This window comes from Myotis nattereri (assembly GCF_964212035.1).
Source record: "Myotis nattereri genome assembly, chromosome: 8".
Lineage (NCBI taxonomy): Eukaryota > Metazoa > Chordata > Mammalia > Chiroptera > Vespertilionidae > Myotis > Myotis nattereri.
The window spans coordinates 3,398,350-3,535,794 of record NC_138083.1 but is presented as its reverse complement, the minus strand read 5'-3'; the positions used below and the strand labels follow the sequence as shown (position 1 = coordinate 3,535,794).

Genomic DNA, 137,445 nt, shown 5'->3' with positions numbered 1-137,445 from the left:
TTGGCCACGGCCAGCTGTGTGGCCCTGGGCACGTTGCTGACCCTCTGGCCCACTTCCCTTGCCTGTGAGGTGGGCTGCAGTCAGGTGTGCACAAGTGATGCCCTCTCAGAGCCTGGGAAAGTGTGATGTCACCGTGGGGTACAGTGGGGCTCTTCAAAGCTCGCTGTGCTCTGCCCAGCAGCATTTGCACCCACACCTGGCCCCGCAGAACGCCAGAGAGGAGCCGGGCTTTACATGATTAGCAAAGCGGGTGCCACTTTCCAGTTGCACAGAGGAGCACAGTGCGCCCGCTGCCCGCGGCCTCGGTGAGATGTCTGCGCAGGGGAGCCCAGCCGCAGGCAGAGGCCAGGGTGGGAGGGCTCCAAGGCTGCACCCGCAGGCGTGGGCGTCCCTGTGCTGCCGCAGGAGGGGCCGTAGGAGGCAGGTGCGGCCCGGTCTCTCCAAATGCACAACTGAGTCCCAGACCTGGTCAGGTCCCACCTGGGTCCCCCTCCCGTCACCCTTCCAGTTTCCGGTTTGTTTGGGGGAACTCCCAGGGCTCTGGGGTCCCTGCTCTGCTATCTCCCCTGCTTCCTCACTTCCCACACCCCCCAAACTTTGGACTAAGACCAAGTTCTTGTTCACACTAAAGGCACAGGAAGCTAGCAGGTGTGAGTTTAAGGACGAATGAGGGCTGAGCTTGAAGCTCGTGGGGGGGATCCTCACACCAGCAGCTGCACATGCAGAGCCCTGGCTCAGCCGGGACATGTGCTCAGGGTGGCCCATGGGCCCATGCGTCCAGCCCACCCTGCTGTGCCTCCGCTCCGCTTCCAGGCCTCGGTCAGGAGGGGGCTGTCCTCGGCCCGGCCCGGCAATGCCCACCCCCAGGCCCCAGCCATGGTGGCTGAGACCTGCTGCCCTGCATGTGTGGCTCCAGGTGGGGCCCTGGATTTGGGGACGGGGCTGATCTTGGAAGGTCGCCCACCAGCCCAGGCACTGACTAGGCAGATGGAGCCGGCAGCCGCCCCAGGGGACAGGATGGATGGGGTGCTCTCCGGAGGCAGTAATGTGTCCGTGGGTTGGTGCAGTTTGCTCACCAGATATTTTTCTCACAGAACAGACCGGGCTGGAATACGGTCGCTGTCACTCCTGGGAGATGCCCCAGCACGTGATGGGGGACAAGCCCTTCGTCTCCATGCCGCAGCTGGTGCTCCCCAGCCCGCCCTCTGCCCTGGACGACAGGTGTGGCCACACCCCCTCCAGCAGGCGGGCGTCCCTGAGCCTGGGCGCCCTGCGTCCGGCCACCCACAGCCCCCTGGACTCCTGCAGCCAGCCGCTGTGCCAGCCCAGGGCCCAGAAGCACGGCGCCCGCACGTTGTGCTACACGGCAGCGGGGCCGCGGAGCTCGGAGTGTGGCTGGCGGGCCTTCACCCCCAAATGCCTGCAGGCCCTCAACACCCCGCGGGGCTTCCTGTGCTTCCTGTGCGCGGCCTCCTTTCTGCAGGGCATGACCGTGAACGGCTTCATCAACACGGTCATCACCTCCATCGAGCGGCGCTACGACCTGCACAGCTACCAAAGCGGCCTCATCGCCAGCACCTACGACCTGGCCGCCTGCCTCTGCCTCACCTTCGTCAGCTACTTCGGCGGCAACGGGCACAAGCCCCGCTGGCTGGGCTGGGGGGTGCTGCTCATGGGCGCCGGCTCGCTGGTGTTCGCGCTGCCCCACTTCACCACGGGCCCCTACCAGGTGGAGGTGGACGAGGGCCTCGGGCTGTGCCGGGCCAACCGCAGCGTGGCGTGTGGGGACCGCGCCTCCAGCCTGTCCAGCTACCGGCTGGTCTTTATGCTGGGCCAGTTCCTGCACGGAGCGGGCGCCACGCCCCTGTACACGCTGGGGGTCACCTACCTGGATGAGAACGTCAAGTCCAGCTACTCGCCCGTCTACATTGGTGAGTGAGGCCGGCGGGGCCTGGGGGAGGCAGGCGGTGTGACAGGCGTCTGCTGAGCCTGGCCCTCTGCGCACCTTGCCGGTGGCCGCACACGGCCTCGGTGCTCTGTGGCGAGGGGAGGACTCCCCGCGGCACCTGCGGTTGCTCTGAGAGAAATGTGTAAAAGCCCTTCAAAGGTTGACCCCAGCCAAACCTCAGACACAGCGGAGGCTCTGATTTAAAGGGGTGCACCCTGTGGAGGGCAGACAGGCAGTGCAGGTGTGGGTGGGCTGCTCGCCGGTGGGCCCTGGTGTCTGAGTGTCACGTCCAGTGGGCCGGCGGGGAGCAGGCGTGGCAGCCCCTGAGGGCCCTGCTTCCCTTGCAGCCATCTTCTACACGGCGGCCATCCTCGGCCCCGCAGCCGGCTACCTGATCGGAGGCGCCCTGCTGAACGTTTACACGGAAATCGGCCGACGGTGAGTGGCGGGGCTCGCTTCTGCGGCACAGGAACCGCAGGAGGACTTGCTGTCCCAGGGAGGGGCGTGAGGTGGAGCATCGCGTGGGCCAGGACCTGCTGGTCTGCGTGGCGTTGAGAACAGGCCTGGGGCGGGAGCGGTGTGGAGGGCGGCCCCGAGCTGCAGGAGACCAGGCCTCCGGTGCCTTTGCAGAACAGAGTGGCTTCGCCTGCCGGCGTGAGATTCTTTTCCGTGGGCTTTTCCACGCCAACGCTTCCCAGACACCAGCTGGGTGTCCCAAATCCAACTGCATTCTGACCCTGACTCCCCAGTGTCAGCGCAGACCCCGTAGGGTCAGGGCTCAGTCCCATGAGATGACCCCCAGAAAAGGCACCAGGTTCCCTTCCATTCGCCCTGGGGTCCACACGGAGGTTCCCAGGACCCCGCGGCTCAGGGATGTGCTCCAGCGGCTCGCAGGCCTTGGGGAGGCCCGTGACTCACTGGAGGTAACTACTGAGGAACAGATGGGTGTGCGGTGTGGAAAGGGGCGGAGCTCCGGACCCTCTCTGGTGCCAGTTTCACACGTTCACCCCCTTCTGTCAGGGTTTCTATGGCCCCCCTTCGTAGGGGTGGTCGGTTAACTCATTGCCCGCTGGTGCTCAGCTACCCCCCCGGAGTTGGCATGGACCAAACGTTGCCACTTGCTGACCTCGTGGCTGGTGTTTCTGGTGACCAGGCCCCTCGGAGGCTCGCAAGGGACCCGCCAAGAGTGGCCACATTCGAACAAGGACACTGCTGTCCCCCAGGAAATTACAAAGAACTGAGGAGCTCTGTGCCAAGATGGGTGAAGCCCAAATCTGCACTGCCTGTTAGGTCACAGTGTGCTTCTTTTATTCCTTGCATTCTTTGCTTTGGTACTAGGTTTTTTTGTAAATTTGAGCCGGAAAGAGAGAGAGCGACAGAGAGAGACGAGAGGGCGGGGGAAGGAAGGAAGGGTCCTGTGGCCACTCGGCTCCAGGGGCGGCCCTGTGCTCCAGGCCCCGCCGTCTCGGTGGTTTCCCGGCCTTCTGAGCTGCATGGGGCACTGCTGGCTACCCTCAGACTCTCTCTGCAGATGGCGCGCCTCTGCCCTCGTACAAACGCCACCTGTGGCCTCAGGTTGACTAAATTGGGTGTCAAATGTGCACGTTCTGTGCAAGAGGTAGGTGGGGCCGTGTCCCTCACTCTCCACCCTCCCACTGGCCTGCGTGGACCAGCAAGTCAAGGGACACCCAGCTCACGTGCCCTGGACGCTGACCCCACTGCCTTTTCCCACAGGACCGAGCTGACCACCGAGAGCCCGCTGTGGGTTGGTGCCTGGTGGGTGGGCTTCCTGGGCACCGGGGCCGCTGCCTTCTTCATTGCGGTTCCCATCCTCGGCTACCCGCGGCAGCTGCCAGGTGGGTGCCCCCCCCCCCGCCCCCGTGTGCCAGCCCCTCTGGGTGTGTGAGCTGCTGAGAGCACAGGAGAGTCCAGACGTGGGTGTGCCGGTCCTCCATCCTGCAGGGCGGGGCCACGGCAGAGCTTGTTTCAGGGGCCCCAGGTTGTCTGCTGGCCCTGTCCCACTCTGTGCCCGGTGGGCCGCACCCCTCCGTCCCGCAGCTGTCCACGTCCCGCAGGCCCTGAGTCTCCGGCATCTGTGTCCCTCCAGGTGCCCAGCGCTACGTGGCCACGAGGGCCTCCGAGACACACCAGCTGAAGGACAGGGGCCCCCAGGCGGCACGCAGCCCCGGCTTCGGGAAAACCATCAGAGACCTGCCTCTGTAAGGAACTTGGGGGCGGTCACCTGCCATGCGCCTCTCGCCCATGCCCGTGTGTCCTGGAGACCCTCTGGGGGTCTCACACACGCGGGATCTTGGCCCCAAACTAGGAGTGTTGGAGTGGCCCTCCGGGGCCACATGGTGAGCGCACAGCCCCTAAGCCCTCTTCATGACCTCTGGTCCCCAGGGGCGCGCCACTGACCTCAGGCCATGCCCCAAGAGTCGCCCCTAGCCGGTCACAGGCCCTCGCTCTGTTGCACCCTCCCACCACTTGGTGTCGCCTGCACGCAGCTCATGGGCTCCAGGCTAGCGCCGCCCTTCTGGCCTCGGCAGGCCCTCGCTGCCCTGCACCTGCCCCTCCGCCCAGCCGTGTGCAGGTCTTGTCCGTGTCTCCCCTCTCTTGTGGGACATGGTCTTGCTTTGCCATCCTCACTCACAAATAGAGCCCTGCCTGGGCTGCTGGGGTCTCAACAGGACGCAGAGCCTGGGGGCTCCTGGCTGCCCAGGGCTCCTCTGCCCAGGATCGGGCCTTCCACAGGGGTCTCTCCCTCTCGCCAGCGCCCCCCACCCTGCAGTGTCCTGGGCCCGTTAACGGCAGTCTAATGGCCACGGCGGCTTGGGCTGTTGGCAGTGGGAGTGAGCCTGGTGCCTATCTTCAGGACGGAGGCTAAAGGGGCTCAGGGCCGACACGAAGGGCTGCACCTGCCTAGGGCTTGTCCTCCCCTCCCCACATCCTGTCAGACCCCCCAAAAGAGCCACCCACTCAGGAGGGTGCCCCCCACAGGCAAGCTGGCCCAGGTCCGCACCGTCCGGGGGTAGGCGCATTGTCTCCTGGCACGCTCCCAGCTGGCGCCATGTGGGCCCGGGATGTGGCTGACGTCAGGAAGTTCATGCCCAGGCTCAGTTCCCAGACCAGCTGCTGGTAGGAAAGCCGGTACGCATGCCTGTTAAATCATGACTAGTTCTCTGAGCAAATTCAAGCCAAGAATTTTAGTCGCACGTCCTGCAGGAAAAGAAACGAGGAGTGTGCTGGCCACTCCAGAGAGCCGCCTTCCTGCCCAGCCAGGGCCCCAGCATGTGTGCTGCTCTGGGCAAGGCAGGGAGGGACTGGCCACACCTGGATGTCCCTCCCAAAGAACACAGACGGGACCTGAGACCTGTGCCTGGCGGAGAAGATGCTAGGGTGTCCGGCTGTCCTGAGCCGCCAGAGCCCCGCCGGCCACACCCACTGCCGGCCACACCCGCTCCGGTGGCATTTTGTCCGCGGCCTTCCCAGTACCTGTGAGGAAGCCAGCTTTGCCGGCGCTGGGTTCCCCTGTGGAGCGAAGCCTGGTGAGGGCTGCCCTGAGTTCAGCTGAGCAAGTCGCCCACGACTGGAAAGGCAGTGGGGGTGTCCTTCACTAGGCGGCCCCTCCCGCCTGCTCTGTGGGCCGGGCGCCGCGGGAATTGTGGGCCCTGCAGGCCTGCTGCTCAGATCCCGCGTCCTCCGAGAAGAGCGTTTCAGGGTCACAATGGTCCAAGCTGCTTTGACAGATGCTGGCGTGAGGGTGGCCGAGGCTGCCCTCGGGCAGGAGACACACAGGCAGGCACAGCTCCGGCCCTTTAGGGAGCAGCCCTGACCCCCTCGACAGCACCCAGAGCCACTTGTCAGCCACGCGTTAGTCGCGTGTCACAGGACCTGCTTTGCTGTCAGCGTATGAGAGTGAGGCTGTCCCACCCCAGCCTGTGTCCCTCACCACTTCTGGGGACAGTGACATAAGCCACTGCCCGACACCTCTGCTGGCCCCAGACGCTGCTGCGTGGCTGAGGAACGGGGTGGGGGGAACAGGTGCAGAGAAAAGCCGTGTGAGCTGCAGCCCTGCTGCTCGCGAGGCCCAGCCTCCATTTCCAGACCCCCCAGGGGTTTTATGTCTGTTTCCATCCCAATTTCTGCCTCCCTCACTACTGTCATTTACTGCCATTGATTTTTTTTTAATATATTTTATTGATTTTTTACAGAGAGGAAGGGAGAGAGATAGAGAGTTAGAAACATCGATGAGAAAGAAACATCGATCAGCTGCCTCCTGCACATCTCCCACTGGGGATGTGCCCGCAACCCAGGTACATGCCCTTGACCAGAATCGAACCTGGGACCCTTCAGTCCACAGACCGACGCTCTATCCACTGAGCCAAACCGGTTTCGGCTGATTTTTTTTTTAATCCTCACCCAAGGACATGCTTAGAGAAAGGAAGAGAGAGACAGAGAGAAACATCAATCGGTTGCCTTCCGTACACTTGTCAGTGGGGGATCGAACCCACCACCGGGGTATGTGCCCTGGCCAGGAATCGGACCGGCAGCGCTTTGGTGCACACACAGGGCGGCGCCCAGCCAGCTGAGCCCCCGGCCGGGCTCTCACGGCATCTTAGCGGTCTGAGGGTCGCAGGTCTGAACAGTGCTGCACCGCTAGCGGCCTGCAGGACCCCCTCTTGCAGGGCCTGGCGCTCGGAGCCGGAGCCGCTGCAGACCGAGGCCCGGCTCCGAGTCCTGACTCTGTGACACGGGACAGACGCCTCCCAGCGAAGCTTCCGGGCGTGACGCCAGCACCTCCCGGCTCACGGCCCACATCCGACGCCCCTGAAACCCTTGACCCCACAGCCGGACCCACGGCCAAGTGGCCCCCAGGCTGTGCAGGGCTCCGAGTTCTCTCTGTCCTAGGAAATGGGTCCAGGCGGGCCCACCAGGGAATCAGCGGCCAGGCTCGATGGCACCAACACCAACACCCTTCCTCGGGCCCCTGTCTTCACCCCCAAGTATACACCAGGCGGAGCCGCGGAGCCGTCCAAGCCCACTGGCTCCGGGGGGCCTCTGTCTGCGGGCCTTCCTGCCCCCTCCCCACAGCTGCTGGTGGCGGAGCCCCACCCTCAGTGCCCCGTCCCCTTTCCCAGGGGCCCGTCCAGTCCACGACTTGGCAACCGTTGCCCCCAGAGGTGATTAAACAGTGACCTGGGTCACTCAAGGTCCCTCCTCACACCAAAGCCTGAACTCTGGCCAAGGCGGTGATAAGAATCTTCCGTAATCGGTGACAGCAGCTTTACAAGCCACAACCTCAGAATCCTGGTGCAAGTTCACTCCCTGCCACAGCCCAGCCAAACGCATCCTCTTGGTTTCTCTGGAATGAATGTGGGGTGCCTCCCAGCTCATTGGCGACCCGCTCTGTTCCTCACAGAACTGGGCCTCAGTGAGCTCAGGTGGGAAGGACCATGGCCTCCGGAGCTGGGCTTCCTCACACCCTGGCTCTGGCCCACTCTGACCCTCTGTCTCCTCTCTCTTGTCTCCATCCCCCCTGCCCTGTCCAGTTCCATCTGGCTCCTCCTGAAGAACCCCGTGTTCATCCTGCTCTGCCTGGCTGGGGCCACCGAGGCCACCCTCATTGCTGGCATGTCCACATTCGGCCCCAAGTTCCTCGAGTCCCAATTCAGCCTCAGCACCTCAGAAGCCGCCACCTTGTTTGGTGAGAAACGTCCCGAACCTCGGGGTGCGCGGCCTCTTCAGCAGCTCTCACATGAGCGAGGGGTCTTTGAGGGTACCTTCTGGGAACGCCCCGACAGCCCTGCTCCCGTGTGGCCCGCCCAGGCAGGGAGAGCCCGAGCACGAGCATCTGGGCTGTCGGTGAGGCACTGGCACCGTCCTCCCCGAGGGCTTCGGGTGCACTGACCACGCGTGCGCGGCGGGCTGGCCGGTCTCTGAGGGCCCCGTGGAGCCGGCTCCCTCCTGGCAGGGGCCCTCTCTAGCTTGGAGGGCCGGGGTGGGCTCCAGCTTGCTGGCACCTCCCACTCACCACCCAGGACCTTGGCATGCATCAGCCTCCTGAGCTAGGCACCCAGTGTCTGGGGCCTCAGAGGGCCCTCCCGGCCGCAGGCGCTCTGGTCAGGAGAGTGTGGCTCCTCCTCAGAAGCCTCCTCCCCCTGCTGCCCATGGGGCAGCCTCCACCTGGCTGAGAAGACGCGGGGGGGGGGGGGGCGGGGGGGAAGGTCATAGGGCACAAGGTCAGCCACGAGTGCAAGATGGGGAGCAGCTGAGCAGCACCCAGGCCACTCCCACCATGCACCTCTCAGGTTTCCATTCCCAAGGGAGCCATCAGATTAGGGGACCTCACCCCCTTCCTCTGACTAATACCACCTCTCAGCCGGCTCCACATATCCAGACCCCCACCCACAACCACCTCCCTTCCCCACAGGGCCCCTCTCCCTGCACTGACGCCCCTGGAACAGCCATGTCCTCTGGAACCCTCTCTCCCGCCCCCAGAGCTGGTTTTGGTCAGTGCTGGGGAGATGGGCCCCCTGAGCCCCGAGGGCTTTCAGGTTGCCCACTGCCCCTTGGAGCCCCCACTCCCATCACCTAATCTCAACTTCACATTGAATGCCAGGGCCACAGGCTTCCAATGGCCCCCGCGTTTGGACTGGGCAGAGGCCGTGGGTGGGCAAGCGCCATGGACCTCTGCTCCTCCCCAGTGGCAGGGAGCAGCAGAGAGCGCTGGTCAGGCCCCGGCCACTGCGAGCCCAGCGCTGCCACCTGGACAGGGAGGGCTCTGCACCTCGTTTCCCCACCTGTAACGTAGGGATAATAGGACGCGGCAGGCGCCCAGGACATCCCGAGCCCTGGCTGAGCCCCGCCTCCTCTCACAGGGTACCTGGTGGTGCCGGCGGGTGGGGGCGGCACCTTCCTGGGCGGCTTCTTTGTGAACAAGTTGAAGCTCCGTGGCTCCAGCATCATCAAGTTCTGCCTGACCTGCTCCCTGACCAGCCTGCTGGCCATCCTGGTCTTCTTCGCGCACTGCCCCAACGTGCCCATGGCGGGCGTGACGGCCCGCCGCAACGGCAGGTAAGGGCCCCGCGCTCCAGTTGGGGTTCACGGGCGAGGCCACCTGGCACTGGCTGCCGCCCACCACCCGCGTCTCCCACCCGCAGCGTCTTGCCCGAGGGCCACCTGGAGCTGACAGCCGCCTGCAACGCCGCCTGCAGCTGCGGGGCGGGGCACTACAGCCCGGTGTGCGGCTCCGACGGCCTCATGTACTACTCGCCCTGCCACGCGGGCTGCCTGGAGGTGGCGCCACCTGGCCCTGGCGGCCAGAAGGTGAGTGCAGCCCCTGCCCACAGCCCGTCCGTCTGCGCCCTGGAGCTGGGAGGGCCCCGGCCCTTCCTCCTGTAATCGCGCTGTTGTTGCGCTCCTCAGGTGTACCGAGACTGTAGGTGTGTCCTTCAGAATTTTTCCTCTGGTTTTGGCCATGCCACTGCAGGGAAATGCACTTCAACTTGTCAGAGCAAGCCCCTCCTTCTGGTTTTCATATTCGTTGTAATTACCTTTACATTCCTCAGCAGCATTCCCGCGCTGACGGCAACCCTACGGTAAGCAGTAAGCAGGCTGGGCTTCTCTCGCTGCCCCGCCTTCCCTCCAGCGCCTCCAGGAGCTCCGCGGCGCCGGGTCCCTCCGGCCTCGCGGGGGCAAGGAAGAGCTGTGCCTCTGTGAGGAGCTTTCCACCTGGGGAGGCGGCAGTGCGGCCTGGAGCTCGGCCAGGACGTGGCTGTGGGCTTGGGGGTGTGACTTGGCGGCGGCCACCCTGCCCTGGGCCTTGACATGGCTTTTCTGGTTCAGGTGCGTCGGCGACCAGCAGAGGTCCTTCGCGCTGGGAATCCAGTGGATCGTGGTTAGGACTCTAGGTACTTACCGTGCAGTGTGAGGGGCCACGCACAGCTGGGCATGATGCTCACCGCACAGGGCACCTGGCCAGGGGCTCCTCACCCAGGCCTGCGCCCACCGGGGAGAACGCCATTCCCTAGCGCTCCGCTAGAGGCACCCAGGTCACCTTTTGCCCAGAGGGTGCCTTCTCACTAACACCAAAGCTCCCCGGGGGTCGGGGGTCACAGAGAAGCCCTGGCCTGCAGCTGAGCCCCCAGAGAAGGAACACGGAGACCCCCTTGGCACCCCCCTGGGAACACCAGTGGCCGAGGTCCCCTTTCTGAGAGCCTGGGCATGTTGGGGTTCTGAGTGGGCCTCTCTCCGCAGGGGGCATCCCAGGGCCCATTGCCTTCGGCTGGGTGATTGACAAGGCGTGCCTGCTGTGGCAGGACCAGTGTGGCCAGCAGGGCTCCTGCTTCCTGTACCAGAACGCAACCATGAGCCGGTACATGCTCATCGCAGGGCTGGCGTACAAGGTGAGCAGGCGGGCTGCTGGGCGGGCTGAGGGAGGAGGCCCGAATCTTCTAGCAGCAGGGGTTCTGGGCACTTCCCTGGGGCCTCCCAGCAGGAAGCCTGTTCCGCAGAGCGTGTCCTTCCCCATCTGGAGCTGGCAGCGGGACCCTGACGTGGTGGTGACTGGGAGAGCCAGCCCGAGTCACGGGCCCGAGCTCGCAGCCCGGGGTCGGAGGGCTCCCTGCTTGCAGGGCCTTTGCCATGGCAGCCTGGGTGTGCCCTGTGGCTCTGGCAGCTCAGGCTTTGGAGGAATAGAGCCTGGCAGCCTGGGTACGTGCAGGCCGGGCCGGTGTGATGGGTCCCTGAGCCACACGGCTTTAATGTGCCGTCCTAGTTCGCAGCCTGACCCTCTGCTTCCAGCCACGGTCAGAAACTTCCTGCCCCAGCGCTGGGCATATGCGCCCGGGTGAAGCCCAGACTCCATGCTTTGGATCCCCTGCCCCCCACCCCGTTGGAGGGGAAGGCTCAGGACACCAAATAAGAGGAGGCCTAGGGCCTGTCTCCACGGCAGGACCTTTCCTGAGGGGCCTCAAACAGACGGTCTTGGCCAACCCTGGTTTATCTCCCTTCAGATTCGTGTCAACATGGCCGTGTGACCAGGGATCTGTGGAGCTCTGGAGGATAGCCCCGGGTTGGTTTAGGGAGATGCCTTTCCCAGGGAGCAAGCTGGTCTGCCAGCAGCCTTTGGCTTGTAGATCTGTCACCCCGTCTCTGCCCCCCCAGTATATTTGTGACAAACCCCTGTCTCCTTTCTCTTAAAAGGACAACGCACTGGACTGGGGGCCACCCACCCAGTAGGCCCTCATCCCAAGGCCCTTCTTTCCATCTCACAAGGGCACTATTTCCAAGTAAAGGCCCCGTTCACACGCTCTGGAAATCACGACTCAGATATATCTTTGGGGGACACTGTTCAGCCCCCTATCTAGTGCCTCTGCTTTCAGTCAAATGCATTTTCCTTCCTTCGCTGTCAGCATTGGTCTCCATGCTGGGGACTGGCTGTGCAGGAAGGGGGTCTTCTCGCTAGAGTGGGGGGTCTGAGGACCCCGAGAGGCGCAGGGACGCGTGGGGCCTGGGTGGGCAGCTCCGGTCCAGCAGCCCCTTTCTCTGCAGGTGCTGGGCTTCCTCTTCTTCGCCGCTGCGTACGTCCTGCACAGGTGCCTGCCGGGGTCTCCCCAGGGCCTGGAAGCTTCTCTGCCCAGCCAGTCCTCGGCCTCGGACAGCCCCTCAGACCTCCAGAGCAACGTCTGATGCCTGCCCGCCCACCGGACCTGGGCCGGCACTCAGCGCTCCCCAAAAACCACCGGCTAGCTTCTCCACAGCGGCTGGCCCCTCACAATTGCTCCCAGTCTGAGGACTCTTAGAAAACCTCCCATTAGATTCTGGGGGGCTCGAGGCAGGAGGGCTGCTGCTCATGTCTGAGCCTGGGAGGCGGCAAGGAGAAGGACTGTAAGGCATGGGAAATGCTGGGGGGCGGGGGGCAGCCCCCCTGCGGCCCCGCCCGGTGAAGCGCCGTCTACTCCAGGCCCTGGCCTCACACTCACGGCTCCCCGGGGACACAGCGGACGACGTTGGGTTGACGGCCTCGCTGCTGCTGCTGGCGCTGTGCCGCTTTGGTTCTGGGTCCTCAGGGAGGGGCCGCCGCTGGTGGGAAGCGCTGAGTGCTGGCGGCCGCTGCTGCACAGCCCTGACTTCCTGTGTTTGTCCTGGGAGGGGCGGCCCATGTCCGGGTGTGCTCCCCAAGGAGCCAGCTCCGTATTCACCTGCTGTCACCTCCTGTCCCTGCCGCAGGGCCCAGTGGGATGGGCGCATATATTTATGGACCATTTGCATAAACGCTTATTTCTAGGATCGGTGTCCTACCTGCTGGCTGCTGGGTGAGTGCTCGCTCAGCAGAACCTGTGATCGCCGCCTGAGGGTGTCGTACTTTCATGGGATTGTGTTTCCTGGTGTCCTCAGTCCATCATGTGTGTAAATATATTTTACTATTTAAAACCTGTGTCCCGATCGGTGTGCTTTATTTCTATGAATTTGCAAAGTTCGGTGGTTTTGCACATCCTTCGTGCGGGCTTTTGGGAGTCTGCGGAGGTCTGCTAGGCGAGCCTGTTTTCCCAGCAGCCTCCCTGGGGGTGCCCCCCCCCCCACGGTGACCAGTATCTTCTCCCTCCAGGGCCCCACGCCCACCTGGGTCCTCAACTCCAGGTCCCACTTTCATTCACTGCCGCTGGCGCAGGAAGAGTATGTGTGTGCATACATGTATGTGCACGTGTGTGCATGGGTGTGAATGTGTGTGTACTCACCTGTGGTTCATAAACATCTGATTCTGATGGTGTGCTGACCCGGCCGGGCAATGGCCTGCTGATGCCCACTGTGTCATTGCGGGTGCTGGGAGCTCGCTGTCAACACCGCTGCGTTTGGAAGAATGGAAGCAAGGCGTGGCTTCTGCTCTCCTAGGAGGCTCCTCACCGCCTCGCCCCACCCAGGCGGGGTCTCCTTTGTCAGGGGCGTGGCAGGTGAAAGACCATAACATTGGGGTCACCAGAGCTCCATTGGGCCTCTCCCCACAATCACCCACGCCCGTCGCTGGGCTGCCAGGCCCTGGAGACTCCCTCAGAGCCCACCCCAGCCTGCAGGACCGCCTCCCGCCTCAGCCTCTGCCTCCCCATCCGGCTCACTGTGACCCCGCTGCTCCTTGGCCAGTTGGGTCCTTGTTCCCCTCAGTTTCACCCCCAAACTCCTCTCATATGTATTCTCCCCTCCTGCCCAGGTGGCTCCCCTCCCTCCCCGCTATCTCCTGTCTTGTCCCCGCCCCGTAAGGATCCTCTCATGGTGCCCACAGTGAGAAGCCAGCCTCGGCCCTTTCATCCAACACCTGCAGGCCGGGCCAGGAACCCTCCGCCTGGACCGTGGCCGCTCCTCTCCGCAGCCTCGGGACCCAGGCGATCAGTCTTCGGAGGTGTCCTCCTCCCCAGGCCCCAGGTCCTACTTGGCCCTGAGCATGGCCCAGCTCTCCTGGTGTCCTCTGGCCTGTGGCTGCTGGGGGCACCCGGCGCTTCATCTGCTGGAGGGTCAGACATGGCAATCCGAGTTCCCGGCAGAGGTACGTGGCACTGCCGGCTGGAGGTGCCTCGAGGCATCAGCTCTGCTGGACCCCAGTCGCTGCAACACCAAAGGCAGGGCTGGCCCGTGAGTGTATTCGGTATCCAGGGCTGTGTCCTGAGCAAACCCCCTTGCCCGGCCGCTGTGGCTCAGTGGTTGAGCATCAACCTAGGAACCAGGAGGTAACAGTTCAATTGCCGGTCAGGGCACATGCCCGGTTGCGAGCTCAATCCCCAGTGTGGGGTGTGCAGGAGGCAGCCGATCCATGATTCTCTCTCATCATAGACGTTTCTGTCTCTCCCTCTCTCTTCCTCTCTCTGAAAAATCAATAAAGATGTAGAGAGCCCTGGGGAAGGCACATGGACATTTCTTTAATAAATTGTCAGCTGGGCCCAGGGCGGTAGGTAGAGCCACATCCTGGAAACACATTTTGCCAAAAAGGCAGAAGTGTTCTCAGCTTGACCTTCATTTCTGCCCAGGTGCCTGGGAGTGGGTTTTATTATGTAAATCCAGCCAAGCACCAGGAATGAATAGGACTCAGGCCCACCCAGAACTGACATTACAAGAATGCAAATAATCTCCTTTGTCTTGACCTTTGGTGAAACTTCCTGGTATTTGGGGTATAAAATAAACACGCTATATCAGTGCTGGGTCCCTGTCTCTCCATCAGAAGAGGGCAGCGGTCCCACCCGGTCCCAGCTTTTTTCTTCCATCTCTGTGTCTGTCTCTTTCTTTCATTTTCTCAATCCCCAGCCCCCCTACTCTAAGAACTGGACCGCTCTCTTTCCGCACTGGACGCAGAAAAGAGAGACCCCTCAATACAAAAACATATATTGTTTAAACTCCCTCCTGTCTCATGGCACCTCTCTCCTCCCGGGGCACGCTCTTCCTTCCCCAGCGTGGGGTCGAGGCGGGGGGGGGGGGGTGTTTATGATTCCGCTGGGCCTGGCTCCCCTGGTACCACCTCTGGTGTGAGCTCTGAGCCCAGCAGCCCAACTCCCGCCCCTGCCAGCGGTGCTGCTGGTGGTGGCTGTGGGGGTGAGATCCACAGTTGCAGTCACTGGACACAAGGGGGCAGCACAGACACGCCCTGTGTGTCAGGCTGGGCCATCTCTGCCAGCCAGGGTCCCCCAGGAGCGAGTGCAGCCACCACAGGTCTCTTCCTTCCACTCCCCTGGAGATGCATCTGTGACTGTGGGCTGGATGCCAGCCCCTCCACAAATCCTGACCCAGCACCTCCATTTGCCAGAAACTGGGGTTGCGCAGTGAGAGCCAAGCTAACGGCCCGGCTGTGGACGAGGAGCGCCTGCTCGGGCTGGGCCTCCTGCTGAGCCACAGGGAGCCCAGGCCGGCCAGAGGGCGGCAGGGGCCGGGACAGGCACTGGACTCACCCACAGGTAGCGCCTGGGCCCCTCTGAGGTCCCCGACACCCGCTCCCCAATGGAGGGCCCCTGGTCCCCATCATGGGGTGGGACCCCAGGGCCCGGCAGAAGCCAGAATTGGACTCGCTCACTCCTGTCTTTGTCCTTGAGCAGGGACCAGGCTGGGCTGGGACTGTTTAAAGCTCACCTTCTTTAAAGACAGCCAATTGAAAGGTAACTGCATGCCACGCGTGGGCACAGTGCAGGGGGCTCCAGGCCCTCATAGCCGTGCCGCCGCTGCTGCGGTCAGCTAGAACGTGTCCATTACGGCAGAAAGACCCCACCCTCCGGCCACCACGACTCCACCCCGTGTCTGGATGTTTCTTCTAAACGGAACCCACACCGAGCAGCCACGGGGGTCTGGCTGCGCTCACCGAGCGTCATGCTTGAGGTTCAACCACCGGGACACAGGTGTCCGCACAGGTGAGGATGAATCCACTTGTCTGTGCACAGCTCCGAGGACGGGCCTGGGCACCAGGTGCTCGACGGCCACCAGCTGTTTGTCCTGGAACCCCGAGGCTGGAGGGAGGGGGTCCCCGAAGGACAGGCTGTGCTGGGGAAGAGCCCTGGCCTCTGTGTGCGGCTCCTCGGGGCACAAAGATGAGCTGTGAGAGCGGTTGCTCCCGATGGTAATTTGCACCTGGATCGCTTGGATTTACTCTCGTTGTTAGAAAGGTGCTGGGATAACCCTCATGACCTTCATTCTCCGCCGGCTCCACAGTACCTGCTTTCTGCTGCATTTAATTCGTAACTGACCACTTATTCCGAGTGGTGCTGGGGGCCGCAGGCTCTCGGGAGCAGTGGGGGGTCGCTCCGCTGCACCCGGAACAAGGCGAACTTCCTGTGGCTCCGGGGGCTGCCCGCAGGCGGCAGGGGCGTGAGGAGGGTGTGGATGGGAAGCAGTGCCTATGCCTGTGATACCAGGCACAGCGGGAGCGGCACGGCCCAGGGCAGACCGTGGGCTCAGATAGGTGTGGTCCTGGGCCTTTACGGCCCTTGATGGCCTCGGTCTCCCTGCCTGCAGCACGGGAGGCTGCCCAGCATGGTTCCACTGGAGTGTTGGAGACTAGCGGGTAATGCACTGCGTGTGCTTATTAAATAGCGAAGCTAATCGTCACCGTTGCTTAGCAGCTAAGGAAACTGAGGCACAGAGAGCTGAACCGCCAGCCTGTGCCAGGCAGGTGTGTGAGAGAGAAGGAGAGGGAGGGGCGGGGGAGGCGCGATTGCGATGCTGGTCCATGACTGCGGAGCTCAGAAGCCCGTCTGCCCTCCGCTGTGTGCGCTGAGACCAGGGGGTGGAGCAGCCTGAGGGCCCAGCTCAGCGACAGGCCGGGGACACAGCCTCCTTCCTCGGCTCGGTTCTCCCCAGGCTGTGAGCGAGGTGGACGAGGCCCCACACACACCAGGAGGGCTGTCTGCTTCACTGAGCCCGCCGACGCACAGGCTGCCCCGACACCCCACAGATTGGCCCCCGACACCCCACAGGCTGCCCCCGACACCCCACAGGCTGCCCCGACACCCCACAGGCTGCCCCCGACACCCCACAGGCTGCCCCGACACCCCACAGGCTGCCCCCGACACCCCACAGGCTGCACCCCGACACCCCACAGGCTTCCCCGACACCCCACAGGCTGCACCCCGACACCCCACAGGCTGCCCCCGACACCCCACAGGCTGCACCCCGACACCCCACAGGCTGCCCCGACACCCCACAGGCTGCCCCCTGACACCCCACAGGCTGCACCCCGACACCCCACAGGCTGCCTCCGGACACCCAAGTTTGATTTGGGCCTCTGTGACCTGGTGGGATGACACATAAAATCAGCCGTCATCCACCCCATCAGGCCACCTGGCCTCTTTGCAGAACCTCAAGTCTCCCTAGAAAGTATGTCCACTGAGCCGGGGTCTCTCAAGGTCAGACCCCACAGCTCTGCCAGGACCACGTGGGAGCCGCTTTAGGGCAGAGCGCTGCCCTCAGCCCTGGTGCGGGGCCTCTGGGAGGAGCGCCGGGCAGTGGTCACCGCACTCAGGCCACTGTGTTTGCCTTGTCCGTTCCCAGCCGCCCTCCGGGCTCCTGCGTGCACAGGCACTCACCCAGCCCAGCCGCGTGTCCGCCCTCCCGGAGCCACTCATGAGAGAGAGAGAGAGAGAGAGAGAGAGAGAGAGAGAGAGAGAGAGAGAGAGAGAGAGACAGTCGTGCCCGGGGTCACTGGTCAGCAGCCCGCCCTGCCCCTCCCCGCGAAGGCCCGGTGCCGCGGGTGCCGCTCTGCCCAGCGAGCCCAGGCCACGCCCCGGTGTCTGCTTCCCGCCTGCCAGGAAATCTCGGAGGGGCAGCATGAGCCGCTGTGGGTCCCGCAGCACCAAACTTCCGGGAGAGACGAGTGGGACAGGGCCCGCGGGCCAGGCCAGGGACGTGGGGCCTCAGCAGGGTCCTTAAGGAGGATGGCCCGCCTGGAGCGGGGAGGGATAGCAGGGGAGGGGTGGTCTTGAGAAGAGAGTGAACCCAGAAACCTGAGCCCAGCCCCGCCTCACCAGCAGTCCTGTGTGGGTGGTGCCCTCCCCGGTGGGCAGGCTTCTGGGCTCGGAGAGCGAGAGCGGTAGCAGCCCCAGTTCCCGGGGCCTGGGCCCAGGGGTCCCTGTGGGCGATCCTTGTGGGCGGGGCGGGGAGCCGAGAGCCCGCTGCGCTGTGGCCCCCCACGAGGCGCTTCCGCCCCAGATGACAGGTGAGGTCTCCCAGCTCCCAGCTCACATGAGCCTTTCTCCCCACGCAGCTGAGGTGGCAGCGCCTCCCTCTGCTTCCTGGGGACACAGCGGAGACGGAGCTTATTACTCAGCGAAGGTCCCAGGTGTGAGGGACGGCATGTTCCACGGCTGGGGCTGCGGGATGAAAGCAGGTGCGTCAGGGGCAGAGGCGGGCGGGCGGAGCCTGAAGAGCGAACCCGGAGCTCTGCCGTGACGCCCCTTCCCCGGCAGCTGGCCATCTCTCCACAGTCAGGCATTTCTTTTAAAAAGTCTTTGTGACGAGATACGAAGAAAAGGGGTACATTAAGTCGCAGCCACTGGCCCTTCGGTCTGAATTGGCATCAGCTATTTTACCAGGGGCAGATCCAGATGGTGCGGGCGGCGGGCAGAGGGTCAGAGATCTGGGGCCACAGAGAAGGCAGGAGGGGCGGGCACCGCTCCTGGTCTGGACCCGCTGCCGGCTCAGTCTCACACTCCAGAGGCCCGCGAGGATGGCGGAGGGCACAGCCCACGAGACGTGGTGTGCGCAGTGCAGGCGGCCAGCCATGCCGCCTGGGACAGAGCTGAGCACCGGTCCTCAGCCGCCCGGGGCGGGGGGTGGGGGCAGGCAGCGGGGAAAGTGATGTCTGAGCGAAACCTGGGGAGGAGGCAGCCAGGGGGCAAAGGAACCTGCGCGATGACTGTGGGTGGGTGTAACGCTCTCCCACGTCATCCCGGGGCTGGCCAGGGAGCAGCACCCTGAGGGAAGGAGCCTCCTGCTCCCCTCTCTGAGACCCAGGCGCACACCTCTCCGCGGACTCCGTTCCCACGGGCAGGGTGGAGGCCAAGCCAGGTCATGGGCCGCACGCCCCCGGGAGGGTGCCCGGACACAGAGGACGCGCCCACCACCTGCACCTGCACTGGGGCTGGAACCTGGAAGGTGGACACTCACCCAGGGCCAGTGCCACCCCAGGAGAGACCCCGACATAATGCCTACACCTGCGAACCCAGAGTCCTAAGGGCGGCTGGGGCACCAGGCGAGCAGGGAGGGAGGCCTACTATTTTCTGAGAAACGCGTTAATTTATTCAAATAACCCAGTGAGCACCTATCAGCATGAAAGCACATCTGAGTAGAAGTTTGGAAAATCAAATTCATCAAAAAGCTCATTAACAGTTACCGTCCCTCCCTGGCCTGTGTGCTCAATGGTTAGAGAGTCGGCCCTCGGACCAAAGGATCGCCAGTTCAATTCCCTGTCAAGGGCATGTACTTGGGTTGCAAGTTCAATTCCCTGCCCCAATCGGTGTGTATATGGGAGGCAACCAATCGATGTGTGTCTCTCACATCGATGTTTCTCTCTCTCTGTCTCTCTGTCTCTCTGTCTCTCTCTCTCTCTCCACTCCTTCCCTCCCTTCCACTCTCTCAAAAAATCATTTAAAAGATATCCCCGTGTGAGGATTAACAAAACCAAAAAAAGGTCACTTCCCATAAAAAAAAATGCCTTGGACCTCCCTCTTGTAGTTAGCCCTTCAAGGCAGCAGGCGGCCACAGGAGTGGACAGAGCCAGTCCTCAGAGCGCCAAGCCCACCTCCCCAAGCCCCGCCCGCCCTCCCTGAACCAGGACCGCCTGCACCTTCCTTTGTCTCTATCCGCGAAGCACCAGGGTTTGTGGAGAAGCTGCAGCGGAGCAGGCACCGTCCTGGACACAAGGACACCAGCTCCGCTGTGCAGACAGACGACAGACAGGGCTTCTGGCTGGACAAGCGGAGGGGGGACCCTGGCCCCAGTCCCAGCAGAGCCAGGTCACTCTGAGATGCGCCTACATCCCACACTCTCCCCTCCTGTGGGGCCGGGTCCCTTCCAATGACTTCCTGTTGGCCTCGGGCCCAGACCACCTCCACCCGAAGGCCGTCTCCAAGCCCAGGAGAGTCTCGGAGGCCAACGAAGGGAGGCCAACGAAGGGAGGCCAAAACATGGGGACCTGGTGTGTCCCCAGCAGGGGACTGCTGACCATCAGCACCCAAGGCCTATGTCCATCCACCCGGCCCTCAGTTGGGGTGACGACACTGCAGGGTGAGGAAGCTGGGCTCCCCTGGGCACTGCTGGAGTAGCCACGCTGACTGTGGAGGAGAGGCCTGGCCGCTTCCACACTCTGCCAGTGTCCCCCCTACACCTGCATTCCTTTGCTGGGCACCTGCTGGGCACCTGTGTGCCAGGTGAATGGGGCTGGTGAGCAGCCCTCCATCCACCACTGACAGGAGTCTCCACAATGGGACACAATGGGGTGGGACCCTCCTGCTGAGGAGCCCTGCCCGGCGCCTGTCCCATCAGCCACCTCCCGCCCAGCCTCACCTGTCTGCCCCAGCACTACGTCCAGGCCTCCTCCCCGTGCACGGCTGGCACAGGACTCCCCGTCCCCGTCTGTCTGGGGGGACTCCAGAGGGGACTGGCAGCAGCACAGCTCCCCACACACTCCAGCGTCTCGCCAATCCTCCCCGTGGCCCGGGTGGCAGGTCAGCATCCTGCCCATGGCCCACGGGAGGCAGGAGCTCAGGAGCCACCTGCTCACGCGCTGGGGCCACCCGTCCCCGTCCCCTCCCCTGCAGGGCAGGCTGCTCAGGGCTCCGCCAGGGAGCAAGCGAGCGCCACCCAGGGCTGCCCTGCCCGTTACTCGGGTGATGTGTTTGGATTCACCGCTCATTTCACGGTGAGAAAAACTGTGATGAGAAATGAACATCGCCCTAGTCTGCAGCTACATCCCCGATGACTGATTTGAGATTCAGTTTCTAACAATGAAAAGGACAGCCCGATGGCTGGCGATTCCGCTTTCCTGGGCAAGAACGAGAGCGCGCTTTGTTACACACGTTCTTGATTTGCCTGCTTGGTTTTGTTAACTTTGTTGCAGGAAATGTGCCCATCACCTGACCCCACAGCCCCAACCACAGACAGCCCGATTCCATCCACGCGTCCACTCAGCCTCCCCCAACATTTGTTTTAAATATTATTTTAAGCCCTGGCCGGGGGGTTCAGTCGGTTGGGCATCGTCCTGTGCACCAAAAGGTTGTGGGTTTGATTCTGATCAGGGCACACGCCTGGGTTTCAGGTTTGATGCACAGCCTGGGCATGAACAGGAGGCACCCAATTCAGTGGTTCTCAACCTTCCTAACACCGCGACCCTTTAATACAGCTCCTCATGCTGTGGTGACCCCCCAATGTCATTGTTACAGATTGAACATAATTAAAGCATAGTGATTAATCACAAAACAATATGTAATTGTATATGTGTTTTCCAATGGTCTTAGGCGACCCCTGTGAAAGGGTCGTTCGACCCCCAAAGGGGTCGCGACCCACAGGTTGAGAACCACTGCAAATTGATGTTTCTCACATCGAAGTTCCTCTCTAAAAATTTAATACAAACATACCCTTGGGTAAGGATTTATATCTATACTAATAAAAGCCTAGGTGGCCCTCGCACCCTCATGTCATCACAAGGTGGCCGTCCCCATGTTGTTACAAGATAGCCACCACAAGATGGCCGGCAGGAAAGGGCAGTTGGGGGCGACCAGGCCTGCAGGGGAGGGCAGTTGGGGGTGATCAGGCTGGCAGGGGAGCAGTTAGGTGTCAATCAGGCCAGCAGGGGAGTGGTTAGAGCAGTGATGGCCAACCTTTTGAGCTCGGCGTGTCAGCATTTTGAAAAACCCTAACTTAACTCTGGTGCCATGTCACATATAGAAATTTTTTTATATTTGCAACCATAGTAAAACAACGATTTATATTTTTGATATTTATTTTATATATTTAAATGCCATTTAACAAAGAAAAATCAACCAAAAAAATGAGATCAGGCCTAAACCAGCAGTCGGACATTCCCCGAGGGGTCCCAGATTGGAGAGGGTAAAGGCTGGACTGAGGGACACCCCCCCCCCATGCACAATTTTGTGCACCAGGCCTCTAGTATTATCTTTAATAATAATAGCATAATATGCTAATTATACCGGACATCCTTCCAGACGAAGCTGAGGCTGTGAGGGAAGCCCAGGTCCCAGGTGCCAGAGGGAAGCCAGTGCCAGCAGCCGGGGGAAGGAAGGCCTGCTCTTGCACAGATTTCGTGCGTCGGGCCTCTAGTATACACATATGTATGTGAAAAGGTAAAGAACACCTCATCCATCCACCAGCAAGTTGAAAACAGATGGAGACACTGGTGACGGGCCATCCTCCAGGACTCAGGAGGGCTCTAGCCCCGTGGCTCGGATGCCGGCCCTGCAGTGTCAGGCTCTGCGGTGTTGCCACAGAAGTAGCTCTGAGGCCCTGGAATTGTTTTCTCAGAAAATTGTTTTTCCATCTAAGGAACTCAGCTTGTGGGCCAACCCGCCTGCGACAGGCGTGCTGCGGTGGGGCTCTCCTGTCACAGGAAGGAGCAGATTACCCCGGCGCGGCCCCGGGAGACCGGAGCGTCTCCAATGCTAATGTCTTCATCATCGAGCCTGACATTTCAGAGAAGACAAGAACCTATTCGTGCGTGACACCATTACCATTTCCCAGGCGCTTACAGAAAAACAAAACCACGGCTTGTTCTGCCATTTCCCCTCTTCGTGCCAGAGGACGCAGGATGTCTGAGTGATCATGGTCACGGAGCTTGGGTGCCGCCATGGAAACCAAGGTCCAACCAGCTTGAGGAAGAGCGGTGTGGGCGGCAAGCTCCGGGACAGCAGGGTCGGGTGGAGGGATGCTATCAGGGCTCCGTGCCTCTGCCCAGACGAGCTGGGACCAGCTCAGCAACCTCCCCAACTCCGACAGTCCACCGTGGGTGACACATTCGTCCCCAGACTCATCTCTGGGCCATGGGAGTGGCAGCTCTGATGACCAGGGCAGGAGAGGGGAGGCCAGCCCGCCCCTGCCTCGAGGGTGGGCTCTCGGGAACAGAGACCCTGTGATCCAGCAGGAGGGGCAGGCCTGGGGCGGGGTGGGCCGGGGGACGCCTTCACCTTGGGTCTGGAACAGCAAAGCCAGCAGATGTCCCTTGGGTCAGGGCCAGCTGTTCTGGGCGGAGGGGCCCTGTTTGGCCCGTTGTGAGGACTAACAAAGGAGCAGCAGATTTCCCATCCAGAGGGTCAGCCCATCGGCCTGGTAAACACGGTGGCATTTGGAAAAGATGACAGGAGCCAGGCTGTGGCGGAGGCCGCTGAGGATGTAGCTACAGGGCTGCTCCCTCCGTGACATCCAGCGGAAAGTAGAATAACACACATCTGTCTCAGCCATGCACCATTATACACGGGTCATATTCAACATAAGGTGTGCGCGTGTGCGAGGGGGCGTGCAGGGTCACGGAGCCCACGCTGTAAATGTGCCCAGAACCATGCTGGCACGTGGCAGCCAGCGGCCGGCTCGCCTGTGCACCAGGAACTGTGCGTGTGTTGGCGTGTGCGAGGGGGGCCCAGCGAGCCCTGTGTGCCTGCAGGTGTGCGTAATCTCATTGCTCTTTAGCGGCTCATTTACTCAGGGACATGTTTTCCTTAAGCTCCTTTCCCCCAGGATGATATTCAGAAAAAGCCGGCGTGGCTGTGCCGGCAAACAGCAGCCGCCCCGGTGCACAGCGCCGGCTCCCACGGACGGACTGTCTGCGCAGCCCCCGGCCTCCCTACCAAGGGCTTCTCAGGCCTGGGCTGGAGGGAGGCACCCTCCAAGGGCCCCAGGGACACCCAGGGGCGGGATGACGTGACACATGTCACCTCTGCCCTGCGTTGAGCCCCTGAGAAAGGGGGGGCTTGACGCCCTCTTTGCAGTCACTGGCCAAGAGAATACAGCCCCCGGCTGTGGTCACTGGTCGCTGGTCACTGAGCACTCAGGGCCTGAGCGGGAAGGTTCAGGTCAGCAGTTCCAGAGGAGCCCGTCTGAGCCCGCAGCGCCCCAGCCCGGCCTCGCTCAGTCGAGTCCCAGGCTTGCTGTGGGGACTGTACCTCGGAGCCCACAGGCCACCTGGCTTGCTGCAGCTGCCTCTGTGCGCCCCCTCCTCCCACCCTGGCCACCTGCCCTGGCCCCTCTGGCACCTGGCTCTGATTCCTGTGGGTGTCGCCCTCAATGACAGCTCTGAGACAAGAATGACAAGAGGCACCCGTTCAGGTTTTATTTTGGGAGCTCGTCACTAGAAGACGAGAGACATTTTTCTATCTGAATATTTCTAGGCAACGAGAGCTCCCTTTGCAGACAAAGAGAGCAGGTCCGGGCCTCTGGAGGAGCTGAACTGTCAGAAGTTACGGTTATGCAGGCTCCGTCCTCCCCCAGGGGAGAAGGTCCGAGCCGAGGATGGATGGAGACACGGACACCAGCTGCCCCTTCCTGCCTTTCCCAGAGGGGCCGCTTGGCAAAGCCTCACAGGAAAGGCACCAGGGCGGGCAGGGGACTCCCTGCAGCCCGGGTCCCCTCTCCGGGCCCTCAACTCCCCCGCTCCCCCCAGGTCATTGGGACATTCCTACCCGGCCCTGTGTGGAGAGGGGATGTGCCACACAGGCACGCCTGGGAAATGTAACCGCAGGTCAGACATTTACCTGAGGTTAAGCCCAGCTTCCCGGGGAGCGGGCAGCGCTGCTTCTCTTTGGAAACTGAGCAGATGGACGCGGCGCCTGCCTGTTGGCTGTGCTGTTCGTGTTTGTCTTTCGTCCAAGAGCAAATCTGCAAAAGAAAATGCCTCCCTGGGGGCTGGTTCTGCAGGGCCCGGGGGGGGGGGGGGGGGGGGGAAGCTGGGAAGGGGCGGGGTGTCTGTCACTTTGCCAGTTTCAGACCTGGCGCAGGAGGAGCCTGTGCACTTCAAAGGGGTTCTGAAGACTCTCCTGTGGGTCACCAGAAACGAGGGCCACAGCCAGACCTCCAAGAGCAGGTTTCAGGGAACAGGGTTGCGTTGAGACAGATTCTGGAGATGGGATTTCTCTTTCCTTAGGACACGATCGAACACTCTGGTTCCTCCAAGACACCAGATCTTCTTTCAGGTCTCTGCTGGGTCCCCAGAGCCCAGCGTGCTCAGGCCCCTTCTGCCGGAGCTGCCGCCTCCCAAGTGGCTCTGCTCAACCAATCCGGAAGGTGCACTCGAGGTGGCTCACGAGGTCAGGAGGAGGGGCCTGCTGCTGCTGGGGGAGAAATGACCACCGTGACCATGGCATCCCCACGGTCCGTCCCCTCCTCCCGGCCACCCCACTAAATGCTATGGAGGGACCAGCCGGAGCTCAGCCCCTGAATGGACCCTGCAATGCGGGAATGAACCTATGCCTACACTCGCTGGGGTCTCAGGAGATGAGCCTCCGCCCCGCCCCGCCCCGCCCCCCTCAGCCAGGCCCCCAGCCCTCCAGCCCTCCTCCCACACCCTGACCTCTCTGCTGAGACACTCCTGTGCAGTGGGCTGTGGCTCCTGAGGGCAGCTCTGGGTCACCTGGTGCTGACCACACATCTGTCTGTTGGACAGATGGACAGACGGACATCAGGCAGACAGAAAGCCCCGAGGAGAGAACAGGACGTGCCTCCCTGCTCTTCCCTGCCCGGTCTCTCCAGCGCATAACAGAGCAACCCCCCGTCTGGCATAACTGAGGGCGCAAGGTCATGCATCCCTCCCACTCAAAGCAACCCAACAACATGGGCCACGAGGCCTGCATTTTACAGAGGAGGAAGCTGAAGTTTATCCTGCGTGTTTACCTTGCCCCAGAGCCCACGGTCAGGGGGTAGTGGACACTGCTGCCCAGTGCCGGTTCCTCCCAGTGAACAAGGCTCCTGTTTACAGCTGAGGGGCGACCTGGAACAATGCGATAGCCCAGGCTCCATGGGCCTGGGCTGGGCCTGGGGTGCGCCAGCAGCCAGGACACCACGTGAGCACAGTGGAGCCCAGGGGAGAGGGCCCAGCCTGCCCCTCCAGCCCACCGACGCTCGAGCTTCGCTTACATTTGTGCATGTGTTGATCTATTTTTAAATCATCCTGGGAATACTGTACATCCTGGAACCTGTGTGTTTCCATGCTGCCAGTGGGAAACCTCCAGCCAAACGCTACAGATCACGCACCCCGTGCTGCTCTGATGCCTCAGGAATCTGCACTCCCACCTGCCTGGGCCTGGATAACTGCTCCTACGGGATAGAAGGGTAACATGCAAGTTGTCCCCTGGCCCGAGGCCAGCCCACCAACTGCCTGGGGTCCCTCCCCCTCCGCTGGCCCTGCCCCTGATCGGCCCCCACCCCAATCGGGGTTTGCCAGCTGGACCCCACGCATGTACAAGTTTGTGCACTGGCCTTTAGTAATAACAATAACAACAACAACGTTTGTCGCTTTGAGCCACTCAGCTGGGGCACTTTGTCAGGCAGCACCCGGTGCAGGTATGGTCATGAACTTATTTTCAAAACTCAGGAAGAAGCCCTCTTGCTAGCAAGAGTTGCCCAATGCTGGGGTGGGGACCCGAGGAAAGAGCGAGACCCCATGACCCTGTGACTCTAAGAAGTGAATTCTCGTGGCCAGAGAAGGAAAGCCTCTTCCAGATGGACCCTTGTGCTGGCCAGCAGCCCCCACAGCTGCAGGCCTGGGACTGAACGGGGTCCTCTGACCCCGGCTTCTGGGTGATGCCCTCCCATCTGGAAGCTGGTGGGAGTGACAGCGGACATTGCTCATTCCGGCTGTGGGCTCCGTGGGCTCCTCTAGTTCAGGGAAGTCCATGGGGCCCCAGCTATGCAGCAGGCAGCGCCAGGGGCCGGGGATAATGTAGCAAACAAAGCAGGACCCGGCCTGGGCTGCACCACCCAGGCATCTTCCCTTTGGCGACCCTTGGTCCTGACCTCTGTCCCCAGGCACAGGTAACAGCCTGCTCAGCAGCCAGGACCCATGTCAGAGGCCCCAGGAAGGTGAGTGCCATCCCAGCCACGCCCCTCAGCCAAGACTCCGGCTTCACCCGGGGAACGAGACCCTGAGGAGTGGACCCCGATGCCCACTGGGCGGGCATCTCCCGCAACACTCACAGCAATGGGTGTTCGGCAGCAGGTCCCCGACGCCCTCCAGCTGGCCACGGAGCTCTGCGCCCCTAAAGCCCTCAAAGTGCCAATTGTATGCCAGTCACCAGTGGACACCCCCAGGGTCAGCCCTCCCTGAGGGAAAGATCGTAGAGCGGGTGGCGTGGCTGGGCCGTGCGGGCTCTGAGATGCAGGGAAGAGCTGTCACCGGCGGCTGCCGGGAGCCGGACCAGGGCCTGCCACCACTTTGTGGAACAGGCCCCCCGGTGACATTTCCTGGGCGGTTGAAGCAAACGCCTTGTCATAATATTTGTGCGAAGTTTCCTTTGTGATTTTCTCTGAAGCTCCTAGGCTGCTTCAGAGAAACCTTTGAAAATAAAGCCAGCTTAGCAGAAAGGTCATGGTACTGAAACCAAACAGTGAGCTGAAGCGGCCGGGCGAGACGGCGTTTTCGTGGGCATGGTCCTGGGCAGCGGCAGCGACCGGCTGGCAAAGGGACAGGCCCGGTGGCCACTCGCTGGTGCCTTCCCCTGAGGGGACTCCTGATAGAGGAGGGCAGAGGGCACTATGGTTGGCAAACCCAGTGTTACTACTACTTCCTTTTGTGACACGGACACTCAGGTCCCAAACCCGTGATCCCTTACCTGGTAGGTTTGTCTCCCAGGGAGCAATCCTGGTCTCATCAGTGGGTTTGAAAGCAGCCTCTGTTGGCCACGGCACTCCTCCCGCTGCCCCCTGAAGGTGCCACGCAGGCCGCTCCAGTGCACAGCTGCTCACCCAGCACCTCCTTGGCCGGCACGGCCAGCTTCGTCACAGCCTGGCCCCGCAGCATCCATCCATTCAGGACAAAATCGAGGCCCAGAGAAGCAGAAATGCTGGCCCAGGTCAGCAGCAGGGCCCAGTTTGAGCCCGTTTGGCCCGAGGTGGCTGTGCTGGCCTCTGGCAGGGACGCTGGTGCCTGTTTGGAAGGCTACGGGTTTGAGCACGTAATGTCATGTGCACGACTCCCTGGGAAAACACAGTTGCGGGTGGAACAGGCAGTTGCTCCAAAGCCAGCTGAGACCAGGAATAAACAGGGACCCAGGCAGCCGCCGGTCAGCTCAGCAGCCTAAACTTCCCTCCTGAGCGGGAAGGGCTTCCTGCCTCACCCCCTTTACTTAACCAGCCCCACTCTGCCCACTGCCCTCACCCCTGCCACTGCCCTCATCCCTGCCCACTGCCATCACCCTTGCCCACTGCCCTCTCCCCTGCCCACTGCCCTCACCCCTGCCCACTGCCCTCATCCCTGCCACTGCCCTCACCCCTGCCCACTGCCCTCACCCCTGCCACTGCCCTCACCCCTGCCCACTGCCCTCACCCCTGCCACTGCCCTCATCCCTGCCCACTGCCATCACCCTTGCCCACTGCCCTCTCCCCTGCCCACTGCCCTCTCCCCTGCCCACTGCCCTCTCCCCTGCCCACTGCCCTCATCCCTGCCCACTGCCATCACCCTTGCCCACTGCCCTCACCCCTGCCCACTGCCCTCATCCCTGCCACTGCCCTCACCCCTGCCCACTGCCCTCATCCCTGCCACTGCCCTGGGTTTCTATCCCCAGGACAGCAGGTGCAGCCCGCCAGTCCACACAGGGACAGGGACAGGCTCTGGGGCTGACTGCACCCGCCCCCCGTGGAGGCTCTGGGGGGGGGTGTGACTGCACCCGCCCCCCGTGGAGGCTCTCGGGGGTGACTGCACCCGCCCCCGTGCAGGCTCTCAGGGTGACTGCACCCGCCCCCCGTGGAGGCTCTCAGGGTGACTCCACCAGCCCCCGTGAAGGCTCTCGGGGTGACTTTTGATGCCAAATCAGACTCCATACGGAGGCTGTGAACCCACTGCACCCCCTGCAGCCCCCTGACCCCCAGACAGGAACCCTCCTGCATGGGAGGCATGTTGCTGTGCTCCTGCATCCTGCCTCCCTCTCCACCCACCTAGCTGTGCTGGAGCCCCAGGGCACCCCACTTCTGGCTGCTGCCCCCAGGAGGGAGGCAGCCCCGCCACACCAGCAGGAAGCCCTGGTGGCCCCTTCTCCCCTGATGAGCGAGCTGGAGTGAGGAGGTGGGAGGAGGCAGCCCCTGGGGGGGGGGGGTGAAAGTGGAGAAGGCAAGGGGAAGGAAGGCCTGCTGCCCGGGAGGTGCCTGCAAACAGTCAACATCCCTACCCGCCCAGGCACAATTGCCCCTGGGAGCGTGTTGGGGACCCCAGCCCTTCAGCTCAGCGGGGCGGGGTCAGGGCTGGGGCCGCCTCCCCTTCTTCGGCGCCCCCGCCCCCCAGGCTGGGCGCGCCCCTCTGCCGCCAGCTCCTGGAGCCTGGAGGGCGGGGTGCTGGGGGGGGCGGGGTGCTGGGGGGGGCGGGGTGCTGGGGGGGCGGGGTGCTGGGGGGGGCGGGGTGCTGGGGGGGGCGGGGTGCTGGGGGGGGCGGGGTGCTGGGGGGCGGGGTGCTGGGGGGCGGGGTGCTGGGGGGGCGCGCTCCGAGCTCCAGCCGGTGCTGAGGCAGGGGGTGCGCTCGCTCCCGCACAGGCTCGCCCGCAGCCCGGGCGGGAGGGCGGGGCGGAGCGCGGAGGGCCCCGGCAGCCCGGGCTGGGAGTCTGAGCAGGAGCGGAGCCGAGCCCGTGAGCGCCAGCCCCTAGCGCTCCAGGGGGCGGGGGCGGGCGGTCCTCCCCGGCTGGAAAGCGCCCCGCTCTCGCGCGCCCTCCCCTCGGGCTCGGCCCACCCCGACCGCCTGAGACACGCCCACCCTCCGCGGACTCCGGCGGCGCGGGACTGAGCGGACCCGGACTGGCGCGGCACCGGGCCCAGCGCTCACCATGCGCCTCAACAGCTCAGCCGCCGGCTCCGGCTCCCGGGGCGCCCAGCCCTTCCCGCTGCCGCCCTCGCCCTCGGGCCCTGGCTGGGACAACGCCTCCGAGCAGGAGCGGGCGCCGCCCGGCAGCGACCTGGACGTGGACACGGACATCTACTCCAAGGCGCTGGTGACCGCCGTGTACCTGGCGCTCTTCGCGGTGGGCACGGTGGGCAACACGGTGACGGTGTTCACGCTGGCGCGAAAGAAGTCCCTGCAGAGCCTGCAGAGCACTGTGCACTACCACCTGGGCAGCCTGGCGCTCTCCGACCTGCTCATCCTGCTGCTGGCCATGCCCGTGGAGCTGTACAACTTCATCTGGGTGCACCACCCCTGGGCCTTCGGGGATGCCGTCTGCAGGGGCTACTACTTCCTGCGCGACGCCTGCACCTCCGCCACGGCCCTCAACGTGGCCAGCCTGAGCCTGGAGCGCTACCTGGCCATCTGCCACCCCTTCAAGGCCAAGACCCTCATGTCTCGAAGCCGCACCAAGAAGTTCATCAGCGCCATCTGGGTCGCCGCGGGCCTGCTGGCTGTGCCCATGCTCTTCACCATGGGCCAGCAGAGCCGCGGCGCCGACGGCCAGCACCCCGGCAGCCTGGTGTGCACGCCTGTGGTCGGCGCCAACACCATCAAAGTCGTCATCCAGGTGAGCAGCCTTGGGGAGAGGAGGGGAGAGAGAAGAGGGAGAGGATAGGGGGGAGGAAGGGGGTGAGGAGGGGGGTGAGGAGGGGGGTGAGGAAGGGGGAGAGGATGGGGGAGAGGAAGGGGGAGAGGAAGGGGGAGAGGATGGGGGAGAGGATGGGGGGGAGGAAGGGGGAGAGGATGGGGGAGAGGAAGGGGGAGAGGAAGGGGGGAGGATGGGGGGGAGGATGGGGGAGAGGAAGGGGGAGAGGATGGGGGGAGGATGGGGGAGAGGATGGGGGAGAGGAAGGGGGAGAGGAAGGGGGGAGGATGGGGGAGAGGATGGGGGAGAGGAAGGGGGAGAGGATGGGGGGAGGATGGGGGGGAGGATGGGGGAGAGGAAGGGGGAGAGGATGGGGGAGAGGAAGGGGGAGAGGAAGGGGGAGAGGATGGGGGAGAGGATGGGGGAGAGGATGGGGGGGAGGAAGGGGGTGAGGAGGGGGGTGAGGAGGGGGGAGAGGAAGGGGGAGAGGATGGGGGAGAGGATGGGGGAGAGGAAGGGGGAGAGGATGGGGGGAGGATGGGGGAGAGGAAGGGGGAGAGGATGGGGGAGAGGAAGGGGGAGAGGAAGGGGGAGAGGATGGGGGGAGGATGGGGGAGAGGAAGGGGGAGAGGATGGGGAGAAGATGGGAAAACTGGCGTCTCTTTCCTTCACCCTAAAGGAGTTCCCTCTGGGCAGAGGGAGTTGCTCCCGGGAAGCTGGGGAGAGGATAGGGGAGCAGCCTGACCCCTCTTCTTGGCACCTTTCACTCCAGGGTTGCCAGGCCTCAGCCCTTTATCTCATCCCCTCCTTCTATCAAGGGGGGGGGCCTCAGATCCTGACCTCCCTGGGGGCCACTGGTGGGCCTTGGTGGCCTCCAGATTCTCTGTGCGCTGGGCCGGCACCCGGAGGCCCCTGCACGGGGCTCTCAGAGACCACAGGTCTCAGCAGGTGCCCAGGCTGCCCGTGCCTCCTGGCGGGTGCCGGCTGGCCCGTGCTTGGAGGCCAGCTGATTGGTCTAGCTTTAGTCTCCCCATCTGTGTGATCAGAGCCCCAACCTCAGCAGGCAGAGGCTCGAGGGAGCCATGGGGTGCTGAGGGCTCCTGCCACGGAAAGGCTCAGAGGCGCCCTCCTGGGTGTGGTGGAGACCATGTTGCCTTTGCTGGGCAGACCCGGAGTCTGGGCGTGGTGGCAGGTGGGGGCTGTGGGAGGCAAGCACCCTGCAGCCGAGCAGCCCGCTGCTCTCCCCGGGTCTGAGCACAGCACCATGGGAACCCAGCTGGGACCCCACCCTGGCAATCGCTTGGAGGAGGGACCTGGTGGGGTGGGGGGATCCAGCCCCCCACAAAAGGCTTGTCAGGCAGGACTTCCAGGAGAAGGCATCCATGGAGGAGTCCGGCTGAAGTGCCACTTTTAATGGCATCGTGGCTCTAGAACAGCCGTGGGCAAACTACAGCCCGCGGGCCGGATTCGGCCCGTTTGAAATGAATAAAACTAAAAAAAAAAAAAGACCGTACCCTTTTATGTAATGGTGTTTACTTTGAATTTATATTAGTTCACACAGACACTCCATCCGTGCTTTTGTTCCGGCCTCCGGTCCAGTTTGAGAACCCATTGTGGCCCTCGAGTCAAAAAGTTTGCCCACCCCTGCTCTAGGCCATGGGTAGCCGTGGTGGTGCAGGTGAGACAGGGAGGCCAAGGGATGGAGGGGCCGGGAGGGTGGGAGGAGAGGCCAGAGCAGCACTGTCCCTGCCGGGCACCATCTCACACGCCAGCCATACCTGCCAACCAGACGGTGCTGCTGCACCTGAAGTGGGACTCGGCAGTGGGACAATGGGGCAGGCGCTGTCTGTCTGCACCTCGATCCCTGGACTGTGACGTCATGGCCCCCCGCACCTCTGCTGAGGAGCCGTGTGGAGGGGCCCCTTCCCCAAGTGGCCACAGCTAGTGGGGAAGAGTCACAGCAGGCGGCCCTCCTCACCCTCCCTGCGCTAGAGGCAGCCGGCGCCGTGGGCACGGGTCACCGTGGGAATCACCTTTCCCTTCTCTGAGGTTCCATTTTCTTCCTGAAGTTCTGTCTTTGACCGGCTGTGCCCAGGGGCCTCTCCCAGCCTGCCTTGGCACTGAGGGGGCAGCAGCTATGCTACCTGCCTTCAAAGGTGTGATGCGACAGGCTTAGGTCAGCAACTCGCTGTCCACCCAGGAGATGCCTCCCAGCAGACCTGCAGGGCTCGGCCAGGAGCTGTCTGAGTTCACCGTCGTCAGAACAAGAGCCGAGGGAGCACAGCCCCATAAAGCATCCTCCTCCGGCTCGTGGCCGCTCGGCTGGCCCCACGGAACAGACACCTGGCGCGCATCGCAAAGGGCCATTCTGCGTCCTTCTGCGGCGGCTGCGGCTCGGGCCCGCGGGGTGTCCTGGCCCCTCGGCCACTGGGCGATGGTCTGCCGAGTATCCACAACGGCCTGGCCTTGCTTCTGCACCCAATTTGCCAAAGACCCGTGCGCTTCCCAGCGCCTCTCTTTAAAGGCCTCCGCTGCTCGCTGCCGGGCACTTAGCAGAGACGCTCGTCCCCTTAAGGCCGCCAGCTCCCCGGGCTCCTGGCACCCACAGCTTTCTGCTCCCTGCACTTGAACGAGCGTCCTTGCAGGGCATGGCCTTGGCCTGCCGCCTCCCTCCTTTCTGTGCGGCCATCGCCATCCCGGGCGCTTTCCCGGGTTACAGCCCTGCTCCGGCTAGTGGCCACGTGACAGTCTGGGCAAACTTCTGCTGTTCGTAAAGTGACATCTGGCCAGAGAGCAGCTGGGTGCCTGCGTCGGGGTGTCTCCTCTCGTCCACCGTGTTCGGAGGTGTGGGCCAATCACGGGTCCCTTCCCACACGGGGCCTCTCCCAGCACCGCCTCTGGGAGTCCCCCCTGGGCACTTGTAAACAGGTCATGGTTAGAAACGGGCTGGTGATAAAGATATCTGATCAGCTTTGAAGTGGAGAGTATAGGGGGCATTTCCCCAGTTGGCCCAGGTCGGGTGGCCAAAGGCCGAGCGGAGCTGATGGGGGCACAGGGCGGCCCCAGGCCAGCACAGGCACAGCTCCGGGAGTGGAGGGCCCTGGGCGAGTGAGTGGCCAGGAGCAGGGCGGCCCCGCTGTCCATGCAGGCGTCTTGGAGGAGGCGGCCGTCCTCACGTGGCCCTGCGCGTGGGTGGAGTCACCCCACCATTCCGCCACCCCGCTCTGACCTGGGCGTGTTTCAGGCCCTGCTGTCGCAGGTTCTCGTCGCTGGCTTCCGGTTGGCAAGGCGCGGGTCAGGCCGCACAGTGAATGTCCACTGTGCAGCGGCGGCCAGGAGGGCTAGGAGCTGAGACTGGCAGAAGCCTGGGGTGTGAGTGTCCTGCTCAGATCCCGCTTGGCCCGGCGTTTTCCGCTCCAGCATCGCCAGGCGGGCGCCCGGAGCCCTGTGTGAGCAGCAGCAGGCGTGGGCCTGTCGTGGCCTCATTGCTGCCATTTTCCAGGACCGGGGCCCACCTCCCCATCGCTGTTGCAGAAAGGCTCTGGTTCCGTGCCAACAGAGGTGCCCCTCGCTGGGTGGGCCAGCCCTGGGTGGGGTGCCCCCTCCCTGGGGGAGCGGAGTGTCCCAGGAGGAGCGCAGGACCCCCTGCTCGGCTGCCTGAGCACCAGGCCGTTAGAGTCCGACGTGGTTCCACAGAGGCAGAGGCAGCCGAGCACAACCTGTCTCCACAAAGTGGAGGAAAACTGGTTGCAATGAGGCCACCAATCACCTGCCAGTGTTTCTCGGCTGCAGCAGCGACCTCCTCCCGGGGCAGCCCACCCCCCCCCCCCCACCACCGGTTCACTCCCCTCGCTCTCCGGTCGGAGGGCTGAGCTATAAGCATGCGTGTGCAGGACTGTGTGTGCATGCATGTTCTCATGTAGCCGAGGAGATGCTTCGGAGTCAGATGCGGGACATGCAGCAGCCTCGGTGCCCCGGCCACAGGGATGTGCGTCTCTGCTGCCTCCTGGAAGCTTTATCGCTTCGTGGCATGTTTAGGTTCAGGGTCCATTCTGAGCTGATGTTCGCCAGCGTGTGAGGCCGAGTCTTCTTTGCACACAGGCACCTGAGTGGCCAGTGCCCCCGTGAAGAGTCTTCCCCCCATTGAAGTGTTTGGCACTTTAATCAAAAATCCCGACCCTGGTCCGGAGCCCGCGGCTCCTCACCTGTGCTCGGCCTGCCCCCACCGGCGCCGCCGTGATGGCGCGGCTCTACAGTCTTGCACGTGCGAGCAGGTCACACGCAGGCGAGTGGCGCCGGCGGCCGGCTGGCACGCGTGAAGTAGAGTGAGTCCTCCAACTGCCTTCTTCCCTGACCCCGTCCGTGCCATTCCAGGTCCTTCGCTTCCTACACACGTTTTAGCATCAGCTTTCCAGTCAGTACGTGTGAAAAGCCTGCAGGGCTCCAACGGGCCGCGCACCCCTAGGCCGACGTGCGGAGACGTGGCATCTGACGGGGCTCAGGGCGCCCGAGCTCGGCGGTTGCTCGGCTAATTCGGGGCCCCTTCCGTTCCTCCATTGGTCGTTTCCAGCATGCGGGTCCTACACACTCATAACCCCTTCTCTGCGGTTGTTCTGTGACCGCTGCTCTCAGCCATCCACATGCATCCTCGAGTGTCCAAGGTCAGAGCTGCCGTCCACGCCTGACGGCCCACGCCTCGCTCTGTACGGCCGGTCTCTGAACCGACTGCGTTCCCTGTGGTCCCATTGTCCTATTTCTTTGCATCTCCAGGCATCTTATTCCTCCTGGACAGCGTGTGTGGCGCATGGCAGAGATGCTGGGCTCTGCTGTCTCTCTCTGAGGAGTGGACATTCTTGCTTCAGCGGGCTGCTCAGTCGCTGGCCTCACAAACTTGGGCAGACTCGCCTTTACCCATTAGTCCAGACTCCGTCTCCCTGGGGGTTTTGTCGGTTAGAATTGGCTTGCTGAGAGCAGGTGGACCCTCCCCGAGGACGCGGCCTCACTCCTAAGGTGAGCCCTGCAGGCTTCACAGGGGGTAGTGGGATGTTCATGAGACCTCTCCCCCTGCTCTGCCAGCTGCCCTCCCCTAACCTGCCACGGTTCTGTCTGTGCACAGCCCTGTTTCTCCACACCCCTGTCCTGCAGGTCCCCCTCCCGTGCCTCACTCTGCAGGTTCAAGCCACTTGGCCCCCCGACCTCACATCTCTGCCTTCTCAGCCAGAACAGCCGGGCTCTGCCAAGACCCCAGCTTCTCATGTCACGATCAGGGAACTGTCCCCACGAAAAGAAGCAGGTGGCTGTGGGGACCGCAGCCTCGCACCGCGGCTTATCCAGTGTCATAAACAGCCGCCTGGTACGTTCTGCCCAATCGTAGAGCTGTTTGTGCAGGAGACAGTCCAGGGCTCCGTGCAGTCTCCTGCGGACTCTAAACACTGCCCCACTTTAAACACATCCGAGGTCGCTGATGACAAAAGGCTGGCTCAGAGGAATTACTAAAACAGTGTTGCAGCCCTCGCTGGTTTGGCTCAGTGGGTAGAGCAACGGCCTGCAGACTGAAGGGTCCCGAGTTTGATTCCGGTCAGGGCACATGCTCAAGTTGCAGGCTCAATCCCCAATAGGGGGCGTGCAGGAGGCAGCCAATCAGTGATTCGCTCTCATCATTGATGTTTCTTTTTTTTTTTTAATTAAATCTTTATTGTTCAGATTATTACAATTGTTCCTCTTTTTCCCCCCCATAGCTCCCCTCCACCCGGTTCCCACCCCACCCTCTGCCCTCACCCCCCCCCCATCCTCATCCATAGGTGCACGATTATTGTCCAGTCTCTTCCCTCACCCCCCACAACCATTTTCCCCCCCAAGAATAGTCAGTCCACTCCCTTTCTATGCCCCTGCTTCTATTATAATCACCAGTTCATTCTGTTCATCAGATTATTTATTCACTTGATTTTTAGATTCACTTGTTGATAGATGTGTATTTGTTGTTCATAATGTGTATCTTTACCTTCTTCTTCTTCTTCCTCTTCTTAAAGGATACCTTTCAGCATTTCATATAATACTGGTTTGGTGGTGATGAACTCCTTTAGCTTTTCCTTATCTGTGAAGCTCTTTATCTGACCTTCAGTTCTGAATGATAGCTTTGCTGGATAAAGTAATCTTGGTTGTAGGTTCTTGGTATTCATCACTTTGAATATTTCTTGCCACTCCCTTCTGGCCTGCAAAGTTTCTGTTGAGAAATCAGCTGACAGTCGTATGGGTATTCCCTTGTAGGTAACTGAGTTTCTTTCTCTTGCTGCTTTTAAGATTCTCTCTTTGTCTTTTGCTCTTGGCATTTTAATTATGATGTGTCTTGGTGTGGTCCTCTTTGGATTCCTTTTGTTTGGGGTTCTCTGCGCTTCCTGGACTTGTAAGTCTATTTCTTTCACCAGGTAGGGGAAGTTTTCTGTCATTATTTCTTCAAATAGGTTTTCAATATCTTGCTCTCTCTCTCTTCTTCTGGCACCCCTATAATTCAGATGTTGGTATGCTTGAAGCTGTCCCAGAGGCTCCTTACACTATCTTCGTATTTTTGGATTCTTTTTTCATTTTGCTTTTCCGGTTGGGTGTTTTTTGCTTCTTCATATTTCAGATCTTTGACTTGATTCTTGCAATCCTCTGGTCTGCTGTTGGGAGTCTGCATAATATTCTTTATTTCAGTCAGTGTATGCTTAATTTCTAATTGGTCCTTTATCACAACATCGAGGGTCTCACTAGATTTCTTGGGGGTCTCATTAAGTTTATTGGCGGTTTCTAGAAAATTCTTGAAAAACCTTAAAAGTGTGGTTTTGAACTCTATATCCAGTCGTTTGCTTTCCTCCATTTCTGTCATTTGTGACTTGTTTCTTTGTCTCCACATTTTTTGTGCTTCCCTGTGTTGGTAGAGTGGCTTCGTGTGCTAGGTGTCTTATAGGGCCCAGTGGCTCAGCCTCCCCCATTACCTGAGGTGGACACTCTTGGTGCACCCCTTTGTGGGCTTTGTGCACAGTCTTGTTGTAGTTAAGCCTTGATTGTTGTAGGTATCACTGGGAGGAATTGACCTCCAGGCCAATTGGCTATGAGAGTCAGCTGTGTCTATGGTGGGAGAACTTCTGTGCTGAAGACACCCTTATGGGGCAAGACTTGCTTCAGTGGGGCTTTGGTGCTCACTGAGTCTGCCCCCTGAGTGTGTCCCTTATGGATCTAAGGAGTTGTAATCTGGATGGTCCCACTCTGACCACTGGGTACACTGGCTCTTGGATCTAAGGAGGTGCTAATTTAGCCTCTGCCTGAGGCTACCCAGCAGGAGCTACGAAGAAATGTGCAAATTCCCCTTCCTTGTTTGGGGTTTGGAGGTGCCCAAATGAGGCCCAGCTGTGAAGCAATGAAAGCTGCTGTGGGGCCTTGTGCCTTCTCTTGGAAGTTCTGGGTCTGTCTGGCCCAGCTGCAGTTTGTTAGGTAATTTTCAGATTGCAAAGGGCCAGGGCATTCATATGCAAAAGCCTTTGCCCAGCTTGGGTGGGGCGGGGTCTCAGGGGATCAACAGGGCGGAGCAAGCAGCTATGGATGCTCCTCAGTCCTGCCCTAAGAGGCCCCACATCTCAGTGTCCCGGTAATCACTGCAAGCACCTCCGAGAGAAAGCCGCCCTCAAGTTCCGAGTTTTGCCCACTGCCAGACAGTCCAGTTTCTCCCCATATGAGTCTGGGTCCCCAGAGACTCACCCAGAACTGGAGTTCAGAGCATTCGGGGGCTTGTGTCTCCCTCCCGATTCAAAAAGACAACCTCGTCCTCAGTCGCCAGCCCTTGCCATGTGCGCCTCCGTACCTCTGCACTCCACTTCCGCAGCTCCTCTGAGTCTCAGTGTGCTTTTCTCTTTCCTTCTAGTTGTAGAATTTCCACTCAGCCAGCCTTCTTGTGGTTCTGGATAATGTCTGTTTTGTCTTTTAGTTGTATTTTTGAATTTGTTGTGGGAGGCAGCAATTTCTGGTGTTTACCTATGCCGCCATCTTGGTTTCTCCTCATCATTGATGTTTCTATCTCTCTCCCTCTCCCTTCTGCTCTGCAATCAACAATATATATATATTTTTTTTTAAGAAAACCATGTTGCGCCTGGCTGCCATGGCTCAGTGGTTAGAGTATCAGCTCGCACACTGAAGGGTCTTGGGTTCAATTCCTGGTCAAAGGTTTGGGGCATGGCCCCAGGGGCCATGCAGAAGGCAGCAAATCGATGTGTCTCTCACATGCGTCTCTCTCTCTTTTCTTTCCCTCTCTCCCTTCCATTCTCTGAAAAAGCAAGGTAAAAAAAAAAATCCTCAGGTTAGGATTAACAAAAAAAGAAAACCCCAACAATTTTGCAAAAGGATACATGACAAGAAACATAGTCATCTGAGAAACAAAGCTGAAGATAGACACTGTTTGGATAAATCTTAGACTGAGGAAAAGAGCCACATTATTTATGCTAAAACATTTTTAGCTCATTGTCTCTGTTGAAAGGTGAATGTATTATAAATTCCACTCTCCCTTGACATAGTCAATGACTAGAGCATTCTTCAGAGAATTTTGTGCCCTTGTAATCAAGAATGGTTCTTTCATTAAAAATCATGCCACTTCTGCTCTGGCCGGTGTGCTCAGTGGTTAGAACGTTGGCCCATGCACTGAAGGGTCCCAGGTTTGATTCTGGTCAAGGCACATACCTGGGTTGCAGGTTTGATCCCCGGCCCTGGTGACGGCTCCTGCAGGAGGCAACCAGTAGATGTCTCTCTCATATCGATGTCTCTCTCTCTCTCTTCCACTCTCTCTAAAAAAATCAATGAAAAAATATACTCAGGGGAGGATTAACAACAACTAAAAACCCCACACACACTACTTCCAACCTCCAGAGCTGCTGAGAGAGTCCTGGGCAGTACGGGAGTTTCTGCACTGAGCTGCCAGGCGGGAATGCTGGTGCCTGGAGGGTAACTCCCCAGCTGTGGGCAGGACGCAGAGCCGCTGGCTCCTGAGGGCCAGGGACAGTGGCAGTTCATCAGGCTGTGCGTCGGGCCATCAGGACATGCTGGTCTGGAACAAAAATGAAAGACTCGCTCGGTCATAAGTCAGTCAGCCTGGGCTCTGTGCCCAACAGGATGTGCACGGTGGGAAGCAGCTGTCGAGGGTCAGGATTTATCTCCTGGGATGAGGGAGAAGCGTCGCATGTGTGCTGAGCCTCTCCCAGGACCCGGATCGGGCTCGCCTGCCATTCCCATTGCGACCAGCTGCTCCGGGGACCTTCAAAGGGAGGAGCACCAAGCGGGGGCAGGGGTCCAGCCCAGGGCCCTCTCGAACTCACAGCCTGGAGACCGCCTCTGGACTGTCCTCTGTGTGGGGAGCCCTATAACGTCGCCCGTTTATCTCCCTCTGGCAATGGGCCTGGAGGAGGCAGGGCCAGCCCCAGAAAAGCACGCGGCCTTCCTTCCGGTGAACCTGCTCCGGTGGCCTCAGGCGGGCTGCCCGCCTTCCCGGGACAGCAGGCCAGGCGCACAGGGCGGGGGCAGGGCAGTAGAACCCATGAGCGCTGAGTCTTGGTGGTCCATGTCCACGCGGCTGTGCAGGAAGCAGGAGGAGAGAGGCCACCAAAAGGCCCCTTGTCCCCATAGGCTGGCACAATGCCCGGGTCCCAGATTCTGCCAGCCCTGAGGCCTATTTTGTGGAAGTGGACTGTCCTCTCGGGACTTGAGCTGCCCTGGTGGACATCTGCTCCACCTCCAGGCTGACCGGACATGGAGCAGGGGGCAGATGAGGGCACAGGGCTTGGGAGGGTGCAGGTCTCCCGGACCCCTTGCTCCCTCGGAGGCCCGGAGGGCTGAGGGTAACACTGGCCGCCCAAGTGAGCCGCAGACGGGCGCTGCCCCAGCCAAAAGGGCTTTTCTGGGCCAGGAGGTGCCTCTGAGGTCCTGGCCCGTCCAACTGGCCTGCAGACTAGACGCAGATGTTTGCCGGGCACTGAGACAAGGCTGGCCCCGCTCCACTTCCTGCAATTCCTTTTCCTGACAGCTTGTTTAAAGGACACGTCTAACATATTCAAAATGCCTACTTTTGCGCGACTCCTGGAAACACACGAGAAGCTTCCATTTAATCCCCAGGGCAGGGCCTCGTGTCTCTGAGCCGAACTCCTTTTGTTCTGAAGGCTCCACGGGTCTCTTGAGCAGACGGACTAGTGGCCTGGGAACCTGCCACTTTCCACGGGGCCAGTGGTGAGCAGCACAGGGACTCAGGCCTGGCCACCTCCCCCTGCCAAGGGGGCGCCTCGATGGGTGACATTTAAAGTGTTTAGAACCGATTTCAGCACTTTCTGGGTGCCCCTTGCTGAGCTTGAATGGAATCCTTCCCTGACCTTTTAAACTAATTCAAAAAGCAGATGGGGTGCCCCTGGGACTCTCCCCAAAATTGAGAGCTGGGATCACCCTGCAGGAGCCACAATTAAAACCCAAACACCGACATGCCAGGGATCAGACGATCTGGGAGGCTCAGCTTCCAGGAGCTGGCCACGCTGGCTGGGAACTTCCACGCTCATTGCCAATGACAAACTCCTTTGATTTCTCCTGCCCTCGGGAGATCGGAGAATGCAGCCCAGGAGGGTGGGCTCTTTATGACAAAAAAAGGGGTGCCTGGCCCTAGGGGCAGAAGACAGGCCCCGTGGAGCCCTCCTGTAAGATGAGGCCAGGGTCCCCTCCGCCTACACTCAGTCCCAGGAGACCCAACACTCCCTTGCAGAGCAGAGCAGAGCAGAGCAGGCCTTTTCTTTCTTTCTTTCTTTCTTTCTTTCTTTCTTTCTTTCTTTCTTTTTTTTTTACTCACCTGAGGATATTTTTCTGTTGCTTTTAGAGAGAGTGGAAAGGAGGGAGGGAGGGCAGGGAAAGAGAAAGAGAGAAACATGGATGTGAGAGAGACGCATCGATTGGTTGCCTCCTGCGCACACCCTGACTGGGGCTCAGGAATGCACCCATAACCCAGGTACACGCCTTTGGCCAGGAATCAAACACGAGACCCTTTGGTTTGCAGGCCGGCGCTCTAACCCCTGAGCAGCACGGCCAGGGCACGGGGCAGGTCTTCAGCACAGGGCAGAGCTTCACAAGCATGGAGGCTTTCTTTGCCACTCCGCTGATTCGGGCCAAGCAGTGCCATTGTCCACAAACAACAGGGCACCTGAAGCACCAGCCACACTTTCCTGCACGAGGCTGCGGGGCGCAGGATGCTCGCGCTCGCGACCGCCAGCAAGCGCATGCCCCTCCCTCCGCGTCCGAGGAGGCCGCTGCACCGAGGCTGCAGGGTGCTGGGTGCTGGCCAGAGCGCACAGGGAGTGGGCTCAGCCTCACCTGTGCTCCTGGGTCCCAGGTGCTCCAGGGCCGGAAGGTTCTCTGTGAGACCAGCTCGGCCGGGCCAGGCAGGGCCGCACCTGAGCCCTCAGCCCACCCTTGCCACTACATGTGGTGGACTCTGCAGCAGCCTCTGCGTTCCTCCCCAGCCACGCGGCCACGGGGCGGGGCCAGGCCTGGGCTGGGTGGAGCGCAGTGAGGCCCAGCAGGAGTTTCCCGGGATCAGGTGGGTCCCAGTGTTGGGGAGACAGCTTGCCTCTGCCGCCGGAAATAAACAGGCGGTCACTGCCTGGGGCTGCGCTTCCTTCCCTGGGACGGGCCCATCCAGCAGGTGGGTCTGCAGCCAACTCCTGCACTCGGGGGGGGGGGGGCCAGGCTGCTGGCTCAGCGGGGTGGCTCTGAGGGGGTCCCCGGGACAGCCGCTGGGCAATGGCTCTGGCCCCGGCTGCTGGTGGAGCAGCTATATAGGCAGCACAGACAGAGCAGCGGGAGGTGGATTCCGCAAGAACATGTGTCCCAGGTGCGGGGGCGGGGGGGGGGGGGGGCGTGACCAGGAGTCCTGGGTTCTGGGTCTTTGGCTCTGGCCTGAAGGCTTTTACAGCAAATGGCCCTGCATCCTGGGAATCACACAAACAGCCCGTGGCAAGCCTGTGCCCTCGACCCAGGGCCGGACTGTCTGCAGGAGCCCTGAGGCCAGCATGGGCTGAGGCCGGGCAGCCCACACAGCCACTCTGAGGGGCTTAAGACAAGTCCCCTCCCACTCCCACTCATCTGTTCCCAGTTTCAACTTCTCTCCTGCCCTCCCCAGCTTTCTCTCCTCCTGTGGGGGTCACGGCAGGGTGGCCCAGGCCCGAGAACATGGCTGACATCTGGGTGAAAGGGGCCTCTGGCAGCTGGCAGCTTTGAAGTTCCAGAACGTTCTCCAGTGAGACCCCGTCATGGCATTGTCACATCACAGCAGAGAGGCATGGCCAGGCGGACTGTTCTGGGAGCACAGAACGTGCCTGCACGGTGTCTCAGGCCATGAATATTCATGGCAGCACGGGGCCTGCAGAGTCCAACGATGTAAATGTCATGAACAGTGTGTGACTGTGTTTTGGGGAGAAGATCGTCGAGGAGATGAGTCTCGGTTACCAGTCATAGCAGGGCAACGCCTCCATGGCCCTGGTGCGGCCGCGGCTCCTCCGCATGGTCATCCTCCAGCATCACGGCTCTGGGGGTCAAACACGAGCCCCCATGGGCAGGAGCTGTCTCGGCCTCCTGAAACAGTGGGCTGGGAGCGCGGGCAGCGCCCAGGGGCGTCAGTCCCGGATCCATTCCGGGAAGAGAGTTCTAGAAAGCTCCGCTGCCATGGACGAGCTCCGGGCCGTCCTACCCAAGGATGGCGGGGCAGGTGGGGACATCTGGGGAGGGCATGGCATGGTGGTCTCGTCTTGGGATGGGAGAGGGAGGGGACATCACCCTCTGAGGGCCACTCATGACTTGGGTCTCAGCTGATGAGGAAGAAGGTTCTGGGCTGCGGGGTCACTGCTGTGGTGAGAGTGATGACCGCGCCAGCACAGGTCCTCCCGCCGCCCTGAGATGGCTTGTCCCCGGCTCTGACTCACGGCCCCGGGTGCACTGCTTCTGCTCTCTCGATGCAGCTCCCAGCAGAGTCCGTCGCCTCTATGCTGGCGTACTGTGTGCATGGGCTGTCCGGCCGTGGACATGCAGGGTCTGCGTGCTTCGGGCGGTATCCCAGAGCCTGCCCAGGCTTCCCAGGTTAGGGTGCCCATGCTGGGACGGCACACCTCCCTTTGCCAGCTGCTGTGGACTGAATGGTTGTGTCCCCCAGTGCATGTGCTGAAATCCATCCCCATGTGGTGGTGGGAGGAGGTGGGGCCTTCGGCCGGCGATGAGGTCATGGGGGTGGAGTCCCCATGAAGAGGCCAGGGCGCTCCTGGCCCCCTCCAGCCCCGCGAGGGCACAGGACGGCGGCCTCACCAGAACCTGTCCCCGCCAGCTCCCTGATGGACACTGCCCCGCCGGCGCTGTGGGAATAGTTCTGCTGCGGTGCTTTGCTAGAGCAGCCGGTCACTCCTTTGTTCATTCACATAGTATTTGAGGGACAGTGGGGTGCCAGGCCCTGCAGCCCACTGGGTGCGGGGGGGGCAGCAACTGGGAGAACAAACATGTACCGTCCAAGCTAAAGGAACACGTGGACCCGCGTCACCTGTTCTGGCTGCTCAGGTGACAGGTGGCCCGCTGAGCCCAGGCAGAAGGGCAGCGCCAGGCGCTCAGGGGAGCCTGCCTATCTGTGCCAGAGCAGACAGCCTGTCCCCACAGGCCCTGGCTCCCCGGCTGGCCCCATTCACAGTTCTGCAAATTGCCATGATTTGCGTGGCGGAAGGGGCGGGCGGCGGGCAGGGAGGGAATGAATGCCGCATTTGCTTTCCTCAAAGGCTGCGGCTGCTTCAGCCAGATGCACTCCCGCCAACAAAAACCCCAGCGCACAGGCTTGCAGCTCTGCGAGTCCAACAAATGAACCAATTGTGCCTTTGTGACGAACCATTATTAGGAGGGAGATTAAATTCCTTTCGTGGGTGGAGGAATGGTGCGGACGGAGCGGCCTGCGACAGCGGAAGCCTGCCTCCGGGACAGCCCCCACGCCCCCCAGCCCGGCTGGCCGCCCCAGGCCTGTGGCAGGGGTTCCAGGTGACCGGCGGGAAACAGCCCTGCCCAAGAAGAGGCCGTGCTCTGGCCGCCTTGCTCCTCGCTCCAAGCCTGGAAACACAGCGATCTAGGCCCTTCCCCGCACCGAGCCGTGGTGCGCACGTGCCTGGAGACGGCAGTCTCGTGTCCACTGGGCCTGTGTCTCGTGGAAGCCCATCGCAAGAGACACCGGGATGGAGGGAAGCGCGGCCTGTCACCGACATGGCTGCCATGCTCCGGACACGCTTGGGGACAGCACTGGCACCGCCCGGGCTCTGGCTGCACTTGCCTGTCCCCTTACCTAACCCACTGATTGTGTCCTGGACCGACCACAGCCAGGCTGGTGGCACAGTGGGGCTGAGTGGGACGGTGGCACAGGATCCCGACATCTTTTCTGGGTCCGACTCACTCCTGATCACAGCCATTCCTGACGGAAGCCCAGGAGGGGCCTGGCTGAAGGAGCACAGGGCCACCTCCAGCCCTGAGCAGTTTGGCTCTATGGTAAGAGCATTGGCCCTTGAACTGAAGGGTCGTGAGTTCAATTCCTGGCCAAAAGCATGTACCTGGGTTGCAGGTTCGATCCCCAGCCCCGGTCGGGGCAGGTGCAGGAGGCAATCGATTGATGTGTCCCTCTCACATCAATGTCTCTCTCTCTCTCTCTCTCTCTCTCTCTCTCTCTCTCTCTCTCTCTCTCTCTCTCTCCCTTTCACTCTTTATTAAAAAAAAATCAGTGGAAAAATACCCTCAGGTGAGGATTAACAACAACAACAGAAGTGTCACATCCTGGGGCTTAAGCCCAGAGCACAAGGTCCCTCCAAGCCCAGTGGCTGGTCAATTTGGGAAGAAACAGCCAAATGCTGGCTGAGTTGGGGTGAGTCCCTTTCCCTTAGGGCCGTGGTCGGCAAACGGCGGCTCGGGAGGCACATGCGGCTCTTTGGCCCCTTGAGTGTGGCTCCTCCACAAAATACCATGTGCAGGCGCGCACGTACAGTGCGATTGAAACTTCATGGCCCATGCGCAGAAGTCGGTATTTTGTGGAAGAGCCACACTCAAGGGGCCAAAGAGCCACATGTGGCTCGCGAGCCGCCATTTGCCGACCACGGCCTTAGGGGCCTCAGAGGACACAAGTGTCCCTGCTCCCAGCCCTCCTCCATTGGCCCAGGTTCTGGGTCCGCCATGATGAGATTTACCTGGAGCAGGGAAGGGGTAATGCTACTGAGAAGAGCTCAGACGCTGGTACAGAGCCAGACGTCCACAGAGACCAGCGCCCATGCTGCCAGTGGTCGGTAATTCAAAATCGGGAGGGAGCAGGATATTTGCTGAACTGCCCACACAATTACATGGCAGGAAAACACTGAAATTGTGGGGCTGGAGACTCAGATGTGGCCATGACGGGCACACGGCAGACAGGCAGCAGGCCAGCTGCACGGAGGAGGCAGGTCCCCAGGCCCGGCCAGGCCGCGGCTGCAGGTGGGACCTTTCTGTGCGCAGCCAGCGCTGCGGGCTCTGGCCTGTGGCGTAGCGTGTCCCAGACTCCCGGGACGTCCCTGACCTGCGGCTGAGGGGATTTGAACAAATGCCAAGAAAGCCACTCCCAGCGCCTATGAGGCCGGGGCTCAGTCAGGACCAGGCCCCCCCCTCCCGGCTGGCACGGAGCATGCTCTCTGGGGCGTGGCTGCTGCCAGGGCACATGTGAAGCCCCCAGAACACTCCGCACTTGGGAGCCGGCACTGTCATCCCTCAGGCTCATCGGTGCCCGACACCTGGGCAGAGTGCAAACAAAGGCTTAGACCCGGTCGCGTCGGCTCATGCCCGCACGGCGGGGTGAGCAGCAGCCAGTGCTGACAAAGGGTCGCCGTCACCGCGTGAGGGGCGGTGGGGACGGGGCTGGGCCCGCGTGGCCATGGTCTCTGTGGTCAGGTGACCCTCAGGCCCCTTCTTGCCCCAGTGCGGTCCACCTGCCTGCTCACGCTCTGACACTGCCCCTCCAAGGATTTGTTAAGCCCCCTTTGTTGCTACTAGGCAGACAGCCCACTGGTCGGAACCTTCTCGTGGCTCTTCAGCCAGCGGACATTTGGACACACGGCAGACAGGCCGTCAGCCTCCGTGGTGGCCACCCTGTGCGATGGCTCCCATGCGGTCCTGAGAGGTTCTGGCATGACCGAAAAGCCACCCCTCTCCCCAGCTGCTGCATCCGAGTGGACATAGGCCAGACCAAGGGGAGGGGCCCTGTCCTGCCCCTCCAGAAGGACACCTCCCTGGGCACAGGGGGAGGGGCAGGTATGTTGGGAGACCAGCCGCTGGGCTGGTGCCAGGGCCGCAGCCCACCCAGGAGCAGACAGGATACAGCTCCCAAGAGGCTTCTGTTCCACCGCGTTCACTCTCAGACTGTGTGCTGCCCCTGTGGCTCTGGCCCTGAGGGGTCGGGGAGACTCCCTTGTGTAGGGCCTGGAGCCGGGGTTCCTGCAGAGTTTGGGGCTGCCCTTCATGAGAGGACAGGAGGGGTCTGAGGACAAGGTGGGGGGTCCGTGGTGGCCTCTGCCCCTGGCTGGCTTGGTCCCTGCCCATCCCAGTCCCCCCTCTCTGGAACCCTGGCAGCCCCATCAGGTTTGTGGGGTCGCTGTCCATGGTGCTGACCCAGGGCTCCTGGGACTCCAGCTTCTCTCCTCTCTGAGTCAGCAGTGGCTCTGGTCCAGCCTCTCTCAGAAACTCCAAACCAGAGAGGAGCCCGGGGACTTGGGCAGAGCAGAGCGTGGCCAGAGGAAGAAGAGAGAGAAGGACAGAGGTCAACCCTGAGAGATCACCAAGAACTACAGTTATTCTCAAAAATCTGCAGTTACTCCCCAGAAAGTGTCCCCTCTGGGAAGCTGGGAAAGCACACACCCCAGGAAGCTTCCCGGATGAGGACGGCTCGCGCTCTGCTCCTGCCCGCTGAGCCGAGGCCACGCCGTGAGCGCTCCCTCGGTCAGCGGCCCAGCTAGGGCTCCGCTGCATTTGTCCTTCTGTAAAGTCAGGGTGCCAGCAGCTTCTACCCCGTGGATTGGACGTGTGTGTTCAATGGGGGACAATCCGAGCTCTGAGCATGGCGTCCGGCCTATGGACAGCACTTTCTTAACAGCTAAAGGCTGTGTTCCAACTGGGAAGTGGGGATTGGAGGCACTAAATGTCCTTTATTATATTGAGCCAAAATCTGCGTATTCACGCTACCTAATGGTGGGCTGACTGAGCTGTGCACGGCTGAGACTTGTGGTCGGAAGTAGCTAAGCCCTAAGCTGCACATAATCCACGGTCCCCTCCCCATGGCAGCTTCTCAGGCAATAAGATGACTCAGTGCCTCCTGGTCCCATCCCGTCCTGTCCCCTGGTCCTCCACCTTCGGTTCAGAAATGCCAGCAGTTCCGGGGAAGTGCGAGGCCCCCCCCAGCCACGCGCTGGGCCCCTCAGACGCGGGTCCTGGGGTGCCGCTCAGCGCTCGGCCGCCTTCTGTTCCAGCTGCGTGTGCTGTGGACCGTGTGTGCTGCTGGGCAGCAGGCCTTTGACTCTGGGGCCGCGGCAGCACCCAGGCACGTCGGTGCCCCTTAGGTGAGGGACAGCCAAGGGCATAGGTCGCCTGGACAGTGCTGGCCCTGGGAAGCCCTGGGCCGTCACCTGGAAAGAACCTTCCTGCTCTCTCGGCACCTGGGTCCTCTGACATGAAGTCAGGCCCCCGAGTTCCGGTCCCTTCCACCTCCAGCACTTCCCGACCCAGGGCGGCAAGGTGACGCGTGTGGTGGTCACGGACCTGAGGGGCAAGGACCCAGGGCCCTTCCCCAGCAGAGGCGCCACCTGCTCCCACCTCCACCTGGTGCTCTGAATTCAGGATGCCCGAGGGAACCCGTCCTCTCCCGGAGCCTGCGCGGGCCGGCACCTGTGGCTTCTCTCGGGAGCCGTCCTGGTGTAGCGCTGGCCCCTTACTTTAGGGACCCACTAGCTGATCTGTCCCAGCTCTTTCCCCACCTGCCGGGCTCACTCTCAGTGTCGATGGAGCACCTCCTGGTGTGGGCGCGTCAGAACTTACCGGCCCGCTCCAGCAGTGAGCACGGAGCCTGCTTTTCCAGCGAGGCCGTGTGGCCTGACCGTGACACAGCGACTGTGGAGTGACTCGCGCCATAGTTCCTGCCCTGGAAGCCCTGGCGCTCGCTTTGTGTCAGGACTCGGGGTCCGAGGAGCATCCTGCTCCGTCCAGGGTCTGCCCCGGAGGTTAGGCGGTCGCCCCTGTGGGCCGGCCTGGCTGGGCGGGCCGCCTGCTGGGCCCCTGCCGGCCCAGGAAGCCATTTTCAGACTCGGTGTCGCTAAGCCGCTGGGTTTGCAAACTCTTAAGCGGGACTCAGCACCTTCCCACGCACCGCACCGCGGGCGGCTGGGGGAGCCGTGATGTGGCTGAGCCCGGGGCTGCCCCTTTACCTAAACGCACTGGGACTCATGAGAGAGGGCCGGCCCCTACAGCCCCAGCGCGGGGCCTTCCGGAGGGTGGAACGGGCGGTGACCACCTCAGTGAGAACCCCTGGCTGACCGTCTGCACTGGAGGCGGCCCCACACCCGCCACCCTGCCGCTCCTGTCTGCCGACACCAGGCCGGGCCAGCCTCCCGCCCGAGCACACGCTGCCCACCAGCTGCCCTGGGCACCACTTACTGCTATGGTTGGGCCATTCATTCCCCTCCGTCTCCCTCACAGAACCACCCATGGGGGCCAGAGAAGGCGGGAGCGTAGTCACAGAAACATTAGGAGAGCAAGACAGGCATTTTCCCTGGACTGAAACAATTTATGTTCCATCACTCATTTTATAGCAAAATTTCACAGCAGCACCGGAATCACTGTTTTTAAAATGCCAACAGTGCAGCATATACATGAAAAGCCAAGCGCCCATCATTTCCTCTAGCCGTCTTGTGGCTTTTATTTCTGTTTTTTAACCTTTGCTCCATCTGAGTTTTGTTTGTTCGTTTGTTTTTTGGTGAGAGTTAGGGCACAGGTCTCAGGAACTAATTTGGGTTGTCTTAAGCAAGGGGGTGGCGGGGGGAGGAATGTTTATTTTACTCAGGAGTGAGGGCTGCAGGCACAGCTGAGTCAAGGAGCTGGAACCATCTCTCCTGTCTCCTGTGCGGGCTTCATTCTTCGGTGGGTCCTTCCCACAAGTTGGGGAAATGGTGCCAACAGCCACAAAAGCACTTTCTCGCTCAGCAAGCCCGGAGCGGAAGGCCTGCGGCTGGCCCTCACGGATGAGCGTGGAGCGGGGCTGCAAGCGGCCTGCATTCCTCCAATGAGGGCCTGCCCAGGTCTTTCCAATGTGCTGATGGCCAGGTCTGGAGCGGGGTGGGCAGTTCCCGGGAAGCACAGGGGGGTCCTGGGACGGGGCAGAGGGCGCAGCCTCCTGGCTTTGCAGATGGACACCCACCTTCTCCACCTGCTCAGGTGCCATCTCTATCCCACGTGGCAAAAGTTCTGGCCTCTCTCCTGCCTGTCCACTCATCCCTGCCACACTGTCCTCACGGAAGTCTCCTTTCACGTGCTCCCATCGCAGTACCGCTGGGGCCTTCCTGTCTGGCACTGACCCGCCACTCCACCTTCTGGAACATTCCTGGCTATCCTTAGATTATGTTATTTTCCCACTTGAATTTGAGAATTAGCCTGTCTCTTCCCCAGTCACTCTCATGTTTTATTAGGACAAATGCATAGACCAAGCAGAGCCCGTCCATGCCCCCGTCTCTGTCCAGGGGCCCACCGTCAGCCTCTTCTTCCTCCCGTAGTCACATTGCACAGGGCTGATCAGATGCATTCCTCTTTGCTTGTTGCAGGGGTGGGGGCTGGGCTGCTCCCCTGTTCCCAGAAGTGGGGGGTAGAGTGCAGAAAAGGGGCACAGCCTGAGCCCTCATGCGTGCTGTGCGCCTTGGCCGGAGAAGGCAGACCACCGAGCCAGCACCTTCCTGGTGCAGACTCTGTCCGGCCTCCGGGCTGGAGGGCTGGGAGCCGAGGACAGGCATCGCCCACCCCCTGAAGCCAGCATTGGCCTGAGTTTCCTCTCCAAGCTGGGGACCCAGTCCGGTCAGGTGGGGCTGCAGGGCCATGGCCTCCTCCCCCAGGCCAGACCCACAGCCCATGGGGCCCCGCCCAGCCCCCAGAGGTAGCTATTTCTGCTGCCTGCACTCAGCGAGGTGCTGTATTTTAAATGTTTTGACGTTTAAAATCTGTGTTGGATACATTCTCTCTGTTTAAATTATACCCGGCTGTGGTGACTCACAGGGAATCGGCTTGTCTTCTGGGCCCAGGCCCAGCCCCTGAGCAGAGGGCGGGAGAAGCTGCAAACCTCCTGTGGCCCCGGCTCAGAGCCGGCAGACTCCAGGCTGGGTGGGGGCCCATGTCTGCCCGTCACCCCAATAGACCAAGCGCCCCAGCCAGCGGGTCCGACAGGCTGTCTCCTTTTCTCCGCAGATCAATACCTTCATGTCTTTCGTGTTCCCCATGGTGGTCATCTCCATCCTCAACACCATCATCGCCAACAAACTGACAGTCATGGTCCGCCAGGCAGCCGAGCAGGGCCACGTGTGCACGGTTGGGGACAAGCACAGCTCGTTTAGCATGTCGGTCGAGCCCGGGCGGGTCCAGGCTCTGCGCCACGGAGTCCGAGTTTTACGTACGTATCCACTGGGCCTTCTGGGAGGGCAGTGGGGTAGCCAGGGACCAGCAAAGCAGTGAATGCTACACCTCAAATAAGGCAACGTTTAAAGACCTGTGGGTGGAGCCAAGACTCAGAGTGCTGGCTCCACCAGGGCAGTGCTGCTCTTCACTGCACTCACCCATCCACCATCTACCACACACTCACTCATTCACTCAACCCTTCACTCACTCATCCATCCACCATCTACCACACACTCACTCATCAACCCTTCAGTCACTCATCCATCCACCATCTACCACACACTCACTCATTCACTCAACCCTTCACTCACTCATCCACCCACCATCTACCACACACTCACTCATCAACCCTTCACTCACTCATCCACCCACCATCTACCACACACTCACTCATCAACCCTTCACTCACTCATCCACCCACCATCTACCACACACTCACTCATCACCCTTCAGTCACTCATCCACCCACCATCTACCACACACTCACTCATCAACCCTTCACTCACCCATCCACCCACCATCTACCACACACTCACTCATTCACTCATCAACCCTTCACTCTCATCCACCCACCCATCTACCACACACTCACTCATCAACCCTTCACTCACCCATCCACCCACCATCTACCACACACTCACTCATTCACTCATCAACCCTTCACTCTCATCCACCCACCCATCTACCACACACTCACTCATCAACCCTTCACTCACCCATCCACCCACCATCTACCACACACTCACTCATTCACTCATCAACCCTTCACTCTCATCCACCCACCCATCTACCACACACTCACTCATTCACTCATCAACCCTTCAGTCACTCATCCACCCACCATCTACCACACACTCACTCATCAACCCTTCACTCACCCATCCACCCACCATCTACCACACACTCACTCATTCACTCATCAACCCTTCACTCTCATCCACCCACCCATCTACCACACACTCACTCATTCACTCATCAACCCTTCACTCACTCATCCACCCACCCATCTACCACACACTCACTCATTCACTCATCAACCCTTCACTCACTCATCCACCCACCATCTACCACACACTCACTCATCAACCCTTCACTCTCATCCACCCACCCATCTACCACACACTCACTCATTCACTCATCAACCCTTCACTCACTCATCCACCCACTCATCTACCACACACTCACTCATTCACTCAGCCCTTCACTCACTCATCCATCCACCATCTACCACACACTCACTCCTCAACCCTTCACTCATTCATCCACCCACCATCTACCACACACTCACTCATTCACTCATCAACCCTTTGCTCACTCATCCACCCTCTCATTCTTCCATTTCTTCATGCACCCATCAACAAGTCTCCTGAGCGCCATCTCTGGGTCAGACCACTTGCCCCAGAGCCAAGGCAGCAGTGGCAGGGTCACCCCTCCATTCCAGTGGGAGCACAGGCTGCACCAGAGGAAGCAAATACACACATCACACATGTTCAGACAGGGATGAGCATGAAGAGGAAAATAAAACCATGACCTGGCAGCCATGAGGGGCTCTCTGAGGACATGACGTCCAGCTGAGGTCAGCAGGACTAGGAGCCAATCTTTAGATAGATAGATGATAGATAGATAGATGATAGATAGATAGATAGATAGATAGATAGATAGATAGATAGATGATAGATAGATAGATAATAGATAGATAGATGATAGATTGATAGATAGATAGATAGATGATAGATAGATAGATGATAGATAGATAGATGATAGATGATAGATAGATAGATAGATAGATAGATGATAGATAGATAGATAGATAGATAGATAGATGATAGATAGATGATAGCTAGATAGATGATAGATAGATAGATAGATAGATAGATAGATAGATATATAGATGATAGATAGATGATAGCTAGATAGATGATAGATAGATAGATAGATAGATAGATAGATAGATGATAGATAGATAGATAGATAGATGATAGATAGATAGATAGATAGATAATAGATAGATAGATAGATGATAGATAGATAGATAGATAGATAGATGATAGATAGATAGATAGATAGATAGATAGATAGATAATAGATAGATAGATAGATGATAGATAGATAGATAGATGATAGATAGATAGATAGATAGATAGATAGATAGATAGATAATAGATAGATAGATAGATAGATGATAGATAGATAGATAGATGATAGATAGATAGATAGATAGATAGATAGATGATAGATAGATAGATAGATAGATAGATAGATAGATAGATAGATAAAAGCATCAATGATGAGAGAGACTCATTGATTGGCTGCCCAGAAGCCGATCTTGTTAACAGAGCTGCAGACTGAGGGCACAGCTCTGCAAAGGCCCTGGGGTGGCGGGACCTGGCGAGAAAGCTGGCTGGTGCTGAGAGTGGAATCGTAGGCTTGTCCTTGTGACTGGCGTCTGTCACTGACCATAAGGGCCTCAAGGTCCATCTATGTCGCATGTGTCAGCAGTTGAACTGCTGGAGGTCATTCTATTTTTAATTGTTGTAAGAACAGCCATACTGTTTCCCATGGTGGCTGCACCATTGTACTTTCTCACCAGCAGTGGAGAGAGGTTCCAGTTTCTCCACATATAAACAAAAACTGTTATTTGTCTGGTTCATTTGTGTTTTGTTTTGTTTTGTTTTGGTAGCAGCTGTTCTGATGGGTGTGAGGTGGCATCTGGTTGTAGTTTGATTTTCATTTCCCTGAGGATTAGGATGTTGAGCATCTTTCCATGTGCTTATTGGCCATGTGTTTGTCCTCTTGGGTGAAATATCTATTCCAGTCCTTTGTTGCCCATTTATCTATACACAGGGGGTCCCAAAAAATGTATATACACTTTAACAGCTGGTACCTCAATTTTGAAAATGAAATCCATTTTATTTTATTATTTGATTTTTAAGATACTAATATTTTATTTTGATTTCTTAATAAAATATTTTTATCTGTTTGCATATTTTATTTTTCAATTACAGTTTACATTTATTACTACTTTGTATTAATTTCAGGTGTACAACATAGTACTTAGACATGCATATACTTTACAAAGGAGTCCTCTCATTACTAATCAACATTTGGTCAATTGTATTTCTTTTTTATTAAATTAAAGTAATGTGTATTTATTATGATCTCTCACATTTTGATTATTACACCTTTACTTTGCTTGCTAAGATGCCAAGTAAAGAGTAAGAGCATCCCAAGCTGGTTTGGCTCAGTGGATAGAGTGTCGGCCTGTGGACTGAAGGGTCCCAGGTTCGATTCCAGTCAAGGGCATGTACCTTGGTTGTGGGCACATCCCCAGTAGGGGGCGTGCAGGAGGCAGCTGATCGATGTTCCTCTCTCATCGATGTTTCTAGCTCTCTATCCCTCTCCCTTCCTCTCTGTAAAAAATCAATAAAATATATTTTTTAAAAAAGTTAGAGCAGAATAAACATATTATTTGCATATTATTAAATTCTGTTTGAAGTACATGAGAGTAAATATCCTATATAATAAAAGGATAATATGCAAATCAACTGAAGGGCAGAACAACCAGTTGCCATGATGTGCACTGACCACCAGGGGGTAGACACTCAACCAGGAGCTGCCCCCCACTGCCCCCCGCCCCGTGGTCAGTACGCTCCCACAGGGGGAGCACTGCTCAGCCAGAAGCCAGGCTGACAGCTGGCAGCACAGCAGCCCACCTCCACAGCAGTGCTAAGAATGTCCCCTGAGGGCTCCAGGACTGCAAAAGGGTGCAGGCCAGGCTGAGGGAGTCCCCCCACTCCCCAATGCACAATTGTCGTGCACCGGGCCTCTAGTATTTTAATAAACACTGCCTTTATAATTATTCAAAGTGTGTGTATACTTTTTGGGGGACACTCTATATATTTTAAATCCTCACCGAGGATATGTTTTTTATTGATTTTAGAAAGAGAGGGAGGGAGGGAAAGAGGGAGAGAGAGAGAGAGAGAGAGAGAGAGAGAGAGAGAGAGAGAAATGTGACAGAGAAACATGGACTGGTTGCCTCCCATATGCCGACCAAGGATAAAGCATACACCCTGAGTTAGTGTCCTGACCAGGAATCACACCTGCAACCTTTCAGTGCATGGGACCCACTCCAACCAACCAGGGCTGTTTTTGAAGTGGGTTTTTGCTGTTTTATTGTTGAGTTTTAGAAGTTCTCTATATTAACCCTGATTTAGAAGTTCTCTATATTAACACAGTCCAGGGAAAAGGCAACACAGAATGGAAGAGCATGTTTGCAAATTACGCATCGAGATTCTGTGCTGCCTTTTCCCTGGACTGTGTCCTTGGGACAGTGTTCACTTTTGAAGTACAGATTATCTGTTTTCCTTTCTTGCCTGTGTCTTTAGTGACATATCCAAGAAGCCACTCCAGGCACATGCTGCACAGCTTTCGTCTTGTGTTTTCTTCCGAGAGTTTTATACTTTTCGCTCTTCCCTTTCGGTCCTCGGTCCGTCCCAAGCCGACTGCACATTTCTGTGTGGGTGTGTGTGAGGGGGGGCCTAGCGCCATCCTTTGCGTGTGGATGTCCACTTCCCCGCACCTTGTGTGGCAGACTGTCCTTTCCCCTTGGATGGTCTCGGCGCCTGGTCACCAGTCACTTGACATGCACGTGACCGCTTACTGGGCTCTCTGCTCTAGCCCGGTGCCCTGCTGTCTCTGCCAGGGCCACTTGTTTTGCTTCCTGTAGCTTTGCAGTAGGTTTTGAAACCAGCAAGCTGAGCCCAGCCTTGTTCTGCCTTAAGTTGTTCTGGCTCTTCGGGGCCCGCTGAGATTCCGTAGGAATTGTAGGGCGACTGTTTCTATTTCTACGAGAAGTGCTGCTGGGATTTTGATGGGATAACATTGAACCTGGGCATCACTTTGGGTGTACTGAGTCTTCACAGCACTGAGCCTTCTGGTCCACAGACATGGCCGTCTCCCTCACTTCCCTGAGGCCGGTGTCCGTCTCTGTCTTAGGCGCCGTGGTCATCGCCTTCGTGGTCTGCTGGCTGCCCTACCACGTGCGGCGCCTCATGTTCTGCTACATTTCCGATGAGCAGTGGACCCCGTGAGTACCAGGAGGCTGGGGCGGGGAGTGTGCTCCCCAAACAGGAGGGCATGGGGGGCGCTGAGAGGAGCAGGGCAGGGCGGGGGTACCGGTCAGGGCCCTCAGATGCAGCTGTGACCAGACCAGGGGAGGAACAGATGCTGGTCACTGGACTTGGCCGAGGGAAAGGTTCAGGAAAGGAAAGCAGGGCTTAGGAGAGTGCGAGCTGAGAGGGGAGAGGGGTCTGCAGAGCCAGGAAGGGCTGGCGCCTGGGTGTGAGGGCGGGGGGGGGGGGGGGGGGTTGCAGCTGGGAGCTGAAGAGGACGCCAGGGGCTGAGAGCGGCCGCCCCGCGCTGTGACACTCGCGGGCCTGTCGGATGCAGCCCCAGCCTGGAGCTCCCTCCTGCGCAGCAGGGCTGCCAGGTCCCAGGCCCCGGGCTTCCGAGGGAAGGAACCAACAGGAGGACAAACCAGGATGGGTGAGGTGTTCCAGGAGCCCCAAGGAAAGGGCCTCTGAGACTCAGGGTGCCTGGTGGTGAAGGGCGCAGCCTGGGAGGGAAGGAGAGCCCTGTGGGTGGAGGCAAACAAGTCAAGAGCGAGGGGCACAGCTGTCAGAAGACCTGATGGGGCCCCTGCCCTGGTTGCTTGGTTGAAGTCGGCACCCACGGAGCCCCGCAGCCCTGGGGCCTGGGGTTCTGCATGGGGGGGGGTGAGGGGGTCACTGCAGGGAGAGGGGGGGACGGGCAAAGCAGAGCAGCCACATCCTGCTTGTAACTCAACTTGGCTGGCAGGTGCCAACTGGGACTGCAGTCAGAACTTTAACTTCTCAGGAGAAGCAAGAACCTGGAATTTATTATGAAATGTCCTCACATCAAACAATTATAAGTCGTTTTTAAATTATTGTCCCAAGCCACCATGCCTGCCGGCGGCTGTGGGTCATGCACACGGTCTGAGCGGCCCTCCCACCCCAGGTTCCTCTACGATTTCTACCACTACTTCTACATGCTGACCAACGCCCTCTTCTACGTCAGCTCTGCCGCCAACCCCGTCCTGTACAACCTCGTCTCCGCCAACTTCCGCCAGACCTTCCTGGCCACCCTGGCCTGCCTCTGTCCCCTGTGGGGGCGCAGGAGCAAGAGACCTACCTTCTCCAGGAAGACCAACAGTGTGTCCAGCAACCACACCTTCTCCAGCAATGTCACCAGGGAGACACTGTACTAGGGCTGGGGAGGGCAGGTGACAGGTGACTGGTGTCAGCAATGCCAGGGAGGGGCAGGGAGGGGGCTTCGAGGAGGCTGGGAGAAGGCTAGGAGGGGCAGAGAGAGGTCTGGAAGGGGGCAGGGAGGGGGCTGGGAGGGGGCTGGAGGGGGCTGGGAAGGGGCAGAGAGGGGGCAGGGAGGGGGCTGGAAGGGGGCTGGGAGAGGGCTGGGAGGGGGCTGGAAGGGGGCTGGAGGGGGCAGGGAGGGGGCTGGAGGGGGCAGGGAGGGGGCTGGAGGGGGCTGGGAAGGGGCAGAGAGGGGGCAGGGAGGGGGCTGGAAGGGGGCTGGGAGAGGGCTGGGAGGGGGCTGGAAGGGGGCTGGAGGGGGCAGGGAGGGGGCAGGGAGGGGGCAGGGAGGGGGCTGGAGGGGGCTGGGAAGGGGCAGAGAGGGGGCAGGGAGGGGGCTGGAAGGGGGCTGGGAGAGGGCTGGGAGGGGGCTGGAAGGGGGCTGGAGGGGGCTGGGAGGGGGCAGGAAGGGGGCTGGAGGGGGCAGTGAGGGAGCTGGAAGGGGGCTGGAAGGGGGCTGGAGGGGGCTGGAAGGGGGTTGGGAGGGGGCTGGAGTGGGCTGAGAGGGAGCAGGGAGGGGGCTGGAGGGGTCTTGAGGAGGCTGACCTGCCGATTGGCCTCCACCTGTATGCCCACTGCCTGGACTGGCGGCAGCTGCGGGGGAGAGGGGAAGGCCTGCACTGGGCCTGGGACCTCATACCCAGAGGCTATTTCCTTCTGCTTCTCTCTCCCCCACCCCTTCCCTCCCTACCCCTCCCATCTTGCCTCTTTCAAAGCCAGAGAAATCGTTTCTCTCCCAGACCCCAAAAGAGCCTTAATGAGGAGACATTCACGTTGGGCAGAAGGCAGTCTTATTCCCAGACCAATGAATGTTTAGCGAGGAAAGGCCTGGGTTGGGGTTGGGCCTGGATCGCTGGACTGGCCCTGGGAGGCAGTGACCGACCCCAAGATGAGCCCTGGGAGGAGCAGCTGGCAGGACTCTGCCGAGTGAGTGAAGGGAGGCCCGTGTCCCTCCGCCTCACCTCAGGAGCACGGAGCCCAGGTGCAGCAGACACAGAAGCCTCCCGGGCGGCTCCCAGGAAGCTGGATGTGCCCTAAAGGACAGCAAAGGTCAGCCTGCATTGCGAGGCTGCTCCTCCCCTCCGCTCACCAAGGTGGCAGTGAGGCTCTGCAGGGACACCTCGTGGGGGGTGGAGGGGGCCCAGGCCAGGCCAGGGACATGCTCTCACCCGCTGCACAGGTGACTCCACAGCCCAGCACCCGGGCAGCAGGAGCTGGGGCCGGGCAGACGCAGGTAGGAGGAGGAGCTGCGGGCCGGCAGCCAGGCGGAGGCCAGACTTGTTTGTCACCAGCTGGCAGGCAGCGGCCCAGCCCGGCTCCTGGCACCAGAAAAGCAGGCGCCTCCTTGATCTGTAGGAGCCCGTCTCCAAACGCCACGCCAGCCTAGCCCTGCGAAGGTCTCCGATCCCGGAAAGGTCAGGGGGAGCTGGCCTGGGCCAGCCAGGCCTCCGGGGCAGAAGGGCCCAGAGAGCAAGACGCAGGCCTTTCCCTAAGAGCTCCCCCTGGGCCTGGGAGACAGCGGCAGCCGCGTGGGCAGCGTGGACTCAGGACTCGGGACTCGTCCTAGCCCAGAGTCCCTGGACTCAGTCTCCCACCAGGAGCACCGCCCTTCACCCAGCCATTCTGCTGCGCCCCACAGAGCCCGGCCCCAGAACGGCCAGGGAGCAGGCCCACAGCGGGCCCTGCCGGCTGCAGGTGACTGTCCCCGAGCACCTCGCCCAGAATGGACAGAGAGACAGTTCTCTGAGGTGAGGCAGAGTGGACACAAGATGGAGACCCCCACCACCCAGACCCTTCTGGACGCAGCCGGGTGTGTCTACCGCTGCAACCCCACGACCACTGTGCTGCTGCTATCCAGGCCTGGCGCCCGCCCAGCCTTCCTGGTGCCGCGGCAGCTCCCGCGTCGTCATGTTGTCACTCCAGGGCTCCATGTGTTGGCAGGTCCGGTCTTGGAGTCCAGTGTCCCCAGTGACTGGTCAGTAGTCGTGTCACTTCACACCCCTGCCTCAATGTATAGCCATCGACAGAATCCCAAGCCTCTCAATAAAGGAAATGGTAGCCCCCGGTGACTGGCTCCACTGCTGTGGGCCTGTGTGCATCCATCCACTCACTCATTCATCCATTCACTGACTCATTCATCCATTCACTGACTCACTGAGTCACCCATTCACTCTCATCCATCCACTTATCCATCCACTCATTCGTTCCTCCACTCACCCGTCCGTTCACTCATTCATCTATTCACTCACTCACCCATCCACTCACTCATCCATCCACTCACTCATCCATTCACCCATCCATCCACTCACTCATTTGTCCACTCACTCATCTATTCACTCATTCATACATCCACTCATTCATTCACTCACTCATCCACTCATCCATTCACTCACTCATCCATCCACTCATCCATCCACTCACTCATTCGTCTACTCACTCATTCATTCACTCACTCATCCACTCATTCATCACTCACTCACTCATCCATTTGTTCATTCATTCATCCATCCATTCACTCACTCATCCATCTCCTCACCTATCCATTCACTCACTCACCTGTCCACTCACTCATCCATCCACTCATCCATCCATTCACTCATCCATTCACTCACTCATCCATTCATTCATTCATCCATCCACTCATTCATTCATGCACTCATTCAACAGATATTTGCTAGCACAGCAGACAGCCCCTCACTGGGGCCCTTTAACCAACACATGTGGGCTTTGGTCATGTCTCTGAGAGGCTGGGGGCTTGGGGGCCAGGATCACCCAGTTCAGGTCCCATCTACCCTCCAGAGCTTCAGGAAGCCGTGGAGGAAGAGGGGCTTGTGCAGGAGCAGCCCCCTGTGGGCCATGGGGTCCCCTCCCAGCCTGGTGTCAAGGAGCCCTGAACCCACACTAGCCCCTTCTGAGTCTCAATTTCCTCGTCTGTGCTCTGGGCACAGAGACCTGAGGAAGGGGGTGTGGGTTCTCTGACGTCTGACTCTGGTCTCCACACCCCAACTGAGGGAACTGAGGGAGCAAAGCTAGGGGTCAGCAGTTGGGGGGCCTGGGAACAGGGAGGGGCACTAGCTGTCCCCTCAGAAAGCCACCACTGTCTGCTACCTCCTGCCAGCAGACAGCCTGGACACCTACCCACAGGAGGTGCCTTCTGAATCGGGGCATCCCCACACTCTCCCCTTTCCTGCTACCTCTGCTCTGCCTGGATCTCACCACAGCAGGGTCCCCCAGGCCCTGGCCTTGGTGGTCGGAAAGGAGAGTGTCTTCTCAGGCTGAGAGAGCACTCTGTCCATTCCCCTCAGGGCCCTGGCAGCCTGGACAGCACAGCAGTACTGACCCTGACTGGCGTCCCAGTCTCCCCCAACCCCCTGCTCATGTGAGCAGAAGCTCTGGTGGCCTGGGAACCTTCACCTGCGTCCCAGGCCCGCTGAGTGCAGGAACGACTGCCCAGCCCTTCCCATCCTCCTGTCCATCCATCATTCCAGGTGCTCCTCGCCACCCTGCTCTGATTGGCTCAGGGGTGAGGCATGAGGATCCAAGGGCCACACCCTCTGTGCTTTTGAGGCACCACCACCCCTACAGCCAGCAGGGAAGGCCCGGACTCCCATCACTCACCGTGAGTTCCAATAGAGGCCCTGACATTTTATAAAAACATCCGAAGGAATGCAATTCTAATGGTGGAGTTTCAGGCTAGTCATCGAGAGAGAAATTTGGGGAACGTGCACAGCAGTCCCGAACCCTAGCCACAGCTCAGCGCCCGTCTCACGAGCACATGCACCCAGGCCCTCCACACGCCCCACAGGCTCTCTGAGCTTGAATCTCTATTTCAGCAAGCGGACCGGAAAGGAATCCACCACCCTCAGAGGGAGGGCGCCTCTGGCTCCATCGCCATTGCTAAGCAACCGGAGGAGGGCTTTGGGGAGAACTCTGTACATTTGAAAATACACTTGAAGGGATAAAAGAAAGAACAGCCACTGGCTTGCTGCAGGAGCCTGGGCTGGGAAGCCCCCCCACACACACACACACACCCGCCCTCCCGCCCCAGCCCGCCCTCCCCGGCCCGCCCTCCAACCCCCACTCCCTCCCTCCTCCCATGCCCCCCACTCCCCACAATTATGATTTGAGTTCCAATTTTTATCAAACACCATGGAAACCATGTCCAGGCTGAATTTATGAAAGAAATGAGGCTGCTTCGCGGAGGGGATGGAGGCAGGGGAAGCCAGGGGCCAGATCGGGAGTGAGGAGTGGCAGAGCCAGGAGCCGGGGCAGGCACTGTGCTCCACGTGGGGAGGGCCTACTGGCACGCATGCACATGCACACGCCTGTGCACATACCTGCACACTACACACACATATGCACGCACACACCCAGCCTGCTCCGGCCTCCCACCCCAGTGGTCCTCATTCCTCAGCTCCGAGAGGTAGCCAGTCCTCAGCCTGCAGCCCAGCTCAGGAGGCAATCGGCAGACCTTTGCGTGCCTGGCACCACCCTCCTGACTACCCAGGCCTCTCCAGTCCCACCCTTGTCCCTTTGACATGGAGACATGTGGGAGCCCTCGGCCCAGCCCAGAACCAGAGCCAGTTCCCAGGCCCGAAGCCACCCAGCTTAGTCCTTGCCGCCCCTCCTCACAGCCAGGCCTCCCTCCCCACAGCCGAGGCTGTCCGTCAGGGCCGGGGTGGACCCTGCTGGTCCGAGTCCCCAGTGCCAGCCAGAGGTCTCACCCAATTCCCAGGCAGGGTTCTCGCTCCCCAGCCCAGGAGACACTGGGCTGTCTTCATGGGGCCGTGGCGGGAGAAATGCGAACACCCAAACCTGCAGTGACTGCTGGAGGGCAGCTCAGCGACCAGCCACGCTCCTGCAGTGCGCTTGTCTTTGGCCACACAGAGCCTGGTAATCACAGGCTCTCCAAGCCCTCGTGAGCAAGCCGGCAGCGGGCACCTCCTCGCCAGTTCTTGCCGGGGCGGGACCGAACCTGTGCTCAGGACATGGCCTGGACCCCTGGCTCGCGGCTCTGCTTTACAGCTGAGGGGGCCACCCAGACCTACTGTGGGGGTCCCCGGGAATGGCCCTCGCGTCTTCAGAGCTGGAGCCACCTGCACAGCTCGGCACTCTCCCCCAAGCGGTGACACCCTGGCCACGTCAGCTGACATGACTGGCAGCCGGGGAACGCCACAAAGCCTCTGGCCGTTCCTGCGAGCAGGCTGCATGGGAGCGCCCCGTGCCCGGAGCCCGCACTGGGGCCTCCAGCCAGGCAGGCGACAGGGCGGTGTCTTCTGTCATCTTGCTGCTCAGCTTAACACGGAGCTTCTGGCCGGTGCTGCCCTCCTAAGTGCCCAAGGCCCACACCTCACCTGCCCTTTCCTCTCCAGGAGCGTGGGCTCCGCCTCTGGGGGGAAGGATTGGCACCGGGGAGCAGAGTGGGAGCTGGGCTGAGGCCGGGCCAGGCTGCAGGGGGCCCTGGGTCTGGCACCCAACCCGGTGCCCACCGCTTGCTATGTGCACATTACCTTTCAAGACGCAAAATGCTTTCCTTTTATTAAAAAAGTGACTCATTTTGTTGTGAAAATTTTATGTAACACGAAGGAGTGTGTGGTACAGAGTGCAGTCTCCACTGGTCCACCCAGAGACACTCGTGCCAGCAAGTGGACCCGTGTCCTGCCCGCACCTGGCACTGCCACCTGCTGCTCACAGACACAGCAGGTCCTGACTGGCGCCTGCACACATACGCGCGCAGACACACACGCACACACATATGCAGATATGCACACAGACACACACACACGCACTCACATGCCACATCCATGCATGTGGCATCCCTCCTTCCCCTGTGCGCACACTCAAAACCATTTGTAGACACAAAATTTCTAACATTCAGATGCTTCCCATAACACGCCTCTCCCTCCTGCGCAGCTGGGCTCCTGTCCGGTGTCCAAGCAGAGAACCAGTCAGGGCTGGAGCCTCCCGCTCAGGGAGGCAGCAGAGACCCTGCACAGACCAGCCGGGGGCTGCAATCCAGGGAGACTACTTGGAGGAGGTAGCGAGGGGGCAGCCTTGGCCTTGCGCCCCTGGGAGCCCCAGCGGGGGGAGATTCCCAGGGACAGAGATCCCTGAGCCCCTGGTGAGTGCTGCCCTGCTGTGCGGGCACAGTGAGCGGGCGGGGCAGGGGCACTCGTGAGGTGGAGGCACCAAGGGAATGAGGAAAAAGACCGTGCCGAGGCCGTCTGGGTGAGGACCGGGAGGCAGGGAGGTGACACCTGTGTGGCAAGAGCAACACTGACAGGTGGGCCAGCTGGACCCAGGGCCTGGCAGGATGACGCGACTCACAGGGACATGTGGGCAGGGGGCGGGTGCCACAGGCCTCTGAGCGCCCCTGTCCTGGAGTTGGCCCAGTCCTGCCCAGGGGACCCTGGCGTCCGGAGCGGGACCAGCTCGGCGGCCAGGCTGCTGGCTGTCCACACCAGTCGCCTCTCTTGGGCCCAGATTGCCCTTAATCACCTAATTGCTTCTCCCGCCGGCACTCGGGCTCCTCCGAGCAGCCCCGTCATCCATCTCCGCTAGACAGTGACGCTCCTCGGCCGAGAGGCCGCCGGGCAGTGGTGCCACCAGGGCCCGAGCCCGGCCACAGCGCAGAGGCCCCATCCCCGTGCGCCTCTGGGGGCCAGAGGTGGAGCAGGCTGGGCACCCCTGGGTCCCTCACGCCCACATGGTCCTTACACCTGACTGTCCCCGGGGCCTCCAAACTGTCCCCTCAGCCACTGCCATCCCGAGCGGGTCGGCACCAGCACTCTCCGGACACCTGCTGCAGGAGCAGCGGCTGCCCGGCCGGGGATCCGGGTGCGGGTGCGAGGCCTTGGCGGCTCCGCCAGCCCCTCCCCGAGCTCTGACTGGTTCTCAGGAGCCAGCGGGGAGCCTGGGAGCTGTGCGTACCCGTACCCGGGGTTCAGGGACGCCCTGCAGCCCCTGCGCCCACTTCCCCTGAAGGGCACTCGGTCAGCCACACCGCTCCCGGCCCGCGGGTGACCACAGCTGTGCGCACCGCCTCCTGCCGCCATTTCACCCGCGGCTCCAGGGCTCGGGCGGCCTGAGCGCCCCTCCCGCTGCCCCTGCCCCTGCCCCCGCCCGGCCCTGAGCTCGGTGCCAGCGCCAAGGCTGAAGCGGCCGGCGGGCCGATGGACGCGGAGAGGAGGCGGCCTGTCCCGGGCAGAGGGGGCGCCTCCCTCCGCCGGCGCTTCCTGCAGCCGCGTGTGCTTCGCTCCGCTCACGGTGCAGCCCCCCCGCCCCCCGCCTCCCGGGCAGGGCGCCGGCCAGCACGCTCCCGGGCGGCTCCTCTCCGGCCTGCACGCTCCTCGCTCCTCTCCTCGGAGAAAGCCAGGGACGGGGCGGGCCGGGGCGGCTCGGCGGACCGTGCGCGCCGGAGGCGGGGGCTCCCCCTCGAGGCTCCTGCCTGCGCCCCGGGGGCCGCTCACCCGGCGGCTCGTCCTGCCCTCGGCCCCGGGGACGAGGTTTGTTCCCTATCATGTCCCCCCCGCCCCGCGCTGTGCGACCAGGAGAGCCACCCGCCACCCTCTCGGTTCCAGCCGGAAGCTGCCCATCGGCTCTGCGTGGCTTCCTCCCGCGCCCGCCCGCCCGCCCGGCGCCACCTGGGGAGAGCCTTGTGCGGCTGCGCGGGGCCTGCGCACGTGGGACGCGGACTCTCCTGAAAAAAAGGCAAAAGGCCCAGCTCCACGCGCCCCACCCACTGGCGACACCTTGATTTCAGAGCGTGACCCTGCGTGGAGGACCAGCCCCACGAGGCCCTGACCTACACGGTGGACGTGCCCGGGGAGAGCCTGCGGCTGAGACTGCTGCCACGGCGTCATTTGTTGCAGCAGCAGCAGCAGCAGCAAATCGCTACAGTAACCACTGCACCACTTCCTGTGCTTGCTGCCCTATGGATTCAGACCATGTGCTTTTCAGTCTTTTGCTCTAAGAAAGCTCTGCACTCCCTGGCCGGTTTGACCCAATGGATGGAGCGTCGGCCTGCAGGTTCCAGGTTCAATTCCGGTCAAGGGCACATGCCCATGTTGTGGGCTCAATCCCCAGCAGGGGGCGTGCAGGAGGCAGCCAAGCAATGATTCTCATCGATGTTTCTATTTTTCTCCCCCTTCTTCCCTAAAACCAATAAAAGTATTTTTTTAAAAAGAAAAGAAAGCTTTGCACACCTGGCCAGCAAAGGGCAGTGGTTGAGCGTCAACCTATGAACCAGGAGGTCATGGTTCAATCCCCCATCAGTGCGCATGCGGGGGTTGCAGGCTCGATCCCTGTAAGGAGCGTGCAGGAGGCAGCCAATCAATGATTCACCCTCATCACTGATGTTTCTATCCCTCTCTCCCCCTCCCTTCCTCTCTGAAATGAATAAACATATTTTTAAAGAAAGCTTTGCATGTGTGTCGTGCACACGTGTAGAGGAGGATAAGCCAGCCCTTGAGCCCTGAGCTCAGCCCAGCCCAGTGGTCACCATCCATAGACCAGGGAGCTGGCTCAGCCAGTGCCAGCAGCGCCCAGGGCCCACCCCGCAGTGCCGTCTGATGCTGGGAGTTCTGCAGCCTTCACCTGCCTTGTCCTGAGCAGACCACATCCTGGATCTGAATTGGAGACCACGGTGATGGGGGGCGGGGGCCCTGCTCCCCGTCTGCAGGGAGTGGACAGCTCTGAGCTCCTGAACCAGCATGCCCTGCTCTCCGCAGTGTTCCAAGTACTGCTCTTGAGGACCAGCCTGGGACAACATGGTCAGCAGTAAGTGGACAAAAGAGGAAGACCACGGGGACACGCACTCCAGCCAGTGTGGCCCAGGCTGGGACCCTACCTCACCGCCCCTTCCTCCCACCACTAGCACCTTGGCTACTGCTCACTGATGTGCACCTGCTCTGGAGGCCACCTCTGCGGAGCTTTCTGCTGTCCTGAATGAATGATGGATAGTTGGTGGATGGATAGACGAATGGATGGATGAGTGGGTGGGTGAGTAGGTAGATGGATGGATGGATAGATGAGTGGATGGATGGATGGATGGATGGATGGATGGTAGATGGGTGGGTTGATGGATGAGTGGATGAATGGGTGGTGGATGGTGGATGGATGGATGGATGGATGGTCGATGGGTGGGTTGATGGATGAGTGAAAGGATGGGTGGATGGACAGTGGATGGATGGACGGTAGATGGATGGGTGATGGATGGTGGATGGATGGATGGATGGATGGATGGATGGATGGTAGATGGATGGGTGATGGGTGATGGATGGTGGATGGATGGATGGATGGACGGTAGATGGATGGGTGATGGATGGTGGATGGATGGATGGATGGATGGATGGATGGTAGATGGATGGGTGATGGGTGATGGATGGTGGATGGATGGCGGATGGATGGGTGATAGACGGAAGGAGAGTGGTCAGATGAATGGATGAAAGGCTGGATAGAGGAGGAGGCGAGCAGTACACTATAGGTCAGTGATGGCGAACCTATGACACGCGCGTCAGAGGTGACACGCAAACTCATTTTTTTGGTTGATTTTTCTTTGTTAAATGGCATTTAAATATATAAAAGAAATATCAAAAATATAAGTCTTTGTTTTACTATGGTTGCAAATATTTAAAAATTTCTATATGTGACACGGCACCAGAGTTAAGTTAGGGTTTTTCTTTTTTTTTTTTTTTTTTTTAAATATATTTTTATTGATTTTTCACAGAGAGGAAGGGAGAGAGATAGAGAGAGTTAGAAACATCGATGAGAGAGAAACATCGATCAGCTGCCTCCTGCACACCCCCCACCCGGGATGTGCCCGCAACCCAGGTACATGCCCTTGACCGGAATCGAACCCGGGACCTCTCAGTCCGCAGGCTGACGCTCCATCCACTGAGCCAAACCGGCTTCGGCTAGGGTTTTTCAAAATGCTGGCACGCCGAGCTCAGAAGGTTCGCCATCACTGCTGTAGATGCTGCAGAGCTGGCTCAGGGCCAGTGCAGGGCAGAAGGAATTTGGTTTCAGAATGGCTGTGCCTGCCTGAAAAGAGAACCGCTGACTTCACAGAGAGCATTCGCTGTTCTCCACATGGGCCCGGAGAAGCATTTTCTTTTTTGTTGAAGTGCACAAGGAAGCAGAGCTGGCCTGTGGGAGCTGAGTCAATGGGGAATGATCCCATCTTTTCAAAATAAACTCAGCCCTTGTTTTTCCCTTGAAACTGACCGAGAGCTGACATGATGAGCACCCCAGGCGCGGCCTTCATGGCATTTGGCGCTGTCACGTCACTGTCCTGCAGCATTTTGAGGTCAGAGTGGTCCCAGGGCTCTAAGAGCTCCAGGGAGATGAGAACAGCAGAGGGAAATGACACATAACACCGCCATCAGATGGCGCATAAAGCCCTCATCATTGGAAAATAGAGCTGGGGAGGGAGGGCAAGTGGGAGAGAGTGTCTGTGGGGCAGAGGCGTCACTGGAGTTGGCTCTTGCCGGATAGAGGTCTTCAAAGCCAACATCAAAAAACACCAGCCCTCGGAGACCAGGGCCTCCTCCCTTCTCTCCGGAGCTGGGCCGCATTGAGCCGAGAAGCTGAGACTAAGTCCCCGTCACTGTGACCACACTGCCTTCAGCAGGGCCCCTGATCAGGAGGTTCCCGCCCCTCACCCGTCTCCACCACCCCCAGCAGGACACCCCCCTGGAGAAGGACTTCCTGCAAACTGGCCCACGGGCTCCCCGGGGGCCAAAGGAGGGGAGAGCAGAGGGGCTGGGTCGGTCAGTGCCAGCAGGGCAAAATGAGTGGTGCCCGCGGGACCCCCCTTTCAGGGAAGATGAGAGAGTGGGGGGTCATATGGGCAGAGTGCAAAGCCCGGCACCCAACTAGCACAGTGGACCAGTTACCAGTATTCCTGTGCCTCGGTTTCCCTAACACAGACGGGATGATGGCCACTGGAACCGAATAACCAGGAAACCCCCCTCTCCGCTTGGTCCCTGCAGTCCCGGGTAAGGCCATCAGCTCTCACAGTCGCCACTGCCAGCCAGACAAACGTCCTCCCGCAGGGCCTGGCTCTAATGACAGAGGGCTGTGCCCACGGCGTGGAAGGCCACATATCCCACAACAGAACTGGGGAATGGGGAGATGGGAAAAGCAGCTCTGCCCGTCTCCCCTGCCCACTGCAAGGCACCTGGAGAGCAGCACTGGAGGCAGCTGGCAGCACCTCCCACGGGGGCCCTCACCTCAAACCGCCTGGAGGACTGCTCACAACAGCGCCCTCCCCAGGCTGACTCAGCAGGGCGGGGACACACATGGGCTGACGCGCGCACACATACGCACACGCGCACACAGGCACTGCATCCCGCTGTTGCCGGGCTGCTGGAGAGTGGCCACTCCCACTTGGAGATGCCGGGCCACCAGAACTTCCACCCTCCTCCTCTTGGTCCATCCCACCGCCCACAGGTGCGCAGGCGGACAGCGTACCTCACCACAGGGCTTTTCCTGGCAGAAACGCACAGACTGTCCAGTGAGGCAGAAGGTGATGAAGTTGGTTCTTGTACACCCTTCCCTGGGGGGTCTTCTGCACCCACAAAATCAGCCCAGGAGGACCGGGGCTGAGGTCTCCCTGGCCATCACAGCAGAGATCAAATTTAGGAGTAGGATCGTCAGATAAAATATAAGATGTCCAGTTAAATTTGCATTTTAAATAGTGAATAATTTTTAATATAAGCTTAACCTATGCAATATTTGGGACATACTTATACTGTAAAATTATTCCTTGTTTATCTGAAATTGGAATTTAACTGATGTTGAATCTGGCAACCCCAAAAAGAAGCCACCCCCCCACACCAGTCGGGGACGATCAGCAGCTGAGCCTGGCATCCGTGGTTCCTCTCCTCCCTGGCCCAGCTCAGCGCTGCAGGGCTGTGGTGGGGACAATAATAGGACCAGGACAGGGTGCTGTGAGGGTCAGTGGAGCCAACCACAGCGCTTCCCTCCCCAGGCGGGACAAAAGTCCCCGGTCACCACAGCGATTCCTTCTCATATGCCCTTCTGGAGAACTGGACTTCCTTTTCAAGATGCCATCCTCTGGGTGGGCCAGGTTGCAAAGGAACAGCCTTCATTTGGTTCCTGCCTGCATGCTTCTAAGGAGCCCTGGTTTGGGTCCAAACAGTGAGTGGGAGACGCCCCCTAGAGGTGAGATGTGTGGGCTGCAAGCACCGGCTGGCCTTGGAGCAGAGAGCTTGCCAACCCCGGTGGAGGTGTTTGTGGGTCCCAGGCACCTGGGAGAGGAGGCAAAGATGGGCCCTGGCTGGTTTGGCTCAGTGGATAGAGCATCGGCCTGCGGACTGAAGGGTCCCGGGTTTGATTCCGGTCAAGGGCACAGGCCCGGGTTGCCGGCTCTGTCCCCAGTGTGGGGCATGCAGGAGGCAGCCGATCAATTATTCTCTCTCATCATTGATGTTTCTATCTCTCTCCCTCTCCTTTCCTCTCTGAAATCAATAAAAATATATTTTTTTAAAAGAAAGAAAAAGGCAAAGATGGGGTGGGATCGTGGCCAAGGAGCAGGGACCCCAAGGTGTCCAGGGCACAGTGGAGAGATTACTAATGGGGGCCACCCTCCACTGGGGGCTTTCTGCGTTGAGGAGCCTGTTAGGCAGCCCTGCTTCTGCCTGTGGCCACCACGGAGTCAAATCCCACTCTGGGCCAGGCGGGACCAGAACTCCCTGCGATCTCGGGGCTCCCCTGACAGCTGGAGGCCCTGGGCCGCTGCAGAATCCTCTCTGGGCCACCTCTCCCGCTGGAATTGTGGGGACTGCATCACCGGCAGCCCCCTTCACACATGGGAAGCTGAGGTTCGGCCCCAGCCAGCTGACCCCGCTCTGAGCCCACGTGCCTGTCCCAGAGAGTGAGCTGACCAGAGTCTATGGGGCCAAGGGGCAGCGCTCAGCAGCCTGGCTCCAGCTGTTACTATGAAGCCCGAACTGCAGCCGGGACACTGAGCAGGCAGACGGCTGGCAGGACGGAACCCCCACGTACCCCTGGGCAGGCGCCCTTGAGGAAACTGAGGCCTCCAGAGGCTCTGTGCCTGGCGCGACTCACACAGCTTGCAGGCGGCAGAGAAAGGGCACCCTCAAACCCCACCCTGGAACCTACAGTCATCGGGAGCCCCGGAGCGCACTACCCGCGGGCGCTGGGGCACCACGGGGGCGTGGCCTGGCAGGAGTGGGCGGGGCGGGCGGAGGCCCGGGATGCCTTGATTGGGTGCTGCTTTGATTCGTCACTGGGCTGCTGCCTCCCAGCCGGCAGCCCACCTTGGCCACACCCCAGGGCAAGACTCCGCCCCGCCCCGGCCGCGGTCGGGCGCAGACTAGCGGGTAACCTTCCACCTGGACCCGACCCGGCCCTGCCTCGGCCTCGCCCCGGTGCGGACCGCAGTTAACTCGCGCCGGGGTCTTTCGGGGCTCCGCCCAGGCCCTGCCCCCGCCGCACCCCGGGTCAACCCCCCAGACGCCCACCTGTATGGGCGTCACGGTCCAGATCCCTCCCCGTTGCGCCGAAGCCGCTTTGTGCAGTGCTCCGACCAGGGGTCAGCAGAGGCAATAGGAGCCCTTTAAAGCCCACGCTGGCGGAACTGACTGTGGCCTGTTCTTATTTCTGAATCGCTTTATTGGGGTGTAATTTGCAATTCCGCCATTTACATTCGACGGGGTAACCCAGATTGGGCAGCGATCGCCTCAACCGCCACCATCCCCTTCCCCAAATCCACTCCATTTCCGGAGGTCCGCGCTGCGTTACACGGCCTGCCGCCAGGGGGCGCCGGCGCGCCGGGACCCACCCGCTGCTGAGCCTGCGCCTGCGTGCTGAGCCGCAGAGCACGCACCCCGCGAGTGCGCTTGCGCGGAGCCGTGGCCCCGCCGCTCCCGCCGGGGGCTCGTAGCTGAGCCGGGCCATGGGGGAGGCCGAGGTGGGCGGCGGGGGCGCGGCGGGCGACAAGGGGCCGGGGGAGGCGGCCACCAGCCCCGCCGAGGAGACGGTGGTGTGGAGCCCCGAGGTGGAGGTGTGCCTCTTCCACGCCATGCTGGGCCACAAGCCCGTCGGTGAGCGGGCGCCGCGGACCTGCGTGGGGGCGGGGCGCGCCGGCAACGGCCGGGGGCGCGCGCTGGGCGGGGCCCCCTCCACCGACCCTGCCCTGCCCTGCCCGCGCCCCGCCTCTGCCCCTTCCCCACGGACGCCTGCCCCTCCTCCTCTCGCCCTCCAACCGGAGCCTTCCCCGCAGGTGTGAACCGGCACTTCCACATGATCTGTATCAGGGACAAGTTCAGCCAGAACATCGGCAGGCAGGTGCCGTCCAAGGTCATCTGGGACCACCTGAGCACCATGTATGACATGCAGGCGCTGGTGAGCTGGACCCCGCCCTCCCCGTCCCCCAAGGCCGAGCCCTCCAGACCTCGGTCTGTCCTCAGAGCGCCCGCGTCCTCGTGGGGACCATTCATTCAACCAGTAGCTCCGAGTGGGGTTCAAGAAAGCACAGACCTAGTGATGACAGCTGGTTACCGTGCAGAACCGACTGTAGATGGGTGATGAGTGAAAGCCTCTCCAGGGAGGTAACGCCGAGCCCAGGCCGAGCCCCGGCCCAAGGGAGGGGGGCATCTGACTTATGGGAGGTCCCAGGAGTGCTCGAGGCAGGACGGTGCCCACATTCCGGTCAGGTTAAGGTGATGTGGTGGCTTCTGTGAGAACCGGACCGGCAGGGTGTCAGCCAGGTTCCCTAGGTAACCAGGAGGGCCAAAGGGACAGGTGTTCCCCCCAGAGGAGCAGCAGGAGATCAAAGGAGGGCACCCACCTGGGGTCGGGGCACCTGGGTCAAGGCAGGAGCCTAAGCTGTGTCAGGAAAGGCTTGCCAGCCCCCGGCCTTCTGTCCAGATCCTGTGCTGTCCCTGGCTTCTTGTCGACCTCCAGCAAGTCCTCTGCCTCTGCTTGTCATGGTCACAGCTGTGTCCTGGGGCTGGCTGCTGTTTATGCACAGCCCCTGTGAGGGTCAGCTGCTGCACTAGAGGTGTCCTTCGGGGGTGGCCTTGGGTGCAAGGCCGAGGCAGGCCTGCACTCAGCAAAGCTCCCACGTGTGTCATCTGTGGGGTCACCTGGTCCCCAGGCACTTCCCACACCCTGACTTCAGGCTGCTGGGGCCAGAAGTGGGACACGGAGATGAGAGCAGCAGAGTCCTGTCCTGGGGAGCCCCTGGTGTCCCTGGGTAGGCAGGCAGGTAGCTCTGAGGCACAGACACTCACACGGGGGACCCACATGACAGAACCCGGGGGGCTGCAGGGTACACCCAGGGCTCTCGGCTCAGGACAGCAGCCCTCTCCCTCTTCCTGTCATGGCCTGTCACTCAGGCCTGGGCAAGACCTCAGGGATGGCACTGCCTAGACCCCAGCACCACTCTGGCCCTTGTTAGCACAAGTCCCTGGACCCTACCCACAGAGTGAGCAGGGGGACCAGCAGCCGGTGGATCACCGCGGCCGGAGATGCTGATCAGCACGTTGACAGCGGGCCGCCTGGCTTGACATGGCTCCCATGTGGGTGGTGGGTGGAAGCCCGTTTCCCGAATCCCCTCCCACCAACTCACCTTCCCTCGTCTGGTGTTCCGTGTATCACGGTCTGTCCCTTCTGGCACACGGGACCTGCAGGACAGGTGGAGCCTGACAAGCCACAGGGCCTTGGGTCTCTGCGCTCCTTACCTGCTTTCTGTGGGGTGGCTTTCCCAGCCCACATGCCCTGTCTCCAGGCTGCTGGGCTGCCGCTGCCCTGCCCTGAGGTGTGTGCCAGCAGGGATGGGGCCCAGCACATGTCAGGTGACACTGACCAGCATTCTTCCCACTAAGACCCCTGCCCTGGCTGGCGCTGGAGCTGTGCCCGCCCTGGTTTGTCGCCTGCCCACCTCCGCAGCCTCAGGGCAGCATTGTGCACTCACTGGGTGCTCCTGAGGTGGCTCTTACACATTTTTCATCACTTGCTAAAATCACACCTTTTTTGTTTCTTAAAAAAATTAAACTTCCTATTTGCCATCAGCACGAGTCTGAGATTCTTCCATTCCCGAATCCAGAAAGGAACTTCGTCCTCCCGGAAGAAATCATTCAAGAAGTCCGCGAAGGTGAGACTTGGACAGGTTAGGTTTGGGAATTAGGAAAGGCGGGAGGTGGGCAAGGGTGGTGGTGTCAGAGTGAAGGGCATGAGTCTCTGGGAGGAGTGAGGGTCTCTGGCCTGTGATGCTCGGCCCACCTGGGTGGTCGGGAGCAGCCCCAGCCTGAGCCACCCCAGCTTGGGCCAGGTGTAGTCACCCAGGAGTGTGGGCGTTCAGGGAAGGCAGTTGTCTCCCCACAGGAAAAGTGACCATTGAAGAGGAAATGAAGGAGGAAATGAAGGAAGACATGGACCCCCACAATGGAGCCGATGATGGTAAGTGTGTAGCTTCTCCCATCCCTCCACCGGGGTCCCGGGGGACACAGCACCCACCCCTGGCAAGGCCTTCCCACAGGGCGCAGCGCAGGTCCCCAGCCTGAATTCCTAGCCCGTTGCAGCCACAGCTACTCTGTCTGGTCCAGCAGTTGAAAGGCAGCTTCCATCTGCTCGGGCAGGAGCCTCGCCGGGCATGGACATCGTGCGTGTGGCCGACGCCATGAATGAACCGCAGGGCGGCCCCGGGCACCGGCGGGCCCAGTCAGGTGGACCCAGTGCGCAGTGCCGGAGGCCTCAGTACAGGACAAACTGAGTAGCAAAGGCTGGCTCCACCTGCAGCACAGGCGTGAGTGGCGGCGGGCGGGTCCTGCAGCCTGAGCGCGTGGTGCCCGAGGCCCCTGGTGGGCACGCCCTCAGGAGGACCAGGTGCTCTGTGGGCCGGGCGGGCGCCCCCAGCTCAGGAGAAGCTTGTGGGTTCAGAGCGTCATATGTGTAGATACAGAATTTTCTAACTGAACAAGAAGATGAAATAAAATTCTGGATATTCTGATTTCAGCCAAATGATTTTATTTCCCAGTTTTTTCATCTTCAGGAAGCTTGGGGAAAGCAACCGAAAAGTGCAGCAAAGACAGAGACAAGAACTCCTCAGACTTGGGGGCCAAGGAAGGGGTGGACAAGCGCAAGCGCAGCCGAGTCACCGACAAGGTCCTGACCGCCAACAGCAACCCCTCCAGCCCCAGTGCTGCCAAGCGGCGCCGGACTTAGATGCTCCTCAGAGAAGGGCTGGCAGGGCTCAGGTGCTCGGCCCCTGCTGCCTGCCCTGGGGTCCGGGGATCTGTGGCACCCACACCCCTAGAAAAAGGATCGCCGGCTTAGGTTGAGTGTGCTCTGTGTCAGTTCCGCTGCTCTCTGCACCAGCGGCCTGAGCTACAGCCTACATGACAGAGAGCCTGGAGGAATGAGCATAACACCATTGTCCCCGCCCGCCCAGGAGCACCAGTCTTCCCACTGGGCCACCTGTCCATCTGTCCGCTGCTCTTGCTCAAGTGACTGCGACCTCAGGAGAAAGGCCACACACGCCACATGCAGCGGCCCCTCCCTCAGCCCTGAGACACAGCTGGGGACTTGCCTCATTCACTTGTACTGTAACGATGTGTATAATGTGGTTGATATTTCACTATTTAATTTCTAAGAAACCTATTTTACTAGTGTTTTATATGAAAAAATACTGCAGAAGTTAAAAACCTATGTTGTATTTTTTCCAAGATGTTTTGCTTTAAGGTAATGAGCGACGGGATAATTTTTGCTCAGTTTTATATGCCAGACACAGAATTTGTGGTTATTTTTGTATTATCGAGTAACTTGCAAACAGACCAAACGAGTGAGTGGAGGGAGGCCCGACAGGAGCTGATGGCCGGGCCGGGGCCTGTGGCGCATTAAAGCACAGAAAGCAACCTGGGCTTGTGTGATTTTCATACCGAAGCCAGTCACTGGCTGCAGTCGGAAGTCTGTCGATGTGCTTGGCTCACGTGATCCAGTGTAGGCGCAGCTCTTAGCAGGTGTGGAGTGTGACGTGACTGACGAGGCCCTCAGATGGAGAGCAAACGAGGCACAGCTGCGCCTCCTTCCCGCTGGATGTCTGCGTGTGCCCGGGGCTGTGCACAGCAGAAGCCCACCAAGTGATGGAGAGGCCAGCCGGCGCACCGACAGACAGGAGTTTCCTGCCCACCCAGCAGCCTTCCCACCATCTGGGAGCAGGAAGTCAGAACTCGCTGCAGCCCGTCCAGGACCCTGTGCTGAGAGGCCGCCCAGCATCAGGTTGGAGGCTGGCCTGTGCCAGACCCATTTCTTCAGGCCCTTGAAGACATGGCTGGCACGCTGCCTCCCAGCAGGCCAACAGTGCTTGGTACCGAGTGTCTTGTGCCAGAGTCTGCTGACCCTGAGCAGCTGCTCTCAGCATCCACGCAGCAGAGCCTGCACTCCAAGGCGTGGGGGCCCATGGGTGTGTCCGCACCTGCCGCCTGGAGCAGGGATCTAGACAGAACCCAGGTGGTCGGAGGCTACCCTTCGCCACACCCTCCTGCCACTGCCTTTTCCCTGTGATGAAGTCTGCACAGCACACGCTGCGCTCACCCAGCTATCCTTGCAGCAGAGCAGGCAACAACTCTTCATGGGAAGAGAGCAGAGGTCTGCCTTCTAGAGAGTTCTAGAACACATGCAGGGAGATAGGCCCCTGCCCCTTGGCCTCCCTCACTGCCAGTGTCCAACCCCCTCAGTACCCACTCTGCCAGGTCCGGAGTTGTGATGCACAGAGAAACCTGGGTGGCACTCGGCACGGGAGGGGCTCCCTTCACTGGGTTTCCTGGGAAACTCCCATCTGGAACAGTGTCTTCAGGGACCTCAGAATTTGCTGGAAAAGCCTAGTCATTAAACCTGCCTTGTTTCAATTAACACTTTACTGCACTTTAAGAAGGGTGGGCAAGTAGCCCCACTCCCCATGCCCTGGCGCCGTGGGGGCTGCAGCCCTCAGCACTGGCCGAGCATCCCTGCCCTGGGCAGACACCGCTGCCTGAGGCCTCCAGGGCTGCTCAGCCCTCACCAGCCAGCTTCCCTGCACGTGAGTCCAGTCCAGTTGGCTGCCTGTGGTTTGTGCAGGTCAGGCTCAGCCATCTGTGGCACGTGATGTCTCCCAGCCTAGGGGTCTGATCTGTGACACGGGTCTAGGTACATCCACCATGTAGCATGGAAATGATCTGAACGAGAAAACAGGGTGGGGCTGCAGGAGGTGGGGAGGGGGCATAGAGACGAAGGCCTACGGGACAAAAAGCAGCACAGTCCTGCAACTCGGCGCTGCCCGGACACACGCCTGCAGGGCCGGCGGGTGGGAACCAGGTGGTGTGGTCTCAGGGCTCCCTGCTCTAGCCGACCCCCCACGGGGAATCCAGAAGGACTGTGGGCTCCCAGGCAGTGTTGAACACTTACTGAGCAGCAGCGGGCCGACCCGCAAGGCTAGTTGAGTAGGGATGGGCGGACTTTGGCCAGATAACATGGCCGCAACTATTTTCACTTTTGGAAAGCGTTAGGGCAGGTCTAACTTGGTCCCGCCTCAGCCAGACTTACAAGAGCCTGGCCAAGCACCTGGGGCAGCGTGTGTGAGGCCTGTGGATGGGACGCTGGTGTGATGCTCTTGGCCACCTCACACACCTGGGCAACAAGCTGCCGGGATTGCTGAGCCCACATGGCGTCCCCAGAGCCCCAGCTGTTCCCACAGCAGAATCTGGGGTGATTGGGCGTGGCCATTATTCATAAAGCAGCAGTTGGGCAGTGTCTTAAGTCAGGAAAGAGGTCTGCAGTCCTGGCCCTGGCAAGAGGCAGCAGCGGGCAGGCTGAATGGTAGGCTGCGGTGGTGAAGCGGGGTCCCCTCCTGCAGGGCTCCCAGAGCAGCAAACCTGGAATGACCCACAGCCCAGCACCCAAAGCCTCCATCAGAGGAGCCCCTCTACCCCGGGATCAGCCAGGGGCTCCAAGGCCAACTGCAAATGGGCTGACAAGGTCAGGCCGCTCCCCAGTCCTGTGGGCTGGCCCCGCTCCCTAGGAAATCTGCCCTGGCCGTTGGGGGCAGACATGCAGGAATGCCTAGGGCCCTGACCCTTTGGGGGCGTCACCACTGTCCTTTAGAAAGGGGAGCGGACTCAGCTCCAGACAGGTGGGCTGTGCGGGAGAGTTGATGGAGGTCGACGTGTCAGGGAGCCGTGGCACCAGCACCAAGACAGGCCTCCCGCTGAGCCCGGGGCGGTTGGAAGTCTCTGTCCCACTCCTGGCGGTCACCAGCTGCGCGGCATGAGGCCGGCACCATGCCCGGGCACAGGCAGCCGGCCCTCTCCGCTGGACCTTGCGGGGCTGGGAGAATCCGCGAGCCCCTGCGGGGCTAGGCTGTACCCCCTCCCGTCTCCCCCCCCCCCCCGCCCCCTGTGGCCCCATCACCAGAGGCCGCTCTCCTCACTGGGTTTTAGCTGTTTTTTGCGGTAATAAAGTGGTGCCGTCGTTCTAGAAGACGGTTTTACCTGGGGTGACCACCCCCAAGTTTCATTTTGAAGGTGCGTCACCCACTTTGCTGGAGGGAAGGGACATCTCGGGGCGTGTCTCCAGGGGGGCGTTCTCGGAGGGGAGAACATTAGGGGAATCCTGGGGGGTCTGGGGGGGTCCTAGGACAGGCACCCTCTGTGGACAACCTCCAGGGGCTGTTCCTCAGGGGCAGCCTCCCTGTGAGAAGCCCCAGACTGGCATCTTGGGGTGGGGGACACCCTCTAGGGGGGACGTTCTGGGCACGGGAAGGGGAAGTCTCGGGTTGGGGCACACCCTTCCCGGGCGGGCACCCTGGGCGGGCGGAGTCGGCAGCCCCGCGACCCTGGGCGCCCCGCCCCGCCCCGCCCCGCCCCCGCGCTTCCTCCCGGTTTCACTTTCGCTTCCGGCGGAGCGCGGTCCCGCCGCCACCCGAACATGGACGATCCGGACCGCGACTCCACCTGGGAGGACGAGGACGAGGACGAGGACGAGGAGGAGGAGGACGGCGGGGGCCCGAGCGCCGGGGGCGACAACGATGGCGAGGCCGCCGCCCTGGGAGACGCGGAGGACGAGGAGGAGGAGGAGGAGGAGGTGTGGCCCAGCGCGCTGCAGGTGCAGCCCCCGCACCCCCACGCCCCGGGAGACCCGCGATCCCCGCACCCCGAGACCCGCGATCCCCGCACCCAGGAGACCCGCGATCCCCGCACCCCGAGATCCGCGATCCCCCGCACCCCGAGACCCGCGATCCCCCGCACCCCGAGACCCGCGATCCCCGCACCCCGAGACCCGCGATCCCCCGCACCCAGGAGACCCGCGATCCCCGCACCCCGAGACCCGCGATCCCCGCACCCAGGAGACCCGCGATCCCCGCACCCCGAGACCCGCGATCCCCCGCACCCCAGAATGGGAGCCAGGCCCTGATCTGGGAAAAACTGTCCACTCCCCCTCACCCCCCGCCGGGGGTGGGGGGTGGGACGACGGAGGCATCTCCTGGAGACCAGACTTGGGGGCCGACTCCCTCTCCAGCTATGCCCTGTTCCCCACCCTGGTCCTCCTGCTCCCCTCATAATCTGATGGACACCCTGAGATCTGCCCCTGCTTGCCACCCCCACCCCATGGCCCAGACAGGAGGCTTTGCAGAGAGATCCAGGGCCACCCTAAGGCAGCTGCCCAGGACTGAATCTGTGGGGGTGGCATTTCCTCAAAAGGGTGCCCCTGGCACATCCTCGACCTCCTCTCTCTCACATCCACCTCCAGGCCTGGGGCTCTGTCTTCTGGATCCCAGCACTCCGTGCTGGCCACCTCCACTGCCCACCTGCCTCTGGGCCTCCTGGTGCCCCTCAGGGAGCACCGGGCGGAGCCTGTTCCCCACCCTGCCCTCCCCTCCACGCCTGACCCACCCCTGCTGCTCCTCTTGGGCTGGGGCTGGCCTTCCCCCCTCCTGGAGGTGCCTCAGGGGGCTGCATTCATGTGGCTTGGGAGCCAGGGTCCCTGGCTGTGCCCAGTGGTTACTTCTGGTTACCACCGGTTACTTGTTGCACTGTTACTTTTGTTGCCACCAAGTACTTGTCTTGCCACTGGTTACTTGTTAGCAGGGGCTATTTGCTAGCATGCACTGGGGTGTGGGTGCCACTGCTCTAGCTGGGCCCCAGGAGTTAGGGAGGGATGGCACCCGGAATGGTAGCCAGCACCCTGGGTCCCATTTGCTTTTGGATTAAGGCGTCTTGCCTGTGTCTAGAGAATCTTGAAGCCATCCAGGTGGTCTCTGGGATGGATTCTCCCGGGACCAGAGGAGAACACTGGTTTTCAGGTTTATCAATGTCTTACAGGGATCAAAGAGAGGGACCCCGAGAGGCTCCTGGGCCTGCCTGAAAGGCAGTGGCCTCAGCGCCCCAGTGTCGGGGCAGGGACAAGTTCCCCGAGGAGGCAGGCTGGGCAGTGGTCAGCGTCGTGGGCCTGGAGTCACGGGGCAGGAATCGGTTCTGTCCCCCAGCGGGTGTGGCGAGGGTTAGGTGGAGGACGCTGTCCGCCAGTTCCACAGGCCACGCTGCTGGAGGCCTGCTCTGCTGCCCGCATGGTGCCCGCTGGCCCAGGGGCAGGAGAAACAGAAACTGGTGGGGAAGGGGGACGTGCACCCGCTGAGTTCCGGTTTTGTTCCCTGCCCTTGGCCTGTAGGAGAGAACCTAAGCAGCTGGCAGGGGGCAGCCCTGGACCTGGCTGGAGTTCAGACCACTGAGGGGTGTTGGGGATTGGGGAGGGGCTGGAGCCTGGAGGCGCAGTGGTGGACCTGGCCTCCTGACCCCTCCACCACTTCTTGGCTCTTCCCAGGTGCTGGGACCCAGCTGTCTGCCCAGGATGAGCTGTCTCTGCCCCTCCTGCGCCCCCTCCCCCAGCCTCAGTCAGACAGCTGGGCTCCGCCCTGCCTGTGCCACCCACCCTGTAGCAGGTGGGGGGGGGGGCTGCATTTACTTAGCTTCCTGCTCGCCAGTTACCTCTCATCCTTCCCGGGACCCAGGTGCTTGGCCTGTAGAGACAGGGCTGCTGGTTTGGGAGGGAAGTGAGGAGCCTCTGACTTGCTGCAGAGAAGGGGCTGGTGGCCAGGAGACCCAGGGTCTGGTCACTGAGCCGTGGGATTGGGCGGGTGGGCCTGGCGCCCTGGGCGTTGGTCGTTGGGTCCTTCATCAGACCCTGTGACTAGGTGTGGGCCGCTTCTAGAGCTAGAAGTGGCAAGGCGCTGTCCTGGGGACACAGGCCTGGTGACAGTTTACAGCTCAGTACGAGGAAGTGCTGCGGAAGGCGGGCTTTCCTCGGGAGATGCAACTGCAGCTGAGGGGGGCAGCCAATAAGTGAAGCTGGAGCTTGGAAGGCTGCCCCCCAAGAATGTTCCCATGGGCCTGGGGGTCCTGAGGGCTGAGCAGGGGGCAGGCCTCACTCCAGCCACTCTGGGCTCCTCTGGTTTTGTTGACATCTGGCCCAGGTCCTTGCTGCCCTCACCAGGATGGCACTCGAGGTGGGGGGGGGGGGGTGTCTGCTTGCTGGCAGGCCTCTAGGGAGGGGGGCATCTCCCATGGGGTCTCATCGTCTCTCTTCTCTTCCCAGTCTAGGATGACGGGGTCCCTAAACTGGAGAGCCATGCAGGACACACGCAGGTACCGGCACCACTACCCGGTACGTAGCTGCCTGAAGCGCCCTCGAGCCCTCCCGCCCACCTGGGGCAAAACCCTCCCGCCTTCCACCTGGACAAGGCCAGTGGCACAGCGTGTTCCTAGGCCCCTGCCTCCGGAGCCTCAGCGGCCTTGCCTTTACTAGGCATCGTGGTGCCAGCTCTCGGCACAGCCACATGAGGCCCCATACCGCCTGCCCCTGCAGCGGTCTCCTGTGTCCTCAGCCCCTGCCCTCTGCACCCATGAGTCTCAGGAAGCCCTTGGGCCGCCTCCGGGTGCAGATGAAGGGGACCTCCCAGCACTGGTCCGCTTTGGGGAGGAGGAGGAGGTCGGAGGTGGGTGAGGAGCCCAGGTTGCCACATGGGGTCCTCACCAGCCCTCAGGGTGTCTGGTGTTTTCCAGTGGAGAGCAGATGCCCCTCCCCCAGGAAAGCGTTAGCCTGAGGGCCCAGGGAGGCCAGCCTGTTTCTGATTCTGTCCCCGGCACTCTCTCTGGCTCTTCAGGATTTGATGGAAGGGGACAGCAATGGTGACATGCCAAACCTGAGTTTCTACAAAAACGAGATCCCGTTCCGGCCCAATGGTGCGTGCCTGGCCGCCTGCAGCGCCCTCCTGCTGCGGGTCCCCTCTCCCCTCTCTCTGCCTCTGGGTCTTCTGGGACCTGGGCTGCTGGGACCTGGGCTGGGACTGGGGCACTGGGGCCTATAGCTTTCAGGTAGCCCCACAGCGCCCCCCACAGGCAGACTTGCTGTGATGGACCAAGCGGTACCTGCGGGTGGCGTTGCGGCCCCAGGTCGCTGTCACAACTACTTGGCTCTTCTGCCGAGCAGGAGAGCCACCTACACCAACGAGTGAGCAAGTGTGGTTTCCACATTTTCAAATGGTTGGAAAAATTTTAAGGTAGAATAACATTTTGTGACTTGAAAATTATATGAAATTCAAATTTCAGTGTCCATGAGTGAAGTTTATATACATATATATACATATACATGTTCCTTACTGATTTCAGAGAGGAAGGAAGAGGGAGAAAGAGATAGAAACATCAGTGATGAGAGAGAATCATTGATCAGCTGCCTCCTGCACCCCCCACACTGGCCTGTGCCCCACCTGGGAATCGAACTGTGACCTACTGGTTCCTAGCTCGATGCTCAGCCAGGCACGCACCATGCAGGGCCAGGCCGTCCGGACCATGAGGGAAGTGGTACCGGAACCCGTGGTCTGGCTGTTTCCCTGGGACGTGGCGTGCGCAGAAGCCATGTGGCCGCACGCCGTAATGCTCAGCCGGACCCTTCGCAGACACAGTGGCCAGTGGAAGACCAGCTACGGGGTGGGGCTCAGCTGCAGGTTCTGTGTGAGGGCAGAGCTCTGATGACAAGCCCTGGTGTGAGGGGCAGTGAGGACCCTCCAGCAAAGACAGGTGCAGGTCGGGGAGCACCTGTCCCTCCCTCGGGCATAATCGTCTCTCTGGCATCTGCTCTCAGGTTGCAAAGAGGCCGAGGGCCTAATTTGGGGGATTAAAATCACATGAGATGTACAACTCAGAGCTGCAGAGCCCCAAGAAAGGTGGTAGCCCTGGCCAGTTGCTCAGTGGGTAGAGCATCGGCCTGCGGACAGAAGGGTCACGGGTTTGAGTCTGGTCAGGGGCACCTACCTCCACTGCAGGCTCGATCTCCATGCCAATCAGGGTGCGTGCGGGAAGCAACCAGTTGATGTCTCTCTCTCACATCAGTGTTTCTCTCTGTCTCTCCCCCTCCCTTCCACTGTCTAAAAATCAGTGGGGGAAAAATGCTTGGGTGAGGATTTAAAAAAAAAAGGTGGGTAGCGCTTGAATAGCTCCCCACTGACTCACTGACGCGTCCCATGGTGCTCTAGGCTATTGCATTGAGTATATTCTTGAGGAATGGAGGGACAACTACGACCTCCTGGAGGACAACCATTCCTACATCCAGTGGTGAGCAGAGGGCGGGCGTGGGGCTCGGAGCACAGGTGGGCTCGGCATCTGGGGAGGGGCTGGGACTCCTGGGGAGGAGGGGCAGAGCTGGGGGGCTGAGATGGGGCTGGACCTCTGGGGAGGGTCTCCAGGGGAGGGGCTGGAAGGCCTGGCTTAGGCAAGCCTCTTCCTGGAGTCCCATGCATGCCTGCAGGCACACTGCATCCTTTCTGAAGCCGGGTTTGGTGCTGGCTGCGGGCACTGCCGGCTCGGGGTCTTCACTGTGAGCAGCTCTGTGCTGGCTGGGAGCTGAGGCTGCGTGTGGGGCAGGAAGGACAGCAGACAGCAGCCTGCCGCACGTGAGCCCCGCGGCAGCGAGTGCGGCCTGTCCTGCGTGGCTTCTGGTCGCCCTGCAAACAGTGTGTCTTTGAGGACGGCTCCCAGGGGGCCTCTCCTGGGCACAGGGAACTCTCAGCATCAGTGATGAGAGGGGAAGAATGAAGAACAGAAGGAACAGCTGGCCGGCCTGGGCGAAACGGCTAGCTGGTTGCCCTTGCTGTAGGCCACACGTGCCTGTCCTGTGCCCTGGTCTGTGATGCCCGCCCTGGAGCTCTCCTGCCCTCACCCCTTGACTTTATTGTGAGAGCCTGTGACATGTGTGTCTAGCGAGCCCCTTCCAGGGTTGAGTGGTGCCCAGCAGCATGTGCCTGCATTGCCGGGAGCCCGCGGCTGCCAGGGACGGGCCTGTGCTCTCTCTTCTCCCACAGGCTGTTTCCTCTGCGGGAGCCAGGGGTGAACTGGCATGCCAAGCCCCTCACACAGCAGGAGATCGAGGTGAGCCGGGCCTCTGTGTACCCCTGGGGAGCCACTCGTAGGGCAGGAGCTGGAAGTCCCCCTAATTATCTTCCCTCTAAGTGTTCCTCACCTCTCCCCAGGCGCTCCTCACTGACTTCCAGAGAAATCACCCTACCTTGGGGCGTCTGGGGCAGGCGCTAGCCTCTGCCGCCCCATGTTGGGGCTGGAGCAGGACCCCTAGAGGGATGGATGGGGGAGCCACTGAGCATGTGAGGAGGCGCAGCATGCTCCTAGGCGATGGCGAGTGCAGGATGCCGCCCTGGCGAGTCCTGAGCTCTTCCCAGCGGCTTGAGAATTCCTCTCAGGACTAAAGTGGACACTGCAGGCCCTGGTGGCCTTGTAGCCGCTCAGAGTACAGAGACGGTCACATGAAGGAGTTTCAGGGCTTCTTCAGCCTGAGTCTGAGTCCAGTCCCGGCCTCTAGTGAATCAGACCTGAGGGGGCATCGCCAGCTGGGTGTCTGTGGGGCAGCTCCAAAGCGCTCGCTCTCCGGGGGCTGCTTTCCAGGCCTTTAAAAGCTCCCAGGAAGCCGGGCAGCGGCTTGTCCGGGCCTACGAGCTCATGCTGGGGTTCTACGGAATCGAGCTGGAGGACCGGGACACAGGCAAGGTGCGGCGCGCACAGAGCTACCAGCAGCGCTTCCAGAACCTCAACTGGTGAGGACCCCAGCGGGGTTGCTGGCACAGCCAGGTCTCGGGCTGAGGAGGGGACTGTGCTAGGCTTCTGGCAAGTGCCCCGGAGCCCTTGTGGGAGCAGGGACAAGCGACTGCGGCTGAGCACCCTGCTCCTTGCTTGCAGGTTGGGGGGGGGGGGGGGTCCCTGCCTGATAGGGTGTGAGGGCCTAAAGGGAGTCCCGCTGGTCACTGTGCCCTACTACCCGTGGCGTGGGTCCGAGGACCCACTGGGCTGCGTCAGCTTCACAGCACCCCCTTGTGCCTGTTGGGAAGCCAGGTGGGGGGGGGGAGGGGTGGAGGAAGTGCAGGGGAGGCATCTGCCCGTGGGCACACTACGGGAGCCCCTCCAACCCTCCTCTAGCCGTGCGGGGGGAGGGGTGCTCCATGGGACCCAGGGGACCGGCACCGGCAAGAGGAGAGGGCGCATCCCAAACCCAGCCAACCGCAGGCTCCGGGAGGTGGGGTGCAGCCGGGGGAGGGGGAGGGGGAGGGCGGGCCCGGCTGAGGACCACCCGCGCCCTCTGCCCCCACCCCGTCCAGGCACAGCCACAACAACCTCCGCATCACGCGCATCCTCAAGTCGCTGGGCGAGCTGGGCCTGGAGCGCTACCAGGCGCCGCTGGTGCGCTTCTTCCTGGAGGAGACGCTGGTGCGCCGCGAGCTGCAGGCCGTGCGGCGGAGCGCCCTGGACTACTTCGTGTTCACCGTGCGCTGCCCGCGCCAGCGCCGCGCGCTGCTGCGCTTCGCCTGGGCGCACTTCCGGCCGCGCGGCCGCTTCGTCTGGGCGCCGCTCCACAAGCTGCGGAGGCCCCGGCCGCGCGCCCTGCCGGCCCCCGAGCCGGCCGCGGGGGAGGCGAGCCCCGCGGACCCCTTCCCGGAGGCGGGCGCCCCGGGGCGGACCTGCGGCGCGGGCGGGGATGGCGTGGCCGCCGGGCCGCCGCAGGAGGAGGGAGCCCGGGAGGGGGGCCCGGGGGCGCAGGGGCCGGAGCCCGCCAGCCCCACCGAGAGCAAGAAGAGGAAGTTGGAGCCGAACCGGCGGGAGCAGGCCCCGGGGGAGCCGGGCCCCCAGAGCGCCTCGGAGGTGGAGAAGATCGCCCGGAACCTGGAGGGCTGCGCCCTCAGCCAGGGCGGCCTCGGGGCCGGGGCCCAGGAGATGGGCAGCCAGGGGCCCGGGGAGACTGCGCAGCCCTGTCCCCCGCCCCCAGGGGCCAAGGCGGCCGACGAGGTGCGGAAGCGAAGGAAGGTGGACCAGGCGCCGGCCCCCTCGGGGCGTCCTGAGGCCGGGGTGGGCGAGGAGGTGGAGGAGGACGAGGCAGAAGGCCAGGGGGAGCCGGAGCAGGGGGCCCCCCAGAGCCCGGCCGCGGCCGAACCTGCGTCGGACGAGAGGGCGGAGGCGGGGCTGGCTGCCAGGCCCCCCACGCCTTAGGCTGGGGGACACCCGCCCTCCGCTGGGCCTGTACCGGGGGGGGGGGGGGGGGCCTCCTTGCCGGCCGCGCCCCGCGCCCGCAGTGCTGGCCTCGCGCCGGGGTCGCTGCCGCCGTCGGAAGACAGACCCGGACGGCCACGGACTCCAGAGTCCTTACCGCGACCTCCTCGCCGCCCCTCTGCGCTGCCCCGTCTTTGTAAACCTGCCCCGGAGCGGCCGGGGTGGGAGTGGGCTCATTTCTTAGTCTGGTGCCGAGGCCTTTTCTGAATAAACTCACTTGACTTAGTGTTTCGGTGTGGATCGCGGTCCTGTGGGCGCCAGGGTGGACGGGCTGGTTTCGGGAGATGCTGCTCTCCGGACTCTGGCCTAGTGGAGCAGCCCTCAGGCCCACCTGCCCCGCCCGGTGCTCCCTGATCACAGCGCACGGGCTGGGTAGTGGGCCTTGGCTGCATTTTGTCACGGGCACCGAGGCAGCTCTGCCCGCGGTGGGCAGCGTTCAGATGCCCGGGTCTAGACCACACCTTCGCCTGCCCTGATTCTGGTGCAGTGATGTGCTTTGGAAGGAAACTCACTCAGCAGTGTTCTCTGTGCTTTGTCCCCACCCTGCCAGCCACGGCCCCTTGCTGACCCTCCACCCCAAGGCACCGCCTCCCAGGACCCCCGGGCTCCTCCCACCCGGCCTGGGCACAGTGCATCCCTCCTGTCGCAGCCCTGCCCCCAGGACAGGGTGGGCGCCCAGCCTGGCTCCATCCCCCTGGGCCAGGGGCCTGGGCAGAGGGCCTTTGCACAAAAGTGATGAGCTCACTGCTCTCCTGAGGAGGAGGGAGCTGCTGAGTGTGACCGGCTCCTTCCCATGAAGAGCAGTGGCCACTAGCGCTAGGCCCGGAAGGGCAGGGGGGAGGGGACTCATGTGACAGACAGGTCGGAAGCCGTTGTGGAGGGAGACCCGGCCTTAACTCCCCAGCGCCCGCATGGGGGAGGGGCATGTCCTTAGCCCCCCTTTGCACCACAGAGGGACTGAGCACGGATGTGTTGTGGGACGTCAAACACTGAGTCAGGGACCCCAGTGGTCGGGGTCCCAGGTGAGAGCCTGTGGGGTTCAAGTTCAGATAGAGAAGCTTGATGCCAGAAGGAAACTCTACTCGAGTCACCCTGGCAGTGGCGTCTGTGCCCACAGCGGGGAACTGGGGACAGCCAGGCAGCTCCAGTACACTGACCCCCAAGCTCTGGCCCCTATCCCCCAGTCCCAGGCCACTGCAGCTCTTAGGGCTTGGCGGCAGGGGCAGCTCTGGGGAGCAGAGGCGTTTCCCAGCGGCAGGATGGAAGGGTCTGCTAGGAGCAGGGGCTGGGCTTGTTGCGGGCAGTGGAGCAGGATGCCAGATGCCAGGTGGCTCCTGAAGGAGCTGGAGGCCAGCTGGGCTTCCTTGGGAATTGGGGGGCAACTGGGAGGGACTGAGGCGGGAGCTGGGGGGCAACTGGGAGGGCCTGAGGCGGGAGCTGGGGGGCAGCTGGGAGGGACTGAGGCGGGAGCTGGGGGGAACCAATCTTGCTCCCCAGACCCTGGGCTTGGGGTGGCGGTGGAGGGCTTCCCCAGCCCGCTGCTGTCTGTGAGGCCCAGGATGGCTCCAGCTCTGCTGGAGACAGGAGCCCAGCCTCTCCGGTTCTTCCTGACGTAACTCACACCTGTCCCTCCCAGGTGAGGGTGCGGCCCAGCCTGAATGGGCAGCTGCAGTCTGACCAACAGTGAAGCCAGGTGCTTCCCTGAGGCTCCCTTTCCTGGTTCATCCATCGCCTCTCATTTGAATTCACATCGTCTCAAAAGTCCTGAGTTCCCACCTGGCTGGCGTGGCTCAGTGGTTGAGCTTCGACCTATGAACCAGGAGGTTATGGTTCAATTCCCAGTCAGGGCACAAGCCCAGGTTGCGGATCGATCCCTAGTGTGGGCATGCAGGATGCAGCCGATCAATGATTCTCTCTCTCATTGATGTTTCTATCTCTCTCTCCCTCTCCCTTCCTCTCTGAAATCAATAAAAACACATTTAAAAAAATATAAGTCCTGCCCTAACCGGTTTGGCTCCGTGGATAGAGCGTCAGCCTGCGGACTGAAAGGTCCCAGGTTCGATCCCGGTCAAGGGCATGTACCTGGGTTGCGGGCACATCCCCAGTAGGAGGTGTGCAGGAGGCAGCTGATCGATGTCCCTTTCTCATCGATGTTTCTAGCTCTCTATCTCTCTCCCTTCCTCTCTGTGAAAAATCAATAAAATATATTTAAAAATATATGTATATATAAGTCCTGCGTTCCCACATGTGGAAAAGAAGCTGACACGATGTGCCATGACCCCTAAATATGCAGATATCTTGGGGTGGGCCTGTAGGTGACCTGGATGTTGGAGAGGCCCCTAGGGTGGCCATGGAGGCCACCTGGCCCCAGGTGCTGCCCCTTCCCCTCCCAGAGTGAGTGATCAGTTTGCCCAAATCCAGGGAGCCCTGAGCTGCCTGGGGCTTGTGGGAAACGGAGCACCTGACGCAGCCTTAGAGTCCTTATTCATCACCGCTTGCCCGGCCTCAGGACCCTGGTGGTCCTCCTTCCATTCGGCCAGAGCCACCACTTTGCTGTCCCGTGGGGTGAGGGGTGCCAGGGGACAGCCAGGCCTTTGCCAGCCATGGCTCATGTGGATGGACCACTCAGTATAAAGTTTGGGGTAAGGCCCTGAAGTAGGAGGTATCCCCAACCTGGCAGACGTGGCCCTAGCCCAGTGATGGCGAACCTTTTGAGCTCGGCGTGTCAGCATTTTGAAAAACCCTAACTTAACTCTGGTGCCGTGTCACATACAGAAATTTTTTGATATTTGCAACCATAGTAAAACAAAGACTTATATTTTTGATATTTATTTTATATATTTAAATGCCATTTAACAAAGAAAAATCAACCAAAAAAATGAGTTCGTGTGTCACCTCTGACACGCGTGTCACCTCTGACACGCGTGTCATAGGTTCACCATCACTGTCCTAGACTTTTGCCCATGGCGGGGCCCATGTCAAGAATCAGGGCTGTGGGGGCTGGTCTGAACCCTGACACGGGCACTCACCTTCTCCGGGGCGTCTTCCTGGGCCTTGGGCAGCCTGGGGCCCACTCAGGGCCTGGGGAAGGGCAGGCATCTTCGGACCCCATTTCTCAGACTAAAGGTGCGCCTTCCCCACAGGAGCCCTTCCGTGTGGGCTCCCACACCCCGGGGAGGAGCAGGGAGAAAAGAGCGTCTTTCTCTTTTGCTAAAAGGTGTGTGTGTCTCACTCAGCAGCCGGGGTAATTTTAACTCAGAGGCTGACCCAAAAAATGCCACTGGCTGCTTCCCCCCACCCCGGCCCCTGCCTTCCTCCCACAGCCTGGCCCGGGAGGCCCGGTGGCGGCGGCAGCCCCTGCCCAGCTTGGTGGGCCCCGCTGAATGGGGGGTTTGTGTGCAGCCAGAGGGGCGGGAACTGGAGACCTGCCCGCCGCCGGCCCCGCCCTCCAAACCCCGCGCCCAGAGCCCCGAGCCCCAGCCTGGCCGCGCCTCCAGCGCCACTCAGAGTGCACGCAGCCATGGCCAGAGCCCCCACGCTGGCCCTGCTCCTGCTCGGGCAGCTCCTGGCCAGGACCGAGCCGCAGGTGAGCATGGGGTGCAGGAGAGCTGGGCTCGCCCCCGCGGACTGGGGTGGGGGTCCAGGGCTCTGATGTCGGACATCCAGCCGTGCAGCCTGGGGGCCGCCCCCACCCCAGCCGCCTGGGCCAGCCAGCGAGTGAGCCTGGGACGGGGAGACTGGCACAGGCCTATCGCGACCACCAGGCTGAGCCCACAGACACCAGGCCTCCTCCGCATGAGCCCAGGAGGCTGCCTGGTCCTCCCAGGCCAGGGTGCCGCCACCGCCAGAGACCACAATGTGGCCTTTGTTCCCAGGCTCCCTGCGGTGGGCACAGCCCTTCCTGGCTGCACAGATGAGGCAGTAGGCACTGGCAGGGGGCGGGGGGCATCGCTGAAGCCAGACAGGGTCATGGGCCCCTGTGCCAGGCCCCAGAGCTGCTCGACCCTGGGAAGAAGGGACACTCCATCGGACTTGACCCAAGAGCCAACCAGGGGACCCACCTCGAGGGGGAGGGGTGAAAAGTCCCAGGTGCCTAATGACATTGTTCCATTTCAGAAAGTGGGACCTCGAGGTCCTCCTGGTCCCCAAGGGCCACCTGGAAAGCCGGGCAAAGATGGCGTTGATGTGAGTTTGGGGCGTGGGAAGGCCCAGGAGGGTTCTGTGGGGCTTCAGCTCTGGCTCCAACCTTTACAAACCCCTCGGCCTGATGGAGAGAAAACTACGTCCTACTTCGTAGGTCGGGTGATGTCGGGGTGATGAGCCAGCACCCATATGGGATGTGAAACAAAGATGATCCTTGTTCCTACTTGGGACACACCCCACGGGGCCTGCATGGGGCGGCGGGGGGGGGGGGCGGGGGGGGGGCTGCATGGTGGTCTTTGACTGGAAATGTGGGCACTGAAGTGTGTGCCCGGGGGTCTGTGCTCCTGTATTCTGGGGGTTGGGTGTGGAAGTGCAGGGCCTGACCCTCTTTGTGGGTCTTGTTGGGGCTGCTGGGGGCTGAAGCCAGCCTTGGAGGGACTTGGCCTGCACTGCACCCCTGGTAGGTGCCCCAGGCCAGCAATATGGGGGGGCAGCTGAAATCCTGCAGCCTGCCCCCAGGGGCCATCTGGGGTGAAAGCCCCTCCATCCAGCCACCTCCATGAAAGGTAGGGGCCCCCTCCAAGGCATCTCCTCACCCATATTATCCCCTCTGAGTCCCCAAGGCCCTGCCTGGCCGTTGGTGGCTCTGAGCCTCCCCCTCAACCTGGACCCCACGCCTCTCCCGCCTGGCCGGGCCCTTGGCCCCCCAGGGCTCCCAGGCCAAGCTGATCTTCCTCCTGAGGATGCATCCGCTCAAGCCTGCCTGGAGCCTCCGTTAAAGGGTCGCAGGCCTGGAGGCCGTGGCAGGGAGGCCCGGGCTGGGGCTGCCCCTCTGGACAGGTGCGGGCAGCAGGCCTCTCAGCGCCCACAGCGCTTCCTGAAGCTTCTCTGACAGCAGAGGAGCTAGGGCTTCTTGGAGCCTTCCCCTTGGTTCTGGGGGTCATGACCCTGAGCCCTCAAAATGATCCCCAAAAGCAGTGTAGGCCATGTCAGGGCTGAGCCCAGCCTGTCCTAGCCCCTCTCCCCAGTGCCTGCCTCAGCACCTGGCCCTAGCGGGGAGGTGCCCTAGGTGTGGACGAGGGGGTGAGGGGCTCCCGACTTGTCTTCTGGGGCAGGGCCCTGGGGCCCAGCTCTGCTCCCTGGGGCGGGGTCTTCAGGGAACCCTTGGTCACATCAGGGTGTCTCCCCCTCTGCAGGGAGAAGCTGGTCCTCCGGGTCTGCCTGGGCCCCCGGTGAGTGTCCTGGCTGTTGTGGGGGAGGGGTGGCCCCTTCCAGTCTGGAGGGGAGGGTGGGCCTAAAACAGAGGGGTCATTGACACCCCTTCCCACCACACTGGGCCCTGGGTGAGGGAGCAGGGCTGAGCCAGGAAGGGGTGGGAGGCAGGGTGTGTGTGTCGGAGTCTGCGAGGCTCTGGGAGGTGCGGGCTTTGAAGCTTTCTTTGGGCCAGTGCCTGGACAGGCGAGGAATGCAGCCTTGCGGGGTAGCTGGCCAGAGGTCCCCAAGTGAGTCCTCACAGAGGCGTGTGGGCCCAGGGATTGAGGCCCCACAGTCAGCCCTTGGCCGGAGAGGCTGACGTGTCCAGGTGCATGTCCTGCAGATGTGAGCAAGTAGGGGGCCGCTAGAGAGGGCTGCCCTCCTGGGGCCGGTGAAAGGTTGGCAGGTGACCCCAGCTGGGTCGGGTCTGCAGCACACGGGCAGGGCAGGGCCTCCTGGAGAGAGGCCCCTCTTGCGTTGTGGGTGGTGCCCGGACTGGAAAACACAATTTCTTGGTGAGGCCAAGGCTCCCCATTGGCCCTTCCTCACTCCTCTGCCCTTCCTCCACAGGGACCGAAGGGGGCTGCCGGGAGGCCGGGGAAACCAGGAGAGGCCGGGCTGCCGGGGCTGCCTGGCGTGGATGTGAGTGTGCCTGCGCTTTCTCTGTGCCCTCCCTGCCCTCGAGGCCCCCTCTCCCCTCCCTTGAGCCCCCACTCCCCTCTGGGCTTGGACAAGTTCCTCCCCAGGCCCAGGAGTCAAGGTTAATTGCTGCTATCTAGCTGGGCCTGCTCTGGCCTTTATCCCAGAGCTTAGTCTGGCCTTGGCCAGCAGAGGACAGAGCCCGCCCACAGTAGAGGTGAAAGTCCCACCAGCTCCTGCTTATCTGGGAACAAACACCCATTATCCAGGCCCCTTTGGGCCCCAGTCCGTTGGTCATCAGGGGCTCAAGGCCTGGCCCCAAGACCACGGGGCTGAGGTCTGGATGGGACTGCTGGGCTCGCCAACTCCAGCAACGGCTCCAGGCGCTGGGCTCCCACTGGCTGCTTCCGTGTCCCCCAGAGGTTCTGGGCCCCCGTGGACAGTGGATGGCCAGCACAGCACGGTGCCAGGCCCGGGGGTCTTCTCGGCCGCTCTGGACTCGGTTTAGTTAGGGAAGGGCCCATGGGTGGTTCTCCCCTGCACAGGGGAGGGGTCACCTCCTTCCATGTGACCCCTCAAGCCCTGCCTCCCCCCAGGGTCTGACTGGTAGGGAAGGACCACCTGGATCCAAGGGCGCCCCTGGAGAGCGGGTGAGTGCCAGCAACACGGGGGGGGGGGGGGGGGCGGCTGCAGGCAGCCCAGGGGCGAGCTCGGGGCCGGGGCCCTGCAGGACCGCGGGATAGCAGGGGACACAGGGTGGCACGTGCACGGCCCCCCATTCCACACCCACCTCTGGGCAGAGTTGTCCTGGCATTCAGACTGTGTTGGGGGGCTGATACAGTTGGGGGTGATGGACCCCACATGCCCTCCTGCTCCCCGGGTGAACACTCAAGAGGCCCGGGGTCGCCCAGGCTGTGCCCTAAGTCTGACCATCATTCCTGAAGCCCACTTCCTGACCGGCCAGCCTCTGCAGGAAGGCTTTCTCCAGCCCCGCACGCTTCCCCTCCTCTCTGAGCAGTGACCGTCCCCCCAGCACTGGGGTGCAGAGGGCAGGGGGCACAGGGAGACGGAGGGAACTCGGCTGGAGGAGTGGGGACAAGGGCGAGAGTGGCAGCTGTGGCCAGTGGGTCCTTTGGTGCCGGGTGGACGGGGGTAGGTGAACTCCAGGGTCTCTGCAGGGAGCCTTGGGTGGGCAGGACCGGAGGGGAGTGGCCTCAGTACAAGGACCGTGTCTTCGGGAGGCTGGTTGACAGGACTGGCGGGCCAGGCGGGCACCCGGCTGCCCGAGGTTCGGGCTCCTCCGCAGGCCAAGGTGGAGGGTCCCGTGACCTCCGAATCCAACCACCAGGGGCTGGGACCAGTCCCAGGCCCCTGGGGCAGCAGAGGGTGCCCCTCCCAGGGCCCTGTCTCTGTAAAATGAGGCCCCTCCTCTGAGGAGCTGTAGGATGGACCTGGGAGGGAGGGAAACAGGTTTGCAGACAGAGGAGGGGTGACTGGGCCCATCCCATCCCTGACACCGTTTCCTTCTCAGGGCAGCCTGGGACCCCCGGGGCCGCCGGGACTTGGGGTGAGTACATCTCATCTCCTGGTGGGGGTCTGAGGGGCTGCAGGGTCCGACCAGGGTGAGGTCCCAGGCCCTCTCCTCTGCTGACCCTCGGGCTGGGTCCTCTCTCCCAGGGGGTGTGGGAGGCTCTCCTGCACCCAGACCCCCTGAGCTGCTCTTCCCCACACCCACCCGGCCGGCTCAGGGGGAGAGTGGGGTGGTGGGCAAGCTCTGACCCCATGCTTGGCTTTGCAGGGCAAAGGCCTCCCCGGACCTCCTGTGAGTACAACCCTCGTGGCCCCGAGCCAGGCACGCCCACCACACCCACAGCCAACCTGGCTGTCAGGTCCCCAACCAGGGCTGGGGGGGGCTTCTGTGGGGGACAGAGACATGCGCCCCTGGAGTCTCAGTCCCTTCCGAGAGGGCAGACCGGCACTGCATGGGGGTCTGGGAGTGGGCTGTGACTCCCCAGCTCCCCAAAGCCCTTGGGTGCAGACTCCCACCCCTCACTTCTTTACCTCCAGGGAGAGGCAGGGATCAGCGGGCTCCCAGGTGGACTTGGCCTCCGGGGCCCCCCGGTGAGTGGCTGCCCCGACCTTCCCCACTGCTGGGAGCAGGCACTCTGCTTGCCAAGACCCCCAAATTCAACCACCAGGGGCTTCCCACCCTCCACCCTTCCCTTACTGCCCCCACCTCCTGCCCCCTTCCCTTTCGTGATGGAAGCTGTGGCTGACATCCAGGGACTGGGACAGGCCCGACCTCAGGACACAGACCCTAGGACTGGTCGGGGGGTGGTAGGCAGAGCTGGGAGCAGCCCCCCAAAGACACAATCCGGAGAGGCTTCTCTCTGGAAGTAGCTGGTCCCCTCACCTCAGGTGGGGGCTGGGCCTGTGCACCTAAGTCATAACATCCCCCAGGGACCCTCTGGACTCCCAGGCCTGCCTGGCCCTCCGGGACCTCCTGGACCCCCTGTGAGTACTGGGCAGGGGCTCTGGGTGACTGACTGCATGGTGGGCTTGGTCCTCTGTCCCCAAGCACCCCTCCCCTGGCCCTCACCCAAGATCTGTACCACACCCCTCCCCGACTGGGTCCAGGGCCGAGCAGAGGGTGGGGATGGTCAGGGCTTCTGTCCTGGTCACATGCCCTGCCGATGGGCCAGTAGCACTCGGCTCTGACCACAGGAGGGATGAGGGCCCAAGGCCCCCAGTGGTCCCTGAGTGGTGAGGATGGGGAGGTGGGAAGGTGGGTGGGCAGTGTCACAGTCAGCCATCTCGTTCCAGGGTCACCCAGGGGTCCTCCCCGAAGGTGCTACTGATCTTCAGGTGGGCATTGCTCGCGAAGGGGCTGGGGTGCCTGTCGTGGTGGGAGGGGGTCTGGCCTGATCCCCTGCCTCAGACATCCATCTGGGGAATCAGCCTGTTCCCTCCCAGAAGGAAGGCAGAGATGGGGGCTGGGCATAGCCTTGCCCACCCCTCCCACCTCCCCCAACCCCTCCCACCTCCCCCCTGTCCCAGTCCAGCTCTGCAGGAGCCACATGCAACAGTGAGAATCCAATGTGCCATCGCGGAAGGTTCCGGACTGTCCACTGTTATCTTGGCCTTTGAGCTTTGTCACTGTGTCAGAGGGGAAGCGGTGGTGGGCGGCCAGACCTGTGCTCCGCCCGGGGGGGCCGGCAGCTGGTCACCCTCTGGGGCTGTCTGCCGTCTCTTCCCGCCCCACCTGCGTCCCAGAAGGAGGGGCCTCTCCAGAGTGAGAGCAATGGCTGAGTCCCTGATGAGTCCGTCCAGGCACTGTGGTCGACGGCCTCGGCTCCCTGCCAGATCAGCCGTGGAATGATCTAGAATCCTTAGGCCCCCACCCCACAGCCTCCCCAACACGGAGCATCCAGTCTGTGCCTGAGGGACACGTCCTTCCTGAAGCGTTTGTGCAGGGGAACCGCCTGACGCTCGCTGCAGGGAGTGGGGCTCGCATGAAGGCGCCTTTGTGAGGCCGCAGACACTCACTGAATAGCTGCCTTGAACCTGTGGCGCCTGCACCGAGGCTGAGAAATTGGAGCCGCTGTGAGGAGGCCAGGGGCCTAGTGGCCAAGGTCTGGCTCCTACAGAGCCTGGGCAGCCCGGAATGAGGCCGTGCGGCCCGGGACCCCTTCATATTAGGATGCCCCGCCTCCGGGCCCTGGTGCTGAGCTGTGTTGGGGTCTGGCTCGGAGTTCCCGGGGTCCCTGTGTCTCGGGGGGTGGGGGGGTCTGACCACTCTTTTCCGACAGTGCCCGGCCATCTGCCCGCCAGGGCCCCCCGGCCCCCCAGGAATGCCAGGGTTCAAGGTGAGTGGTGTGGCCACAGGGTGACTCAGACCTGAGCCCACCTCCACGCCCTGAAAGGGCAGCCCAGCACCTGTATGGGCTGAGATGGGGGAGGTGGGAGTCTAGAAAGGGGGGCTGGCTTCCCACCCTGCCTGGGGGCCTTGCTCTACCCCCGCAATCAGCGTGCATGCTCGCTGAGAGAGCTCTTTCCTGGTCCAGCTGCACCCTCGTGACCAGCCCTGTCCCAACCTGGGCTGTCTCCCCGTGGAGCCTTGGCCCAGGGTGGGGGGTTTGGGGGTGGGGGAAGAGGTGTCAGGCTGTGACTCATCACCCACCACTGGCTTTTAGGGACCCACTGGCTACAAAGGGGAACAAGGAGAAGTCGGCAAAGATGGCGAGAAGGTACCCTGGTGGTGGCCGCTGGAGGGGAGGGCATTTGAGTGGTGGTGGCGGGTGCGTGGCGGCGGTGGCATCGAGGGCGTGCCTGACTGAGGAGCTTCTATGGACACGTCCCCAGCAGGCCTGGGCAGGCCCCACGGTGGCCAGAGAAGTCTGGCTTCAGCTCGAAGTGGCCCCAGCAGCCCTGCCACCGTCCCTACAGCCACTGCCCATGGGGGCATCTTTTCCTCACCACAGGCTGGGGCTGGGCCAGGTGCCCTCCAGCATGGAGTGGCCAGACTGCCACTTGGGCAGCAGAGGGGGCCGCCCCAGCCAGGAGTGGCTGGGAGTCTGTCTCTGGAGGCGGGCCAGATGAGGGGCGGAGCGGGCGGGCATGGAAGGGGTTGTGAGAGCTTGGGGCTGACCCCACCACCATCACTTTCTCCGCCTCCTCTGCAGGGTGACCCCGGCCCCCCTGGGTCCCCCGGCATCCCTGGCACAGTGGGGCTGCAGGTGAGTCGGGGAGGGGCTGTACAGGGTGATGGTGTGGGATGGGAGCCCCTTGGACAGCTCGAGGCTGTGGGGGATGGTCCTTTCCTCTCAGGGTGCTGATCCCAAGGGTGTGTGGCCCCACCCTTCGGGGCCTGAGCTGAGGCTGAGGGCTTCTAGGGAAGCCACCAGGGCCACTCAGTGGCTCCCGGGGCAGGGCAGTCCTGGGGGGCTTTGGCCTGGCCCCGCATCTCCAGCTCTCTCCCCACAGGGCCCTCGGGGGCTCCGAGGACTGCCAGGGCCGCTCGGGCCCCCCGGGGACCGGGTAAGTCTGCCAGCACCCACCCGCCAGCACCCACCCTCCCGCACGTGATGGGCTTTGGGCTAGGCCGTCAGCACAGGCGGTTGGGGGGCCACCTCCAGACCTCCCCAGTGGCCACAGATGGCTGTGTGACTTGGCGAGGCTGCCTCTGAGCCCTCACCCGGTCGTCTCCAGAGCCCAGGTCCAGGAGGATGGGACAAGAGGGAGGCCTTGGCAAGCGTGGAAGGGGGCTTAGGGACCACTAGGTGGCTAACTAAGGAGGGGTCTGCTGGGGGCGCTCGGGGGGGTGCTCGAGGCAGGGCCTTCCACATGGAGCAGGGTCCTCTCTGGGATGCTGGCCAGGCTCAGAAGTGAGGCCCAGATGCCCCCTCTTCTCTACAGGGTCCCATCGGGTTTCGAGGACCCCCCGGGATCCCAGGAGCCCCCGGGAAAGCGGTATGTGTGAGTCCTGGGGGTGGAGGGCCCATGCAGGCCCAAGCTCCCTGTTCCCTTCTCTCTTCCTCACTCAGACACCTCCCCAGCCCCACTGGGCTTCACTGTACGTTCCCAGGGCTGAGCCATTCTGCTGTGTGGGCACACCTGGGCATAACCAGTGGGCACACCTGTGGGTACACCTGGGAAGGTACCTGTGGGTACACCTGGGCAGGTACCTGTGGGTACACCTGACCATAACCAGTGGGCACACCTGTGGGTACACCTGGGAAGGTACCTGTGGGCACACCTGGCCATAACCAGTGGGTGCACCTGGGCAGGTACCAGTGGGCACACCTGGCCATAACCAGTGGGCGCACCTGTGGGTACACCTGGGAAGGTACCTATGGGCACACCTGGGCAGGTACCAGTGGGCACACCTGGCCATAACCAGTGGGTACACCTGGCCATAACCAGTGGGCACACCTGGGGAGAGACTTTACCAGAGTCGTGGGTCTGTCCTTGATGGAAGATTTGCACCTTCTCTCTCTGGATGGAGTGAGGTGTGGTGGGCATTCTTCTGGCCTCTGTGGCCCTCAGCAGCCTCGGTCCTGCCACCTCTGACCACTTGCAGGCTGATCCTGCCAGTCACCCCTCAGTCTAACTCTCCCACTTGCTTGAGTTATGAACTCTGTCCTTGTCCCCCCTTGTCATTTCAGGGTGACAGAGGCGAGAGGGGCCCAGAAGGGTTCCGCGGGCCCAAGGGCGACCTCGTAAGTGAGAGAAGCTTGCTCCTCTGGGTCCTTCCTAAAAAGAACCTGGCCTGGGGGGAGGGGGAGGACACATGATGTCACATGCCAAGGGACACAGGGATGGCCCTTTCCTGCCGGGGGGGGGGGGGGGCGTGTGGCCGCTGGGCAGGTGGGGGCCTGGCCTGCCTGGGAGCCTCCACCCCATTTGCCCAGCAGCTCCTTGAAGCTACGGTCCCCTGACAAGTCCCCCTGCCCCCGAAACAGCGGGCTGGGGCCATAGGACCTGGCTCCTGGGTGCAAATTCTGGCCACGGACACACATCCCCCGAGAGGCCTGGGCACTAGTGCTTGGCCTTGTGCCCAGCTGCACAGCTGCGAGATGAAGTCACACAGAGCCCGCGCCTCCGGTGTTCAGCCAGCAAACGAGGAAGCCGAGAGGGGATCTGGCCATGGGATGACCTCCCCAACTGGCACTGCCTGCGGGCACTCACCAGTTCTTTCCTGGACTGAGCTGGCCACCCAACATGGCAGTGTCCGTGCTGAGGGCCCTGCACTGGGACTGGCCAACACAGCTGTTCCCTGACCCAAGCACAACACCTGGCATCCAGGGCCACCGCCCAGGTCCCCGGGGAGCGACTGTGACAATATGGGAGGGACGTGCCTCAGTTCCAACCGTCATGGCTTGCGTGTCTTTCAGGGCAGACCTGGTCCCAAAGGAGTCCCTGGAGGGGCCGGGCCTGTGGGAGAGCCGGTGAGTCCCCGCGTCCCTGCGGCCTGTCCCTACACGGAGGGACTGTCTGCCCCGCGTTCTTGTCGTCTGCACCGTGTCCCCCGCTTCGGGGGTATGTGGCCCTCACGGGGCTCAGCACTCTGCTGTCAGCCTCTGCAAACGTACCCTGGTTGAACAGGCCCCCAGTGCTCACTTCACGAGCCGGACATCCTGTGCTCACCTGGCCCTGCCCAGGTCGCAGGGGAGGCATGGCTGTTGGCTGAGCTTCTCTGTAATCTGGGGGCATGTGAGATGTAGGTGGGTAGGACCAGCAAACACAGAAGCAGGACACCCACGCTCGGGCCCATGCCCCCTGCCCCCGCTATGTGCCCACACTCAGCCCAGACCCTCTGGGCTCCTCCCCACCCTCCTGGAGCTCAGACACCTGAGTGGGGAGGCGGCTGAAGGCGGTGGGCAAGAGGCACACTGCTGTCCCCTACCTTCCCCAGACTTAGCTGTGTTCTCAGTTCCAAATGAGTCAAGAGTGTGGGATCAGACAGGCCTGGCCCCAGCCTCAGTTCCCCCATCTGAAAAACAGGACTCTGCTAGGGACTGTGAGGAGTCTGGACAGAGGTGGAGGGTGCACATGGTCCACAGGCGCTCAGTGAGCATCAGAGTGCATCCTCACCACCTTTCCCTGCCCTCGCCCCCTTCCTGCCCGTGCACCTCGCCTGGGTGGTCTCAGGGCAGCACAGGTTACTACACTGTGGCCACTGAGCCATGAGACCAGCTCAGGGTCCTCTGGCTCAGGAGGCACAGTCAGTGGGGGGAGGGGGAACTGCCCGAGCAGGTGGCCTGGAGGGCGATGGGACCGGGGAGGGGTGTGGAGTGAGGGACATGCTGCCTGTCAGGCCTCATGCCATTGCCTATCCCCAGGGCATGCCAGGCAAGGACGGCAGGGATGGCGTGCCAGGACAGGATGGCGAGAAGGTGGGTGCTTGGCCAGTGGCCTGGAAGGGTGGAGGGGGTCTGCCGGGAGTTCAGCCTCCTGGGCCTCAGCACCCCATCACCCCTGGATCTCCCACAGGGAGAGGCTGGGCGCAATGGTGCCCCAGGAGAGAAAGGTCCCAGCGGGCTGCCGGTGAGTGCGTGGGGCTCCCACGGGGCCGGGGCTGCAGTGGATGCTCCCACACAGGGCGTCTCCCGGGGTCCCTGGCTGGGGCTTGTGCAGGGGTCTCTGCAAAAAGAAGCTCCTCAGCCGTTGGGGTTCCCTGCTTCCGGTCATGCGCTCCCCTGTGGACTCGGCAGCTCTGACTCCTGGCCTCTGTCCTGCAGGGTCTCCCCGGACGAGCAGGGTCCAAGGGTGAGAAGGGAGAACTGGTAGGTGGCTTCTTCCTCTGGGGGGGGGGGGGAGGGGGAGGGAGAAGGGGAGGGAGGAGGGGACCCCAGCCCAGGGTCCCAGATGGAGCCCCCCTTTGTGCAGGGCCGAGCCGGAGAACTGGGTGAGGCTGGTCCCTTAGGAGAGCCCGGCATCCCGGTGAGTAGCCACAGCCACCCCACCCCCTCTGAGAGCACAGGCCCCGCTGACCACCCCCTCTCCCCTCTCCCCGTGCCAGGGAGATGCTGGTGCGGCGGGGGAGCGCGGGGAGGCTGGCCACAGGGGCTCAGCGGTGAGTGAGGATGCGCATGGGAGGGTGGGCCGAGGACCTGTCTGTGCGGGCTGGGGCCGTGTGACCGGTCTGTGCGGGCTGGGGCCGTGTGACCTGTCTGTGCGGGCTGGGGCCGTGTGACCGGTCTGTGCGGGCTGGGGCCGTGTGACCGGTCTGTGCGGGCTGGGGCCGTGTGACCTGTCTGCGGGCTGGGGTGGTGTGGGGGACGCATCAGTGGGCTGAGCACAGGAGACTCAGGAGATGGTGAGGGCCAGGCCGGAACTGTCCTGCTCTTGAGGCGTCTGTGCTGAGGGGACAAAGGCCGACCCGCGGCACCTCCCAGGGCCGAGTCCCGGCCATGGATGGAGACAATGACCACACAGCCACCGCGCCCTGAGGCCCTGGGCGTCGAGTCCTGGCACCAAGTCTGGCTGCTGCATGAGGTCCCCTGGTGTACCTGACCTACCCTCTGGGACTCCCCCAACTACCCGTAGGACACCCCCCGCCTCTGTCCCTTACGACTGGGCCCAGTGCCTGTGTCTGCCTACCCCCTGGGGAGGCAGAGCTGGACTCACCTTCCTTCTGATTTCAGGGAGCTCTGGGCCCGCAAGGCCCTCCCGGGGCCCCTGGCATCCGAGGCTTCCAGGTGGGTGAGGTTTGGGGCCAGGGTTTGTGCCCAGTGAGCCCAGGTGGGCCAGCTGGGCAGGGAGGGCCCCTGCTGGGCTCCCTGTGGGTGCTGACCAGCTGGTCTTTGTCTGTAGGGCTGGAAGGGTAGCCTGGGGGACCCTGGCCTGCCAGGCCCCCAGGGCCTCCGCGGCAGCGTGGGCGACCGGGTAAGTGGCTGTCCTCACAGGGGTGCTGAGCATCCTGGGCACAGGGTCACCTGGCTCTGAAATAAGCATGAGGGCCATGACTCTCCACCACTGGGCTGCACTGTGGCCAGCTCCTAGACTCCCTGAGTGGCCTTGTGACACCAGTAGGTTCACTTGGGGGTCCCTCCTGTCCATGACAGTGGGGCACAGAGGGTCCCAGGCCGGCTGGGACCAGATGACCAGGTGCCTGAAGGATCTCTGGGAGGAGGCTGTGGCCTCGCCCAACCAGGCCACACCAAGCCTGTGGGAGCCCTGAGCATCTTCCTCGGCCTCCGCCCCGCTCCACGGGGGCTCCTCAGACATGTACCCCAGGCCCTGCGAAGGCCCCCCTGCCTCCAGACATCGCTGCACCCTGGGAGGCCGGGAGCCACACCCGACATGCTGGGGACACATGAAACCACTGGCCTGTGGTGGAGACAACAGCCCTTCATTAGCGTCCAGGGGGAAGCTCCAGGGGCAGGATGCCCCCCAGCACCGGGACTCTGAGGGGGAGGCTGAGCCTCAACAACTTCTGCAGCGGCCCTCCCTGTGGTCCAGTTGCCCAGGGGCAGGCTCAGACTTCCTGCAGTTTGGTTCTCAGGCTGCTATTGAGCAAATGGACCATTTGCATGTAGATGTTGTAGGGGCCACCTCACAGTTCCCAGACAGGGCCCAGCCTCCGCCTGGGGGCTCCTGAGCCTCTGACTCGGCAATCCCACGTGAGATCAGCCCAGGACTGAGTGTGTGAAGGGTTAGAAACAAGACCAAATTAGAGGCGCCTGGGAAGCAGTGGAGCCATGCTGCGGACCCCCTAGGAGACGGCGGGCTGTCGCGTGGGAAGATCCTGAGGCCTCGCACCGAGGGATCACACAGGAGCCTAGCTTTGGGACAGAGCGTCAGGGAGGGAGCACACACCTTCGCTTCCCTAATTCCTCTAACTCCGAGCCTTCTCTGCAGGGCCCGGGAGGAGCCACAGGCCCCAAGGGAGATGAGGTGAGCTGCCTGTCCCACTCTGAGCTCCAGGCAGTGGCTCCCTTTCATCTCCTTCCTCCATCTCTGCCCTTGGCCCTCACTTGCCCCTCGCTCCCTCCCAGCTGCGAGACAGCTCTGGGCACCCAGCCCCAGAGCCAGACCTGGGCTGGCTCCCAGGTCCACAGTAGCTGCACCCTGGGAAGTGGCGGGGGCAGGTCTAGGTTCCCCCTGCTTTTCCAGGCAGCATTTTCTCCCTGGAACCTCGAGGGTGGATGGGCCTGCACTCCTGCCTCTGCTTCCGACCTCCGGCAGCACCTGGCCCTTCTTCTATTGGCCGGGGACCTAGAACAATCTGAGCCCAAGGAGTCTCTCCTGGGAAGAAAAGCCTCTCACGCCAACAGCGGGTGTCAGTCCACCCACCCACCCCCCGTCGCCCGAGCTTTGGGAGCCCCCTCGGGCATGAACACCCTTTAACTTGGGTGTCGTTTCAGGGCATCGCTGGCTCTGATGGTCTTCCCGGGGACAAAGGCGAACTGGTGAGTGTGTCACGTGGACTTCACTGTTACACTAGGGGCAGGCTGGCCAGCTCGGGACCAGCCGTGGCCCAGTGAGCGTGGACAACGCCGAGCGTGTCAGCGGGTCAGCGCGGCGGCCACTGCGTCCCTGCGCTGTCCTCGGGGGAGAGGGGCCACAGGCCTGTCCTGCAGTGGCACCGCCTGCAAAGGCTCCGTCTGTGGCCCCTGGAGTTGAGTTTTAATGGAAGAAAAGTGGGCTTCTGCGGAGGTAGAGCCGGCCAGGCCTCCGTGGACTCGTCAGCTCCGGGGGCAGTCTCGGGTGGGAAGGGCCGTGCTGCCCGCGTGGCAGGGCTCCCAGTCCCCTGCCTCTGTCAGGCCCACGCGGCTCAGGCAGCACCCGTGTCCGGCCGAGCCTCACGCCCAGTGCAGACCTTTCACTTCTGCAGCCAAGTAGCCTCCCTTGTGTGCTGTTCCTGGTGTGAGTTCCCAGACAGCCCTGCCACACGGGCACTGGCACGCGCCGCCCGTTCATCTGACTGGCGGGCAGTGCCTTCGAGCCGGGGAACCCTCTCGCTGGGCTCGGCTGTGTGAGCTGAAAGCCTCGCTCCTGGTCTCCCTTTTGGCCTCAACGGGCTGTCACCCAGACGGCCGCTCGGGTATCTGGTTGGAACTATGTCCGCTTTACACCCAGGCAGGCGGCTTCCAGGGGACGTAGCCAGACAGGGGAATTGAGGCACAGAGCCCTGGGCACGTGTGTGACAATAACAACGGAGTGGGAACAAATGAGCCAGCCCCTGGACTGCCACATGAGGAATCCTGTGCAGCGACTAACACACCTCTAGGGAAACTAAGTTAAAAAGCATCCGTAGAGCCCTGGCTGGGTGCTCAGTGGTTAGAGCACTGGCCCACACACTGAAGGGTCTTGGGTTAAATTCCTGGTCAGGCACATGCCTAGGCTGCGGTGATCCCTGGTCGGGTGCGTACGGGAGCTAACCGATCAATGTTTCTCTCCCTCTCCCTTCCTCTCTCTCAAATCAATAAAGACTGAGAGACTCAGGTGAGGGTTAAAGGAACGGAGCCCAAAATAGAGGGCGGGACCCACGTCAGAGTCACGGTGGTTTCGTGGCTGATCTGACTTTGTATTTCATCCTCGAAGAGTCATGTGCTGGGTCAGTTCCTTGGCAACTGCTTCCCACCCAGGTAACAGCATGTGGATCATTAAAATGCTCCCTCCCTCTCCTGCAGGGAGCCAGCGGCCCCGTCGGACCCAAAGGCGAGGTGAGTAGCCGGCAGTCTGACAGCAAAGCAGAGGAGCGTCCGGCCCTGTGGCCGGTCGTCGCCAACCTCTTTCCTCGGAAGCCGCGTGGCAGCTGCAGGTGGCTGCCCCCACCCAGCGGGTCCTGTTGTCTCTTCCCAGCCCGGCAGTCGGGGAGAGCTGGGCCCAAAAGGCATCCAGGGTCCCAACGGCACCAGCGGCGTAGAGGGTGTCCCGGGTCCCCCTGGGCCCGTGGGCCTCCAGGGCGTGCAAGGTGTGCCTGGCATCACCGGGAAGCCTGGCGTCCCGGTACGTGGCCTTCCTCTCCGAGTGTGGTAGCGGGGCCTCAGCGAGGTGCCAGCACCCACCCCCCTTGCGCTGACAAACTTTGGGTGCATTTCAGGGGAAAGAAGCCAGTGAGCAGCGCATCCGGGAGCTGTGCGGGGGCATGGTCAGCGGTGAGTGCTCGCCTCCCGCCTGGGCTGCAGCTCCACATCCTGCCCCCGCCCCGCGCTGACCCGGGGTCCTCGGGGGCCCGTGGCGGGGTCACACCATGCCTGGCACACGGGCATGTTCCCCGTGTCCACTGAAGAAAATACAAGGAGCACACTGCTGTGCCCTTTGGGCTCTGACGGACCAGTGGCCAGCTGGCCACTCCGATGCACAGCTCTTTAAGGAGCTCTGAGAAAGCGAGGGTCTCCTCTCCGGCCTGCGCTTGCCTCGGCACGCAGAGGGTCCTGACCGCATTCGTCACAAGCCCAGCGCTGAGCCATTGCCAGTCGGTTGAGAAAGCGCCCCTGAGAGGCAGAGCAGCTGTCGCTTTGCAGGACGCACTGGGCCCCTCCTCCTGACTAACCGCTGCGTCTGTTTCCAAAGAGCAAATCGCACAGTTAGCTGCTCACCTGCGGAAGCCGTTAGCACCAGGACCCATCGGTCGGCCCGGCCCGGCAGGCCCCCCGGGGCCCCCGGGGCCTCCAGGCTCCATTGGTCACCCCGGTGGTCGGGGGCCCCCTGGATATCGTGGTCCCACCGGAGAGCTGGGCGACCCCGGACCCAGAGGTGAGTCCAGGCAGCCCCACAACAGCCCCACATGGAAGCCAGACCTGCCCTCCACAAGCTGTCTCCTCCGTGGGGGGAGGGAGGGGACGCAGGGACCCGAGGGCACCCAGGCATGAGCCAGTAGACGTTCGGGGCTTGACTGGCTTCGGGTCCCGTCACGCTGCCCTCCTCCGTCCACACGGCCGCACAACACTCTGAAAGGCTGAGCTTTTGCTGGAAAAGCACAGTAAATTCCTTATTCATCCGCAGGTACATTTTTAAATATGATGTTTTCTCTAATCAGAATAACGTTTGGGGAGTAGGGGTTACTACGACGTGGGAGACGAATCATCAGGGCCTCTTGGTACTGAATAGAATGCACCTTCATGAAAATACAACACTGCTGCTGCAAAAGGCAGACATTTTAAAATTCAGAAACCTCCTCTGGACTGTAACGAACGAGGGAACAGAATTTAGAAAGGAGGTAAATCCTGGCATGGCCCCCAGGACCCATGCAGTGGCCCTGCCACGCGGACGCCGCAGGGCACGCTGTGCCCAGACAGAAATGCAGCCTGGGGACCTGCGACACCAGCGTGGCAGCTGCTGGCCACGGACCTTCTCCAAATGGCCTTTAACACTGAGCTCGTGTTAGAACACGACGTTTGCCAGCACAGGCAGCCTGCGGCCAGTCGGGCTCACGATTCCAATTTATTGACCAAATAATTGTGTTTCTGAAAGCTAGCTTAGAGATGGAGCAGTTCCAGCGCTAGAGGGTGAGCATGTCAGGTGCACCTTCTCGTCCCAGAGCGACCTAGGCCCTGAGTTACTTCCCGCCCTCCATGGTGTTGGAGACAGGCTGGTGCCTGGATGTCTGTCCGGCACCCAGAGCAGACAGGCTTTCTTCACACAGGGATCCAAAGACCTCACGACTTCTGAAAATAAGATTCAAAACGAATTAATCACCTTTACGGATCCTCTCAGAAAACCAGTGTGGCAGTCTAACCGTGACGGTCATCACACAGCCCCTTCCTGCGAGGATGGGCTTTGTCCCGGGGAGGCGTGGCCTCACTCCTCAGGGGGGGCACGGGATGGTGCCCGAGGGTGGCTGTGACATTAATCTGGGAATGTGCAGTGCAGAGCCTCAGGCAAAACCAGTCAGTCCTGAGCTCCCCATCCTCCAGACACATAGGTCAGGGGCACGGCAGGACCCCCCTGCCCCGTGGGGAGGCCATTCCTGCCAGCGGTCCTGGTGGCCTGTGTGTGATGGCCGCACACTCCTCCCCTGGCCGCACACTCCTCACCTGGCTGCACACTCCTCCCCTGGCCGCACACTCCTCACCTGGCTGCACACTCCTCACCTGGCCGCACACTCCTCACCTGGCTGCACACTCCTCCCCTGGCCGCACACTCCTCACCTGGCTGCACACTCCTCCCCTGGCCGCACACTCCTCACCTGGCTGCACACTCCTCACCTGGCCGCACACTCCTCACCTGGCTGCACACTCCTCACCTGGCCACACACAGCTCACCTGGCCCACACTGCTCACTAATGCAGAGGTGACGGGATTGGAAGGCTCCCTGACACCCATGGAGGGAGCTGGGGTTGGTCTCCTCTCCCAGGCGAAGGCTCCTCTCCCATGCTGTCTGCAAGGGTCACTGCACCAGTGCGGGTCCCGCTTACCAGGAAGGTAGCTTCACACAGAGCGCAGGCCGACAAGCAGGCCTCCTGTAGACCTCGGTGTCGCAAAGACCAGAGCTCGTGGGAGGCGGTGGCCAGGATCCCACGATTAGAGGGACATTTGAAACACCTGTGCACAGCTTGTGGGCCATGTTGAAAATAGGGTTACAACGGGATGTCAGTCGTGTGACAGGCATAAGTACGGAACAAAACCAGCACCGTCAGAAACGGCCACTGGGATGTGGGCGGTCGCTCAGCCGGCTCCCGTGTCGGAGCCTTAGCGAGCGTGTGGACTGAAGAGCTGGCCATGGGCGCCAGGTGGCTGGCAACGCCACCCCGAAGCCTTCCGCCGTCTCAACACCCGTTTCTGTCAACTCCCTCTGATAGGAAGCCAGGGGGACCGCGGAGACAAAGGCGCGGCCGGCGTGGGTCTGGACGGGCCCGACGGAGACCAGGGGCTCCAAGGTACAGGGCCAGTGTCTTTAACCACTTTTGTGTCTTGGCACCTTTTCCCAATTCTCTCGCTGTGTGGGCAGCATGGGTGGCAGTGTCTCCGGTCTGATGAAGGAGTTGCTTTCTCGGGCAAAGATTTTGAGGCGAGGCTCGCGACCATCTGACAACCACTTCAATGCGTGAACGTTTGCCAGTACAGGGCCTCCTGCTCCCCTTTAGTTAAGCAGACTCGGTTAAAGTGTTTGACTAAAGCCACCTAGTATCCATTCCACTTAAATTCTAACAGAATTTTCTCTTAATGGACCCACAAGTACCCTGAATGTTTAAATTTTAATGTCAAATATAAGAGCTGTCCTCAGGAAAGGCCAGCCCCAGCCCACCCCACCCCAACCTTCTGGGGGACTGTTTGGGGTCATTGTCATCTGCACTCACATCCTGGGAGTCCACACCACAGGGGGGCAGGGCCTCCCCAACCCCGCCCCCCCCGCCCCCCCCCCCCCCCCCCCCCCCCGCTCCATCTCCTCTCCTGGCCACACCCCAGGCTTCTGGCTTCTCTGCTGACCCACCTCCACCACCATCCCCAGTCAGGGGCCCCCTAGGTGGGAGAGTCTTTGTTGGCTCCCCCCGTCCATCCCTCCCCGTGCGTCCCCACCACGCACTCCTCCCACCACACCAATGCACTCCTGAGGGTGGAGTCGGAGCTGCCACACTCCAGACAAGACCCAGACACTGCTCCTGCCTCGCCACCGGCCCGTCCCGCCCCAGCCCCTCGCAGCGGCTCTGCCCTGAGGTTCTCGGGGCCTGGGCTCTCCTCCCTGGGCTTCCAGGGTTCGGAGACAAGCCAGTAACGTAGAGTGTGGGGAGGCTGCAGGTGGACGGGAAGGCCCGCTGCGGCTCGCTCACTCCAAATCTACACTCATCTTCCTTCTCTGTCTCAAGGACCCCCAGGTGTGCCTGGTGTGGGCAAAGACGGCCAAGATGGCGCCCACGGTGAGCCCGGGCTGCCCGGAGACGCTGGCCTTCCTGGTGCCGTTGGTGCTCAGGGGACCCCCGGCATCTGCGACACCTCGGCTTGCCAAGGCGCTGTGATGGGCGGCGGCGGCGAAAAGTCAGGTCCTAGAAGCTCCTAAAACACAACCTAGGAAGTGAGCGTGACACCATTGAAGCAGTGGGCTCTGGAGGGACACGGGGTCAGCAGCGTCCATACTAAGGAGAGAGCAACACCCCGTGCGGGACGCCCAGCGAGGCCTGCATCCTGTGGGGGCGCCTGGACTCCTGGTTCCCACGAGCATCCTCCAGCTGCCGGCGACGTCCTCTCCTGTGGGTGCACAGCGGCCCATGTGGCTGCAGCGTCGGACCTTGGACACAAGCCCTGTGTGGTACCAGCAGGAGGGACAGGGAGTGCGGTGTGTTCAAGCCCACGAGGCAATTCAGCAACTTGTTTACATGGCATTTGTGTACACTAAGATATAACCCCAATAAAATGATAAATTCAAATTCATGACTGACCAGTGTAACCAAAAATAAAGGATTTCACATACGGTACCCTCCACACCAAGGTCTCGTCTGACCTACCTGCTTCTTTTGTGTAAAACTGTTAACTGTCTCTGACCAACAGTATTTATTGACAGTGACTTTGTATTGCACTAAGCCTGTTGTCATAAATAAAGCCACTCGTTTGAAAAACTCAGTTCTGAACAATAGTTTATTACATAAAGTACTGACTCAGTGTGAAAGTGAGGTCACCAAAGCAGCCCACGGTGACAACATCTCATCTATGGACAAAGGAGCTTTAAAGATGTCTCTGGAAGTTTCCTAGCAAAATTCTGCAATGCAGTCCATGTGACTGGAAGTCGTTGCAAGGGGAGGCGATAAACAAATGAAATGAATTTCCAAACTACTTCTAGTGAAGAACATTTTGACTTTTCCAATTGCTAAGGGGGCGTTTTTAAATGTAAAGGAAGTAAGTAAAAAGCAGTGTACCTGTAAGACTAAAGAAATTACAAAGGGTGTTCATTTTTTAAGTTATCATGTTAAGAAAACATGATGGAATCAGACAGATAATTGAAAAATTACTAATTGTCACAGTGTCTGCATCCCAATGGTCTAAGAGGACAGTAATGGACAAATATTTTGTTTTATATTTTGTTCTAAATATTTTTACAAAATGTGCTTTCAAAGTCCCCACTGGAGTTCCAACTTGAGTCATGTCCCTCGAGAGTTGGCGGCTGGCGCAGAGCTCCAGGCTGGGACACGCCCACGGCCGGGCAGAGGCCACCTGCTTCCAGGAACCAGTGTCCAGTCCGCTCACTTGATCTCCATGGCAGGGCTGCTCTGTAGACTCTCCTGCGCAGGGCACGTCGCCAGGGAGTCTGGTCTGGTCAACTTCAGCCTCCTGCCAGTTTTCCCGCAAAACACACTCTCAAATTCCTACCGTTGAGAAAAGATCATTAGTGTACCAGTCCATAGACATGAAAATTGCTGTCTTCGAAAACACAAAAGGTTGAAAGTAAGAGCTAACCTACTTCAAAATATACAGTTAGCCCTAGCCAACGTGGGTCAGTGGTTAGAGCGTCAGCCCGAGCACCAGAAAGCTCTGGGTTCCATTCCGGTCAAGGGCATGTACCTGGGTCACTGGTTCCCAAACTTAGGTCACATCTTGCTAGGGGTCTGTATAATAAAAATAGGGATTTAAACACTTTTCTCATAAGTTACACTGACATTCACTTTTAATTTTCCAACAGCTTCTCACAATACCTGGTCAGACTCTAAGACCCTCTTATGGTTTAAAAGCAACCACATTTGCATTTGTTTTACCGTGGTAAAATATATTCAGCAGGAACTTCACTGTTCTAACCATTTGTAAGTGTGTGACTCAGGTGCATGAAATATATCCACACTGTTGTATAACCATATACATTTCCATACGTCTTATTGTTGTTTTTTAAATATATTTTTATTGATTTTTTACAGAGAGGAAGGGAGAGGGATAGAGAGCTAGAAACATCGATGAGAGAGAAACATCGGCCAGCTGCCTCCTGCACACCTCCCACTGGGGATGTGCCCGCAACCAAGGCACATGCCCTGGACCGGAATCGAACCTGGTACCCTTCAGTCCTCAGGCCGACGCTCTATCCACTGAGCCAAACCGGTCAGGGCGTCTTGTTTTTTTTTTAGGTACAGAATTCTTAATTAAATCTGGGTTTATATATTTATTGTGGTAAAATATACACAGCAGGAAGTTTACCATTTTAACCGTTTGTAAGTGTACAATTCACTGCCAGTAAGTACATTCGCACTGTTGTGTTACCATCCCCTCCATCTATTTCCAAGTTTTCCATGACGCCAAACTGACACTCTGCCCCCATTAAACACTCACCCCAGCCCCAGCATCTACCTCTGTCTCTGTGAATGTGGCTCCTCTAGGCCCTCATGTAAGTGGAATCACAGGACTTGTCCTCTGTGACTGGCTGATGTTACTTATATGTCTTCCAGGTCCCTCCATGTCGCAGTTGTCAGGACTTCCTTCATTTTTATGGCTGAGTAACAGTGCTTTGTGTGGATAGAGCACATTTTGCCCGTTGTGAATGATGCTGTTGTGAACATTTTCATACAAGTATCCATTTGGGTTCCTGCTTTCAATTCTTTGGGGTAAATACCTAGAAGTAAAATTGCTGGATCTTATGGTAGTTCTATATTTAACCTTTCAAGGACACACCATATTTATTTTTTTTTCATCTTTACAGTTTAGAGTATTACAGATGTCCTCCCCTTCGCGCCCCCCCCCCCCCCGCCATTTCTCCCCTCCACCCAGTTCCTACCCCACACTAGGCCTTCTCCACCCTATTGTTTGTGTCCATAGGTAATGCATATACACCTATAAGATCTTTGGTTAATCTCTTCCCATACTCCACTCACCCCTTTCCTCTGAGATTCGTCAGTCTGTTCCATGTTTCCATACCTCTGATTCTATTTTGTTCATTAGATTCCTTATTTTTTTAGATTCAATTGTTGACAGATATGTATATATTGCCATTTTATTGTTCATATTTTTTATCTTTTTCTTTTCCTTTCTTCTTTTCTTAAAGAATACCCTTCAACATTTCATGTAATACTGGTTTGGTGGAGATGAACTTTTAGCTTTTTCTTGTCTGTGAAGCTTTTTATCTGACCTCAATTCTAAACGATAGCTTTGCTGGGTAATCTTGGTTGTAGATCCTTGCTATTCATCACTTTAATATTTCTTGCCACTCCCCTTCTGGCCTGCAAAGTTTTTATTGAGAAATCAGCTGACAGTCATATGGGCACTCCCTCGAAGGAACTGCTTTTCTCTTGCTGCTTTTAATTTTTTCTCTTTGTCTTTAACCCTTGGCATTTTAATTATGATGTGTCTTGGTGTGGGGCCTCTTTGGGTTCCTTGTTTGGGACTCTCTGCACTTCCTGGACTTGTAAGTCTATTTTTTTCATCAGGTAGGGGAAGTTCTCTTCAAATAGGTTTTAAATATCTTGCTCTCTCTTCTCCTCTGGCACCCCCATAACGCAAGTGTTGGTATGCTTGAAGTTGTCCCAGAGGCTCCTTATATTATCTTCAAATTTTTGGATTCTTTTTGCTCCTCTGATTGGTTGTTTTTTGCTTCCACATATTTCAAATGGTTGATTTGATTCTCAGAATCTTCTACTCTACTGTTGATTCCCTGTAAATTATTATTTATTTCAGTTAGTGTATGCTTAATTTCTGACTGGTCCTTTTTCACTAAGATCCTTGAAAATCTCACTAAGTCCCTTGAAGCTCTCATTAAGATCCTTGAGCAACCTTATAACCATTGTTATGAACTCTGTATCTAGTAGTTTGCTTGCTTCCATTTCTTTCATTTGTGATATGTTTGTCTCCGCATTTTGGCTGCTTCCCTGTGTTCCTATGTATTAGATAGAGCTGCTCTGTCTCCTGGAATTAGTAGAATGGCTTTGTGGATTAGGTGTCCTGTAGGGCCCAGTGGCTCAGCCTCTCCAGTCACCTGAACTGGGCACTCTAGGTGCGCCCCTATGGGTTGTGTGCAGTCTTGTTGCAGTTGAGCCTTGATTTCTGTTGGCGTCACTGGGAGGAGCTGACTTCCAAGCCAATTGGCTATGATGACCAACTGTGTCTACAATGGAAGAGCTGCTGTGCAGGAAGACACCCCACTGGAGCAGGACTTGCTTCAGTGGGGCTTTGGTGCTCACTGAGTCTGCCCCTTGACTGTGTTACTTGTGGATGTCGAGTTGCTATTCATCACTTTGGTGTGGTCTGAAGCTGTCTACTGGGTGCACTGGCTCTGGGGCCTCCCAGGGGTGCAAAGTTGGCCACTGCCTGCAGTCATCCTGCAGAAGCTAGAGAGATCTGCAGGTGGCTGAACTAGGAAGAGCTCAGGCAAGGCCCAGCTGTGAAGCAAGGCAGGCTGGTGCTGGTGCCAGGTCTTAGGCCTTTTATTGATAGATTTCATGCCAGCTGCTGCTTGTTTGAGAGATTTTAGTAAAGTCTGAAGCCTGAGCCAGGACAGACCATTCATATGGAAAAGCCACTGCAAACAGCTTGGGTGGGGCTGCAAATTGGATGGGGCAGGGTCTCAGGGAATCACCAGGGTGGAGCAAACAGTGTGGGCCACGGCTGATGGAAACTCATATGTGGCTGCCAGTCAGCTCTGCAACGGGGGAGGTCCCAGCACAGGAACAATGACCCCTACAAGCACCATCTGGGAGAAAGCCGCCCTGAGCTCCTGCCCAATGCTAAACAGTCCAGTTTCTCCCTGTATGTGTCTGGGTCCCCCACCCTTGGAGCTCAGAGGAAGCGGAACCATGTAAGTTCGTGTGCGTGCCCTTTAAGAGGAACACCTGGGTCTCCAGCAGGATTGTCACTCAGCCACAATCCCTTCCTGTTTTTACAGCCCGAAGTTATGGGGACTTCTCTTCCCAACTCTGGAACCCTGGGCTCGGGGTCTGGTGTGGGGCTGGGACCCCCTGCTTCTCATGGGAGGCCTTGGAGATACCCTTCCCAATTAAAAACATGCCACTTGTGGGTGTCAGACCAGCCCATTCTGCACCTCTGCCCCTCCTACCAGTCTCAATGTGCTTTCCTCTTTACTTCTCTAGTTGTAGGACTTCCATTCAGCCAGATTTCAGGCGGTTCTGAATGATGGCTATTCTGCATTTCTACATTAGCTATAATTTTGATGTGGTTGTGAGAGGCGGGGAGTACTGGTGTTTACCTATGCTGCCAACTTGGTTCCCCCTCTGGCTGCACCAATTTACAATCCCACCAGCAATTCCAAGGGCTCCAATTTCTCCACATCTTCGCCAAGACCTGCTTGTTTATTTTTTTGTTTTGTTGGGGGTTTTTTCTGTAGCCACAACCGATGAGTGTGAGGTGATATCTCATTGTATTTGCATCTCTCTGATGAGCAGTGATATTGAGCATGTTTTCATGTGCTTACTGGCCATCTGCATGGCCTCTTTGGAGAAGTGTCTTGCCAGGTCCTTTGAATCAGGTTTCTTTTGTTTGCTGGCTGTAGTAGGGCATAGTTCATTCATGCCAGGAAGGTAAGTGGCAGCACTCTGTGGGCACTGGCTGACCCCAGTCGTCTGGAGTGGTGGGGCGCTCCACTGGACTGCAGTCGCAGTGGTGTTATGACCAAGGACCCTGCCATGTGCAGCTTCGCTCAGAAGCCGTATCTGTATATAAATGTACTCTAGACTTTGTAAGGTTTTAGTGCAACTTAAGACAAACCACATTTTGATAATTCCCTATGTTCTGATACCCAAAGCCTAAGTATAAAATATCTGCCTATATTTGAAAGGGTAGAATTTACCTTTTTAAAGAAATTGATTTCAGAGAGAGGAAGGGAGGTGGGTGAGTGCGGGGGGGAAGAAACATGGATTTGTTGTTCCACTCATCCATGCATTCATTGGTTGATTCCTGTATGTGCCCCAACCAGGGATTAAGCCACAACCTTGGGTGCATTGGGATAATGCTCCAACCAACAGAGCTACCCGGCCAGGGCTAGAATTTAGCTTTTAAAATAACCAAATAAAGCCCTGGCTGGTGTGACATCCTGTGCACTGAAAAGTTGCCAGTTCAATTCCTGGTCAGGGCACATGCCCAGGTTGCAGGTTCGCTCCCCAGTCAGGGTGCATGGAGGACGCAACCGATCTATGTTTCTCATATCATTGTTTCTCTTTCTCTCCCTCCCTCTCTCTGAAATCAATAAAAACATATTAAAAAAAAATTAAATAGAAGTCAGAAACAAAACAGCCATTTCTCAGATGGAAAAAAGGTACTTGGAGAGATTTTCTAAGCCATCTTCGCACATGAGGCTAACCCCGGGCACATCTTTAATTTCAGTATTTTGCCAGAAGTGGGTTGAGCCATGCTCCATCTGGACTCTCCCAGGGTCCCGGGAACCCAAGTCCCTGGGAGTTGGGGTGACTGTGAAACAGTGAGACAGGGGCCTCCTTAACCCTCCTCAGCTAGTCATTGTCATTCTGCTCTCTCAATTAGCATCTGTTTTCAACCAAACAAGTGAAAAGGCTGAGTTTTAAGGGATTTTTACAATTTATCAGAACACCTTGACATGACGTCTGGCCAAAGCTGATATTCGCGTTAGATTTCTAAGTATGAGAATGCCAATAACAAAAACTGTACTTCTTAAGAGGAAGGAGGTGTTCTAATTACATGACAGGAAATGACACCAGGAAGTTCCGAGTAAGAACTCATGTCAGTAGAGACAAAGGGTTAAAGACACATGAAGGGTCTTCGAATTGATACAACAGCCACATAGGAAGGAGACAGAACAAGGAATGTGAGGGCCTAACAGAGCTCTGAACTGTGTGACACAAACAGAATTCAAGGGGATGACAAAGCCGATCTCAGTGGGAGATGTCACACAGGCCTCTGGGGACCAGAGGGGACAAAATCACAATTCATAATCTTGACCTAACAAACAAGGAAATTCACTCAAAGAAGGGTGCATGTTCTTTCCAAGTGACCACAGAACCATAAAAAATTGACCACAGCCGTAGGTGGTTTGGCTCAGTGGATAGAGCATCGGCCTGCGCACTGAAGGGTCCCGGGTTCAATTCCGGTCAAGGGCACATGCACGGGTTGCAGGCTCAATCCCCAGTGTGGGCATGCAGGAGGCAGCCGATCCATGATTCTCTCTCATTGTGGATGTTTCTCTCTCTCTCTCCCTCTCCCTTCCTCTCTGAAATCAATAAAGATATATTTTTTTTAAAAAAATTGACCACAGGAGAGGTCACATGGTAGTCTCAATAAACCTCAAAACTACTTTCTATACAACCATCTTCATTGATCACATTGTGAGAAACAGACAGGAAGAATGAAAATCTGTGGAAAATGAAAGCCCTCCTTTGCAGGGTTCATGCAAAGAGACAAACCAAGGACATCAGAGATACTTGGAGACAATGAGGCATTACCCTAGGCCAGTGATGGCGAACCTATGACACGTGTGTCAGAGGTGACACGCGAACTCATTTTTTTGGTTGATTTTTCTTTGTTAAATGGCATTTAAATATATAAAATAAATATCAAAAATATAAGTCTTTGTTTTACGATGGTTGCAAATATCAAAAAATTTCTATATGTGACACGGCACCAGAGTTAAGTTAGGGTTTTTCAAAATGCTGACACACCGAGCTCAAAAGGTTCGCCATCACTGCCTTATGCTGGGGGTGTTTTCCAAGGAGCACGGAGACCGGTCTGCTCTATATTCACTGACCAAGGGGGGAGAAAGGCTGAAAGTAAATGAAGTTAGCTTGCAACTCAAGCACCAGAAAATCTAAACTTATAAAGAAGGAAAGAAAGAGAGGTACGGTTTAAAAATAATTAACATAAAAGCAAATTATGATAGAAAACACATTCCTACTGACTCTCCTGTTCCCAATCCAAGAGGCCAGAACAGACCAGGACCGGTGCTCTGGGAAGACCCACAGCAGAGCCAGGACACTGGGATGAGGGACAAAGGAGCAGACGTGACGGAAGAACGAGGCAGGAACGAGCTCACAGCACAGAGCTGTGGAGCACTCCCCAGGAGGGTCTCCCCACAGTGCCAGCCCCCAAGCCAGGCGGCCACTCTCCTGCCTGGGAGCGAGGGTCCTGCTGGAGGCGATGAGGGAGGGGTCGTGTGCACCAATGGTGAGATCCCCAGCCGCTCCGCTCCCGGACTGTCTGAATGGGGGGCGTTATAGAAGGAGGGAGGGGAGCAGGTGCTTCAAGAGAAGCAGGAACACCAGGGAGGGTGGTGACCTGGGGACTGGTGGCGGAGGTCAAGGTCAGGTCAGCACAATCACCTTTGACCCATCACTGGCTAAACAGGCACTAGGCAGTCAACGGCAATTGGAGAAAGGAGATGGGACAGGCAATTCCTTTGAGCGGTGCAGCTGAGCAGCAAGGAGGGGGATCGTTGTTGGCGGGGGACAGGGGCCCAGTTCTCGCAGGGGAGTAACTATGGGACAAGTAACAGCACCTCTGCCCCTAATCCCAAGCAGGTACTGAAGGACAGTGACCATCTGGCAGAGCTGTCCCCGACTTCAGGTAGAACCAGAAAGGGCACAGCAGAGAGGCAGGGATGAAGGACGGTCTGGGGAGCCCCGTGACCTTGGACTGGATTCTGAGTGGGGACACCCCGGGACAACAGGTGCAGTGTGAATGTTGCCCCTGAACTACTAGTAACAGTGTCGGTATAAAGTCCTGTCTCTGACCACGTGTTCTCACTGAAACATACACAGAAGGCCAGGTGCAAAGCGGCCTTGTGCCTGCAACTCACTGTCAAAGGTTCAGCAAAATACAGATTCTGCACAGAATGGAGCAAATGGGGCAATACGCCAACAGCTGGCAGCTCTGGGCGAAGCCAGGAGGGTATATGAGGGGCTCTCAGTCCTATTCTTGTCATTCAAGTTTGAAGTTGCATCGAATTTTAAACTGCCATAGTAAATAAATAATAAAGTGAGCCATCTAAGTGCAGAATTCTTCTGACACCTGGATGCCACAATAACTAATGGAGGGACCCCCAGTTAGAGGCCGCAGAATATAATGAAATGCAAACCCCTTGGCTGGTCACTGGTTCAGGGAAAAAACACAGCTGAGTCATTTTAAAAGCAGTTTGGGGACATGTGACTATTAGACATCGGAGAACTACAATCAATGTGGGAGGCATGACAATGGCCTGGGGAGGAAGGGGCATCAGGACACACGAGCAGACATTCAGCGGAGAAGGGTCACGTCTGCAGTTGTCTTTGAAGTCACCTAGCAGACTCGCCTGTCGTCCTGGGCACTAAACAGTCTGGGAAAGACCATGGGTTCCGCCCGCCCACCTGTTTCTCCCTGTCCACCCAGCAGCTCAAGCCAGAACCCCGAGTGCTCCCCAATCCCTCCTCCAGCATGCCCACATCACAGCGAGCACGGGCCTCCGGCTCCCACCGCAGCGCCCAGCAGTCTCGGAGAGCGGCTCTGCGGCCCTCAACCAGCGTCTTCACCTTCACTCCCCCCGGACCTCTCCTACCCAGAGTCCAGGCTCCGCACACAGCAAAGCGTCAACCACAGCGTGCCACTCCGGCCTGACCCCTCGAGGCTGTGGACACCTGGCCTCAGACGCGCGCTGCGGCAGGGCCTGCACGGCAGTGTCCCCTCTTTGAGACGCTGGGGACGCCGCCCACAGGCCAGCGGGGTCTCCATATATTTAAAGTATGACTGAGCAGAAGCCTGGTTGGAGCAGGAAAGGTTTGTGGAATTCAATGTGTACTAAGATAACTCAGGAAAATTACTTCAGACTCTCATGCATCGTATTCTGAGAACAAAGACATTCATGCAAATAGAAGGGTGAGTTACTGAGAAACAGTGAGGCCCACGTGCGTTTAGGCCAGCGATGGCGAACCTATGACACGTGTGTCAGAGGTGACATGCAAACTCATTTTTTTGGTTGATTTTTCTTTAACACATTTCGTACCGCCCAGGAGTCTTCTCGTGTTTCACGCGACATCTGTTAAGGACCGCTCACGAGTGTTCTTGTTTTTCACGCCCATGGAAAAAGGAGCGAATCTAGATACTTATGTAAATTTTGTTTGGTCCCTCTTCATAGAGAAAAATGTTTTACGCAGCACCATACGTTAAAAAAGTACTAGGAACTTTAATTGTTTGTTTTTGTAAATAAAAATGTTATAATTATTGGAAAACAACACCTAAAGTGTATTATGATGATTTAAATAACGTGCAGTTTGCCCAAAAACGTGCGGTCCCTGGTGTACGTCTTAGAGATTTCTATGCGGTACGCTATGTGTAAAATGGCATTTAAATATATAAAATAAATATCAAAAATATCCATCTTTGTTTTACTATGGTTGCAAATATCAAAAAATTTCTATATGTGACACGGCACCAGAGTTAAGTTAGGGTTTTTCAAAATGCTGACACGCCGAGCTCAAAAGGTTCGCCATCACTGGGTTAGGCTGTTTGCCTCCTAATTCCCCCCAGTTGCCAACTGGCGTCACTCCGGCCTGTTTCTTGATGTTCCTATGATCTGATGCAGAAACAATCTACAAATTCAATATAATTAAATTTCAGAAATGCCCAGTATGCATACTGTCCATAAAACATAATACCTATAAATCAATCTGAGAGTGTGTGTATATTTAACAAGGTTTTTGCTGTTGTAATGCCTTCATCATACTTGAATGAGTTCTATCAATAATTTTCTAATAGGTACACAGAGCCAAACATTAAATCATTTAAAAAGTGTAAAAGCTTTATTTTATTAAAATAACCCCCCAAAAATAAAATAAAATAACCCCACAGTCTACCCCTAACAAATAGTGTTAAAGAGCAACTGCATGACAACTATAAATGATCCGTTAGAGCAGTGGTTCTCAAACTCTGGCCCTTTAAATACAGCTTCAAAGGGGTCGCGACACACAGGTTGAGAACCGCTGCCAGAGGGAATCCGACATAAGCATTGCTTGGAAATGCAATTAAATAGACAGTGAGAACCAGGACAGAGATGAAATATGAAGCTCACATGCCGCAGACCAGGGAAGCAGAGCCACTCAGCATGGCCGGCCACGCGTGCAGCGTCCAGCATCTGGACACAGGAGGCTCTTTTTTTTTTTAATCCTCACCCAAGGATGTTTTCATAGTTTTGTTTTGTTTTTAAAGAGAGAGAGGAAGGGGGTAGGGGAGAGAGAGAAACATCATTTGAGAAACATCAACCAGCTGCCTCCTGTACACACCCCGACCAGGAATCAAACCTGAAAACTAGGCATGTGCCCCGACCAGGAATCAAACCCACAAGCCACTGGTGTACAGGACGACGCTCCAACGGACTAAGCCCCAGCCAGGGCATGAGGCGCTTTTTAAAAAGGTTCCATGTTTATCACACCAACCTCCGCTTGGCTCTCCAATCAGACTCATGCTGCGGCTCACTTCACTAAAGCCTCCTTACCAGTCAGCCTGACCGCTAGCTCTGCAGCCAACACAGGAGCCCTGGTGTCCGGAGGAACACAGAAGCCACAGCTGACACCACCTGGGTTCTCTCCTCTGAGCCAAGGAAGGGGCGGACAAAAACCACACCAAGCATTCGGTCCAATGGGAACCCAACAGATGGTCAAGGACATGCTGGCCCGAGCCCCAGGTCACCCAGTCACCCAACCCACACAAGTGTCTCTCTCTCTGCCTTTGGAGGCACTGAAGTCCAGACCATTTACTTGACATTTATCTGCCCTTTGCTTGCTTTATCCCTTTGGGTTTCCTGAGGGCAAAACCACTCCCTCCTCCAGTCTCTGAAAGCCCCCCTCGTCCAGTCCAATCCACCACACACAGCAGGTGCTCAGCCTGTCTCGAGGGCGACCCCCGTCATCTCCACTATCATGGAGTGAGCAGGCCGGGCGGAGGCCACTTGAGCACACGCCACGAGCAGAGCTCTTGCTCACAATGACTCCGTAACGTCTGATTCTAGGACACAGAGGACAGTTTGGGATCTTCAGGGAAAAGACACATAAGAACACTGATAAGCTGACAAACTCCTAAAACTCACCTGGCCTCAATACTCACCTTAATTTAATATGTTTTTATTGATTTCAGAGAGGGAGGGAGAGGGAGAGATAAAAACATCAATGATGAGAGAGAATCACTGATCGGCTGCCTCCTGCACACCCCACACTGGGGTTTGAGCCCACCACTTGGGCATGTGCCCTGACCAGGAATCGAACTGTGACATCCTGGTTCATAGGTCGACGCTCAACCACAGAGCCATGCCAGCCCGGCAATACTCACCTTCTTAAGAGAATCTCCATGGCGCTCCTGAATGTACTTTAGGAACGCAGTGGTCCACTGCAGGGTCGTGGCCTTATCTGTCTCGGCGTTGCAGAACGGGACCAAAAGATTCAACTCATCACAGCAAATGCGGATTCTGCGCCTACAGCAAAATCCAAAGCAACACAGAGAATCTGAAGCAAACACAGAGCTGAGCAAATGTGTGTGTCACTTGAAGAGTCAGAGCTCAGGGGCCTGGCACCAAGTGCACGGGCAGAGGCCTGTCCCCCCAAGGACCTGGTGCTCTTGACTGCCCTCACCCAGGCTCCTTCCCTCGGCCACTCCTGCCCTGGGCACCCTCCTCGGGGAGCTTCCCTATTTACTTCCCAGGGGCCAGATTCAAGGGTCTAGACCAGTGGTTGGCAAACTCATTAGTCAACAGAGCCAAATATCAACAATACAACGGTTGAAATTTCTTTTGAGAGCCAAATTTTTTAAACTTAAACTATATAGGTAGGTACATTGTTATTAACTTAATTACGGTACTCCTAAGCTGGCCTTTGCTAAAAATGTCCTCAATCTGAGGGGTCGACCTCAGCGAACGTACCCCCACTTCTTCTAATGTCACTTCTTCAAAATAGACTCACCCAGGCTGAAAACCAACTTCTGCGCATGGGCCACGAAGTTTCAATCGCACTGTACGTGCGCGCCCGCACGTGGTATTTTGTGGAAGAACCACATAAGGGGCCAGAGCGCCGCATGTGGCTCGGGAGCCGCGGTTTGCCGACCACTGGGCTAGACCAACGACAGACCCAAACCTCTGAAACTGGAAGCTAAGTGTCGTGTTACTTATTGGGCAGGTCACCCTCTCCCTCAAGTTAGTAAGCTGCCCGCTGTGTGCCCAGGATGAAGATCCCAGCCTCACTTTGTCAAGGGACCTGGTTCAAAAAGGACCACAGACACCAGTCTGTTAATGTCTGGAAACCTGGCCGCCTTGGAGACCAATCAAATCACAGCTGGAGTCACGACTAGGCCATCTGTAACTCGCACACATATGGCTAGTGACGTGCGAAGTCCGACCTAAGCTGACACTAAACAATGCACAGGGCACGGCCCTCATCCTGGTCTCCTGCTGAGCGCGCAGGATGTCACGGGCCTTGTGAACAAAGCTGGCACTTAGCGGTGCTCTCCACCCCTCATCAGCTTGTTTAATTTTAACGTAAACCTACGTGGTAGACAGTAACTCTTACAGACGGAAGCTCAGGACAGGATGGAAAGAGCTGGCAGAAGGAAGCCTGTTAAACTAGGACATGGCAGTGAGAATAGAAACTTCCACTGTGAACATGCGAGGGTTTTCCCAGAGCAGGTGCTCAGTGAATGTCCTCTAAATAAATGCCAGAGGAAAGAAGCTCTGTCACCTGGTGAGCTCAAGGGTGTGTGTGCATCGCAGTCCATGGGATCTGGCTGGCTTAACTGTATCCCTTTAGAGCAGGGGTGGGGAAACCCGGCCCTCAGACCATATCATGCCCTCGAAATCATTTGGTTTGACCCTGTAAGGCATTAGGGGTGAGTTAAATGTTTGATCAAATGTAGCAGCTAATTTTTAAGCTGATAATCTTGTCTGGCCCGAGAATGATGTTACAAATATCCAAATGGCCCTGGGCAGAAACAAGGTCCCCATCCCTGCCTCAGAGGGGTAACCAGCCTCAGCCCCACCATGGGGCTTCGTCTTGGTCCAGGCTGCACCTCCTGAGCCTACCACAAAAACTGGTCCGCGTGCTCAATGAATGACTCAGTTAACTAACTCTGTGTTAGAAAATACCATGTAAAATCCCAGCTGTAAGAAACACTAACCACCCCGATTCTACACAGAATCTGAAAATATATGTAGAGACAAAACGACTTCACAGTTTTAACCCCCTCCTTCCCCAACATTCTTAAAGGAACCAGGACAAACTGGTGACAAGGGCTGCAGGGGAACTGCCGGCAGGCCACCCACCCTCAGGAAGGCAGGCATGCCCGTGAGGCTGGCCTGGCTGGCATCTGGGAACTTCAGATTTCCCACCATTGTGAGTTAAGAGAGGCTCCCTGTGCCTAAGCCAGCGGTTCTCAACCTGTGGGTCGCGACCCCTTTGGCGGTCACCTAAGACCATCCTGCATATCAGATATTTACATGACGATTAATAACAGTAGCAACATTACAGTTATGAAGTAGCAAAGAAAATAATTTTATGGTTGGGTCACATGAGGAACTGTATTTAAAGGGCCAGAAGGTTGAGAACCACTGGCCTAAGCGGTTTATACAATGTGGTTTCCATGAAACACAGGCTCTCCTGGGTCTGGAGCCTGACTGTGTGCTGGGCAGGGGACGCCCACAGGACTGGTCCCCAAACAATCTCGGGCATGGAGTCTGCTGACAGCTTTCACACATCCAAGAACTCAGGCCTAGGGAGTGAAGTGCTCCCCTGCGAAGAGCCCTTGGGAGGTCCCGCCCTCTTCCCCCCACCTTCTCAAATTTTTCCATGTCTTTTCTAATCAATCAGGATGGTCTGGGGGTGTTGGGGACCCCAATCCACCCAGCAGAGCAAAGTCCACATTTACTCGTGCGAACTTTCCCCGCCTTTGAACACAGACACGGCTACTCTTGTTTTTACGGCAAGGTGCCGTTATTACTAATGTGTCTAAGGTAAGTGTCCACAGATGCTCCAAAGCTCGGTCCCGCGTACACATTACCTTCTGTCCCTCTCCATGCGGTTGTGCCTTTCCCTGCGCTGTGACCTTCCGCCCGGGGCGCTCTGGGACTGCTCCCCAAGATGAGACTGTGATGACTCTGCAGACTGCCAGGAGCCCTGGGCGGTGGTGGCACCTTCACCCACGTTCTGAATCTCTCCGAGGGCTCTTCGCTCCACACTGGTGTCCAACTGACGTATCCTACTCCGATTCCTCTTATTTATCGCTTGTTTGCACAGCGCTTCTTCTTTGCAAAATAAGAAAAAAGTGGTACTTTAATTATTTATTTTTAACTTACCTCCAGGAATGCTGAATACATTTTTGAAATCTTCAATCCAAGACATAAACATTAATGGGGAAGGAGCACAGAGACCTGAAGAGGACAAGCTGGACACGAAGGCAACTCTGTGTGAGCAGCCAGCTCCGAGCTTCTAGTTCCAAACACAAAACTAGACACAGGCCTCTAACCAAACTACAACATGCCGAGTGTTCATCAGCATGGCCCTGCCAACCCCCCGCCCCCCGGTAGTCAACAGGCGTTAACTGTCATCTAAGAACAACCGAGAAGTTATGTGATTTTTCTGATATTCAGAGTGGGGGGAAAAGCTGGAATTATCCTATGTAATAAAGCGGGAATATGCAAACTGACCGTCGCTCTGCCGCAAAGATGGCTGCACCCACAGCTGAGGCGAGTTCCCATAACAAGCCTTAAGGAGCAATCAGCAGGGACCTGAGGCTGCACGCCCCCACCCCCGTGGGGGTTGACAGGGGACCTCAGGCCATGCCCCCTGTCCGGCAGGGATTGATGGGGGACCTCAGGCCATACCCCCCCCACCCCGGCACCGGGCCAGGGGACCTGAGGCCTTGCCCCCCACCCAGCGAGGCTTGACAAGGGTGAGACCGGCTGGGTCTGGATCTAGCCCAGTGAGGGAGGGGGCAGCTGGGTGGGTCTCGCGTGATTTTGAGGTGTGAGCGGGTGGGTGGGGACTTAACTCTGGATCCCATGGTGCACCCCAGACTGACAGGAAGAAGATTTTCATATACATTTTACTAATTTTCTTTCATCTCTGACACTTCTATTATAGAGAAAAGGCAAATAGCAATATTAAAATATTTCCTCTAATTAATCCCCTTTTAATGGGCCACTAGTTCTAATATGACAACTGCATTTCTCAGAAGAGGACAAATGCTAAGTGGTTTAAGATTCAACTCACGCTCACCTTACAAGTGATTCTTCCCACCTGAGGAGCAATCACATCAGAGCTACAAAAATACGTCATGTTTCCACCAGACACAGAACAGCAGACACCTAACTGGTGTGTGTGGTGACGTGCATCCTGAGAAGCCACATAAAGCCACATTCAAAAGAATCACCACATTTCAGAATACTGGACAGAGGGAATTCACAGGCATTGGTAATGTTTTATTCCTTAAGCTGAGTAAGCAGTACAGGAGCTATTTCAATCTTAACCTTCACACCTGACAAATGTTAACATATACTTTTGTGTCATAAAAACAAGGAAAAAATTAGTTATTGCCACGGGAGAAAGCAGTAGCCCTCCACCCCATCTGGTGTTCATAGCTCTCGGAAAGCCGAGTTGCCTTCAGCCGTGTCTGTTTCTACATCACCTTATGGCTCCTTGCCTCCAACTCAGACCTCTGCCCACCCACGGACTGTCTCCTAAAGCTTCTAGCAGATTTCAGGCCTTGCCTCACTCACAAGGAAAATAAAAACAAACAAGCCTATGTGCTTTGGTGACTTGAAGGTAACTGAAACTCTATATAAGTCTATTATTTTTGTTAGGGTATTTACTATTAAGAACAGGCAGCCCGAACGCAATGTTTCCATACCAACTGTAAGCATGATGCCTATAATTGGGGCAAATGCTGGAAGTGAGGTGACTAGGGCAGTGACGGCGGCGAACCTTTGAGCCTGGCGTGTCAGCATTTTGAAAAACCCTAACTTAACTCTGGTGCCGTGTCCCATATAGAAATTTTTTGATCTTTGCAACCATAGTAAAACAAAGACTTATATTTTTGATATTTATTTTACATATTTAAATGCCATTTAACAAAGAAAAATCAACCAAAAAAATGAGTTCGCGTGTCACCTCTGACACGCGTGTCATAGGTTCGCCATCACTGCCCTAGGGGAAGATGGAAGCCCTGAGATACAGACACTTCCAAGACGGTCATGTTCATAAACCACCGCCCCCTCGAAAGACCACAAGGACAGGAGGGCAAAGGTCAGACAGAAGTGCCTGCTCCCTCCCGCTTGGTGGCTTACCTCCCACTTTAATCCAAACCTGCTCAGGCAAAGCTTTGTTTCTACTACCTAAAGTCTGCTTCGTGGATTCAATTTCTTGTTGATAACAGAAAGAAAATGCTCTCGGCAATCCAATATCCTGATGTTTGGCAGCCTCCAGTACAGAACAGGAGTTATTAGAACTCTGGAAAAGATGAAGCAACGGGAACTTGATCACTATGCTCCTCTCTTTCCTGCACAAATACAACGCGGTAACAGCAGTGACGTCAAAGCTGTTAACATGCAACGGGAAGAGCTTAGGTCACAGAGGACTTTTGGAAATTCCCTAACCAATTTGTTAATGTGGCTACATTGAGACACAGATTATGCTTCCATCACAGTAATTTTATTACAGTGGTGACGAGACCTGTAACACTTTTTGAAAAAAAAATTCTCTAACCACATAAATGCTCTCAATTTTATATGTTGTTTCTTTTTGTATTAAATTTTAGAGAGAGAGGAAGAGAGAGAAGCATTGATGTGAGAGAGGAACAGCATGCCCCAACCGGGGATTGAAACTGCCCTGACCAGGAATTGAACCCGCCACCTTTAGCTGGATGGAATAACACTCCAACCAACTAAGCCACAAATGCTATCTATCTGAAAAAGTTAAGAAAACCAATGAAAGAACCTAAGTAAAGAGGTTAAGGTCACTCAACAAAGCCACTTTCTGCACCTGCGTCTGCGAGAGGCTGGTGCCCCCTCCAGAGGAGCAGGCGTTCGCAGTGAACAGGGGGTAGGTGAGCTGCAGGGTCGTGGCGGCGGCGGCGGTCTTATTTTTCACTAACGCTGTGCATTTGTTTTGTTGCTGATGAAGAGGAACGTTCATTAACTCAGATGGATGTCGAATAAGAGTCACCAAACTGCCGAGACAAAAGAAAACGCAGAAACACGTGATGACTCGGCAGGAAAGCTTCCTGAAGCACGCCACCATCTGCCATCACCTCCAAGGTTAACACTGCATTTTCTAGGGGTGCTCCAATCTGTCGGGAGGAACACGCCCATCACCGAACTCTCTACCAAGCAACTGTCAACTGATGCAGTGGACAAGCTCACCTTCTTCCTCACGAAGGGAAGGGGCTGTCATCCTTTAGTTATACCTCCTCCTCCCCATCACGCCCTGGACACCCATCTCTTTTGAGAGCCATCCTCCAAAATCATGACTGCATAAAACGGGGAACCTGTAGGTGGGATGGATGGCAAGCTGCAGGGTCACGGGAGCAGCCAGGCTGAGAGCTCTCCGGAGCGGGCGTCCGTCAAAGCCTCGTCCTCAGTCCCCCTCACCGACCCAGCGGGCCTGCCCCTGCCGATGGCAGCCAGAAGGAACGGGTGCCCCTGCACAGGATGCTCCCCACACCCACACCCGCGGGACCCGTCCTCCGCCCCGCCGCCCGCGCCCAGGCACCCACTTGTTGAGCGCCACGCCGGGCTCGGGGGGCTCGGCGCCGCGCGGGGCGGGCGGGGGCTCGGCGGGGATGCTGTTGAAGCGGTCCTCCAGGCGGACGCGCACCGCCGACTTGGCCCGCGCCTCGCCAGCGCCCTCCGCGTTCTCCTTGCCGGCGGCGTCGGGCGCCTTGGGCCGCGCTGCGCCGGGGCCCGGGCCGTCGGCGCCCGGCGTCTTCTCGGCGGCCGCGGCGGCGGGGGGCGCGCCCGCCTCGCTCAGCAGCATCATGCGCAGCTCCTGGAAGTCGATGTGGCCCAGGCACGGGTTGGCGCCCGCGAAGCCGCCGTCGGCCAGCGCCGGCGGGCACAGCAGCGGGTACACGGGCGCCGCGCCCCCGCCCGCCGCCGCCGCCGCCGCGCCCCCCGCCGCCGCCGCGCCCCCCGCCGCTAGGAAGGCCGAGTTGAGGCGCGTCTCGAGCTCGCCCTCGGCCGCCGCCTCCATGTGCGAGTAGAGGATGTGCTGCAGCTGCGTGTACTCGACCTCCGTCATCTCCACCAGGCTCAGGTCGGTGGTCGTGAAGCTCAGCCCCGCCTCGCCCAGCGCCGCGTCCGCGCCCTCGGGGCCCGCCGGCCCGCCCGCCTGCGCCTGCGGCGGCTCCCGCGGCCCGGGGCCCGACATGCCGGCGCCAACGGCGGGGGGCGCGCGGCGGGCGGGCCGGCGTCGGACGCGCTCAGGCGGACGGCGCGCCGGAAACCGCCGGTCCAGCGCGCTTGCGTGGCCCCGCCCCCAACGGCAGCCCCTCCCCCTGCGCGGGCCCCGCCCTCCAACCGCCCGCCGCCCCGCCCCTCGGCCGCGGTGGCCGGGCCGGGCCGGGCCGGGCCGGGCCGGGCCGGGCCGGGCTGCGCGCGCACGCGGGGGTGGGGCCAGGGTTCTTGGGTCCTGACGGCCGGGGTCCGGGGTCCGGGGTCCGGAGACCGAAAACCACCTGAGTCTGGCGGTAGCCGCGCACACTCCACCGAGTTCCCGGAGCCACGGGGTGCTGTGCGGCTCCCCACTTCTCAGCATGCGGGGCGGACACGACGTCTCCATGCGCCCCAACAGTAGACGGGTGAACAGTGCTCCAAACCCAGTGTGACAGGCAGTCTGCGCGCCAGTATTTACCAGGGCGTGTGGTGCCCTCCACGGACACCGGCCCAGGGACTAAGATTTGCACAGCTTTACTGAGCTCATGCACAGTCCCTACTGCTCGTCCGTTGTAGGGGGTGGGCCTCTGTGACCCATCTCCAGCAGGGTGGGCTTTGGATGGAATTTGCTGAATTTCCCCAGGTTAAACAGAATGTAGGGAGGAGGGAACAGGATATAGGAACAGAGAACTGTGGACGTGGGCCAGCATCACGGTGGAAACGCCGGAACAGGGGGAAGTGGGGGCAACTGGAGAAGGCCTCAGCCCAATGCTTTTAAATGGCCCAATGGGAGACATGGCGGAAACAGGTGACTCCGTAGTACTCAGGCAATGAGGAACTGGGGGAGGGACTGAATAAAGCGGTGTTTGCTGCTCCAGGTGTGCCTGTACCAACGGACACCCACTCTCCAGAGCGAATTAAAAATCTCGTTTTGGCCGTACTTCTGTCTGAGCCCATCATTTGAATTCGGACAGGTGAGCATTTCTCACATCCATGTAGCGTGCGGTCCAGTGGCTGTGCTCACAGCGCTGCACTCATCACCCCAAGAGGAGGCGAGTGAGCACCCGCTGCAGGGCTCCTTTGCACACATGGCAGGCCCAGGCCCCTAACCTGTAAGAAAAAGAAAAGGCCAAATGGGAGAGAAACCCTGAGGAAGGAAGCGGCTTTACAGAACGAGGGCAGCACTGCTCAGCTCTGGGAGACCCGCGCTGCAGTCAAGTCACTGCAGGGGCTCTGGACCACCCAGTAAGCCATAAGCACCCATCCATCTGTCCACGTGAGCCTCACATGATGAGGACCAGAGCTGAACCTGAAACTGTTGCACAGACACGACCAGCACAACCCCAGGTGAAGACCAGACACAACATTACAGGAAAGTAAAACTCCCGAGCAACAGCCCCCATGAACAAGTAGGCAAACATTTTTTAAAATCCTCACCTGATAATATATTTTTATCGATTTTTTAGAAAGAGAGAAACATCCATAGGTTGCCTTCTGTACATGCCCAAATCTAAAACCTAGGTATGTGCCCTGATGGGGAATTGAACCCACAGCATTTTGGTGTATAGGACAATGCTTCAACCAACTGAGCAAGTATGCAAAATTTTTTAACAAAATCTTAGCCAACTGAACTCAACAAGATTAACAAAAAGGAGATTATGATGCAAGCTTTGTGTACTTTTAAGAGTCAACCAATAGAAATTACCATATTAGCCCTAACCGGTTTGGCTCAGTGGATAGAGCGTCAGCCTGCGGACTCAAGGGTCCCAGGTTCGATTCCGGTCAAGGGCATGTACCTTGGTTGGGGGCACATCCCTGGTAGGGAGTGTGCAGGAGGCAGCCAATCCATGTTTCTCTCTCATTGATGTTTCTGACTCTCTATCCCTATCCCTTCCTCTCTGTAAAAGAAAAAAATCAATAAAATATATTTTTTAAAAATTACCGTATTAACAGATGAAAAATATCAGCCATATGATTACCTAAACAAAACAAAACCGGTCCTAGTCGTTTTTACTCAGTGGATAGAGCGTCAGCCTGCGAAATGAAAGGTCCCAGGTTTGGTTCCAGTCAAGGGCACATGCCCGGGTTGTGGGCTCCATCCCCAATGGGGGACTTGCCGGAGGTAGCCGATCCATGATTCTCTCTCATTGTGGATGTTTCTATCTCTCTCTCCCTCTCCCTTCCTCTCTGAAATCAAATATATACACACAAAACACCGATGTTTGACTAATCCAACATCCATTCCTGATAGAAATTCTGCCAACCAAGAGCACACAGGAAATATAACTATAGCTAATGTCAGACTTGGCGGTAAAGAGCAAATGCCCCCACCCCCGGGTGAGGGAATTAGCCAAGATGCCCACAGTCACCACATCTGCTCAGCGTTGTACAGAGGGCCCACTGAGCACAACAAAACAGGGGAGAGACAGGCTTTCAGGTGGAAGAGAAGTGCCTTTACTTGCAGATCCCATGCCCATCTGTGCAGGAAATCCCACGGAAATCTATAAAAGCTAGTCTGTGAATTCAGCAAGGTCACAGAATACAAGAACAGCATGCAGATGTCCATTGTGTTCCACATACCAGTGATACACAGGTGTGCACTAAAATTAAAATATGCCAGTACACTCACTCAAAAATATGCTTAGATGTAAATTTAACAGAATTTTGAGAGTAACTGGATGCTGCACAGATATGCTCCCAGGAACAAACTGGCATTACAACTAAAATACAGAAAAACTTCCTGAATAATCAACATAAAACTCGCAGAAGAAAACCCTGATACCTGAGGACCGAAAGTGGAGATGGCATAGAGACTGGAAGAACAACATAAGTAGATTAGTTTTTGAAAGTGTTCAGTAGCTGCACATTTAAATCATTTGCTTTAAAATAAAATAAATAAATTTAACAGAATTTTAACAGGTATAGAACATGTATGTTGGATATCACACTGAATCCTTTCACGGCCCTAAAATCCTCTGTGCCTCACCTCTTCATCCCTCCCCTCAACCTCTGGCTACCACTGATCTTTACTGTCTCCACAGTTTTGCTTTTTCCAGATGTCACATAGTTGGAGTCACAGATTGGCTCCTTTCAGATTGGCTTCTTCCACTCAGTCATGCATTTCATTCCTCCCTGTCTTGTCATGGCTTGTCAGCTCATTTCTTTTTTGGTGCTGAATAATATTCCCCTGTCTGGCTGACCTGTCCATCCACCTGCTGAAGGACATCTTGGTGGCTTCCAAGTGTTGGTGATGATGAATAAAACTAGGGGTCCAGTTCACGAATTCATGCACCAGTGGGGTCCCTCGGGCTGGCCTGTGGGATGGGGCCAAAACCGGCTCTCCAACATCCCCTGAGGGGTCCCGGATTGCGAGAGGGCACTGGCCAGGCCAAGGGACCCCAACAATTCACAATCGGGCCGGGGAGGGATGTGGGAGGTGGCCAGCCAGGGAGGGACTGAGGGAGGGCTCGAGGGCATGTCCAGCCTGTCTCACTCAGTCCCGATCAGCCAGACCCCAGGAGCAAACTAACCTATAAATGGGAGCGTCTGCCCCCAGGTGGTCAGTGCACATCATAGCAAGTGGTTGAGCAGCCTTAGCATATCATTAGCATATTACACTTTGGTTGGTTGAATGGATGACTGGACGACCGGGCATTTAGCATATTAGGGTTTTATTATATAGGATGATTATAAACATACATGTGCAGGTGTTTGGGTTTTTTTTAATTAAATCTTTATTGTTCAGATTATTACATTTGTTCCTCTTTTTCTCCCCCATTACTCCCCTCCTCCCAGTTCCCACCCCACCCTCCATCCTCACTCCCCACCCACTGTCCTTATCCATAGGTGCACGATTTTTGTCCAGTCTCTTCCTGCATCCCCCACACCCCTTTCCACCCCAAGAATAGTCAGTCCACTCCATTTCTATGCCCCTGATTCTATTATAACCACCAGTTCATTCTGTTCATCAGATTATTTATTCACTTGATTTTTAGATTCACTTGTTGATAGATGTGTATTTGTTGGTCATAATTTGTATCTTTACCTTTTTCTTCTTCTTCCTCTTCTTAAAGGATACCTTCCAGCACTTCATATAATACTGGTTTGGCGGTGATGAACTCCTTTAGCTTTTTCTTATCTGTGAAGCTCTTTATCTGACCTTCAATTCTGAATGATAGCTTTGCTGGGTAAAGTAATCTTGGTTGTAGGTTCTTGGCATTCATCACTTTGAATATTTCTTGCCACTCCCTTCTGGCCTGCAAAGTTTCTGTTGAGAAATCCGCTGACAGTCATATGGGTACTCCCTTGTAGGTAACTGAGTTTCTTTCTCTTGCTGCTTTTAAGATTCTCTCTTTGTCTTTTGCTCTTGGCATTTTAATTATGATGTGTCTTGGTGTGGTCCTCTTTGGATTCCTTTTGTTTGGGGTTCTCTGCGCTTCCTGGACTTGTAAGTCTATTTCTTTCACCAGGTAGGGGAAGTTTTCTGTCATTATTTCTTCAAATAGGTTTTCAATATCTTGCTCTCTCTCTCTTCTTCTGGCACCCCTATAATTCGGATGTTGGTACACTTGAGGCTGTCCCAGAGGCTCCTTGCACTGTCTTCGTATTTTTGGATTCTTTTTTCATTTTGCTTTTCCGGTTGGGTGTTTTTTGCTTCTTCGTATTTCAAATCGTTGACTTGATTCTTGCGATCCTCAAGTCTGCTGTTGGGAGCCTGTATAATATTCTCCACTTCAGTCAGTGTATGCTTAATTTCCAGTTGATCCTTTATCATAACCTGGAGGGTCTGACTAGATTTCTTGAGGATCTCACTACATTTATCGGCAGTCTCACCAGTCTTTTTGAGAGTCTCACTAAATTTATCGGCAGCTTCTAGAAAGTTCTTGAAAAACCTTAAAAGTGTGGTTTTGAACTCTATATCCAGTAGTTTGCTTTCCTCCATTTCTGTCATTTGTGACCTGTTTCTTTGTCTCCTCATTTTTTATGCTTCCCTGTGTTGATAAAGTGGTTTTCTGGGCTAAGTGTCCTCTAGGGCCCAGTGGTTCAGCCTCCCCAATTACCTGAGGTAGGCACTCTTGGTGCACCCCTTGTGGGCTGTGTGCACAGTCTTGTTGTAGTTAAGCCTTGATTGTTGTAGGTAACACTGGGAGGAATTGACCTCCAGGCCAATTGGCTGTGAGAATCAGCTGTGTCTGCAGTGGGAGAACTTCTGTGCTGGAGAAACACCCCTCTGGGGCAAGACTTGCTTCAATGGGGCTTTGGTGCTCACTGAGTCTGCCCCCTGAGTGTGTCCCTTATGGATCCAAGGGGCTGCAAACTGGATGGTCCCACTCTGCCCACTGGGCACACCGGCTCCTGGATCTCTAGGGAGGTGCTAATCTAGCCTCTGCCTGAGGTCACCCAGCAAAAGCCTCTGTGCAGGGCTTGGGCGGGGCGGGTCCCATGGGATCAACAGGGCAGTATGAGCAGCTATGGCTACTCTCAGTCCTGCCCTCAGGGGCCCCGCTTCTTAGCATCCCGGCAAACGCTGCAAGCACTCCCGAGAGAAAGCTGCCCTCGAGTTCAGACCGATGCCAGACAGTCCCGCTTCTCCCGTATGAGTCTGAGTCCCCAGAGACTCGCCCGGAACTGGAGCTCAGAGCCTGAGACTCCCTCCCGATTGAAAACGACAACCGCGCCCTCAGCCGCCAGCCCGCTCCGCGTGCGCCTCTGTACCTTAGTATTTTACTTCTGCACCGCAGCTCCTTTGAATCTCAGTGCTTTTCTCTTTCCTTGTAGTTGTAGAATTTCCACTCAGCCAGCCTTCCTGTGGTTCTGGATGATGTCTGTTCCGTCTTTTAGTTGTATTTTTGAAGTGGTTGTGTGAGGCAGCAGACTCCGGTGTTTACCTATGCTGCCATCTTGGTTTCCATGTGCAGGTTTTATGTGGACATCAGCTTTCAACTCCTTTGGGTACACGAATCTGTTCAGTTTGGTAAGAGACCACCCAGCTGTCTTCCAAAGTGGCTGCGCCCTTGCCTTCCCACCAGCAGTGAAGGGGGGTTCCCGCTGCTCCGCGTCCTCGCCGGCACTTGGTGTTGTCGGTGCTCTGGGTTTTGGCCGTTCTGATAGGTGTGTCCCATGATCTTTTGTGGACCCAATTCCAGAGCTGGCGAGGTGCAGCATGGCACAGGGCTGGCTGATGTCTTCAGGACACAGTATATGCTCTGAGTTAGCAACCAGTATTGGTGGTCTGGCTTCAAAGCCAGGATTCAGGGACCTGTCACAATTAGCCCTGCTGATCCACTGGAAAAATCTGTGCTTTCCGTTCCTGCAAGTTTAGGTTCTAGAGTGCTCAGCCCAAGGGAAGAAGCACCTTCTCGAGGGGAAAGATGGCAGATAGTGCCAGCCTGGGGATTGGCCTGTCAGGGGCTGGCCGGCTCTGAGAACCCCATAGCCTGTGATTATAGTTGGTAGAGAATGACAGTGATAATTCAGCCAGGACCTCCCACAGCACAGACCCAGCAGGAAGGAAAGCGGGTCTCCTACCAGGCTGGGGACCCGACCAGCACAGGGAGCATGGACTGGGCAGGGGAATGGGGTCATTATGAGCACCAGTGGCGGTCATGTGACCAGCTGCAGAAATAAGGATGTCATAGCTGAAGTGCCTCTTCTGACTTTGACAGGAACATGTTTGTGTGTCTATTAACCACTTGCCTCGGCTTCCCTTTCCTCTTGTGCTGTCAGCTAGCGGGAGATGTGACAAGAGAGCTGGCCTTATTCCCAGAGTGTGCAGGGCAGCAGCTCACGGAAGTGTGGTCTCCTGGGGATCGGCATTGTGGTTTCGGGATGGTGTCTCACGTGAGGTGGGCGCAGGCTTTGTTACTGTCTTTGTTGGGAGATTATGGCTTAGAGGGTTCGAGGGCCTGGTGGCTGGCCGGGGCTGGGTCTTTGTTCTCAGATCCTGAGGGTTCCAGGCCAAGAGGGTCACCGAGACCTGGCTGCCTGAGATCTGAAGGCCAGCAGAGAAGCACAGACACTCGACTGGGTGTGCCTCGAGGGCTGAGGTGGGTCAGCGGGAGTGACTCCCCTGGTAGAGCAGACCCGAGTAGCCTCAATTCTGGGCCAGGTGTGCTTCTGCCACCCTGAGAGGGAGGCAGTGTTTGCCTTCTCCTGAATGTCACGTGACAGGATCCTCCGGCTGGTGGCTGCATTGTGGCTTCTTTCCCTGAAACTCACCCTCTCCCCACCAGCTTTCTTTCTGTCCCTGGGCCTGGGCCTCTACTTTTCATTAATTGAAGCATATTTGGGCCTGGCTGGCGTGGCTCAGTGGTTGAGCGTCGACCTATGAACCAGGAGGTCACGGTTCAATTCCCAGTCAGGCCACATGCCCAGGTTGTGGGCTGGATCCCCAGTGTGGGGCATGCAGGAGGCAGCAATCAATGATTCTCTCTCATCATTGATGTTTCTTTTTTTTTTTAAAATCCTCATCTGAGGGTATTTTTCCATTGATTTTTTGAGAGAGTGGAAGAAAGAGGAAAAGACAGAGAAAAATATAGATGTGAGAGAAATTCATCAATTGGTTGCCTCCTGCATGAGTCCTGACCAGGACCCAGGCCGGGGAGGATCCTGCAATCAAGGTACATGCCCTTGACCAGAATCAAACCCGGGACCCTTCAGTCCACAGGCCAATGCTCTATCCACTGAGCCAAATGGCTAGGGCTCTCATCATTGATGTTTCTGTCTCTCTCTCCTTCTCCCTCTCCCTTCCTCTCTGAAATCAATAAAAATCTATATTTTTAGAAAAGAGTATTTGGGTGGTTGATCGTTTGGGCAATTTTGAATAAATTGCGATAAATACTTATAGACTTGAAGGTGAGTCTTGGTTTAGGGCAGTTTCTCAATCTTTTAAAAATTACTCCTCCCTAACGAGCCTCTTTAAATTGTTTTTCTTAATTGTCCTCTCCCCTGGCGACATCGTGGCCACAGAGGTTCTGTGCACCTCTTCCTGGAGCCTTTGGGGGCGGGGCCCTTAGCGGGCATGGCCTGGGCAACACCTAAGATCTGGGCCAGTACTGCTCATTGAACGTGCACGGGGACGGCGGGTCATGTGGCATCTCACCCAACAACCCGCTGGTAGGACACTGCAGCTGCCCTGCAGGGGAGCACACCTGCCCCTCCCAGCAGCCCTGAGGGACAGGCCTGAGTCCTCACCAGCACTTGTGATGGTCAGCTTTCTGACACTGTGGTGGTCCCCACTAAGGCTTACTTCCTCCTGGTTTTTACTCACACCCCTGATTTCTTCCCTTGCAGGAGGGATGGCTGTGTGACACAGCCTGGCCGGCCTGAAGTTTTAGACAAGGAACAGATGTGGCAGGCGTGCCTGCAGACTGTCAGTTCTGCTGGCTCAGGCCCCTTCAAGAGTATGGCCATAGTGTGGTCCCTGCTGTGAGCTGTGTCCCAGGCACCTGTCTGCCTGTCCCTGTGCTGGTGAGGCTGGAGGTGGGAGGAGCAGAGGCCCCAGCACCTTGGGCTTTCTGGTGAAACAGTCTCTTTCTTTTTTTTTGTTAATACTCACCCGGAGGATATTTTTTCCATTGGTTTTTTTTAGAGTGGAAGGGACGGAGGGAGGCAGGGAGGGAGAGGATATCAATGTGGGAGGGGCACATCAAGATCAATTGCCTCCTGCACGCGTCCCAACCAGGGGCCGGGGATCGAGCCTCCAACCCAGGTATGTGCCCTTGACCAGGAATCAAACCCCAGACCCGAGGGTACATGGGCCGATGCTCTAAACGCTGAAGCACATCAGCTGGGGCCAAACAGCCCCCTTCATTCTCCCTCACAGCAGCTGAGAGGCTGACGTGCAGGCACCAGGAGTGACAGTGAGTAGAAGCCCCCAGGCACTCCCCCGACAGGCAAACACAGCTGCTGGCTCCTGGGCTGTCCTCCAGCCAACCCTCGCTCTTCAGGTTCCCAGAGAGCTGAGCTCTGGGCAGCACCTGTACCCGCCTGACACTAGGGGAGTCATGGCTGGAGGACAGGCAGGGTGCTGGGGTGGCAGGAAGCGGGAGGTGTCGTGGAGTGTGTACAAGACACAAGGTGGGCTTCAGGCTGGACGCAGTTGGCCGACCGTCAGAGGAGCCCCACAGGACTGACGGACTTCTCAGTGTCCCGGGGGAAGTGCCCTGACAGTGTAGGGAGCGTCCGGCCAGAATCCAGCTTTACCACTTGGCAGAACCTCAGCTAGCCGGGCCATCTCCAAGGTCAGGGCTCGCCCCTTGGGCTGGGCCTTGGGGTTGTCCAGCACCTTCCAGGGACAGTGGTCTGTGGCAGTGGGACTGCCCCATGCCAGGGTCCCTTTTGAAACCCCCCACACTGCCCTTGTGTTCAGGGCCCCCCGCTGGTTTGCTGTGAGCTTAGCTTCCTGCTCTGACAGGCCAACACACGAACGCAGTGCAGGGAATTGACCCAACTCGATGAGGTGGGGTGTCAGCTGCCCTGGCAGCAAGTCCCCTGAAGCCAGTGCATCTGGCCACCAGCCGGTCATGGAATGGGCTCACCTCCAAGGCATCTGAGGGCCAAAGGGCAGCCCAGCCCCTGCCATGTCCACTGGCAAGAAGGGGTGGCCAAGGTGTCCCTTTCCAGCCCCAACTTTCCAACGTGGAGAGGATGCGATCACACAGACAGAAAACCTCTGTAGATGTTTATTCTACTTCAAGTAACGAAACCTCCCAAGTTCCACGTTTCAATGGACAGGGATATAGTACTCTGCGCTATAAAATACAAGTTACAGAAAATCCTATCGAGTAAACCTAAAGACACACACTGGATTTTTACAT

The 137,445-nt window shown here is 59.1% G+C and overlaps 6 protein-coding genes across 15 annotated transcripts in view; 5 read left to right on the top strand and 1 right to left on the bottom strand.

Moving 5' to 3' along the window:
* SLCO4A1 (solute carrier organic anion transporter family member 4A1) overlaps window positions 1–12,389 on the top strand; it is a gene marked incomplete at its 5' end in the record, with an annotated part of 18,523 nt that extends 6,134 nt beyond the window's left edge. Inside the window, 11 exons of the mRNA XM_081096416.1 lie at window positions 1,095–1,931; window positions 2,296–2,386; window positions 3,683–3,804; window positions 4,056–4,167; window positions 7,501–7,655; window positions 8,830–9,025; window positions 9,112–9,277; window positions 9,377–9,549; window positions 9,797–9,861; window positions 10,208–10,356; window positions 11,504–12,389. Of these exons, the coding sequence (XP_080952542.1) occupies window positions 1,095–1,931; window positions 2,296–2,386; window positions 3,683–3,804; window positions 4,056–4,167; window positions 7,501–7,655; window positions 8,830–9,025; window positions 9,112–9,277; window positions 9,377–9,549; window positions 9,797–9,861; window positions 10,208–10,356; window positions 11,504–11,641 (2,204 nt within the window). The 3' untranslated portion in view covers window positions 11,642–12,389. The remainder of the gene's footprint in view (window positions 1–1,094; window positions 1,932–2,295; window positions 2,387–3,682; window positions 3,805–4,055; window positions 4,168–7,500; window positions 7,656–8,829; window positions 9,026–9,111; window positions 9,278–9,376; window positions 9,550–9,796; window positions 9,862–10,207; window positions 10,357–11,503) is intronic.
* Window positions 12,390–29,442: 17,053 nt separating this feature from the next.
* NTSR1 (neurotensin receptor 1) lies at window positions 29,443–57,157 on the top strand (the record flags this gene model as incomplete). The annotated part of the gene is made up of 4 exons (XM_081097941.1): window positions 29,443–30,126; window positions 50,665–50,866; window positions 55,867–55,957; window positions 56,908–57,157. 4 exons carry the CDS (start codon window positions 29,443–29,445, stop codon window positions 57,155–57,157), a joined length of 1,227 nt encoding a protein of 408 aa, XP_080954067.1.
* Window positions 57,158–71,150: 13,993 nt separating this feature from the next.
* MRGBP (MRG domain binding protein) lies at window positions 71,151–76,154 on the top strand. 4 transcript variants are annotated; one of them, XM_081097730.1, is made up of 5 exons: window positions 71,151–71,350; window positions 71,530–71,651; window positions 73,323–73,404; window positions 73,635–73,709; window positions 73,856–74,263. In XM_081097730.1, exons 1-5 carry the CDS (start codon window positions 71,203–71,205, stop codon window positions 74,020–74,022), a joined length of 594 nt encoding a protein of 197 aa, XP_080953856.1. In that variant the 5' UTR covers window positions 71,151–71,202; the 3' UTR covers window positions 74,023–74,263. The 4 variants fall into 4 exon arrangements, with proteins under 4 accessions (XP_080953856.1, XP_080953854.1, XP_080953855.1 ...); XM_081097728.1 differs by lacking the exon at window positions 73,856–74,263 and adding an exon at window positions 74,287–76,154 and having other exon boundaries at window positions 71,172–71,350; XM_081097729.1 differs by lacking the exon at window positions 73,856–74,263 and adding an exon at window positions 74,302–75,168 and having other exon boundaries at window positions 71,172–71,350.
* A 1,955-nt stretch (window positions 76,155–78,109) lies between these two features.
* OGFR (opioid growth factor receptor) lies at window positions 78,110–86,108 on the top strand. Of its 4 annotated transcripts, none has more exons than XM_081097636.1 (7): window positions 78,110–78,365; window positions 80,874–80,942; window positions 81,442–81,520; window positions 82,810–82,888; window positions 83,635–83,701; window positions 84,230–84,378; window positions 84,937–86,108. In XM_081097636.1, the coding sequence occupies exons 1-7, from the start codon at window positions 78,210–78,212 to the stop codon at window positions 85,820–85,822; spliced, it is 1,485 nt and encodes a 494-aa protein (XP_080953762.1). In that variant the 5' UTR covers window positions 78,110–78,209; the 3' UTR covers window positions 85,823–86,108. The 4 variants fall into 4 exon arrangements, with proteins under 4 accessions (XP_080953762.1, XP_080953761.1, XP_080953764.1 ...); XM_081097635.1 differs by having other exon boundaries at window positions 78,113–78,386; XM_081097638.1 differs by having other exon boundaries at window positions 78,155–78,365; window positions 80,879–80,942.
* Window positions 86,109–89,386: 3,278 nt separating this feature from the next.
* COL9A3 (collagen type IX alpha 3 chain) lies at window positions 89,387–108,918 on the top strand. Its single transcript, XM_081097836.1, has 32 exons — window positions 89,387–89,468; window positions 89,999–90,067; window positions 91,222–91,257; window positions 91,850–91,921; window positions 92,515–92,568; window positions 93,450–93,485; window positions 93,717–93,740; window positions 93,986–94,039; window positions 94,379–94,432; window positions 94,742–94,783; window positions 95,728–95,784; window positions 96,112–96,165; window positions 96,601–96,654; window positions 96,902–96,955; window positions 97,334–97,387; window positions 98,083–98,136; window positions 98,812–98,865; window positions 99,760–99,813; window positions 99,911–99,964; window positions 100,159–100,203; window positions 100,307–100,360; window positions 100,440–100,493; window positions 101,065–101,118; window positions 101,234–101,305; window positions 102,281–102,316; window positions 102,787–102,831; window positions 104,056–104,088; window positions 104,228–104,374; window positions 104,469–104,523; window positions 104,942–105,124; window positions 107,169–107,246; window positions 108,174–108,918. The coding sequence occupies exons 1-32, from the start codon at window positions 89,403–89,405 to the stop codon at window positions 108,362–108,364; spliced, it is 2,043 nt and encodes a 680-aa protein (XP_080953962.1). The 5' UTR covers window positions 89,387–89,402; the 3' UTR covers window positions 108,365–108,918.
* A 3-nt stretch (window positions 108,919–108,921) lies between these two features.
* TCFL5 (transcription factor like 5) lies at window positions 108,922–127,622 on the bottom strand (the record flags this gene model as incomplete). Of its 4 annotated transcripts, none has more annotated exons than XM_081097837.1 (6): window positions 108,922–109,664; window positions 120,547–120,688; window positions 123,259–123,502; window positions 125,543–125,705; window positions 126,237–126,423; window positions 126,970–127,622. In XM_081097837.1, 6 exons carry the CDS (start codon window positions 127,620–127,622, stop codon window positions 109,542–109,544), a joined length of 1,512 nt encoding a protein of 503 aa, XP_080953963.1. In that variant the 3' UTR covers window positions 108,922–109,541. The 4 variants fall into 4 exon arrangements, with proteins under 4 accessions (XP_080953963.1, XP_080953964.1, XP_080953965.1 ...); XM_081097838.1 differs by having other exon boundaries at window positions 123,259–123,499; XM_081097839.1 differs by lacking the exon at window positions 120,547–120,688.
* Window positions 127,623–137,445: the final 9,823 nt, after the last annotated feature.

Excerpts from the sequence above, each read along its gene's own strand:
- COL9A3 (XM_081097836.1), top strand. The coding sequence starts at position 89,403 with ATGGCCAGAGCCCCCACGCTGGCCCTGCTCCTGCTCGGGCAGCTCCTG. Across the intron at positions 91,922-92,514 it reads CGGGGCTGCCTGGCGTGGAT|GGTCTGACTGGTAGGGAAGG; the intron begins GTGAGTGTGCCT and ends GCCTCCCCCCAG. Across the intron at positions 96,166-96,600 it reads TCGGCAAAGATGGCGAGAAG|GGTGACCCCGGCCCCCCTGG; the intron begins GTACCCTGGTGG and ends CCTCCTCTGCAG.
- MRGBP (XM_081097728.1), top strand. The coding sequence starts at position 71,203 with ATGGGGGAGGCCGAGGTGGGCGGCGGGGGCGCGGCGGGCGACAAGGGG. Across the intron at positions 71,351-71,529 it reads GCTGGGCCACAAGCCCGTCG|GTGTGAACCGGCACTTCCAC; the intron begins GTGAGCGGGCGC and ends CCTTCCCCGCAG. Across the intron at positions 71,652-73,322 it reads TGTATGACATGCAGGCGCTG|CACGAGTCTGAGATTCTTCC; the intron begins GTGAGCTGGACC and ends ATTTGCCATCAG.
- OGFR (XM_081097635.1), top strand. The coding sequence starts at position 78,210 with ATGGACGATCCGGACCGCGACTCCACCTGGGAGGACGAGGACGAGGAC. Across the intron at positions 83,702-84,229 it reads TCACACAGCAGGAGATCGAG|GCCTTTAAAAGCTCCCAGGA; the intron begins GTGAGCCGGGCC and ends GCTGCTTTCCAG. Across the intron at positions 84,379-84,936 it reads CGCTTCCAGAACCTCAACTG|GCACAGCCACAACAACCTCC; the intron begins GTGAGGACCCCA and ends CACCCCGTCCAG.